At 54.8% G+C, this 139,108-nt stretch overlaps 4 protein-coding genes across 10 annotated transcripts in view; 2 read left to right on the top strand and 2 right to left on the bottom strand.

Moving 5' to 3' along the window:
• Positions 1–5,335, top strand: part of LFNG (LFNG O-fucosylpeptide 3-beta-N-acetylglucosaminyltransferase) — a 7,948-nt gene extending 2,613 nt beyond the window's left edge. Inside the window, exons 2-8 of the mRNA XM_069485891.1 lie at positions 2,206–2,254; positions 2,718–2,817; positions 2,905–3,058; positions 3,199–3,284; positions 3,594–3,759; positions 4,198–4,283; positions 4,494–5,335. Of these exons, the coding sequence (XP_069341992.1) occupies positions 2,206–2,254; positions 2,718–2,817; positions 2,905–3,058; positions 3,199–3,284; positions 3,594–3,759; positions 4,198–4,283; positions 4,494–4,560 (708 nt within the window). The 3' untranslated portion in view covers positions 4,561–5,335. The remainder of the gene's footprint in view (positions 1–2,205; positions 2,255–2,717; positions 2,818–2,904; positions 3,059–3,198; positions 3,285–3,593; positions 3,760–4,197; positions 4,284–4,493) is intronic.
• A 9,556-nt stretch (positions 5,336–14,891) lies between these two features.
• TTYH3 (tweety family member 3) lies at positions 14,892–42,114 on the bottom strand. Its single transcript, XM_069486641.1, has 14 exons — positions 41,841–42,114; positions 26,396–26,565; positions 26,176–26,287; positions 25,789–26,009; positions 25,337–25,432; positions 24,029–24,101; positions 23,691–23,766; positions 22,059–22,114; positions 21,422–21,514; positions 20,427–20,519; positions 20,067–20,203; positions 17,969–18,142; positions 17,426–17,501; positions 14,892–14,967 (listed from the first exon to the last, which is right to left on the bottom strand). Exons 1-14 carry the CDS (start codon positions 41,961–41,963, stop codon positions 14,893–14,895), a joined length of 1,575 nt encoding a protein of 524 aa, XP_069342742.1. The 5' UTR covers positions 41,964–42,114; the 3' UTR covers position 14,892.
• Positions 42,115–56,567: 14,453 nt separating this feature from the next.
• IQCE (IQ motif containing E) lies at positions 56,568–114,088 on the bottom strand. Of its 5 annotated transcripts, XM_069486638.1 has the most exons (24): positions 113,945–114,088; positions 113,503–113,601; positions 104,682–104,729; positions 102,829–102,874; positions 99,652–99,780; positions 98,706–98,840; positions 97,391–97,461; positions 90,880–90,993; positions 90,726–90,776; positions 87,225–87,295; positions 86,182–86,254; positions 85,850–85,899; positions 84,039–84,202; positions 82,428–82,486; positions 81,069–81,274; positions 79,272–79,376; positions 77,519–77,609; positions 72,713–72,883; positions 68,449–68,472; positions 63,420–63,530; positions 62,757–62,944; positions 61,627–61,718; positions 59,096–59,180; positions 58,863–58,925 (listed from the first exon to the last, which is right to left on the bottom strand). In XM_069486638.1, the coding sequence occupies exons 1-23, from the start codon at positions 113,978–113,980 to the stop codon at positions 59,134–59,136; spliced, it is 2,181 nt and encodes a 726-aa protein (XP_069342739.1). In that variant the 5' UTR covers positions 113,981–114,088; the 3' UTR covers positions 58,863–58,925; positions 59,096–59,133. The 5 variants fall into 5 exon arrangements, with proteins under 5 accessions (XP_069342735.1, XP_069342736.1, XP_069342737.1 ...); XM_069486634.1 differs by lacking the exon at positions 59,096–59,180 and having other exon boundaries at positions 56,568–58,928; XM_069486635.1 differs by lacking the exon at positions 59,096–59,180 and having other exon boundaries at positions 56,568–58,925.
• A 3,052-nt stretch (positions 114,089–117,140) lies between these two features.
• On the top strand, positions 117,141–129,470 carry BRAT1 (BRCA1 associated ATM activator 1). 3 transcript variants are annotated; one of them, XM_069486632.1, is made up of 14 exons: positions 117,141–117,675; positions 121,664–121,818; positions 123,178–123,180; positions 123,745–123,889; positions 124,338–124,710; positions 124,994–125,113; positions 125,862–125,953; positions 126,223–126,341; positions 126,419–126,605; positions 126,827–126,900; positions 127,592–127,694; positions 127,806–127,904; positions 128,010–128,185; positions 128,581–129,470. In XM_069486632.1, the coding sequence occupies exons 1-14, from the start codon at positions 117,549–117,551 to the stop codon at positions 129,274–129,276; spliced, it is 2,469 nt and encodes an 822-aa protein (XP_069342733.1). In that variant the 5' UTR covers positions 117,141–117,548; the 3' UTR covers positions 129,277–129,470. The 3 variants fall into 3 exon arrangements, with proteins under 3 accessions (XP_069342733.1, XP_069342732.1, XP_069342734.1); XM_069486631.1 differs by lacking the exon at positions 123,178–123,180; XM_069486633.1 differs by lacking the exons at positions 117,141–117,675; positions 121,664–121,818; positions 123,178–123,180 and having other exon boundaries at positions 123,867–123,889; positions 124,367–124,710.
• The last annotated feature ends 9,638 nt before the right edge of the window (positions 129,471–139,108 follow it).

Here is a 139,108-nt window from a genome sequence, read left to right as displayed (position 1 = left end):
ATCCTGTGTTTCTTTGAATCGCGGCTCCAGGAACAATGCTGCTTCCTGTGGGTGTCCCCCCACCCCCGCCCTCGTCCACCCTGCTGCCCTGCTCTTCCTCCTCTAGCCGGCAGGGAAGTTGGGGGGCACTGGGGGGTCTGGGTCCCTGGCAAGCTGGGGCTCGGCTGGTCTAGCACCACCTCGGCTCCAGAGTATGACCAAGGGCTGGTGACTGCACCTCTCTGGGCCTCAGTTTCCCCACTTCTTGTACCTTGGATGGTAATGGTGCCCATCCCCAAGGGCCGCTAGGGAGAGAAAAGAAGAGAGTCCGTCTCCACTTTGCTCTCCACGCAGGTGAACTCCGTCATGCCCATTTTACAGAGCAGGAAACTGAGACTCTTAGGGTGGGTGAGGCCCATGGTGGGATAGCCCCTTTGCCCTCCTCTCCTGGTTGCTCTGTTATGGAGAGACAGGGCCTGGCACCCCCACAGCCCCGCCCTCTCAGATGCCGTTCTCCTGGAGGCCTCCCTGCTCCCCAAGCTGAACAAAGGTGACTTTAATCTGTAGCCCGGGGCTGGGTTTTTAGGGCACACCAAAGCGCGGGAGAACAGACCTCCCTTGATCTCATTAAGAAAGCATTTTCCTTTTAATCCAGCGGCAGCAGCGGAGCGTCTGCACGGGCCGGCCCTCTGCCTCCCACGGCATTCCTGGGCTGAGATTGGGGAGCGGACGGGGGGCTGGGTGCGAGTCTGTGCGTGCGGCCGCCCTGGGGTGTCTGCTGGGCTCTGCAGGAGGGGTGTGTGCAGAGAAGGTGTAGAGGGAGCCTACCACCCCCTAGCTCTGGGCCTATGATCCCCAGCTCATGGCCTCACCCGAGACTGTGCCCAGGGCTGAGGCTGCCCAGGTGAGGGTGGGACCCTTCCTGAGGTGGGGTGGGTTTCCCCGGCCCCTGGGTATGCACTGTGCTCCAGGCCTGCACATGCTGGAGCCTCCGCTGGACCTATTTGAACATGGAAGGAAACTGAGGGTGGGTGGGTGTCAGTGGGTGCCCTGCTGCTTTTGCTCAGAGCATCCCCCACACACCCCAGGCTCTGAGCTCAGCCATGCCAGGGTGCGCTGGGCGGCACGCGCTGGGCGGGCCAGGCAGAGGAAGGAACATTCCTCCCCATGTGCCGACAGGCCCAGGCGGGCGCCAGCGGGCTCCTGTCGCCGCCCCGTCGGCCCCCTCCTCTTCCGCAGAGCTATCCTGGCAGGGGGTGGCCTCTTGCTGGCACAGGTGGAGCCTTGCCCTGTGCCGTGGCCCTGGGCAAGGCCCATCTGCAACCAGGTTTTTTTGCTGGAGCAGCAGGAGGGGGCTGGGCTGCATGAGTGCCACGGGCCCTGATCCGGGCCCTGATCCGTGGGCTGGGACACCTGTGGTTTCCTGCCACAACCCCGCTGACCATCAGTTAGGTGACTTCAGGCTGCTTTGGCTCAGAGAGGGTAGCCTGCCTGGTTGGCCACACAGCGGGGGCCGGGGTCTGGCGTAAAGGCCCAGGCTGGAGGGCTGCAGTGCTGGTGGCTGCACCCTGCCCGAGGGACCTCGTGCCCAACCCGGCCCAGTTAACCAAGCCAGCTGTATGGTAATGGGCAGCACGGCCACTCCCGCTTAACTCGGCCGAGTTAAGGCCGGCCCCGCACCCCTCTCCGAGCGGCCCAGGACAAAGCTGGCAGACAATGCCTGGTGATTCATCCTCTCTCCGGGCCCTTTGTCCGCCAGGGCTTGGCAGCCGCCCAGCAGAGGCCTTTGTCCCCGACCCGAGTGATTGAGACTTGGCTTACCAAAGCCGACCTCCTCCGCCTGTCCCCCAACCCGTCCCGCCCCCTCCCGCAGCCTCCAAGTGGCAGGCTGGGCGCTGTGTCAATAAGGGTGTGTGTCCTGCCAGGTGCACAGGGCAGGCCGGAATCGGTTACCTGGTGGGTGGGTGGGGCACCCCACCTGGCTCGTGCCTGGGTGACCTTGGGCCCAGCTGTCGAGGTTGGGAGGGAGGCCCCACCTCCTGAGAGCGAGTTCTGCTGTGCCTCCAGCCCGGCCTGCTCTGCATGTGGGGAGACCGAGGCCCGGAGAAGGGTGGGGAGTAGGTGCATGAGCTCCAGCTGCGGAAACTGCAGGGTTCCTGGCCCCGTCCCCTCGTCCTTCCGTGGGGACACAGAGCTGCCTGTTCACGGCCGCTTTTCTCCTTCCAGACGTTCATCTTCACGGACGGGGATGACGAAGCCCTGGCCAGGCACACGGGTGAGCCCTGGACTTGGGGAGGGAGGGGCTCGGCCTCGATCCCAGCGAAACCCTCCCTCTGCCCCTCCCCCCACTGGGGGCAGAGGGGTCGTGGGCAGCGGGCCTGGGAGGGCAGTTTACTCAACAGGTTTGCTCAACGCCCCGCCCCACCACTCCAGGCCCCCCAATTCTCATGCAAATGAGGCCCATTCAGGCCCGGGGTCCCTTTGAGCCCCAGCGGCAGCAACAGGTGGCGGGTGCTGGGAAAAAGCTGTGTGAATGGGCCAGGGCGGGGCGCCTGGGAGGGGGCTGGGCTGGGGGAGGGTCAGCTGGCCTGGGCCCTTGCGTAGCGGGAGGTAAGGCCACTGCAGGCCAGGCTTGAACCCAGGGGGCTTTTCTCGAGCCACTGGGGCCCTGGTGTGTCCCCAGGCCGGCCCACTCTGAGCCAGCTCAGACCCACTTAGAGCCCCTCCCCTGCCCCCAGGCAATGTGGTCAACACGAACTGCTCAGCCGCCCACAGCCGCCAGGCCTTGTCCTGCAAGATGGCCGTGGAGTACGACCACTTCATCGAGTCGGGGAGGAAGTGAGTGTGGCCCCTGGAGACCCCTCCACGCTCCTGCCCTGGCAGCCCCTGCACCCCCTCATGCCCTCCCCATGGCCCTGCCCTCAGGTGGTTCTGCCACGTGGACGACGACAATTATGTCAACCTGCGGGCCCTGCTGCGGCTGCTGGCCAGCTACCCGCACACACAGGACGTCTACATCGGCAAACCCAGCCTGGACCGGCCCATCCAGGCCACCGAGCGGGTCAGCGAGAACAAGGTGGTGAGTGCCCGCCCTCCCCTGCCCTGTGTCACACACACACACCCCCAGGCACAGGGTGGGAGGGGCTGAAGGCAGCCCTGTGGCCTGGATGTGGGGGGGGGTCCCAGTCCCCCCGTCTCACGACATCTCCCCTCCCTCAGCGTCCCGTCCACTTCTGGTTTGCTACGGGTGGGGCTGGCTTCTGCATCAGCCGTGGGCTGGCCCTGAAGATGAGCCCGTGGGCCAGGTGAGTGCCCAGCACAGGCGAGGCCGACCACCGGCCAGCCAGGTTGCCCCAGGTCCCAAGGTTCCCCCACCGTGGGGGCCTGGCTTGGCTTGGTCCCCAGCCTCCTTCGGGGTGCTGCCCCTCCTGCCTGCCTTCCCCTTCCTGCCCTCTGGCTTTCAGGGGCAGCCACCTGGCACCCCACTCAGCGCCCTGGAGCCCTCGCTGGTGCAGAGGAGTGCGGGCACCTCCTCTCTGGGCCAGCGCCTTCTCCATATGGGGTGCCTGGTGGGGCCTGCCTCAGCTCACTGTCCGGGACCTTCCCTCTTGCAGCGGGGGCCACTTCATGAGCACGGCCGAGCGGATCCGGCTTCCTGACGACTGCACCATCGGCTACATCGTGGAGGCCCTGCTGGGCGTGCCCCTCATCCGCAGCGGCCTCTTCCACTCCCACCTGGAGAACCTCCAGCAGGTGCCCGCCTCCAAGCTCCATGAGCAGGTACGCCACCCCGGGGCCTGGCCTGGACTCGGGTGCGCGTGGGAAGGGGCAGGCAGGGACCACTTGGGGCGGCCAGGGAGACCCCACCATCGGTGGCCATCAGGTACCTGCCTCCCCCCGCAGTGTGGCCACTGGTCCCAGCATGCCGTCTGTCCTCCCCTTGTTCCTCTGAAGTGTGTGACGCACCTACCCTGGGCTTCTCGGGTCTTTTCTTGAATTAGTAGAGATTCTCCTGTGCACGACTGGCGACTCGACCAGCCCCAACTGTCGCCACCGTGTTGGACTTTTATTCCTGGGTGTGCAGAGCAGGTGTCTCTCTAGGTCTGAGGCGAGGGCAAGGCAGGGCTGTCACCTCATTCAGGGCCATGTGGCCAGCTTTGGATACAGCCCGGGGACACTGGGGCCCCTCCCGGCATCACTCCACCCCTCTCCCCACAGGTGACCCTGAGCTATGGCATGTTTGAGAACAAGCGGAACGCTGTCCACATGAAGGGGCCCTTCTCGGTGGAGGCTGACCCATCCAGGTGAGGAAACTGAGGCCAGACAGGGGCTTGCGAAGGTTCCTGGGGGGGCAGGCAGGTCTGGGGCTGGGTGTCCTGAGCAGCATGACTGCACAGAGGTGACCCCGGAGTCCTGCTTGCTCAGGGTGGGGTGGGCCCCCCCAGTGTCGTGGGCCTACAGACGTGCTCTGTACCCCACCCCACACAGACCAGCCCCCCACTCTGTCCCTACAGGTTCCGCTCCATCCACTGCCACCTGTACCCGGACACACCCTGGTGTCCCCGCACTGCCATCTTCTAGCAGCCATAGCTGAGACCCCATCCCTGGGTGCCCCTGGTATCCAAAGGGCCCAGGGACCCTGTTGTGCCGCCCTTGCCTCGGCATTCGAGGCCCTCCCAGGGCTGTGCCTGCACGTGCGTGTATGTGTATCGTGTGCCCGCCTGTGTAGCAGACTGCTGGTCAGTTCTGCTCTGCAGGGGCCAGCAGAAGTGCCACTTGTCTGTGTCCCTGTGCTCTGAGGCTCCGTGGGCTTCAGAGGATTTGGATGTTGGAAGTCACTCTGAGGGCAGTTCTGTTAGTATTTTTGGATCTTTTTGCAGCCTGGAGTTCTGGGCTACCCTGCAGGGACACGTGGGTGCCTTTCTCTCCCTGCTGAGCACAGGCTGTGTGCTTGGGATCTTGGCCCCTGCCTGAGCCCCCAGCGCGGCTGCACCGTGCTCAGCACAGGGGAGGCTGGTTTTGGGGGTGAATGGTCTCAGCCCCCGCCCTGCTAAGCTCTGGCCTGGGCACAGTGGCTCAGGAACAGTAGACACTGCCCAGTCCCTGGTTCCCGGGGCCACCCCATGAAGCCCCTGGTGGCCGTCCAGCTTGGTGACCAGTGGCTCCCCTCTCAGCCTTCCTGGGGAGGGTCTTCCCTTTGTCTCCCCAGCATCGGGTGAGTCAGAGCTGAGCATTTTATCTCCTCTCCGAAGTAGAGAGAACATCGCCCACAGTGGGCGTGTCTGTAAATATTGTGACAGTAATTTTTTACTGTGCCTTTTTTTTTTTTTTTGCAAGGGGGTGGGTAAAAAGTAGGGTGTTTTTGTGTTTTCAGGGGGTGGGGGAGGGTCTTATTTTATCTTTTCTGTGGATCAGAAAAAGCAGAAGCCAAACTTGGGATGGTCTTTGTTGTCAAAGCTGAAGTGGCCGTGTGTGACGCTCTATGTATTTATGTTCCAGTATCTGGAATCTCCCGCCCTGCCCCTCGCAGCCGCCATCCCCGCCGGGCCCAGCTCGGCTCACCTGTCTCGTTGGGGCATTTTGTGTTCTGTTTCTCTCTTTGCAAAGACATAGCTAGGAAAGCCAGTGGTAAGGGAATGTTCTCAGGGAATTGAAGTGTTGTTGCTATGGTGACGTCCTTTGCTGTGAATAAAGGTGCTCTTTGCAGCAACCTCGGGGGTCCTGGTCTTGGCTGGAAGTAGGGCCTGAGCCCCAGGTCCCTTGGAGGTGGCTCCAGGGGCCCCGGGACACACAGGTGAGGGAGAGGCTCAGCCTTGTGTGCACCTTGTGGCGTAGGTGGGTAGAAAACTCTCCAAGCCAACTATTGAGGAAGGAAACGGTGTCAGAACAGCTATGGCTGGTGCCAGCCCTGGGGGAGGCGGGCACTGTGCTTCCCAGGGAACAGGTGGGGGCTGCTGGGAGCTACGTCCCAGGCCGGGGAGCAGCCCCCAGGCTCTGGAGCCGCAGCCTGGCTTGGGAGTCTGACCCCGGCAGGAGGGACAGTAACTACGGCAGCTGCCTGGGACCTCCTTAGCCAGCTCCATCCCTGTCACCAGCCCTCAGAGTCCACAGCTTTGTCTCCTTTTGCAGATAGGGAAACTGAGGCTCAGAGCAGGTGCTGTCCACAGGCAGCTGGGCTGGAGGAGCTCAGACTCAGAGGCCGGGTGGGCCGTGGGTCCCGTCCCCCATGTGCTGGTCGTGCTGCCCTTCACCCCCTTCCCTGGTGGGGGTGTCTTGACACCCTGACTCAGCTCATGGGAGCGGGGCTCCTGAGAGGTGGCAGTGCCCAGCTGGCTGCGGCCTCAGCCCCCACCTCAGTGGGTCCCAGGAGCCTGGGCGAAGAGTCTGACCTTTTCTTCCTCAAATCTAGCCTTTGCGGGTAGAGCGAGTAGGCGAGGGCAGAGGTGGCCCCCAGCAGGGGTTCCCTCCCCACCCCCTTCCCGGCAGCCCCAGGGCCTCACTTCCTCTTCTCCAAACCGGAGCCCAGCCCCTCCTGTGCCAGCTCAGCCTGTCCTGCGCCCACGCACGCACACGCTCAGCGCCCACACGGCTGGGGAGGGCCCCTTCCTCACAGCCCTAACGATGGCTGCCCTGGCCTTGGGGGTGGCTGGCAGGGCCTGGTCCCCGCTTAGCCTTGGACAGACCTGAGTCAGCAGAGCAGCTTACGGTGGGGCGGGGGGTTGAGGCCATGACTGGGGCAATGGGAGGGACAAGGGACCCTCACCCTCCCTTGGCCTGACCCCCATCTAGGGGGCACCCCCAGACTCAGCTGCTGTCCTCCCTCAGCACCCACCACGTGCTGACCACTCGGGGTGGTCCAGGGGCCAGCTTCTGGGTGGGGCAGCTGAAATTGCTGGGGGGGTGGGGTCACAGTGGTCGCTGTGGGCCTCCTTCCTGCCCTGGTGAGTCAGAGGCTTGGTGCCTTCTGCCCTGGCCCCCACGCTGTCCCCTGTGGCCAGCATCACCTCCCGACAGAGCTAGAGGGGCCCTGGGCGGAGGCCTGGCTGTCCCAGTGGTGGGGACAGCCCCTGCAGGCACAGCTGTGTGGCCCCTACTGGGGCAGGTGCAGTCCACGTCAGCACTGGGCCATTGGTCACCACAGCATCACAGGTCACCACAGCTTGTCCACAAGTCCCAGTGGGAGGGGAGCGAGGTGGTGGGTTGCTGAGCGGGTGCAGAGGAGGTGGCAGGAGGAAGCCTCAGCCGCCATCTGAGGACTGGGGACAAAATGCTCTGGGCCTGGGTGGTCCTGGGTGGGTTAGGGTTAGGGCAGCACCTGGCCCTTTCCTCCGCCAAGCTGAGGGAGGGAAATGTCTCTCCCCACGAAGGGGAAATGGGTCCAGGAGGGCCTTAGGGGAACAGGCAGCCTGATCACTTCCACCCATCCAGAGGGTGAGTCACCTAGGCGGGAGAGGTGAACTCATTTCTCCCCCAGGCACGTTCTAGGGACAGCTGTGCCCCACCCGCTGAGAGCGTCATCGCCCCACACACCAGACTAAGGGCTGATCAGAAAGGGCCCTCAATGGCCCAGGGGGGTCCACGTCCCCCAGTCTGGTCCAGCCAGGCGCCCCCAACAAACTACCGCTCATTTGTGGAGCTTTCAAAACTCACAAGTAAAACTGCAGCTGTCAGGGCTGCTGAGTGGGCAGCGAGGGCGGGGGCTGACCAGGTGGGGCGAGGGCTGCTAGGGTGGGTCCCCTCCTCCCTCGGTTTAAAGGAACTTCCCCTCTGAGGTCCTCAGGACAGGCTTCCCGGGTAAGGCACCTCAGCTGGAGGGGCGTTCCGGGGCCAGCCTGGGCACAGGTGCAGAGGGGGGACCAGTGGAGGCTGGGAGGTAGGATGAGCATTGGGGTGGGTCTCCATGATCCCCCCTCCACACGTGCACACCAGCAGGCAACCAGGGCTTTCCACAGGCTCTGGTGCTGGGCCTGGGGTCAGAGGAGAGGCAGGGGCCAGGGCCAGACCCGTCATGGGCGAGTTCTGCTGCCACCTGGGCCCATCTGGGCCCGTCTGCCCTCCCCAGCCCCACTCTCAGAGCCCAGGTTGGACACACAAGAAGGCAGTCGGTGCATGACTAGAAGGACCCAGGGGCGGGGAGGTGGGAGGCTGGAGCCTGGAGGCTGCCCAGACGACACTGCCACGCAGAGTTTGGGGGCTCACATCTGTACTGCCCCCACTGCCTAGGCTTCTGAGACCCACTTCTGCTCCATGCACGGCCCACACAGTCCTCGGGCGCCGGCTGGTGGCCACAACGGTGGTTTCTCTTCCCTTCCGAGTCCCACCTTTCCTGACACCCTGGCCGGATCTGGGGGTGCAGCCCCAAATGGTCTGGTGAAGGGTCTTCTGCAGCCCTGTGCCTGTGATGTCAGGACTGATGTCTGATTCCTGCAACGTGGGTGATGTCGCGTGGAGCTCGAGTCAGCTTCCTGCGGAAGGAAGCCCGGGCCTCCCGCGGACACTGCCTGCGCCCGGCCCGGGAGTGCGGTGTCACAGCACCCCTCCTGCTCTGACACCCCGGGTCGCAGCCTGGCCCCACAGCAGCCCCTGGGCACTGGGGAGCTCTGGGGTGGGAGGAGCCAACTGTTCTCTTCCTCCTCCTCTCCCTTCCCCCAGCGCCCCCTGCTGGGCACCCGCAGTCCCCTGTCCCAGCAAGATTTCTGCTCCGGCTCCCAGGCATCCTCTCCCTCACTGCTCCTGGGTCCATCCTCGGTGACCTTGGTATTCCCTGCAAACACCCTGCCCTCACCCCCCCAAGTCCCCCTCCTGGGCTGTCCTCACCTGGCTGGAATCTCATGGGCTTGGTCTCACCTTTAACATTCTCTCTTGGTCAAGCTGTGACCGTGATCTGGCTACACCCGCCTCCTGCCTGCTCTGCACTGATACCAACACCAGAGCTCAGCCAAAGAAAACCGGCCTCACATGCCCCCACCCCACCCCCAGTCTCACTTTGAGTTCCAGGCAACGGGCCTCAGGGGGCCCTCGGGGAGTCCCACGTCTGTCATCTACGGCTCACCCCTTCTGCCCAGCCTCGTGATGTGCCAACGACCTGGCTTCCTAGTTCATGAGACCCTCTGGGACCCAGCCCCTTATCCCATCCCCCCAGCTCCTGCTGCGGCCAACCCTCCACCATGCCCGGGGCCCCAGCCCCACCATCAACTCTCCTCTCTCCTCCCCACATCCCTTCTCCTCTCTCTGCTGCCCACCAGCCTGACACACACGCACGTGTGCACACACACTAGAGCACACGCACACTCCCCCTTCTCTGGACCACGCTGCCTCCAGCCGTTGTCCTGTTTTTCTGCTTTGCAGCCGAGCTCCCCAGAGACCTTCATTCTTACTGTGCCAATCCCTCCTGCCCCTCGCTGTCCTGGACCAACTGCTGGGCTTTCTAGGCACTTGTCACCAAGCCTTCATGTGACTTCCAGGACGCCCACTCCCCTGGGCTCTTCCCCTCCCCTCCCCTCCCCTCCCCTCGGCAGCCCTCTTGTCCCAGACCCTGAACACTGGGCCCCACCCAGTCCTCGGTCCTCCTGTCTTCTTTTTGACACCCACTCCCTGGGTGATCTCACCCAGGCTAGCGGCTTTAAACACCATACTGCTGTGTGCAGCAGCTCACACCTATAATCTCAGCCACTCAGGAGGCTGAGGCGTGAGGACTCCTTGAGGCCAGAGGCCCGACGCTGCAGTGAGCCATGATCACGCCCCTGCACTCCAGCCCAGCGCTCTCCCCAGAACCCAGCCTTGCACGCCCCATCGCCTCCCCACACCCTGTGATGGCTGAAAGACACCTGAGGCTCTCCATGTCCAAAACTGGTCCTCTGACCACCCCCGCCCCAAACCTGCACCCTCCCGACTGTCCCATCTCAATTTATGACAATACCATTCCCCCAGCTGCTCAGCCCCAACCCACACCACACCCAGTCTGGAGGAGGCGGTGTTGCTGTTACCTTCCAGAACCCGACCCCGTCCCATCACTGCTCCACCCCAGCCCGGCTGCCATCAGCTCTCACCTGCGGTAGCCTCCTAACTGGTTTCTCACGTGGACCCTGCCCCCTTCCCAATTCAGCAGCCAGGGCGATCCTGTTTAAATGAATGGTAGGTCATGTGACACTGCTCAGACCCTCCCCCCTATTCCTGGCTCCCCCCTCCCTCAGGATAAATGTCAGAGTCCTTATGGGACCCACAGCCCTGTGTGACCCTCACCCCCTTGCTTGAACACACCAGGCATATATCTGCCTCAGGGCCTTTGCACGCACTGTTCTCTCAGCCTGGAACTCTCTTTTCCTCAGCCACAGGACTAGCTTCCCACAGTAGGCAGAATAATGGCTCTCAAAGATGTCCCTGTCCTAATTCCCAGACCTGTGGCCATGTCATTTTACATGGTAAAGAGACTTTGCAGATATGGTATGGGTTAATTAGGGATCTTGAGATGGAAAGATTATTCCAGATTATCCAGTGTCGTCACAAAGGACCTCATGAGAGGGAGGCGGAAGAGTTGGGGTCGGAGCGAGCTCTGAGGGTGCTGCTGCTGACTTTGGAGCTGGAGGGGGGGCCAGGAGCCAAGGAATGTGGGTGGTCTCTCAAAGTTGGAAAGGCGAGGACATGGGCTCTTCCTGGACTGTCCCCAGAGCCCGCGGGAGGCACGCAGCTCTGCTGACACCCTGACTTTAGCCCAGGGAGACTTTGCCCCACAGAACTGTAAGAACATAAATGTGTGTTGCGCCCACTGTGTGTGCAGTGATTTGTCACAGCAGCAGTGGGGACCTCACATGCTTCCCGACCTCCCGAAGTCTCCCCTTGGCCACCAGTCGTTCAGGGAGACTTCTCTTGACTGCTGAAAATTGCACCTGGCCCCCACCGTGCCCCACCCTTCCAAACCCTTTACCCTGGTCCCCTTTCTGCAGCACCTGCCACCTTCTCACGTCCTCCCACTGGAGCACGGGCTTCCCGAGGCAGAGCTCTCTGTCCCGTCTGTGGCTGCACTCCACCTAGAACAGTGCCTAGGCGTAAACACACTCACTGGGCACACGAATGGATGGTATGCCACCCCGTTAGGACCAGGGTGTCCCTGATACTGACACAGGGACTGAGTCTGAGAGGGGAGGGATGGGCCTGGGGTCTTTCCCTTGAGGCCCCTGGCTCTCACTCCAAGCCTGGGGCTCTCTTGCCTTTTTGGGCTCCTAGGGCAGGCCCAAACGTCCCCAGTTTACTGTCCTTATCACATGACACCTTGGAAGCCTCAAAGGTCGCCACCCTTGGGAACTCAGCAGCTCTCCAGAGCTCACCTGTCCTGGTCCCTTCCCAGAGCGGCCACAGTTAAATCAGAAAGCGCTGTACAAGGCTGCTGGTGTGTGCTGGGGGAGGTGAGAGGGGCTCTGCCCCGCCCCCGTCCCCGGGGCCCACACGTGCCCCGGAAGGTGGGAGCCACAGAGAGTCCCGGGACTTATGCTGGGCCTGGCAGGTCTCTTGCCCACTTGTGTTCTGGGCTTGTGCACCCAGGCTTGGGGGAGAATGCTTCGCTGGTCAAAAGGGGCCTCCCACCCCCACTCCCGACTTCAGAGGTTGTAAAGGCGCCTGTGTGGTGAGTGGCGTTACCTGCAGGGGTGTGTAGGGATGGCTTCACCTTCCCGAGCCGGAGCTCTCCGGGACAGACGGACTGGGCCTCCCCCGCCCTGGTGCGGCGTCTGGAGGGAAGGGGAGTGGCCGGAGTGGGGGCTCCGACCTGGCCTCTGGCCTCCCCCGCCCCGGTTCCTCCCTCTCCTCTGCACAGCGACCCTCGCAGTGCACGTCCCGACCGCAGAGCGGAGCTTCTTCAGCGGGCTCGGTCGGATCAGCGCGCCGCCCCAAACGCCGGGACCGGACCCCGTGCCGCAGGACAGGCCCCGCCCCGGCTCGCGAGGCCCCGCCCATCCGCCCCGCCCCCAGCCGCGCGGAGGACCCTGCAGAAGCGCCCAGGCGGGAGCCAAAACAGCGCAGGAAAAGAGGCCTGTTTTTTAAAACTTGTTTATTTTAAAACATGAAACCCAAGCTGAATAGAAACCACAGAAATTACATTGACGAGATTTTTAGTATTTGCCAAGAAAAATAAAGCCCCCAAAGAAATAAAAATCAACCCCCAAACCCCGTTCTAAAAAACAAAAAAACACAGCGACAGTACGTACAGCCATGGACCTACGGAGGCTGGAGGGGAAAATGCAAAAATGGTTCAGGCCTCAGTGCTGCCCCGCTGTCAAGTCCGCTGGGTGAGGGGTGGTGAGATGCCAGGGCCGGAGGCGGGGTCGGGGGGAATGAGCTGGGAGATTTTATATATATAATATGGAACAAATCGGAAGTGGTGCGGCACACAACCGTTATGGCCAAACCAGGGACCCCCACAGAAGGCCCTGGGGCAGGAGGGGACGGTGCTTGGAACTGGATTGCATAGTGAGATGGGTGGGTGGGCGCGGCGGGGAAAGGGTCAGGGGCTCCCAACCAGGCCCTTCCTCTACCCAGACCCGCAGGGGGCAGGGGGGCACCGGGGAGCCCACCAGCTGGTCCGGCCCCTCCCTGCCCCACTCCCATGCTGCAAGGCCTGGGCGGGCAAGGCCCACTGGTGCGGGTGAGCGTGGGGCTGGCGACGGGCAGGTGGCCCTGGCCTGACGCCCCCGGCGGGTGTGGAGAGGTTGCTGGGATGGGGGGTTGGGAACGCGGCACTCAGGACAGAAAAAAAACCGCCGGCAGGAGCCGCTCCCTGCCACTACTGAGGTGGGGTTTGAACCCCTTTTGATTTTCCCTTTTCCTGTCTTCAACCTCGGTGAGTAAAAAGTCACAGACGGGGCACGCACGCACACGACAGTCGGGAGTCCCAAGACAGCACGGGGTCACAGCCACGTCCGGGCAGCGCCCGCCTCTCATGCTATGTACATTCACCTTGCGGCAGCCTCTCGGCCGCGGGCAGCATTTGTGCTTCTGAGCAGTCACAGGCGCTCGGCGGACACCCAGGCAGGGGTGCCAGTGCCCGCTCCGGATCCGCAGTCAGGACAGCTCCCAGGGCGGGTCGCACCCAGAGGAAAGCCTGGGCAGGTCGGCCGCGCCCCATGTGGCTCAGAACGATGGCCCTGGCAGGGCCTGGAGCAGCCTCCTCCACGAGGTTTGGTCATGCCCGGGGGGCTCAGATGCCCAGGCTTGGGGCCCCTGGCCCACTGGCTCCCCTCCACCCTACCCCCGCTTTTGGTCCCAGACACCAGCACAAAGGAAGGGGGGTCACGGAGGAGGGAGGGGCAGGGGGAGCTGGCCCAGGGAGGGATGAGGACATTTCTGGTACAGGGAGCTGCCCTGCTGCTCTGGGAGGGAGAACCACGTGTCTGTAAACTGCTGGGGCTGCCTGCCCCCTTCCCCGCGGGGCCCGGCCTCCACCCCTGCGCGTGGCTGTCCAGTGGCCCTCTGGCTGCCCCTGGCCTTGGCACGCGCATTCGGCCCCACCATCTGGGCCAGGGCCAGGGTTGGAAGGAGCAGAACTTCCCGGTCCTGATTTGGGGGGTGGTTCTACCCTCCACAGCAGGAAGCAAACATCGTACACTAGAGCCAAAAGCACCTTAGGGAAGCCATGTTCCCGCTTCACAGGTGGGAGATCAAGGCTGCAGTGACCCCAGTCCACAGCCCGTGGGATATTCATTGCCAAGGACGCAGCCCTCCTGGCACAGCAGCTGCCCAGGGAGGGGGTCTCTGGCCCTCTGGGCCGCCTGTTGGTCTAGGGCCCCTCCCCAGCAGCACCTCACGAAGAAACAGCTACCCCAGCCCCGGCTCCTGGCCAGCTGTGCTGGGCTTCAGCTCCAGCTTGTACTTGGGGTCACACTTGCTGGCTCTTGGCCAGAGGTGCCCGTGGAGCTGGGAGTGAGGTTAGTGGTTAGTCCTGGGAGGTTGGCAGGGGCTGAGGGCACACTCCCAGCCAGCTCAGGTCCAGCCCCTGAGGCCGGGCTCCGGGGACTGTGCACCTGTCGTGGGTGGAAACAGAACCAAGAAGGGAGGGAAGGGGCCGGTGGTCCCCTCAGCCCGCAGCCCTGGCCTGCCCTGGAGATGACAAATGTGGTTAGTGCAAAAAACGAACCAGATGAAGCTGCCCAGTCTCTGGGGTTGGGGGAGGGGGTTTGGCACCAAGTAGGAGGCCAGCACTGGGAGGCGGGAGGGCTGGCGCCTCCACAGGGCAGGCGCTGAGGGAGAGAGAGGCGGCAGGAGGCAGAGGGCCCCGAGAGGCTTGGCAGCTGGCGGGAGAGGCGAGCTGTGGTCAGCTGGGCCACACGGGCGAGGGCACCACAGACACTGCAGAGAGACGGGTGCGTAGGGGCCGTGAGAAGGTCTGCGGTGCAGGGACGAGCAGATGGTGTGTGCGCTGTCCCTCGGTGGCCAGGGGATGCCCGGCACAGAGGGTTCCTGCCATGCCTGTGAACTAAGAAGGGGTCCACAGAAGCACCCGGGCAGGTGGCGTCAGAGCTGCAGGAGGGAAGGGGCCCAGCAGGGACAGCAAAGGCCAGGGTGCAGGCAGGGGCGGGGGGTGAGAGCGGCGTCGGCTGCAGAGGGAACGTGTCACGGCACAAGCACCTGCCCAGAGTGGGCTCGGCGAATCCAGGGGCAGAGGGTGGCCGTGCAGGGCAGGGGTGTTGGCAGCAGCATTCAGGTGTGTGACTCAAGTTGGGGGCGCGGGTCCAGAGCCCCCGATTCTCAACTGTGCCCCTGCGGGCAGGGGAGAGGAGGGGCAAGCGGCCTGCAGATGTGCCTGTCCGAGGCGGGCCTGGCGTGGCGCGCGGAGATCCGGGGATGGCCCTGGGTGGAAGCGGCAGTGCTGGCACGGGGAGGGGGCGATTGGCACGTGGGGAGGGTGGCTGCCTGGAGCGCGGTCTAGTGGCCGCTGCCGCTGGAGTCGGGGCGAGGCTGGCTCGTGGCGAGGTATTTGGCTCTCATGCTGGAGGTGTACTGCAGGGAGACAGGGGGTGCTGGTCAGAGGGCGCTGGGCACGCCGGGGCCTCCTCAGCTGGGCCTGGCTCCGGGAGCCAGAGCCAACCCTGGGGGCAGAATGTGACAGCACGAGGCCTGGCTGACAAACCCCATGGGGAGGGGGCTCTGGGAGGGCCGACTGGGGCTGAGGGCGGCAGCGGCCCCCAGGGCACAGAAGCCTGCCCCGAGACCAGTCTCCTCCCCCATTAGAGGGGCACATTTGGCCCCCGATGCCCACATCGCTGGCATTTGGGCCTCGGGCCAGGCAGAGCTCTGCCACTCCCATAGCCAGAGCTCAAAGACCCTAACTGCACCCCGTGCCCAGGACACGAAGGCCACTCCTGTGCCATGCAGGGTCCTTCTGAAGCCAGGCCACAGGCCCCAGGGGCCAAGCCCACAGGAGTAGGAGGCCCCAGCCTGGGGGCACCCCAGCTTTCCCTCCCAGCTGCTCTGCCCCGTCACCCCCAGAAGCCACACAGGGCCCCTGGCTGGAGCGCGGTACAGGGATGAGCAGGCGGTGTGTGCCTGTCCCTTATTCCCAGGGGACTGAGCTGCAGGATCCTCCCAGGGCCCGGACTCGGACAGAGGCAGCTGGAGGGGCAGCCCCATGCACCCGGCTCTGTAGATGGCTGCACACCTGACCACCCTCACCACGTTGAGCAGTGCACGTGTGTGTGCGAGTGAGTGCACGGGTGTACACGTGGGTACGTGCTCAAAGAGCAACACACATGGACAAGGTGTGTACTCAGGCCCACATGCCCATGGCGGGCAAAGGCCAATGCATGTGCCAAGGGCCACCAGGGTAAGGGGCTGGGCAGGCTGGCCCACGCACCCCAAATGGGCTCCAGAACCCCAGGGGCCTCGGGCCCTTCCCCAAAGTCCTCAGATCCCAAGGGACGATGCTTCCTGGGCCCGAGAGCCCTCCTGGGACGCAGGGTGTGAGCAGCCTGCCGGGCGGCCGTGAGGAGCGGCAGGAAGGAGGAGCAGTGGCCCTAGGAGCCATGTCATTCCAGGGACATGCAGCGGGGCAGGGGCATGGGGTGGGGAAGGGCCAACACGAGGCCGCACCTCCAAGGCCGGGCTTGCCGGCCACACACCCAGGGGCCGAGCCCCGCTCTCTAACCCAAGCCCAGGAGACACAGGGACCTGGGTGGGTGGTTTCCTCACTGGGAGGTGACAAGAGGGCCTAGGACCACTTGCAGCTGGTGGCACAGTCTGGAGGGGGCTCGTGCTCCTGCTGTGAGGCCGGCGTTCAGGTCTGTGTGTGGCTGGGCTGTGCCGCCCAGAGCTGGCCCGGAGGGAGCAGGACCGATGGAGCCCAAGGCCAGCGCCGGAGGGGGGTGGCAGTGAGTGCAGGGCGGAGGCATGGAGGCGCAGGCGGGCGGCCGTGCGGGGTGGGGGACCCGGTGGGTCAGTACCTGTCACTCTGAGGGCACAGCTACCACAGCGTTCGGGCGCTGTCCATGGGCTTAAACTGCCAGCCCGCGTGGCTGCCAGAGTCCAGGGCAGCCAGATAGCGCTAGGAGGGCCCGGGGGGTGGGGTGCAGGAGAGAGAGAGAGAGGGCAGCCTCAACACCGGGGCGGGGGACCCGGTGGGAGCAGGCCGTGGGGCCGTGTGATGAGGACAAGGGTGGCTGAGTGACATGGGGGCCTGTGGCTTGGGACGGCCTCTGGTCCTCGCAGGCCCTGCTCCCGGGCACCCCAGGCCCAGTTCTGTGCTGCGGGCACAATGGTGGCGGCCACGAGGCAGTTATTTTGGAAGCAAAACAGCCTTTGGCCTCTGTCCTTGCGGCCCAGTCCCCTCCCCCCAGCCTCTCCACAAACTGCTTCTCTTTGGCACCAAAACCGCCCTACCCGCGCTTGTCTTCGTCTCGCTCCCGCAGTCAGAGGGGACCCCAGGCCCAGCCCAGCACTCTTTGGATGCCCTGGACTCTGGAGTAGCCAGAGGCCAAGGCCAGGTGGACACTCGGGAGAAGAGTCAAGGCAGAAAGAGGAAGGGGCCCGGGCCGCTGGGAGTAGGGGTGTGGAGGGAGAGGCCCCCACAGTCCAGAGACCCAGTGGGGTGGGAAGAGACAGGGGCCAGGGCCTGTGTGAGCCAGGAGAGCTCCTCCAGGGTCACACCCTGCCCACCCACTCCCCTTCCCCAGAACAAGGCCCAGAGCTGACCTGCCAGGCAGCTGGCCCACTCTGGCCCCAGAGTGCCTGAAGGCCAGCCGGGAGGAGCAGGCCAGCCCTCCTGGCCCTGTCCACTGAGACCAGGCGCCCTGCGAGAGGCCCCGACTAGAGAGAGCCCTCTTGGTCCCCAGTGCTAGATGCTCACAGCTGCCCCCAGAGCCCACACGGCCTGTGAGAGCCACACCAGACCACCAAGGCAGCGGCGCAGCAGACCCCCTCTGAGGCTGTGTCCCCCCACCCACCCTCCTGCCCCGACACTTACTGAGGGTGGTGGGGACTCGCGCCCAATGAGTGGGGTGTTCTCACAGCGGGGATTCTGGAAATTGGCATTCTGGCTCCTGAGGCAGGAGGGGAGAGAATGGCTGTGAGTGACCAGTGGCCATAGTGGTCCCAGATCCGGATTGAGAGGCCCCATCTTCGAGCCAGGCAGAGCCTGTGCCCGCCCAGCTCTGCCCAGCACCGCCTTCGGTCCTGCCTTCCACAGCTGTGGGCACAGTGTTCCCACTGGGAGCCCGGACAGCTGGGTCCACAGTAACCAAAGGCTCAGGGGGGCTCACAGGCCTGCCCTGGCCAGAGCCCACCATGTAGCCAGGGCACAGAGTCCTTGGCCGCAGCATCCTTGTGCCCTAGACACAGAAACTCCCTCTGACCACATGCCTCCCCACGGCCCCTGCCCAGGTTCCCCGGGGAGCAGGAGGCAGGGCAGGCCAGGCTGACCCCACGTAGCGAGTGTGGGTGCCTGCCCAAGGCCTCGGCTCTGCCTGGCCCCACCTAGGCTGGCCCTGGCCTGCTCCCCAGGACTCACATGTACTCGGTGACCGGGGCGTTGCTGACGGTGTGGGCCGCGGCCGGTATGCTGGTCTCGCTGCCGTAGCTGCTCCCACAGCTGTACAGGCTGGGCATGTGGACGCGGTAGAGGCTGTCGTGGGTCTGCCGCGGCCCTGGGGCGGCCTCCTCCTCCCCATCCTCATCGGGGCCTCTGCAGGGAGGGACACCCAGCCCAGGCTCAGGCCCTGGCAGGAAGGAGCCAGCCACAAGACCCGCGGTGGTCAGCTCTGGTGCAGATACCCATGGTCCCAGCCCTGGCTCGGCCACGTACACACTGCGGGACTGTAGGTAGGTCCCAGGGCTCTGTGTCCAGCCTTGTCCCCTGTGAGGTGGGGTGCTAACAGACCCGAGGATCACTTGAGTGCCAGGCCCCGTACTGCGGCCTGCACATGGCGATGCTGTCTGCTTATTAAAAGAAGGGCCCAGGGCTCCTCCTGGAGAAGCATAGAAGGCCAGTGCCTGGAGGCCATAATGCCCTCCTTTGGCTCTGCAGGACCATCAGGGACTATGTGCACCCTTGAGTGGCCTGAGCCAGCTCTCCCTGCCCTGCTATCCTCAGGCTTCCTGTCCAGTCCTCCTTGCAGGCTGCTGCAGGGCGGGGCGAAGGAGCTGTGGGCCAGGCCTCTGCTACTCCGGAGCCCTCCACGCCATGCCTGGGCCCAGAAGGGATGCTGGGCTGGGCTCATGGCGGTGAGGACAGTGGTTGCTGGTGGCTGAGTGGTGACCATCAGTCAAGCCTACAGCAGGGCCAGTAGTGGCTTACCTAGTGCTCACCCGACCCTCAAGGTGTGTCCTCTTACAACTCCCTTTTCATAGTTAGGGAAATTGAGGCCCAGGGTGGTTAAGAGACTTGCCCACAGTCACACAATAAGCAAGGGTAGAATCAGGATATGAACCTAGCCATGTGGTTTCAGGGGTGTGTTTATAGCTACTCCTGTCTGCCATCTTTATCACCACTGCCACCGTCACCACCACTGCCATCATCATTATCACCTTCACCACCATCATCATCATTACCATCACCACCATCATGATCATCACCATCACAACACCATATCATCACCACCGTCACCATCATCATTCTCACCAGCACCATCACATCACTGCCACCGTCATCATCACCACCATCACCATCATCACTACCATCATCACCACCATCACCATCATCATTCTCACCAGCACCATCATCATCGTCGCCATCACCATCATCACCACCATCATCATCATCACCATCAGTGCCACCATCACCACCAACAACACACACCGTCATCACCATGACCATCATCATCATCATCCCCACCTTTACCACTAGCATCATCATCGCCACCACCACCACCATCACCATCGCTGCCACCACCACCATCACCATGACCATCTCTTTGTCACCACCACAATCACTGTCACCACCACAACCACCACAACCACCACAATGGAGATAACAGAATAGAAATCCAGACAAAAGAAGAAATCTGAGCTTAGCTACTTGCCATCCAACCTGGGCCACAAAGAAGCTGCCACAGCCCAAACTGGAGGGAGGATGGAGTCTGAAAGATGAGCCATGGGCGCCCCAGCAAGGGAAGGAGCCTGGCACTCCCAGACACCACTCAACCCAGTACTGAGTGGGGAGACTGAGGCAGGGGCCACCAGGACCCCCACTTCAAAGATAAGCACACAGCAGCTCCTGGGGAGCTGGCTCCTATCCTGGTCACCTGGAGACCATGGCCACCTGGACTGCCGCCTGTGGAAGCTGAGTCTGCACAGCTGCCTTCCCACCCACAGCTCTGCACCCGGGGGTGGGGGATGCCTGCCTGGGAGGGGCAGAGTCCTCCCTGCCTGCCCTGGACTTGCATGACCCAGGCCAGGAGCTCCTCTGGGCTCAGTTTCCTTCTGTGAAATGGGGATGCTCACCTGGGAGCTGGTGGTCTCAGAGATGCTACAGAGGCCTAGAGTGCTAGGAGGGGAGGAGGCATTTGTCCCTCACCTCTGGGGACTGGGTCATGGGTGTTCAGAAGGGCACGCCCCTGAAAGTCCTGCATGCTGTGCGGCCTAGCTCCAGCACCGTCTGAGCCCCTCACCTCTTCTGCTGCCAGGTGTGCGGAACGCTGCAGACGATGGAGCTGAACATGAGGGCAGTGACGAAGGAGAAGAGGGCCAGGTAGATGAGGCCCTCGACGCCGTCGTAGCAGAAGCCGGTCAGCGCCTGCACGTAGTCCTGAGGCCGGGTAGGGACGAGATGGCAAGACCCAGAGACAGGAGAAGTGGGGACAGGCAGTGTGAGGCCCTTGGCCCAGCCCTGGTGTCCTGGACCACCCATCCCGCCGAGACTGAGCTGAGGACCCACTGTCTGTCCCTGAGTCCCCATCCTCCTGAGTGCCTGCGCGCCTGCTCCCTGCCCCCAGGTCACAATGCCTCTGCCCCGGGCAGTGGGCTCTCACCAGATGCAGGCTGCGGCAGTCCACCAGGGCGGTGAGGTGCTGCAGGTTCACCTCCGTGCCATTCAGCACCTCCTGGACACGGAGCAGGGGGTCCTGGGGCACAGGCACCAGGCGAGGTCAGCACCTCATTTGGAAGGGGGCCCCATGCCAGCCACGCCCCCTCGAGAGCCACCTCCTCCACCCCGGTCTCCTTCTATCCAACAACCTGCCTTTGAGACCACCCTCAATCCTGGGGTCTTGGGGCAAGCCCTGAGGACCCTGGCCATTCGGAAATGGAGACCTCAGCGTGTGCCCTGGACTCACGGGGCCTGCCGAGGACATGAGGACCCACAGATGGCTGTCCAGTGTGGCCACCACCACGTGAAGACAGACCTCCCTTTATTGTAAGAGAAACAGCAAACCACCCACACATCTACTGGCGTGGGACCTGTTCTGGCTTCAAAACTCATATTTTAAAGGATAGTTAAAGACAAGAGAAAATTCTTACGATGCATTAAGTGACAAAACAGCACACAAAACTCTGTGCAGAGTGAGCCTCATCCTGTAGTGTGTTTGTGCTTGCCTCCTGCCTCAGCCTCCCAAGTAGCTGGGACTACAGGCGCACACCACCCCTGGCTAATTTTTTAAACATTTTTTGTAGAGATGGGGTCTTGCTATGTTGTCCAGGCTGGTCTCAAACTCCTGGGCTCAAGTGATCCTCCTGTCTTGGCCTCCCAAAGTGCTGGGATTACATGCACGAGCCCCCATGCCCGGCCAACAAAATTATTTTTAAAAACCTACCCCAAACCCCAGGGAGGAGTGAGGAGGGAGGGAAGGAAGGTAGAAAGGGTGGGGAGAAAACCGGAACCACCCCCAGACCTAATACCAGGTCCCCGTCTGGCCAGCCCACTGCCTTTCCCAAATTTGCCCTGAGCTGTGTTTGTACCCCAAATTTCTTTCATGCGGAGAAAAGAGGGTCCCTGCCCGCACCTCCCCTCCCCCTTGCAGGCCCTCACCTTGGTGGCCGGGTGCTCTTGGGAGACACTCCTCAGGAGCTCGACCACGATGTCCTGCATCTCCACCAGTGCCTTGTGGCTGCCCGACAGCTTCTGCTCCAGGGAGAGGTGGCTGATGGCAGTGGGGGCGGGGGCCGGCCTGCCTCCCCCTCCCTCCCTCCCTCCCCAGGCCCCCCGACCCCCCAGGCCTTGCGGGCAGGCCAATAGGGCGGTGGTAACTTGAACCAGGCACCACTCTGGGGAGCAAAGCCCAGCACCGAGGGGGCCCAGCAGGCACAGAGAAGTGACAGGCAGGGGGGCCAGGGCTTGGCCAGCTGCTGCTGCAGACCCACAGACTCTCTGGTAGGCCACCTGAACAGACTGCCGCTCTGCAGATGTCCCCGGGGCCCCTCTCACACACACCACAGGCAGCCCCAGGAGTCCCAAGGATGGGGGTGTGTTAACCAGGTCACCCCAAAAGGCTTGCGCCCAGGGCACAGGGTAGTAACCCCAGCGCAGCCCCCATCCAGCTACCTCCCACAGCAGCCGGAGTCCTGCAGGCTGCAGGGCCTCTCCCACACAGAAACGGGGTGCTTCAGACTCTCCCCGCATACTCTGGCCCCCGCCCCTGGCCCCCTAGGGCCAGCTGCACTCTCACCTGCTGGAAGGGGTTGGCAGCACGGGGCGAGCAGGCCAGGTAGTATTGCAGGATATCTGCAGAGAGAAGGCGCAGCAGCTGAGCCCAGACCATTAGCGTGTGACTGCATGCGTGTGCGCGTGTTATCTGCATGCATGCATGTCGCACGTGTGTCTGCGTTCATCTGCACCTGCCCCTGCACCCAGGGCTGGGCTCTGGGCTCCCATCCAGCCTCAACGAGCCTGGGGTCCCCACACACCTGCCCCTTGCTTGGGTTCCACCTTCTGAACTCTCTACAAGTTTAGTTCTTCCAATTATATAAGGATGTTAAAGAAAAAAAACAAGGTTTTAAAAGTTGAAAACCTAATAAAAGTTTTCAGAAACATAAAGCACCGGTCTTCACTTTAGCCACCTGTCAAATGGAGCCAATACAGCTGCTGGCCTTGTGGCCTTCTGTGCCGGGCTCTCTGGCCTGCAGGCTGGAGCCCACACTCACACGTGTGCACTTGAGCACCTGTGTGTGTGTGTGTGTGTGTGTGTGTGCGCGCGCGCTCACTCAAGTACAGTGGGGGCTGTTGTGCTTGCCAAGGTCCCACGAGCCCAAGCAGTGGGGACCCGGAGAGCCCAGGCTGCTGGCACCAGGGCCGAGGGCAGGGTGGGGCCAGCGGTCACCAGCCCTGCCAGCCCCAGCAGCGCGGGCCCACTCCTCCCACCCTCACCCCCAGGGTAAGGTGAGGGGCTCCTCAGGCTTCGGTGGAACTGGTTCCTTCCACAAAATGAGCTATAAAACCAGCCCACAAGCTAATCCCGTGGCTTTGGTGGACAAAGGGTGACAGGACGGTCCTGACAGGGATGGGCTTTTCCAGGCGATTCGGTGCCCCGCAGGGACAGCCCCTCTGTTTTCTGTTAGGGAACGCATAATACTCCCATAACGGGGCCCCACAAGCTTAGCAGTGCCCAGCCTGACTGCACCCCGACTCCCAGAGTCCCACATCCTGCCTCTCTGATGTCCACCCTGAGTCGCAAACCTGGCCAAACCTTCTGCCCCGCCTCCGGCCTGCTCCCCCAGCCCCCAACATGACTCATGGCCCTGCTGCAAGGAGCCACCCAGACCAGGGCCCTTGCACCCTGCTCACCAGGAAGTCAAAGCACAGCCCTGTGCACCTTCCGCCCGAGTGTTCGGCCCCTGCTGTCTCCACTCTCTCCTGCCTGAGGAGTCCCCCTCGCCACCCTGGTGACCCCAGCAACCCGGAGAAGCTTTCAAAGGGAACTCCGATCGTGGGTCCCATCTCTCCTCCGCTTCCCTCCCTCCAATAGCCTGCCCAAATAAAGCCCAGGGTCACCACCGTGACCCAGCCCTGTGGCCTCCCCAAGCTCCTTGCCCCACTGGTCCACTTCCTGCCTCGCAAACTCATCACGTTTCTGCCTCAGCACAAGATGCCTTTGCACAAGATGCAGCCTTCTCTGGCTTAACTTTGACGCCACCTGTTTGGCAGGCCTCCCCTGACCAGACCACTTGGTCCCCCGCCCCTGTCATTGGCCCCTGTGCCCCATCCCCCCAGAGCCTCCCGCAACCTGTCTCCCTGAGAGCGTGGCATCTCTGCCTCAGCCGCCTTGCCCTCCCACTTCCCCCTGACCCCGCTGCAGACTCACCCCCACTCAGCACTGAGTGTTCCTCTACCATCTTGCTCACGTAGGTGTTGGGGTCCACACAGAAGTCGCTGGAGCCCTGGGGTAGGTGCAGGCAGGAAGGGGGTGACCAAGCTGGCCTCAAAGGGAAGCTGCCCCCACCCCGGGACCGCCCCCAGGGTCTCCTTTTGGCTCAGGAAGGTGGAGTGTGGACCTGGGGGCAGGGACGTGCTTGAGTGCATGGTAGGTTCCCACTGCTCTCGGGACCCAGTGACCTCGGGGAGATGGGGAGGGAAAAGGAACGTGGCTGCCCTGTGCCCAAGCCCAGCAGATGGGGCTCACTGGTCCCCTCCTCCACTCACCACAGACACGGCCAGCTCCAAGCCCAGTGCGCCCCAGCTGATGACCAGGGCCAGGACGCCCAGCAGACAGACCCTTGGGGCAAAGACAGGCGGTCAGCAGCCCCCAGGCTGGGGGTTGGGCATGTGTGGCCTGCAGGCTGCAGGCCAGAAGGCAGGTGCCAGGGCACATCTGGGGGTCCAGTCCCCACTGGGGCTGTGGTTCCTCCCATGGCCTGGCCTCAGCCAGAGGTGCTTAAAGCCCAGGGCCCAGACAGATGCCCCTCCCTGGCTGGGCGGGCTGGCCTGGGGCCCGGAGAGCTCAGAGCTGGGGGCAGGGAGGGTGGGGAAGGCCAGGTGGCATCCCAGCCCCTCCGCAGGCGCTTCTCCTTAGCAGATAACAGTGGCCACTTTCACTCTGGGCCCCGCAGCCTGCTGTCCACAGAGTGGCCCAAGGGGGCTAACCTCGGCCTGGGCTCACCTACCTCCCTTGGCCCCTACGGTCCAGACACACAGGCCTTCTGCAGCTCTGTGTACACTGGCATCAAACACCCTTCCTCAAGTGTCCAAGTGCTCCCTGCTCCCTCAGGCCTCTGCTCAGCGCCCCTTCTCCCAGGTCTCCTCGGGGCAGAGCGAGCACACTGCAGTCCCTGCCGGTCTGCACTCCCTCCTGCTGCCTCCCGCCCCGGCTCCGTGTTGCTCCAGGACGCTCTCGATTTTAGCACATGGCACGTTTCACTCATTCATCTTCTGCTAGCCTGTGAGTGCTATGAGGGTGGGGGCCGGACTGTTGTCCTCTGATCTCTCTCAGGCCTGGCCTAGGGAGGAGCCAGGACATGGCTGTGCAATTGTGCAGTGGGGACAGCGACCCTTTGCACAAGCAGTCACCTGTCTTCCAGACAGGGAGATCGAGGCTCAGCACTCATTAACCACCTGGCCAAGGTTACCAGCCTAGTAAGTGGCAGAGCCCAGGCTGGAACCCAGGCTGCCTCAAGAGCCAAGGACAGGGCGAGGCAGAGAAAGGAGGCCCCAGCCTGATCTGGTGTCCCCAATTGCTTGGGGACCTGGGCAGGCTGCTTCAGGCCTCTGGACTACAAGTACCCCAGGTGTAGACTCCTGCCGGAAGAGGGGCACAGCAGGAAACCAAGCCCAGGGTGAGCGCAAGTGTGCCCAGGACACTGGCCACAGGTGCACAAGCCAGCAAGGGTCTCATGCAGGTCCCACTGCAGACCCTGTGGCTGGGATCCACAGATTGGGGGTAGGTGCTATGCGTGCCTCACCCGGTCCTTCCGCCGCGGGCCCACAGGTGGCCGACTCCCCACCCGGACTCACCCGACCAGGATGCCCTTGGAGCTCCGGATGAGGCCGACTAGCACCAGGAGGCAGATGATGACATCAAGCAGCAGAAGGCCCAAGTAGCCCAGCCACCTGCGGGCAACCGTGGGTGTAGGCCAGGGACCAGTGGACACAGGCCGGGGAGAGGGGCACGAGGGGGTAGGGGGGCAAGGAGGCACCAGCATAGGCCAGGCAGAGCAGGGGCAAAAAGCCTAGCACCAAGAAGGGGCCCCACAGGCAGCTCTGGCACATGGGGACAATGTTGGTTCTTGAAAAAGTCCACTTGGGGGACTCCTGTCACTGCCTGTGAGCTCCAGTGGCCCTGGCTGCCCCCACCTGCAGAACCTCAAGTATTAGGTGCTGAGAACAAAACTAGCTCAGGGAAGGCTATGCTTAACCCAGGCGCATTCGGTTTGGTGGGGCGGGCAGGAAAGCGAGTGCAGTCGCACCTGTACCAGTCATAGAGATCCACCTGCTCCGCCAGCACCTCCAGCGACACCACAGGGTTCCTCCAAAAGGGGATGGCGGCTGTGTAGCCCAGCAGCGTCTCCAACAGGCCCTGCAGCCGCTGCACGGCCCGCAGGGGCTCCGGCTGCCCCTCCAGCTGCCGCTCCAGGCTCTGCAGGCTGGGCTCTGCCGTGCGGTTCAGGGCTGCTTCGGTGTCCCATACCTGCGCCAGGGCCGGCGGGCGTGAGGCCAGGCACGGGCGCCCCAGTCCCCGTGGGCGCGGGATCCTCCTGCACAGCCCACACCCGCAGCGGCCCTGCCCGCCCGCACATTCGCAGGGCTCGGGAGCAGGAGGAGAGCTCCCCAGAACCCAACTCCTGGCCACTCACGCGGTCCTGGACGCCGGCCACCGTGCGGTTGGCGTGGCGGAGCGAGTAGGTGGCTCGATGGACGCCATCGCTGGTCTCCCCGTTGCCGTAGAAGCCCACAGCAATGCCCGCGCTGCGGGGGCAGGGCCGGGTGAGGGCAGGGCCGGTCCGTCCCTCGGCCCCGCCCATCCCTACCGCGAGCCCCGCCCTCCCGCCCCCGGCCCCGCCCCACCGTGCTCACCTGCACACCAGCGTGGCGATGATGACGCACCAGGCCGTGCAGCAGCAGTCTGCGTCCAGGTGCTCCTCACTCTTGCGCCGCCGGCAGCACAGCCAGAAGGAGTAGAAGAGCAGGAAGAGGAGGTCCAGGGCGAGGCAGGCCAGGGCGGTGGCTCCCAGCAGCAGCAGCGCCTGCAGGCGGGTGAGAAGCGGTGCTGGAGGGTTGGACCCCGCCCTCCACCCCCAGAAAACTGTAACAGCGAACTCCGCGCCCGTCCCCGACCTAGGGCCTGGCACACACTCGCATTTAATTTTGCCCACAGCCCTAGGAGGTGGGCCCTGTCTTTGACTTACAGGTGAGGTATGGAGGCTCCCAACACCTAAGTGACACTCCTGTGCTCACCCAGACTTGAACACCACACCTGGGACCTCAGACTCGTCATCCTCAACTCTGCAGGACATCAAGATAGAGCCCCAAGCCCCACTAGGAGGGGCCAGGTGGGCCCACTCAAGGCCTCCATGCCTCTGTCAAGGCCATGGGGTCCCCTCCCAGGCCTAGCGCCCCCCTCCCCATGGGAGCCTGTCACCTCCTGGGCCCCTGAGTGTAGGGCAGGGGCTCAGGATATGTTTGAACAAGGGTGCCTGACCAGGCCCTGAGAAGAGGCAGTGGGTGGTGGGCAGCCAGGGGTTAAGGGTGACAGAGGGACCCAGCAGGCTGGCGGGGCCAGCACCCTTGCTGACTGGTCATGTGGCTGAGGAGGTCCCTTGATCTCCTGCACCTGTTTTCTCTTTCGTAGAAAGGGCTGGTGCTGCCTCCCCTGGAGAGGTGACATCCTGGTCACCCCGCCAGGGCCGGGCTGTGAGCATCACCTCCCATCCTCATCACCAGGAAGGACCCTGCCCTTCCAGGCCCAGAGAGCTCCTACCTCGGTCCTGGGAGGGAGCCCCCTCCCCAGGGCTAGTGCTGAGTATTAGGGGCTGAGCTCCCCTTGCTACCATGAGCATAGGAGAGGTGAGCAGTGCGGTGACCCCATCACAAGTTCGGTCTGGGGCTGTGTGAGGGAGGGACCCCCCCAATGCGGAGTGGGGAGAGGTCGCTGCCTGGTGGAGTCACACTGACGAGAAGGTGGCCCCGCCTCACATAGCCGTGGTAGCAGTCCTGGGGACACCACCCGCACAGGCTACAGATGGGCACTCCCGGCCACACAGAGCTCCTTAGCCAGGCTGGGGCCTGGCTCCTAGAACGGCCTTTTGGTGCTGCACCCCCAGGCCTCCGGACAGAAAAGACAACATAGAACTCGGACACCAGGGCCCTCCTATCCAAGGCCGGCGCCCCCCACAGGAAGTGGTTTACTTGATGCAGCAGTAACATTTCCTGAGCACCCGCTGGGGGGAAGGGAGGGTGCTGGCTGCAGCCCAGAGCTGTCAGGCGCCAGCCCCTCCTCCCTGGACACCACCCTCCTCCCTGTGCCGGCCACTGCTCTCGCCCCCACTGCATGATGAAGAAATTGGGCTTCAGGCTGGGCACAGTGGCTCACACCTGTAATCCCAGCACTCTGGGAGGCCGAGGTGGGAGGGCTGCTTGAGCCCAGCCTGAGTTAAGATCGAGACTCTGTCTCTATTAAAAATAGAAAAAATTAGCTGGGTGTGGTGGCATGCACCTATAGTCCCAGCTACTGGGGAAGCTGAGGCAGGAGGATCTCCTGAACCCAGAAGTCTGAGGTTGCAGTGAGTTTTGATGAGGCCACTGCACTCTAGCCAGGGTGACAGAGTGAGATGGTCTCAAAAAAAAAAAAAGAAAAAGAAAAAAAGGAACCGGGCTTCAGAGAAGCTACAGAGAAAGGACCCGGGCCTCACAACCCTATACTCCTGGGTTCCAACGTGCCCACACTTGCTGGCCATGTGGCCTTGCCCACGGCACAATCCTTCCGGAAGCTCTGCACACTTCCTGTGCCAGGGTGGGGTAGACACTGGGCTGCGCCTCATCAAGGGGGCCAAGTACTATAAGAGGCTGAAGGGCCTAACTGGGGAAAGTGCCCACAGGAGTGGACATTGGAGTGGATGTCAACATGGTAGCCATCAGTGTTGTGGGGTGGCCATGAGGCACCCCATAGCTGCCCTCGCTGGAGCTGCTGCAGAGAAACCCCCTCACTTCCTGCATCTCAACGCTTCAGCAACGTAGCCCTCCCTGGCGCTGAGGGAGGGAGCCGCAGAGGCAGAACATCCCCTGCCTGGTCCCCCTTGGGAAGAAAGGCTCCGCCACGGAGGGCACTGGGACCAGGATCCCAGGATTGGCAGGCCCAGCGCCCAGCAGGCCATCTCCCAGGAGACAGTTGCCAGGCAGCAAGCAGGAGGATGGCACTCCCTGCCCTCCCAGAAGCTGGCTGATGCCCACACCAGAGGTGGCCTCTCCACCTTCCACCTGGCCAGAGAGGTGCTGACTAGGGCCCATGCTGGTGCTTTGGGGGCTGATGTGCTATCTGGAGGCTGGGCCTCTGCCCCCGTCCAGGGCACAGTATGGGGGGACCCTTGAGGGACAGGCCAGGGCTCCACCATAAGGCTTCGGTCACAGGCTGCAGCTCTTGTCCGGCCAACATCCCTGGCCCTGTGTCTGCCCAGCAACAAGCAAACAGGGCACCGGGGTGGGCAGCTTCCCTTTCGTACAGCCCAGGTGCAGACGCCCACCGCCCCTGCACGGCAGGAGAGGTCTGCCAGGGCCCTGGCGCGTCACAGACAGGCCTCCGAGGCCCCAGGGCCCTCACCTGAGATCACACAGGGAGGCAGACAGGCCAGGCTGCAGTGGGGGCCCCTGGGGAGGAATCAAGCACCCGCCAAGACTCAGAGGCCCGTCCCATGGTGGGGGCCACCCCTGCCCGGTCCTGTAGTCTGGCAGCACCCCCCACCCCGCCAGCACCAGGCTCTGCACACAGCCATCCTCAGTAAACGTCAGGGTGCCTGGAACAGCAACGTCCTGGGTCTGCCCTCACCTGCATGGGGCTGGGCGTGGCCAGGAGGTGCTGACCCCACCCCTGGTCACCGCAGGCCCCGCCAGTCTCTTCTTTACAGGTCAGAGGCTAGGGGCACACCTGCAGGGCAGCTGACCACTCCTCCGGGGACCACTGCTCTAAAGGACCTGGGCCCACGACATCTGCACTTCCATAGCCAGGGCTACCCTGGGGCTCCCCACGATTGGGGGGCCATGTCAGCCAGCCCACCGCAGCCCTGCCTGGCCCCTCTGGTGAGCCCTCCTGGCCTGGCTGGAGTCAGCCCCGCCTTGCTCACCATCGGACCAGCCCCAGGAGAGCCTGTTTGGGCTGCATCCCTCACCTAGAGCTCACATCCTCGCAGGGAAGTCCCTCCTGGGGCTGAGGAAGCTGGGGCCTGGGGGACATGAGGTGTTGATCCCAGGCATGCACAGGCAGAACTTAAGCAGGCGCCAAGCCTTGGCTCTGGCAGCCTGGCGTGTCCACCGGTGATGGGGTGATCATCGGGACACATCAAAGAGCCTGCAGGCTGGGATCACCTCCTCGTGGGCGCCAGGACCACCCACTCCCCTCTGCCAGATGAGATAAACACTACCGGCCAAACAGGATCTGGGGCGTGGCAAGCCCATCTCTCCCACCCCTTGGCCGCAGCGCCTCGTGCAGAGGGCTGACATCCGGCAGGAGGTGCCCACAGCTGGTGGCAGACACTGCCAGGCACCAGTCGAGGTGCTGGGCGCCAAGCACATGCAGAGACCTGGCAGACAATGGAGTCCCCTGCCCTCAGAGCCACCTGCACATCGTCATAAGAAAACTGTGGGGCCTGCTGGAAGGTGGGAGGTGCTAGGAGAAAACAGAAGGTGGCCCAGGCTGGGAGCACCAGGGGGTCGGAGATTTTAAACAGCGCCAGGTCGGCCTCCTGCTCCATATCCACATCCAAGAAGGGCCAGCGCTAGGGCCCGAGGGTGCCGAGCACCAAGAGTGGTCAGCAAGGCACTAGGGCAGCCCCTGCTGGCCACCCTGGGAGGGCTGGAGGGGCTGTGCTCCCCATCCATCCCACGTGGCTGTCGTGTTTTTTTTAACCATGAGCATGAACTATCTCCTTATTAAAACAAAAACAGGAACTTGTCGGAGCTGTCTCAGCGGGCATGGGAGGCCCTAGACGCTGCCGTGCAGGGGCCTGAGCCCCAGCTTCACCACCTGTGGGTTTCCCGTCTCTGGTCAGGCCCTGCCACCCTCTGGGCCTCGTTCTTTCTCTGTGAAATGGTTGTGACCATTTCCCACCCCCCGAACCCCCCCCCCGACCCAGGGCTGTCACCTGAGAGAAGGGCCTGGCACCTGCAAGGGAGGTGACAGGAAACCAGAGTCTGGGCCCTGCTCAGTTTGTGATGACTGTGGACAGTCTTGCTGGCACCCCGCCCCCAGGGGCCACCAGAGGCCAACATGTGCCTGCTGGGGGACAGAGCCATGGGGAGTGAGGGGCTGTGGACAGGACCCCCATAGCCACCCCCAAAACTCAGGCCTGAGAAAGGCAGCTTGGTTTACTGGTGAACCAGAGCCTTGAGGCCCAAAGGCTGCTCCACCCGGTTCTAGAATGTGACCTTGAGGTCCGTGCTTCAGTTATAAAATGTATAAAATGGAGACAATGACATTGCCTTGTTACAATGAGGATGAAATGAGCCGATGTGTGTAGAGGCTGGGAACAGCGCCTGGGGGGGGCCAAGACCCTGGGTCTGGCCTGGGGACACCTACAGATGCCATGGGCTACTCCTGTTCAGTTGGGGCAGGGCGAGGGCAGGACCAGCACCCACGAAACCCCAGGCCAGGTGATGAGGGTGAGAACATGTCCTGGGGCTCCGGGGCGGGTGTCACCTAGGGACTCAAGAGTTACTCCAGCCCCAGGGCAGTGACAGGCAGAGCTCCAGGTGCCGGCACACCCATCCCCTGACTCAGGGAAGCAGGTGTCCCGCATCCCCTGTCCTTTCTCCTCCTCCCCTCTTCTCACCCAGTGCCAGGAAGCGCTTTGGGCCCCCATGTCCACCCTCTGTGTCCCGGGGTCTGCCTGCACCTCATGGGTGGCCACGCCAAGTTCATCCACAGAGCAGGGAAAGCCACCCTGCCTCTCTGTGCCCACCTTCCAGGTCACCTCTCAAGACTGCTGCGTGGAGCTCACACACAGAAGGGGCTGAGAAACATGGGGCTCCCCTTCCCCCTAAACTCCAAGAGGCTGGGCAGCTTTCTCTCTGGCAGGCGTGTTCCTCCCCAGAGGGGCCAGCTGTAAACTGGCTGGCTGCTGGGGCCAGAGGGCAGCCTCACTCGGTTCCCCCAGAGAGAGGACAAGGACGGCACCCTCCCAATCTACACCAAGGGGAGGCCAGCAGGACACCAGGGTCCTAGCCAACCACTGAGAACATGCAGGGCTTGTCCCTGTCTGGGGCACAAGGCCAGGCATCGGGGTGCCCAGCAAACGGGGCCCCTGCTTCCCTCTGCCCAGAGGCCCGGGCACCTATCACACCACGCCCGAGCCCGGCTGTCTGCATGGAGAGCACTGTTGCCAGTGCGACCTCTGCCCCCACCGCCGGAGGCCAGATTTCTAGGGGATGGCCTCCTGCCAGGGTGCCAATGGCATTCCCATGGCCCAGCCACTTCTTTCCATGCGGCTGACGGCCCCTCCTCTCCTCCCGGGCCCATTCAGAAAGAGAATGGGAAATGTCTGATCAGCATCTGCGCTCTGACCAAATGGAATTTTCCGTCTGCGGTGGAAGTGATGTAAGGGCTCGGTCAGGCGAGGTGAGCAGCCAGCTGGGCCGGCAGGGCGCAGGCACAGAGGGGCCCGGCCGACCCCTGCCTGCAGCCTGGGTCACCCCTCTCCACTTGGCCCACTCAGCCTTCCCAAGGTCACTGCAGCCCCCAAAGCAGGGGCCCCTCCCTGTCCTGCGCCAGACTCTCTTCTGGGGCCCTAAGACCCTGAAAACCGCCACCCACTCTGGAAACCCCCAGCGAGCCAGAGAGCTGGGGTCTGAGGCCTCAGCCCATCCCAATCAGACCAGGCGGTTCTGAGGTTGTCAGGCTTGTCGGGGACCCAAACCCCAGGGCTCAGCCTGCCAGGGCACAGGGGCAGCGGCAGGTGAGGAGGATGCAGGACTGGGCTGGGCACGGTGCTTTCTGGCCTCTAGACCCGAGCACATGTTGTCCCTGGGCCTGGAACCTTCTCCCTGTCAGGGAACCTCACTGTCCCCCAATACTCGGCACAGGCCACCTTCTCTAGGATGTCTCCAGAAGTCACAGACCAGAGCCCAAATCATATTCTGTGTGTCTTTCATGTAGAGCAAAGACTCTCAACCCCGTCCCGGCCACCTGCACAGGTGTGGGGCCCCAAGCCAGCCCTGCTCTGAGAGGGGAGGGCCCATGTGCCACCAAGTCCTTAGGAAAAGCCTGGGTGGCAGGGGGTTCCATTCCACGGACAGGACCCACAGCGCGGGGACAGGGTGTGTGTGAGCCTGCACCCTGACGCCTACCACGGCCCCTGCTCATGCGCCACTTGTCTCTAGGCCCAGCCTGGACGTGGCAGTCCTCAGCCACGCAGGCACGTGCACCCACGTGTGCAACGCCAGGCTTAGCACCAGCACAGGCCACACAGAAATGCCCCAGGCCACCATGGGGGGAGAGCCACACATGCCTGCAGGACAGGGCGCATCATCTGCCCTGCATAGGTGGCACCAGCTGGGCATCCTCACAGTTCCTGGAGTACCTTGGTGGCAGCACCTGAGCACGCCAACCTGCCACACCAAACCACAGCCAGCTGGCCTGCTGAATCGCTGAACACATGCCTCTAAGATACACACACACACACACACACACACGCGCACACACCCGGGGAGAGCAGCTGCCCTGGCAACTACCTGCAAGCTGCCCAGTCCACTCAACCCTCTGCGGGCAGCACAGCCCGTGGCCAAGCTAGGGAGCCCCTGGCCCACTGCGGGGTCCTCGAAGGGGCTTTGATGGGAAGCCTACAGAGGCCCCCAACCCTAGCCACAGCAGGCACCATCCTGCCACCCTGCTGTCACCAGCCACAGTTGCTGCCTTCTTGGCTGGGCTATTGGTGAGGGCCGGCCAGGCGCCTAGTGCTCAGCAGGGGAGAGAAGGGAGACATGGGGACCTGCAGTACTGCTAGGCTCACAGAGGCCAGGGACTGGCCCGAAATCACACAACTGGAGGACTCACCACACAGGGAGGGACCAGCAAGGGCCCCTGTGCCTCAGTGCACAGCTCGGCAGGGGCACACAACAGTGGCAGGAGGAGGCCCCGAAACCCTGAGGGAAGGTGGTGGCCAGTAGGCCTGGCCACATCAGCTCAGCCCTGCCTGCGCCTGTTGCCAGCCCAGCCTCAGGTGAGAGGCAGCTAGGGCAGCTCCAGGGGAGTCCAAGCCAAGTCCACCAAGGGACCTGGACCTCGCCAGAATGCGCCTTTGTGTGCACAGGTGCAGTAGGGTGATGGTCACACTTGCCCACCAGAGTGGGGCTTGAGTCACTGCAGAGAGTCACATCTACCTCCCCAGAGTGGGGACTGAGTGTCCACAGAGAGGGCCGCTGGCCCCTATTGACTCCAGGGCGATTCTGGAACAGGAGCATGTGTGTTCATCTTACTCGGCCCAGGCCTGGGGTGTGGCCAGGGGCCCAGGCATGGACACGGCACTCCAGGACTGCATGGTGGGGGTTACAAGTCTGGGAAATTCAGACGCTGTGGGTGCCAGGAAGAGGAACTTGGTCACACTGACAAACTGCCATCACGGGTTCAGTAAAGGCCAGTCAAGCATCGTGCTAGTTGGGCAGTGCACTCTTGGTGGAGGACAGCGTGAGCAAAGGCCGCCTATGTTTCCTATGTGCCCAAGGTCCACTGGCAGCTGAGACCAGGCTTGGTCGGGCCGACAGCAGAGTGGAGGCTCTTGGCGGACAGGCTGGGGGCAGGCAGGGCAGATGGGAGAGGGAAGAGGCGTGGCCCCCCGCCCCACCCTCACCCTGCAACTGCCAAGTCCCTCCACCTGAGGAAGAGGTAAGGTTTGGGGGTGTCTGAGAAGCTGCCAGGCTCCCACACCCCAAGGCAGGCTGGCGGCTCTGGCCGGAAGCACCAGGAGGGCCGAGTCTTCACTGGGGGTGCCAGGGTCGGCTCAGCGTGTGCCAGCTGTTGCCACCACTCCCCATCTGGTGTTCCCCTCTGAGAAGGGGCTCCCACCACACAGCACCCCACTTCTGCTAGGGCCAGCCTGGGCCGGAGCACCTCCTTTGCCTGGTGGGTCCCCAGACCCCCTGGGGTGGGGCTGGCACCGGCGGTACAGATCCAGGGCCTGAGGCTGGCAGGGGGGCCCCATCTCACACAGAGCGGGGCTCCCGCGTCACAGGCCTCAGCCCTGGCCCTGGCCCTGGCCAGGCTGGCGGGTTCGAGGCCCCAACTGGCCACGTGGCCTGCAGCCCCCATCCTACAACATACGGGCCCAGGCTCCCAGCGATGCTGCCCAAAATGAAAAACAGATTTTCCTCTGCGCTGGGCTTGGGTTTCACGAATTCCATGACGGTGAGCTCCTGCCATGCCTGGAGAAAGCGCAGCCAGCTGTGGCCATGAGGGAGCCAGGGGGAGGGGCCCAACTGCCTGTCCCGGCCCCAGCCCCAGGTCCAGGCAACCAGGCTGTATGGGGACCCACCCCTGAGGCCCCACACGCCCTCGGGATACACTCCCTGCCACCTCGCTCTCCAGGAACCGCCTGGAAGGAGGCCCAGTGAGGCAGCACTCCTCCGGCTGAGACCTCAGAGAAAGGCTCGCAGCCTCCCCATGGCTGCAGCCGGCCCCAGCTGTCCTGCTGCCCACGCCTCGCCCTCCCCCGAATGTGGGAACAGACACCAAAGAACTCGGCAGGAGGCACGGCCTTGCTCAGCAAGCATGTCTATTTTGGTCCCCGCACTCCGACACGTCTTCCAGCGTGAACACCCAGAAAATCCCCTGCTCTTCTCCAAGCCTGCCTGCGTGCACCCCACAACCAGCCACCCTGGCGACAAAGCCGCAGGCCTCAGACCCAGCCCGGCTACCCACCAGACTGAAGCCCTGTCCCCAGGCTCAGCCCCCACCAGGGAGAGGCAGCCAAGAGGACACGGCCCAACCCTGGACTTGGGGTCAGAGCTGGAGTGCCCCTCTCTCAGCCCAGAGTGCACATGGCCAGAGCCGGCAGGACTCCCTCCCCAGAGGTAGAACTGGCCACTCAGGCTTTTGCACAGTCCGGCCTCCTCCCACGGCCGTGGCCGACGCTGGGCCTAGCCCTGCCACAGTGGGTGCTGCCCCCATGGGGACTCAGGCCTCAGCCGGCCTCCTCTCGGGGGGAGAGGGACACGCCAACTGAGGGCTGAGAGCAGCCCATGTGTTGCAGGACTGCATATGTGTGCAGATACTGGAGTGTGCCCATCTGGGGACACGCTGGCTGCCCTCTGGCTGCCCACCCACCTGGCCCACCTGCAAGCTCTGGCCAGTACCCTGGGGGCACACGCCAGCACCCCACGCCTTTCCCCGGCTTCAGACAAGAACACAGCAGCCTGTGGCCAGCTGGCATCAAGTGTAGGGCCGTCCTGCGCCTGGCATTGGGCTGGAGGTCCGGCCTTGGCCACGGCCCTGTGCAGCCTTCACGGCCCTGAGCAGACCAGACCACCACGGGCACCCAGGCAAGCAGCACCCCCAATTCTAGAGGGGCAGGGGCAGGCCCCTTCTGGGGACCTTAGTTCAGGGACATCTCTGGAAAGTGGCCCTGGTGACACAGTGCCGTGTGCTCCCCCCAGGCCTCCCCATGCTGAGCTGCAGCCGTGGTGGATTTGTGGCCCTGCCCCGCACTCCGACCATGAGAACCCTGGGGGCTGCGTGCAGGCCCAGCATAGGGCCGGGGAGGGCTCCCTGCAGACCTGGGGGGCAGGCCCGGGAACAGCGGCCCTCTCAGGATCCCGCCACACCAGCACCTTCGGTCACACACCCAGTTCCTCAGTGGACGCATAAGGCACTTCCCCTGCCCTTGACCTCAGTCCCCCCAATTCAGCGCCCCTGCTCTAGCTGAGGCCTCACAGAACTGACCGGCGGAGGGCTACGGTCCAGACACCCCGAGCCTCCCAGGCAGGGACCCTCCACCCCAGGCTCGAAACTACGCTTGAAATGTCCGCAGGGAGGCAAGGAGCCCTAGCCCCCGCTTTCCAGAGCCCCATGCCAGCTGGCCTCAGTTGCTGCTTGTGCTGGGGTGACAGTGTCCACCTCCCAGGGCCACTGGTTGGCTCCCCAACAAAAAGTGCTTTAGAAGCAAACAGCACAGCCTCTTGGGCAGAGCAGCGATGGCCTAGGGGCCTGACTGCAGACCCCTCTGTTCCTCCAGAACATGACCGAGAGCCCCGGCCAGCAGCCAGAACAGCTGACGTCCCCTCCCTGCTTGTCCCCTAGCGCCATGAGGATTCCAGGAAGAGGGGCCCTGGAGTCCAGGGGCATCTGCGGGGCAGATACAGACCGAGTGGCCCCGGCACCGCTGCAGCCAGGGAGGGGCAGCCGGTGCCCTGAGGAAGAATCGCCTCCCAGCACCCACACCCCCCGGAAAAGTCTTGAAGACCTCCCTTCTTGGGGACTTCCTGAAGGTCCAGACTGCACTGTAAGGAAACAAGCAGAGACCCAGAGAGACTCCCAGGGACAGAGCTGCCACAGCAGCCCCAGAATCACAAAAGCCAGGAGCCAGCAAAATGCCCAAAATGGGACTCCAGGCAGTAGGCCGGGCTGCGGGTGGTGAGACACCTGCCCCAGGGTTATGGACCTGGTGGTTCCAGCCAACAGCGTCACACTCCCCTGGCCAGAAGGCAGGCATGACGAAGCTCGGCCACTCAGATTCTCCCCGGGACCAGACACCAGCCCAGAGGGGAACGTCCGAATCAACGGGCCCAGCAGGGGCTTCCTCACCCACCCTCCATTGCAGGGTCCCTGCTCCCTGCACCCCCGAGCCTAGCTCATCAGCTCCTGTCCACACAGGGCTTTCTCTAGAAGCTTCCATCCAGTTCCCTAGGGGTGCTCTATGTCTGGTACAGTCTATCACTTGCAATATCAGAATCCCGACCTGCGCCATGGGATGCTGGACAAGCCTCTGGACCCAAGGGCCATGGACACTGCCCAACGCTACACATGATGTTTCGAAAGCAGGCGGCAACAAGGCTACATACGGTGCCACTCTAGCTTTAAGTGACACCCACCCTACAAATACATGTGCTGGGACAAAACCAGCTGGATGGACCTTTCATCTCATGTTCTTCCCTTTCTCCCAAATGTTCCATGGAGGTGGGGAGGAGGCTAACAGGCCGTCCATCCCTACCCAGAGGAACAGTCGCTCTGCCGCCAGCCTGAGACTGGGCATGCAGCTGACTTTGCGGGAGTCACAGCATTGAACCGAGGTGCTGCGGTCTTAAGAGCCCGGGCACCAAGCTCTGCTAGGAGACCATCGGCCCTAAGGGCCACACACCCTGAGTTCAAATCCCCTGAGTGGCCGCTGGGCCTGGCCGCCAGACACAGCTCACCCCTCCTGGGGCAGCACAGGCCCCGTGCATGAGCACACCCGCGGGACACTCCCGGATGCTCCCTTCTTTGGGGCTGAGGGTGCCTCCCTGAGCCTCAGGCTTCTCTTTGCCTCAGGGCCTCTGCATGTGCTGTTCCCACTTCCTGCTTCCCAGAGCCCTCTTCCCCAGGGTCTCTGCATGGCTACCTCAGTCTCTCATCAGGGTTTCGCCCAAAACACCGGAACACTCAGGGCTCCAATGGGAAATGGCCCCACGTGCCAGGCGAGCCTGAGGCAAGTGCTACCACCTACCCTGGAAGGCTGGCAGGCCAGCGAGCCCACTGTGCGCTGGAGTCCAGGCTGGCACCTGGGGGAGGCAGGCAAGTCCCAGCCCTCTGGGCGTTGGCAGCCTCCATAGCAGGCCAGGTAATACCTCCTCCAGGAAGCCTTCCCTGACCACTGGCCACAACTGTTCTCTTGCATCAGCGGCAGAAGCTGCCGGCCCCTGGGCTGGTGGAGACAACAGACCAGAGTGAGGGGCTGGGGGCAGAGACCAGAAACTCAGTCCCTGCCTGAGGACACAGGGTCATGCAGGTTGTGAAGAGCTGACAAGAGCTGGGTGGGCAGACCCACTAAATGAAGCCACCCAAGCTCACAAGGGAGGAAGTGCCAGAGCTGGGACCCAGGCCCGGGACACTCCAGCCAAAGAGAAGGCTCTGCTAGCTAACCCTCAGGACTCCCTACCCACGGCCAGAGGACAGACTGGCCCGGCTATGCCAGGTCCCCAGGCATCTGGGCCCAGCCCTGCCAGCTCCTGTAGGGCCACCAGGAGTCTGATGCCTCCTCTGAGCCTCCCATCTCTCCCCTGTAAGACGAGAGCCTCACGCGTGTGAGACCCTGGCAGCCCCAGCGAGGCAGCGCAGGGAGCTCTGGGCGTGCTGGTGATGGCCCAGCCCCGGGGAGCCCAGCCAGCAGCCCCTCGAGACAGGCACGAGAGTGGAGCAGCACAGAGCAGACCCCAGAAGCCCTTCCACAGATGCCACCAGCCCCTACAGGACCCACACCCGCAGACTTCCTGTGCTCCATCCATGCAGCAAATGCCACAGGCCCCACCATGGGCCATGCTCTCCCTGGGAGCCCTTCTCTCCCAGGATGGGGGCCTCGGGAGGAAGGTGGCCTGAGACCCTCAGTCCCAAGAGAAATCTTAAACCTGTGGGCTACAGAATCCCAACTCTCTCTGGAAAAGACTGCTGAAGCCCTCGGCATAGGGCCAGCTGGGGCTCGGGGGCCCAAGTTCCAGCCTCCACCACGGCTAATTCCACAGTCACACCCCCCTGCAGTGGAGCATCCCTGTGGGGCAGGGGCAGGGGCCTGAGCAGGACGGAGGCTCCGCCACGTACTCACTCTGTGATCTCAGCCCATCCCCTGCTCGGAGCCTGTTTGCTCATCTATACAATGGAAGCAACAGTCCCCACCTCCCAGGGCTGTGTGACAGACAGCCCCATATAGGCTCTGAAACAGGGCTCCCAACAGTGGACTACGGGGACAGGAAATAGCAAAGGACAAAGGCTGGTCCCCATGCTACAGCCCCCAACTCCTGGTGCCAGGCCCCTCCTTTCCCGCAGAAAGCCCACAAGGCAGAAGCCTCCTCCTTGGCAGGGCACAGTCAGTGGGGGACAGCTGGGGACAGATCACAGACTGCCTTGGGTCAGGATGGATGAGGGGTCCATGCCCCTCAGTGGGACCAGGGCAGCCAGCCCCACAGCTGGTGACACCTCATCAAGGGAGGCAGGAAGGACCCTCACGTGAGGCGCCCCCCTAGGAGGCGAGCTCCTGGCCCTCCACCCCCAGGCAACACTGCAAAGAAGGCACACCCGGCCCAGATTTTAGGATGAGGTGATGAAGGCTCAGAGAGGTCAAGCACTTGCCCAAAAGCCCCAGCACCCAGAAGGCTAGGGCAGGATGCACGTCCAGGTCTGCTTGCTCCGGCCCTTTGCCAGCGGCGGAGGCGGCGGGGGATGGAGACAGGCTGGTTTCCATATCGTGAATTATTCAGTGGCTAATTCTGCTCCTCGGAGAGGAGGCAGGAGAGTGAGTCAGAGCCCTCCCACAGCGGAGCAGGGAGCAGCGGAGGGGGCAGAACAGCACTCCCAGAGGCCAGACCCCAACCAGGGCCTCCCAGGGCCAGAGGGGCCTGCTGGAGGAGGCCAGGCTGAGCGAGGGGCCTGGCCACCACCCCAGGCTCCCATGAGCTAGCTGTAGGCTTCACCCCCTCACTCACTCCCTACCACGCATCCCAGAATCCAGGCACCTTGGAGGGCCGGCAGCAAGTCCAACTGTGGCAGTCAGCATGGGCAGGTGGCAGGCGCAGGCCAGCAGGTAACAGCCACCCTGGGGGCCCCAGGGCTGCCCTGGAGCTTCAGAACTGACAAATGGGCCAAATCCTCAGGGCAGAGAACTTTCCCAAGTAAGGCACACCCTCCTTGCAGCTTAAACAGGTCCTCCAGGGACGAGCGTGACAAAGCCATCACACATCGAAGTTCCTAGGGAGCACAGAGAAGTGTGTGTTGCCCCCACACTGAACGGCCCCCCGCCCAGCGCTGGGCTTCTAGAATGTGGGCATGAGATTTTATACAAATCCCAGTCTCCCTCCTCACTGCTATCTCTGGGCGTGCCTGGGCAAATCCCTCGCCCCCTTCTTATCTGTTTAGAAACGCTGGCAACAGGGCTGGGGCACCTGGGGGCAGGTGAGCACAGAGGCTGGGAGCAGTGAGCTCCCCTGCGGAGCCAGCTGCACGACAGCCCCCTGCTGCTCTACTTCCGGTTCTCCTCCTCTGGATAAGGGAGGCCGCAGACAACGCGGTTCCGATTAGGTGAGGTGCTACACAGTCCATGGGGTACTGGGTCCCCAAGCCACTTTGATAGGCAAAGCCCTTCCCACCCCACCCTGGGCTCTGCCATGCTCTATCTGGAGAAAAACCCAGAGGTGTTGCGGGTGACCAGGCACCCAGGTCACGGGGCTTCTGGAATCCGGATCCCTAGGCAGGAAGGAAATGCCCACAGCCTGGTCCCCTGCCCTGCACTCAAATGACACTGGCTCAGGGAAGGGGGTGGCGCTGGGGCTTGGCATGGTGCCAGGCCTTGGGCTCCACTGGGAGAGGGCTGCGAAGGGCCCCCGCCGCCCCCAGCTCTGCCTGGGCTCAGCTGCTTGCCGCCTCCCAGGCCGAGGCCCACTGTACATCCCTGCGGCCGGGCCTCCCTCCCTGGCCTCCCTCCCACAGGGGCTCCTGGCAGCCTGGTCTCCCACAGCCGCGCCTGGCACTTTGTGTACATCCCACAACCTGACCGCCCAGCATGGGGTCATTACCGGCCACAGAGGGCTGGCACTGCTTCACCTACGAAGAGCCTGGCAATGGGATTCCCAGCTGGGGTGAGGGGGCCAGGAATCCCCTCCCGCCTGCACCCAGTGCTTAGGCTTCCATCCCTTCGGCCTCTGAGCCCTGGGTCCTCGCAGGAGGCTCTGCCGGGAAAGCACCAGGCCGCCCCCAGTGAGGGAGGGGGCCGCGGTAGGAACAGACAACTGGCAGGGGGGATCCGCGGAGGGGAGGGAGACGGCTCCACGTAACCCTAGAAACGGGCCTGAGTGACACCAGAGGAGAAGGCTGGAATCTGGAGGGGGCCGTGGACCCGCGATGGGGGTTGGAGGGTGTTTGAATCCTTGAGGAGGAGGCCATGACCCTCGAGGAGGGGGCCCATGACCAGGGAGACCCTCGAGAAGAACGCGGGCCCGACCTACGAGGGGGAGGCGGCCGTGCCCCGCTATGGGGGTGGGGGTGGAGAGTCCTCAGACCCTCGGGGAGGGGCCGTGACCCCGGGAGGGGAGAGGCCGTGACCCGGGGCCTCTGACCCCGCGACCCAGAGGGGCCCCACGGCACCTGCTGGTAGTCGGTGTCCTCGGGCCGGAACTGGCTGCTGGTGGCCTCCCACTGCAGGTCGAAGTGGGGCAGCCGGTGCAGGAGGCTCACCCACCAGGGCGCCGCGTAGCTGACCCCGGCCATGGCGGGCCCCGCCGCCTCCGGCTCCCTCGCTGGCCCGGCCACGGGGTTCAGGGACCCGCCGACCCCGGCCCGGCCGCCCGCATCGTCCGCGCGCTCCTGGGCCCGGCCCGGCCCGGCTCGGCCCGGCTCGGCCCGGCTCGGCTGCGCTCGGATTCGCTCGGCCGCTCGCGCCCGCCGCCTCTTTGTTCGCCGCCGCCGCCGCCGCCCCCTCGGCGCCCCCGCCCGCCCGCCCGCCACAGGCCCCGCCCCCGAGCCGCCATTGGCCCTCGGGCCGCGTGCCCCGCCCACGCATGGCCCGCCCTCCGCCCCGCCTCCGAGCGGTCATTGGCCCGCCTCCCGCCGGCTGCGTCCTTTGGCGTGCCGCCTCCCGCCCGCCCCTGTGCTTCCATTGGTCCTTCTCCCACTGGCCCCTTCTCTGCGCTCGCTTGTCCTTCCATTGCCCAGTGGCCCCGCCCTTCACGACCCCCACCCGCTGGCCCCGCCTCTGCACCACCATTGGCCCGCCGGCTGAGGCTCCAACCACTCCCTCGCGCGAGCCGAGGGGCGCTCAGCCCCGAACACAGGAGGACCCCGAGCCGGGCCTCACGGGCTGGTCCCCCACGTGGGCGCGGAGTGGAACCCTGGCTGCGGGTGGGGCTGTTCTGCATTCCACGCCTTGGCTCGTTGACTCGACCTTTGCACGTTTATTGCACGTTTACCGCGGGGTCCGGCCTGCAGGGCCCGGCTGGTCTCCGCGCCCGCCAGGACCAGTGGCCTCGTCTGGAAGAGGGGATAGTAAACGAGACGAAAATGCTCACTCAGGGCCTGGCACACGAAAGCGTGGGGGGGGGGGGGCAGGGGTCGCAGGTCGATCAGTCCCCACCGGCCTGCCCTTTGGGGGGGTCGCATCTTTTGTCAAGACCTAAGGCAAAAACAGTGCCCTGTCCTGGTGCCCCGAAGAAATTCAGGCAACCGCCAGGTAGGGCTTTGGAGCCACAAGCCAAAGTTCCTAAGGGGCGTCCTCCTGCCTCTGCTGAAGTGGAGGTGGAAGCTGCCAGGGCGAGGAGGATGGACATGTGGTAGGTGCTTGGGCCCAGGTGCCCCGCCATCCTCACCCCAGGGGCAGTAAGTGCACCCTTGGCACTGCCTCTTCTCCACCCTGGGCCTCACTACGGGACCTCCTGAGTTCTGGGAAACAGGTTTCCACACCTGGGCTCTGCCATCTGCTGTGCCTGGCCCGCCAGCTCTGTGGGCAGGCTGGGCCAGGCTGTGCAGGCAGGGACAGCTCTGAGCAGTGGCTCCCCAGGAGGCCTGGCCATCCGCTCATCTGACTGCCCTGACTCGCCTGTTTTCTGGCGATAAGGCCTGAGTCAGGAGGCCTTTGCAGAGCTGCGGTTTCCACTCTCTGGATAACTTGGAGACACCGCCCAGTTGGGAAATAACGGCAGAGCAGGAGGAAGGAGGTCACATTCTCCATCCCTAAAGGCTGAAAAGCCAGGAACTCTGGGGGGATTCTGGCTCAGGTCCCTCTTTTTTGAATGCCAAGGTTGCTGGGAGCTCTGGGCAGAATGAAGTACCCCCTTCCAAACCTCCCAAAGACCAAGGCCACCTCTAGGGGTGGGTTGGCACCTGGCCAGGTAAATCCTCTTCCCTGGCACCTGGTGACTGCTCACTGTGAACAGGTGGAGCAGGCAGGATGCCCACTCCTGGCCTGACACTGCTTCGGCAGCTAGCCTGTCTCACCTGCACAAGGAGGGTATCAGCACTGCCCCTTCCAGAGCTGACTGTGACCTTGGGGCTCTGCAATGCACAGCTCCAAGGATGCATAGGATGGTGCTCTGTCGGCAGCCGACTGTCTTCATGGATGGGGACAGTTTCTGGTCCCTGCTATTAGCAGCAGCTCCCCCAGCTGAAGATTTCACCCCACTCCAGTGCCCCCAGCACCAGCCTGGCAGCCCTGCCAGGGTCCACATGGGGAGGCAGGGTGCTTGTGAGTTCCTTTCCATGTTTCTAGAAGCCTCACAAAATTGTGTGTTTTCTTCTGATAAGGACAGAAAATCTGACCCAAACATTATGTGAAATGATGACTCAGGTGCAGTGGGTTGAATTATGTCCCACAAAAAGATATGGTCAGTTCCTAACCCCTGGATAGGGGTGACTGTGACCCTATGTGGCAAAAAAGGGTCTTTGCAAATGTAATCAAGTTAAAGAAGAGGTCATAGGGGTCAGGGTGGGCTCTAATCCAATGACAGCGTCCTTATAAGAAGAGAGAAATTTGGACACAGAGACTCAGAGACACAGAAACGCAGAGAGAAGAACACGGGGCGAACACGGAGGCAGAGATGGGAGCGCAATGTCCATGGGCCACGGAACACCCGGGCTTGCCGAGCCCTCGGGAGCTGGTGAGCGGCCTGGGACGGTCTCCGTTGCAGAGCCTCTGGGAACCAGCCTTGCCTCAATCTCAGACTTCTGGCCTCCAGAACCGTGAGACTGTTTGAAGCCCTCAGTTCGTGGAACTTTGTCATGGCAGCACTAGGAAACCAGCACAGCGGGTTACGCAGAGCTTCCCGTCGGCAGGCGTTCTGTGTCTCTGTTTGGTATGAAGTGACAAGGAGCTAACTATTGATTAACATTTGCGGTGTGTTTGGTCCGTGAAATCTTTTCCTAAGGGGGCGGTACATGGAGGAAGAATGACAGAAGGGCCCGGGGTGGAGAAAAAGGAGCCCACATGTGGTTCTGGAAAAGCGCAGCCGCAGTCTCTGCTGGTGGAGCCTGAGCCCCCCAAACCTGCCGTCGAGGAGAAAATCCCCATGGAACTGAGAAGCCCCAGGTCCCCAGACGGGGAGGGTTAGAGGAGAGGGGGCCAGGTGGAGGGCATGGTGGGGACAGGGCACACAGGTGGCCTCCCCACCCTGCTGCCATGCCTGGCACTCACCGGCCAGAGCTGCGGTGGGTCTTCCTGGCCGTCCTGGGACAACTGGGGCTCATGCTGGACTTTAGTCGTGTTCCACAGATGGAGCTACTGAGGCCCAGGTCCCGCCACTGCTCAGGAGGCTGCGAGAGTCACCCAGTGAGGGAACCAGGGGTCAGCCTAGTTCCACCGGCCACTCTCCCCTCCCTCCCTCCCTCTCTTCTTCCTTCCCTCCCTCCTTCCCTCCTTCCCTCCTTCCCTCCCTTCTTTGGTTTGTGAGCAAAAGACAGGCATGAGAAAGTCTGCAAGGAGAGACTGCTGAGGACTGAGCTGTTTGGAAGCATCTGGCAGAAGCATCTGGAAAGAGGGAGGGGACAGCCAGGCTATGAGTTCCCCAGGGTCTGTCTCCTGGGCCAGGGAAGTGGCTGGTTGAGGCTCCTGAATGGTTGTCCCACGACTGACCCGTAAGGCTCTGGGAGAGAGGCCAGGCCCAGCTGAGTGTGGCCAGGCCCGGCCCGGGCCCCCGGATGCTGGGGCGGAAGACAGAACAATGGAATTCCCTGTGTTTGGACCCCGTCCAAAGAGGTTCACGTTCTCCGTGGAGACAGCGCACGAGAACTGGCAGGCGGAGGGAAAGCTGCAGGCGGAGGGGGCTCCCTGGCGCCTGCAGGGCGGAGGCTGGGTGATGCTCTGGCTGTACAGCCCGCCCCTGGCTGGCTCCCCACAGACACCCGGCGATGGATCTTGGCCACAGGAAAGCCACAGGAGCGCTGCTTTCAATCTGGCCACTGTAGGCTGGGAGAGATGCCAGCCAGCACCATCCCTGAGAGGGCCACAGAGTGAGCCAGATGCACACCCACCCAGAGGGAGGATGTGAGCGCCTCTCACTTATATGGAGTCACCCAGCCAGCAGCTTCCCCCACTCCAGAAAGCCACTGGGAACCAGGGGACCAGCAGGGGTGGCCTCTGAGCTGCCAAGGAAGGACACCATCCTGAGTCCCAGCGCTCGAGTTGAGTATCTCGCTCAGAGCCTCCTTACTCTTACTTGGCACACAATACTAACAAGCCCAGGTCTCTGGGTCCCAAGCCCGACATAGATTAAAAATAGCGCCCAGAAGGAGGCAGCCATAGGGTTGGCATGAAAAGTGACAATCAGAAAGGAGACGAACACTTCCATAAAAGGGAATCAAGTGACGCCCTCCCTTGGTGCGAGGCAATCCCCCACAGCCCCTGTCCACCCAGCCGGACCCAGCAGTGAGGTTTTGTTGAGATGAGTGTTGTGCCAAGAGTCATGAGACCTGGGATCTCTGTCAGGTTTTGCCCACCCACCATGACCCCCCGCCGGGGGCCCATGTCACCTACAGGAGACTCAGTGTCCACTGAGCCCAGTTTTACAGACGTTTTACCGATGGGAAACCGAGGCTCTGAGAAGGAAAGAGGCTCAGCCCCAAACCGCAACCCTGCTTCCTCAGGAAAACGGGGAGATACAGTCACAGCTTTCCTGCTGAAGGGGACAGTGACCGTGCGCGAGCACCCGCCAGACGCCGCCAGACGCTTGATCCTTGCAGCCCAGAGGGGGGAACGTTCACACCCTCACTTTACAGACGGGGACGCCGAAGTCCGGAGGGGAAGTGGCTCTCGCGGGGCCCCAAGCCGGGAAGGCAGGGGCAGCGTCACCCTCCCCAGCTGTAAGGAAGTCGGCCTGGCCCAGCTGAGGTCTGGCCTGTGCCCTCGGCTCCAGGGAGGCCATCTATGTTGCACCTGACAGGTGTGTCTTTGTTTAGGGTGAGGGCTGGCTATGCCAGAAAGACCACCCTGAATGATTTAGGATGGGGGCTTTGGGTCAAGTGGCATCATTGAACCAGTAACCACGCGGGCAGTCGGTCAATGGTCTGCCCACGCGATGGAGCCCCAGTAAACACTCTGCACGTGGAAGCCCGGGGAGCTTCCCTGTTGGCGGTGCGTCCCAAGTGCTGCCACGCGCTGATGCTGGCAGGGCAGTGCACCCTGAGGACAACGGGAGCTTTGCACTGGGAACTCCCAGACCCCGCCCCCTGAACTGCTTCCTTTGCTGGTTTTAATCTGCATCCTTTCCCTGTAATGAACCATATTCATGAGTACAACAGCTTTCAGGGAGCTTTGTGGGTCCTTCCAGTAAAATATCTCGGGACCTCCCAGAACTTGAATTTGGTGTCAGAAGTGAGGCGGTCTTGGGGACTGTGTCCTCAGACTTTCAGCTAACTCAGGTAGCCACGAACGCCAGGCCATGGTGCATTCTCACGCCCAGAGTGTCACTTAATCCTCACGCAAGACAGACGACCACCGTCCATCCCCACTTTGCAGAGGAGGAGGCAGAGCCTCAGAGAATCGGGTGCAGAGACAAGAAGGAAACCCCGGTCTCCGTTCACTCCTGGGCCAGTTCTCCAGCGCAGCTCACTGAGTGAGGCATTTGTAAGAGGTTGACGGCCCAGTTATCTGTTGCTGAGTAATGAGCCACCGAAGATCATGGTGGTTTTAAACCACCACCACTATATTTATTCACAACTCTAGGTGTCAGCAGTTTGGGCTCCAGCTGGCTGGCTCTTCTGCTGCTGTCACCAGAGTCACTCACACACCTGCCGTCACGTGGCGGCTGGGACTGGAGGGTCCAGGGCAGCCTCACCCACGGCTGGGCCATGTGCCCCCAGCACACCAGCCGGGGCTTCTTCACTGGGCGTCTGGGGACAGCAGGAAGGCACGAGCCCTGAAGCAGGAACACTTTCTGCATGTGTCGCATTTTATCACACTCGGTCAGAGCCGGCCACACGGCCAAGCCCAGGGACACTGGGAGGAAACCACACAAGGCATAGACACAGGGCCATGTGGTTTGTTGGGGCTGTGGCTGTGACAATCTTGATTCAGGGGACTTTCCAGATGATGAAAGACTCTTAAGGTTCTGGTGCTTTCGGGGGTTCTTTATCCCCTTTCTCTCTGGTGGGGGAAGGGGCTCATTCTGAGCCACACTGGGGGGAGGATGTTCATCAGGGCCAAGGCCAGGTCATCACTTCCTGGCAGCCTCAAGAACCCAATCCCAGGAGCAGCGGGAGGGGCATCTGGCCACTCTGTGACCTGGATTGGCACTGGTGGCCAAGGCTGGTGGAGTGGCTGCTGGAAGGATGGACTGCCAACCCCACTACCCCTGGCTGGGTGAAAGAAGACGTCTTTCCCGGGCCTTCAGGAGCAGTTCAGCAGTGGGCGTGGAGGGGGCCAGAGCCCCTGCTTGGAGCTGGGGAAGTGACAGGTGGGGGAAGGATGAGGGACGGATGGGGGACAGAGTCTCACTTCCCTCTCCTGAGCCAGCTGCTCTCGCAGGCCCTGCAGCCTGTCACAGGCTTGAGCTGCCATGGTGACATTGTTCCCCTTCCCTGAGCAGAGACCCTCAGACCAGGTGACTCTCCAAGCCTCAGTTTCCTTAGCTGTAAAAGGACAGTCACTCTTCCTTCCCTGGGTGGAAAAGGGGTGCCCAAAGCCAGACCCCACATAACCTGTCCCCCAAGTGCCCTGCCCCAAGTCCCCTTGGGGTCCCTGTCTCCCACCCCGCCTGCATCCTCTAGGTTCAAAGCCTGGATCAGACAAACCTTGTCCCCCATATGCATAGGGAGGGCCTGACTCCACTTCCTTGGCTGCTTTTCTGGTCAGGGTGGGGTCCAGGGAACTGCGGTAACCCAGGGTCTCCCTCTCCAGGCCGGGCTGCCTTGCCTGGGAAGCCTCTGGAGAACCTCTGGTCTCCCTCAGCTCCTGCTGGGGCTGGGCTCTGTGGCCTCCATGCCATCTCCAAGGCAGGGAGCCCAGGAGGGGGTGCAGACCCCCCAGCACCCCAAAGGCCTTCTCCAGAATGCTGCCCCTTGGAGACCCCAGCTCAGCACCCCTGCCTGGCTCACTGCTTTAGGGCTGACCTCAGCTCTGGGCTCAGGAAAGGCAGTGCGTGCTCCAGGTCCCCCAGGGCAGTAAGGACACGCCCTTTATCTTGAACATGCTCCTGGCTTCCTGCCACCTCAGGACCAAGTCCAAAGTCCCCCCAGGACTGGCCAAGCCTCTGCGTCTGCCCCTGGGATGGCCCTGGGCATGTCTCCCCAGGGGGGTGCAGGGCAGACAAGGGCAGGAGGGGAGCAGGTGGAGGCTTCTGGAAGCAAGGCCACGGTGGCCACGTTATAAGGGCCAGCTTGATGTGTGTTTCTGGAATGAACGTCGTCTTGCTCCTGCTGAGCTCCACTGGCTGGCACAGCCCCAGCCACTCGCTCACAGCTGCCTGAGACATGCCCAGTACACCCTCATTTACAGGTGGGGAAACTGAGGCTCGCCCCAGGTTGCCTGCCAGGATAGGCTGGCTGGCACCCCTAGTCCAGATTCTTCTGCCTGCAGACCCAGGGACCCCGTTCCTCCCCAGACTTCCCCGTCAGTGCTGCAGCATGGTGGGGACTCCGGGCACGGGAGGCCCTGCCCGGCTCCCCTTCAGTCTGCCCAGGGCTCTGCGGGCCAACCCCAGCCTCCACAGACCCCACCCTCTCTGCTGCACAGGGTCCCTTGAGTACAGAGAGGCTGGTGGCAGGAGGGATGGGTGGGAATGGGCCCCCCCGAGAGGCTGCTTCCCACCTGCCCAGGTCTCTGCCCCTTCTGCCTCTTGTGACCAGCAGCGGGGCCTGTCCTGTCCCCTCCCTGAGGGGCCCTGGGGATGCCTGAGCTCTTCTTGGCAGGGCTCCTCATTAGCCCATGAGCCATCGGTGCCCCCTGCTCCCAGCTTCACCCAAGATCCCACCTGTCCTTCTCCTGTTCCCACAGCTCTCAGGGCAAGGTCCAAACTCCTCAGCAGAACGTGCAAGGTCCTCCCCCAGCCTGGCCCCATGGTCCCCACCGCCCCTGGCCCACTGTGTGCAGCCACCTTGGGGCCCCGTCCACGTCTTGCGGTGGGGGGGGGAGAGGGGGGGCTCACTCCCTGTCCTTCTGGACCGATGGTCCCCTGGGCCTGGGAGACACTCCCTCTCCATCCGCTCAGCCCCAGCCCCCACTCTGGGAGGAAACATTGGGTTCCTGAACCCTATGGCCGCTGCTCCCCCACCCCATGCCCCCAGCCCCGAGTCTCTCTGACCTGGGTCCCAACCACCCTGGAGGGGAGCCCTCAGCCAGGGGTCTACCCGCCTTGTGTCCCTGGCACCTAGGCCAGTGGATATTTGGTGAGTAAATGAATTTATTTCCTGGACTCAAGGATCCAGTCCTCACCGAGCTCAGTCTAGCAGCAAACAGTTCAAATAAACTTTGACAACGGGCACAAAGCCCTTCCCCACGCAGTGCCTGGGACGCTGCACGCGTGCGCTAGATATCAAACAGACAAATGAACTGGGTTTTGTGAGAACACAAAGAGGAGGGGCTGACCCTGAAGAGCCTCCCTGCAGGGGTGGGGGGTGCTGTTTGGGCCGGTGGCTGTGGGGACATTCCTGGCCGCAGAGCAGCACTTTGAGGGCCAGCTATGGGGGAGGGGTGGTCAGGCTGCATGTGGCAGGGTGTGGCCAGATGGGCCTGGGGTGCCACGCGGAGGCACTGATGGACCCAGGGTGCCTCGTGGACCCTACGTCAGTCTGCCCAGCAAGGGGCTGAGGCTCACGCAGTGGCGGTGTGGAGGACAGACGAAAGCCATGACTCTGGAATCAAGGTAATCCGAGGGGCATGAGGCTATTCTGTACTTTTTAAAAAAATGTGTTAGATATCTTTTTTTTTTCCTTGAGACAGAGTCTCACTCTGTTGTCCAGGCTGGAGTGCAGTGGTGTCAGCCTAGCTCACAGCAACCTCAAACTCCTGGGCTCAAGCGATCCTCCTACCTCAGCCTCCCGAGTAGCTGGGACCACAGGCACACCACTGTGCCCAGCTAATTTTTCTATTTTTAGTGGAGATGGGGTCTCGCTCTTGCTCAGGCTGGTCTCGAACTTCTGAGTGATCCTCCCACCTTGAAAAGAATGTGTGTTCTGCCAGTTCAGGCTGGCCTCGAACTCCTGGCCTCAAGTGATCCTCCTGCCTTGGCCTCCCAGAATGCTAGGATTACAGGCATGAGCCACTGCGCCTGGCCTTTTTTTTTTTTTAAGTATCATTCTATAAAAGAAATGACCAGCAGTAAAAGAGCCAGTGGAGCATGTGAAGGAAGCGGTCAGGGAGCAGGAGCCTCCATGGTGGCCTTGGTCTCCACAGTGGGTGAGGCAGGGGCTGAGGTTGGGAGCTCCTAGCTGGTCTTGGGGTCCGGGAGGCTGAGGCTGAGGGATGGGCAAGGCCCTGCTTTCCTTCTGGGACAGTTCAAATGGAAGAAGATTTTCCCTCAAAAAATTATCCTTCAGAAAAGAGGGAGCAGCTGGGAGCGGTGGCTCACGCCTGTAATTCCAGCACTCTGGGGGGCCGAGGAGGAGCTCAGGAGTTTGAGGTTGCTACCACTACACTCTAGCCTGGGTGACAGAGCGAGACCCTGTCTCAAAAAAAAAAAAAAAAAAAAGAAAAGAAAAAAGAAAAAAGGGAGCTGCCTTGTTAAGTCCTTAGAAAGTATCTCAGAGCCTGAGGCTCTCAGTTTATTTTGACAGCAGTGGCGTGTCTGGGGAGAGACAGAGGCCCCTGAGCGCTGGGAGCAAAGCTTGCCGAGGTCGCCTGGGAAGATACCAGAAATAGACTTAACTCAGGTTAGTCATTACTCCAGGAGTGGAACCTCACCTTTGCTAACATTGGGTGTCACTGTGAATCAGCCTTTAAAAAGTGACTTAAAAATACAGCCTGTGGTTACACAGTGGAAATGTGAACATAAAACCATGACCACCTCCGCCTGTGTCTTGGGGTTGTGCACATGGGCATTAGTGGCTAGGGAAGCAATGTTCCAATGACAGCATGTCCTGTCCAGGTTTTAAATGACCATACGGACCTCAAACAGCTTAGATGGAAGCCGAGGCGACAAGTACTGAAAACTGTTAGAGGACTCAAAGCGTGGTGACAAAGGTGCGAACGCAGCAGGCGCCCGCGAGCTCCGACAGTGGAGTATTTCCAGATCACTGTCTTATTTTAGATATTTTAAATATGTATGATGGATGACCAAATTAACAAATTAATTATTAACAAGTTGGCATTTGACAATTTCATCCACCCCTATAAAAATTCCACGTTTTAAAGTTGGCCAGATGTTTACTTTTTTCCCCCATCTCATCTTTGGAAAAGTGAAGGAGACTCACTGTAGCTCAAGTTGGCTGGCATCGTAAGTGTGTTTGCCTGTTCATGCATGTGTGCATATGTGTATGCATGTGTTTGTGTGCATGCAAGTTGTGCATGTGTATGTATATGCATGTTTTTGCATGTGTGTGTTTGCATGTGCTTTTGTGTGCATATTTGTATGTGTGCATGCATTTGTATGTGTATGATTATGCATGTGTTTTTCTGTATGTTGGCGTGTTTCTGTGTGCATGTGTGTTTGCATATATGTTTGCATCTGTGTTTTTGTGTGCATGTGTTTGTATGCAGCGGTATGGCATGTTCAGGGGTTGGGTTTTGCCCTGGTTGCGGCACCCGGCCTCTGCAGACCTGGCAGCACAGCTGAGGGCTGCTGAGGAGGTAGCCCCAGGGGTGCTGGTGACTGCTGGAGGGCTCAGAAGGTGGGGCAGACAGGGATGACCTCCAGGTTTCTAGCGGGGACAGCCACGTGGCTTGTGATGTGGTTCAATGGACGAGAGCAGGGTTGGAGGTACCGGGACAAGCTGAATGAGAGGCATCTGAGACACACACAATACTTAGAGGGACAGGCAGGTCAGGGCGTTGAGGATGGACCCCTGGGGCCACCCACATTTAACAGAGGCAGAGGAAGGGGCTGAGGGCCAGAGGGCTAGGAGGAAATCTGGAAGGCAGGGAGGTGAGTGGTAAGATGCTGCAGAGAGGGGACTGGGGGGAGGGGAGGAAGCCAGCCGAGATGGAACGTGTGGGCGAGGCGCTGTCAGCAGGAACCAGCCCCTTGTTGCATTTTCTGTGAACTGTGCCCCAAGCCCACCCACTTGCACCTTCCTGCTTTCATTCCTCTGGAAGCCGGGCCTGGATAGAAGGGCTGGGAGGAAGAAAGCCCCAGCCCAGGCCGCGTGGGTGGCAGCTGCGGGAGCCCCGGTGCACCCTGGACTCTGCTCTGAATCCCAGGCTTTCTGGGGCTTCATTATTGCTCAGGGACACCCCCTCCTCTTGTTCAGAAAGGGACACAGCACCATGGAAACGTCCCCCCGTTCCTCAGGCAGGCACCGTCTAATGGGCCGATGGGAAGTGCTGCCGAAGGCCATTCGCTGGCTCCCACAGAAAGCCGCCAGCCTGCTCCTCAGCCTCCTCATTCACATTCTGAACCCAACAGCAGTGCTAAAAGGGAGGGATTCAGATCCTTACTGTGTTTTTTCTCTGTCCCCTGGGGACCCTGGAGGAATGTCATATTTAAAATTATCTTGGCAAGGACCTGGGGTGACTCCCACCTGGTCTTTAAGGAGGCCGATGTGCTCCTTCCTGGCCAAGCTGGCCCTGCTTGTAAACTGAGAATGCCCGAGAACACCAAAATCCAGTGGCAGGCCTGGGGGGCTGGGGAGGACTCTGTGTGTCTGTGGATATAAGCGTGGATATGTACGTTTAGCTATTCGCACGTTTACTTATCCCGAGCCAAGGCTGGGTGGAGGCCCGAGGTTGGACCGTCACTCTTCTCTTGCCAGTTACAGCTGAGAAGCCCCCTCGGCTGCCTCCTCTGCTCCCAGACCTGAGCCTCATTGGGAAGCCACAGCTGGTGGCAGCGGGCTTGTGGCTGGGGTCAAGTGTCTGGTGCCCTGCGCTCTCCACTGTCACGGCTGTACCAGCTCCTCTGCAAGCAAAAGTTTCCAAATGAACCATTTGCCAACAAGACATAGGTGACCAGAGTATGAGGATGGGCTTGCGAAAATGCCGGAGCCCATATACAAGTATGTGTAGGGACTTCAGACAAACTCGACCTGAGATTTAAGGGCCCAGGGCAGGCAGCCACACAGAAACAAGGCCACAGATGCACCTTGGTCTGTGCAAGAAGATACTGGAAAACAAACCCAGATATCAACTCTGGTTTTTTTCTTTGCCATCTGTGTTTGATTCCTAAGTAAACTATTCCTTCCCTGCTCCCAAAACAAAAATTAAATAAAATTTGAAGAAATTTTTGCATGCACATTTTTCTTTCTTGGTGCTCAAGTCCTCGCTTGTGTTCAAGGAACAGAAATTCAAAGAGGGCCTGGGTGTCGGCAGATGGCATCGGAACTCACGCGTGCAGGGAGCCGGCGGTGGGATCCCTTCCCTCCAGCTGCCTCGATCCCAACCCTGCACTACGGCCAAAGCAGAACGCCAGAAACCCAAGAGGCCCTGGGTTTCTGCAGCAGACCAACCGCACGAGGCGTCCGTGCAGCAAGAGCCACAGCACAGCACACCTGGGCGTGGTTAAGAGGGAAGGCTCTGCAGGTAATCAGGACAAATACCCTGCACAACAACTTTGTATTGACAAAGGCCAATAACGAGTAGTGCAAGAATGAAAACCTCATCCCTCCCAAAAGCTTCGCATATAAATTATGTGTAAAAGTAGAATAATTCTGAATTAAAAAGTGCCAAAGACCAGTGGATCTACTCCTTCCTCTAACCCATCTTGATAGTTTCACATTTCAGCTTCCAGATGTAATTTCTCTTGCTATTAAGGATGCTTCCCCAGCGTGGTCTGGGCCAGATGGGGTAGCTGGCATGGTGTCGTCGCTACCAGCAGGCCCCTGAGACCTTGTCAAGGTGGGAGCCCTGAGAGAGAGCCGGCCCAGCCCACGGCAGGGCTGAGTGTCGATTCCCTGGTCCTCAGAGGATCTTGGAGCCACAGGAGAGCAAACACTGCTTCCAAAACCAAAGAGGGATCTTGCAATTAGTTAAGACAGGTTATGACAGATTTTTTATTCAGCTCTTGAAGGTTATTGGTGCTTTCCCCAGAAGCTATTGATTTCTGAGAAGTGAAGCAAAGTTCCGCTGTGCTTATCTTGGTAGATCTCAGCTAAGTTGGTCTATCTTTTCCTAACCCAGCTGGTCTTTTTGCAAGGCAGGTTTCTGGTCCATCTGACGGACAGAGAGCACGGTCCTCACTTCCCTTGTCAGGAGACAAAAATAGACATTCATCAGACAGAAGACGCCAGCACAGGCGGGCAGGGCCATCCACTGTGTCACAGAGTCCCTCCTTAATACACAGACGAATGAGCAAAACCCCACTATAGCAAGCTGCCTCGTAGGTCGGAATTTAGCCCTGGTTGGCTCTTGCCTCCTCGTCTCCAAGTCGGGTCACCATCCAAGGCCTGAGGGACTGTGGTCCTGGCAGTCCTATCTGGCCCCTCCTCCCTCGGTGGGCCACACATGCCCTCTCCCCACCAGCTGAGAGGTGGCATGCTTCTTTCTGGGCTCACCCTGTACAGAAACTCCCACGGAGCTCCACGGAAAGGCACCTGCCACCTGCTTTGTGCCCTGGGCATGCACACCTCACTCTGCCTCCTTTTGCTGCTTCCCGTGGCCTGACTGGTCCCAGCTCCTCCTGCACTTTCTCCTTAGCTGCTCTGGTGGGTGATGTGACCAGGGGATGCAGGGGGGCCGTGGCACTGCCTGGCATCTTCAGAAGGGTGACACAAGAGTCTGTCCCAGCTTCTGAGCCTGGGGTGTCCTTTTTCTCCCTGTGCTGGGGGAGCAGCGCATGCAGGCTGAACAGCATCCCACAAGGCGCCACAAGGGCTGTGGCCCGTGCCACGCCAGCCTCCGTGCATCTCCAGGGATGCCCTGGAGACCTCCAGACGGTGCCTCTGTTCGAGCAGCAGTGGGCAGAGGGGACGGGCCTCCAAGCTCACCTGGTCAGGTGCACCTGCAGCTGCCACTCCTTCACAGAGGCCAACTTCAGCAGCACCAATGGGTGGGGCTGCTGCCAGCGCAGTTGGGCCGGGTGCAGGGAGACTGCCACATCTTCTGTGACTGCTTGTTTATTGGGCATGGGATGGGGAAAGAGTGTGCTCTTTTAAAGTTGGACTACCTAACGGCCCCAAACAGCAGGTGAAGTTTCACTACCGTTCCCAAGTTCCAGGTGACGTGGAGGTGTTGCAATGAAAATCAGGGCAGAATGAGTGACACGTGCCACTCAACCGCTACCCGAAGTGCACATAGCTGGGCTTGCTTTGGCTCTTAGCGCCAAAGGCGAGGTCTGTCTGCTGGACTCACTCCCTGGCCCAGTCTCCCCAGGGCTGTCTGTCTTGCCACTGCCACTGTCCCCACGGCGCCAGCTGCCAGGCCTGGTGTGGGTACCGGCTCCTCCGTGGCCAAGCACAGGAAGAGGGCCTGTCCTGCAGAGTAACACTGACATGGAACGTGGAGTTCATGGCTGACTTTCTCGCTGGGTGCCCACTCTAGGGGCTCCCTTCCCCCTCCTGCTGAGCCAGCAGGGGTTCCCTGGGGCACCCTGCAAGTGTGCCTCTCCGCCTGGTGCTTTCTCCATGGAACAAAACCACACACAGTGTTGGGGGCTCACACAGCAGCTGGGCAGGCTGCCCCAGCACAGGGGCCTGGGTGGCCAGCACTGGACACTCAACATCAGCTGAAGACATAGGCTTGAGGTATTGTCATTTACTGAGGTAGCTTTAAGACAGAACGTTTGCTTTTAATAGATCAACAGTGCTGCACCAAAAGGGGAAAAATAGGAAAATTTACATATTTACAATTCTCAGGGCCATTTTCTTGGAAAAGTTAAGTGCATTGGCTGACTTTGACCTTGTTCTCAGCTCTGCCCGTTGGCCAGGCGCCTACAGCCTCGTGCACAGGATTGTGCTTAGACACCATGATGGCCTGCCCTGGTGCCTCCTGCCCCCAGCACCTTCTCCTGAAGCAGGGACGTCCCTGATGGTGATAATCTTCCCTCAACATCTACGACCTAGAACTTTAGGCCACCGGTTCCTAAGAGTGAGCACACGATGAGAAATTGCGGGAGAGGGAGGGACAGAATCAAGGTCCCCCTCCCCCACACTGAAGCTGTAGGAACCAGTGTCACCCTCTTGATGCTTCACAGGTAGCCTGGCTCCTACAGACCTGCAGCCTTGAACCTGCAACGGGGTCGGGGAGGAGACAGACCCAAGGGGATGGAATGAGGCAAGGGTCCACGCAAGGCTCTGTCACTTAGGAATCAGTCATGTTATCAATCAGTTCAATGAAAAAGAAAAGAAAACTGATTTGGCAGCCCACAGTCCAAGTAAGGAAAAAAGACTGAACGAGCCAGGCTGTTGGCCCACTGTGTGAACAGAGCCTAAGTGGAGACAGGGCCAGGCAATGAACCACAGGGCGATCAGGTCCTTGCACTTTGCGTGGCCCAGGCCCAGGGCTGGGCTGGGGAGACCCCACCCCCATCCTCCCACGTGGCAGGTGGACAATGCCAAGCTCCCCACTCCTGGCCACAGCCTCGCTGTGTTGGAGCCGGCAGCCTCTGACCACCGTGGAGGTCTCAAGCTCAGCCCGACGTCCCCTGAGGTTGACATCAGAAGGCCACCATGTTGAAGAGGATCAGATGTGTTGGGGAAGAGGAGGCACCCAAGGGTGGGTGGCACCCTCGGGAGAACCCGTCGGTTCAGTCTAAGAGAGCTTTCCGACGTCGGCGCTCTCCTAAGATGGACGACCTGGTGTGGGACAGAGGGGCTCTCAGGTCCCGAGCGGCTCAAGCTGAGGCTGGTCCGTCCTGGCTGGGATTCTGCGGGGAGATTCAGACACCAGACCGGGCTGCACGGGGGTCTACGTGCCCCTGTGGTCCTGCCCGATCCAGGCTCTTCACTTCTACTCACCAGCAAGGGCTAATCTCACAGACAGACAAGGGACCAACACTGTGAGCTCCTAACGGGAACTCCACTGCGCACAGCCTCAGCTGCCGGCTTCTGAACGGTCGGCACGTCCGGCTGTGGAGCCTGTGGCCTGTACAGAGGCCACCACAATCAAGGGTGTCCCGAGACACAGAATGAAGTGTGGCACGAGAGGCTCTGCCCTCCTTTGGAGTGACAGCTGCCCTCCCTGCCCTCTCTTCCTCTTCCCCTTGGTCACCTGCAGAGGCCGAAGCACCTGCCACCTGCTTGGGGACAGCCTTTCCCCTGATGTTTGTTTCAAAGGCAAGTGTGATGCTGCTCTTGTGATTATAATCTGGAATTTTAAAACTCTGAGTCTACCCAGTGACAACTTCCGCCCAGACTCCTTCCCAGGAACGGCAGCTCTCAGGGCTGTACCCAGGGGTTGGGGACAGAAGAATGGACTGTGTGGTGAGGGGGAGGGAGGGGCTCATCTGGGGACCTGGGTATCTTCAGCCTCTCTGAGCCTTTGCAAGTCTGCATTTTGTCGTAGGGAAGGGGAAGCCTGTCTCGTGGCTGCTCTTCCGAAGGGCACTTCAGGGCGTATCTGCCTGGCCAGGAGGGGCCGAGGTTGGAGCAGATGCTGGCGGAGGATGAGGAGGGTGGTGTGGAGCTGGCTCCTTGTAAGGCGGCTCTTCACAGGCCAAGGTCACGGGCAGGCTGTAAGTTGCTATAAAAGAACGTGTCTTTGCAGGGCTCCCTGGCTGCCCCCAATTCAGGGTAGATGTGTCTGTCGGCACCAAAAAAGCATCCTCTGAACCACAGCCAGAAGCGAAGGAGGGATGCAACCGCTTGGCCCTCCCCAAAGAACAAAATAAAAGCATTCAGGATTCCTTAAACAAACAAAAACGCAAAAAGAAAGAGAAAAACCAACGCAGACGTTGAGGTGTTCAGTAGGTATTGTTCTTTTCCTAACAAGATAAATTATCTTTCCAACTGTGGTTATTATGTCTGTCCTCTAGAACAGGCTTTGTCCTTTGAACCCTAACCTACCCCCGACAGCCATGGCCATGTGGAGAAGACGGCTGGGGACCTAGACCGGGGAAGAACTCTTCCTCACAAGCAGAGGTGGGGCGATGACCACGTCATCGGAGTCATCGGAGTTGACGTCATCCACGGGTGGAGGCACCGGGGGCCGAGAGGGAGAGGGCGCTGCTGAAACGAACCACAGGGAGGTCAGCCACACCACCGCTGGGCTGGGGGCCGTTCTCAGGGCCACCAGCCGCAGACACGCTCACACCGTCCGCCCTTCCCCGGCAGGCGAGATGGAGGCCACACCCAGAAGTGGGAAGCCACGGGCCAGACCTTCAGAATCAACTTACACACTATGCCAGAAAGCCCTCTCATTTTTTCCTAGTCTTCAAACGCAGGTCTGAATATTTTGGGCATTTCCCCAAATCAAAAAACCTGCAAAAGGTAAAGATTGGCCAGCAGTGAGGAAGCTTGAGCCTGTGCTGGAGGATTCCCTGAAAGTCACTCTCCCGCAGCATCCCAGGAGTCTGGGCGCGGTGGGTAGCCACCTGTGCGTGTCAGAGCCCGTCTCCGAGTTAAACGCACCAGCTCCCGGGTGGCACGCCATGCGGACGGGCAAGGCAATGCCAGTGACAGCTGCGAGTTTTCAAACTGTCTGGCCACTCCATTTATACTACTTTCTTCATACACATCTAAACTTTTCCAAACTTTTCACCTATGCTAGAATGAGATGCCACCTAAAGACTGGACAGGGACGGGTACCACCACGTGGCCACTGTGGACCGGGTGCCAGTCCTGAGGGAGGGGCCGGTTCCCACCACACCGCAGCCCAGGGCTCCTGGGAAGAGCCTGACTCCTGCTGCTTCAAAAGATGGAAGTAAAAAAATGTCAATCACTGATTTAAGATTTTTAAAAAGGGAAGTTCTGTGCTGCAGATACTGTAACTGCGTCAGCTTTTTTCCTGCAACTCTCAAAAAAGTTAATATTAATGTGGAAACTTAAGAAATTTAAAACACCAGAAAGTATTTATCTTCCTCTTTTTCTTTAAAAACACAACCAGCTCAGACAAGGGCTTGATTTACACATTTCACATAGACGTGTTTCCTTAGGTCAATAAGAGCTAAATACCTAGATGCATTCTGTGGTGATACATTTAGGCAGGAGGATGAATCTGACCCTTTAACATTACTTACATTTAACAAGAGCAGAAAAGGGCAGCATAAATAAACACTTTAGCCCCAAATCTAAAGGTCACCGAATGCAGGGTCTACTGAAATCAGCAGGAACTGGGATTTTGGAGACCAATTTAAAGCCTTCTGGGGAGCCCGAGAGTTACAGGACGGCCCCACGGCCTCCCAGGCTTTGCGGGTCTGCACATTTTCCCCTTAAATCCCAGAGCTGCTCATCTTTGTTTGTTGAGCTTTACAAACGGAGGTTTTGGAGAGAATATCAAAGTTCAAAGTTTTCCAGCTCTGACAAAGCCGGAAAAAAAAAATGACTGAAATGGATAAAATACGATTTCAAACATGGCGATTTCCAGGTCAAACATGGTGTAAAATTCTCAGCTCGTGTAAGAGATTCTCCAAAACACATCCCCTAACTGGCTCCCTTGGGAAGGGAAGGGGTCGTGCCCAACACGGAAAGGGGTCCCCAAGGGCATTCAGTCCATGGGGTCTGAGGCAGGTTTGGGGCCATGGCCTCTTCCCTAACCTGTGACCCTTGGGAAGGTGAGAACTCTGCCTGCCATCGCACCCACACTCACCAGGGCAGGGCCTCGGGGCTGCCGACTCCCCCGGCCCATCCTCGTCCCTGCAGCCTCCCCACCGCTGGCTTCGCTGTCCTCCTTCCCTGAAGGGACGGAAAACTGAAGCGGCCGTTCCGCACAACCCTTCACCCATTGTCTTTCTCACCCTGACACTTGTGGTTCAGAAAGACGGCCTCCTTTTGTGGTTTTTCCTTGCTATCCTCTCCCTCACCGGTCCTTCCCTGACTCCACCTCTGGGACCTAAGGACTCACTAAAGTTCTCCGTTAGAAACTGTCCCCAGGGAGGTCTGATAGATAACATGGCACCCTGCGTGCCGTTTTCATACCTAAAATCTCAAGACTACGCTTCTCCATCTAATGACAGTCCCCAATTCTCAAAAGCAGCGCCTTCCTACCCATCCTCGGCGTTACAGTAACAGGCAGAGCAAGCACGTGCCGCTGAGGGCTTTCCCACTGCAGTGCAAGACGGAGTCTGGAGCACACGCACAGCATCACAGATTTTGGGGGCTGAGGGTGACTTTGCAGCTGTCTGGCCCCATTCTCCATTTTGCACAGGAGGGGACTGAGCCCAGAGACAGGCAAGGACCCGGCGGGGAACACAGAGTGTCGGGGTGGAGCAGGGGCCTCACAGCTCGGGTGCAGCACCCCGCCAGTGCCCGGGATTTCTTCTCTCAGTGTCTGGACTTTAATGAAGCAGAAAGGGAAATATGAGCAAAGTTTTACTTAAAACACAAACCAACAGCAGAAACAATGGCCCAAGGGAGGCAGCCACCTCGCTCCAGCTGGAGCTGAGAATGAAAATGAAGACACAAGGTCCGGGAAGCTGAGACTGTGTGGCCTGGAGGCCATGGACAGGAGACCAGTCTCCAGCCTGCCAAGTTCACGGAGTCCCTTGGGCTCTTCTCTGTCCTCCACAGTCCCAAGGACAGGGACCAGCTGGGACAAGGCCTGGTCAAGGGTCTTCCCAGCGTAAGGTGTTACTTAGGTCAGGGGCAGCTGCCGGGGAAACAAACCTCCCTCACATCACGGCCGAGTCCCTGGAAGGTGGCCACCCTTTTGGCGTAACCCTTAGGGGACCATCTGCCCCCTGTCAGAATCGAAAATGAGGGAAATTACCAGGAGGAGCTGCAAGGAAGTGTGGAGAGGAGGTTTCTTCGTGTGTGGCTGAAGCAGACCTCTCAGCGCAAGCGGCAGAGGTGGTCCCGTTACTGGAAAAAAGATGAAAACTCCAGCTGATTCGCACTTTAGAGAATATAAAGCTCTCTGAGGCCTAGGAAGGGCTCACTGATTTGCCTGGGGGAACTATCCCAATAAAGGCAAACACACGGCCAGCCCTGTACCCCAGTCATGCCCAGGGTCCTGAAGGAGGCTGGCTGTGAAGACACATGTCCTCTGTCCCTCTCCTCAGGGCACAGGCTGAGGTGGAGCTGGCATGGTTTCCATAAGCTGGCTACAGACACTTCCCCCTCTGGTCTCTGGGTAGGGCCAGCTGCCCCATTCCCAGGGGACACGGTGACAGGCCATACAGCTTTCCACCTCCTGGTCGTGGCTGACTGCCCAGGGAGGGGTCCCCTACTCAGCCGAGCCCCTGGCCCATCCCAGGTCATATGGAATCAGGACCACGAGATGCAGACTCAAAAGAGACGGACGGGGGCTGCCACCCTGTGCCACGCAGGCTAAGTGGGGGCAGGAGGGAGGAGGAGCCCAACGTGCGGTGAGGTGGGGCGGCGGGACCATCTCTTCACCTTACTACGAACTCCAGCCTTTGCCCAAGTTGACTTAGAGGGTTTCTGATGTTTGCAACCAAGAGGGTCCTAACACACACACTGGGAGCTCCAGCAGGAGTGTCGCTGTTTAGGACCAGCGTGTGTTGCTGTGGGAAGGCCTCCGATGACACCTGCGTCTCCCTGAACACTGGGATCACGTCACATTCTTCTTTAAAAGGGGACAAGGTATCAGCACAAGCCAATAGCCGGGCCACAAATGGATGGCTACCTGAACTATACGGCATCTAACCCCTTCTGCTTGTTTTCTCCCAGTATGGAGAAATGACTCTAGAAAGGCGTCTTCCCGAGGACCAGAAGGCGTGGCCCGCCCCACACCTGTGCTGCAGCTCAGCCACCTCCCCGTTACACCCCCACACGCGGTGCACAGGCTGACCCTGCAGTGGGCAGCCTCCCGCACAGGGTCTGTGCTGGGCATTCCCCTGTGACACAGAACAGATGTGTCCTGTGACCCCAGCTCACCTGTGCCTGGCCCGGGCCAGGTGTGCCCGGAGGACGGACTGGATGACAGTGATGGCTTCCTCTTGCCTGGGGCTGCCCTCGGCCTGGGCGATGGGGCTCGGGATGCGGGACGTGGGAGAGCTCTGGGCGTGGCGACAGCAGGGAAGAGAACCACTGGGCAATGCTCTGCGGCTTCTAGAGGGTGGCCCCTGCGGCCCCCTTGGCATCAGGGAGCAGTAAGAGCGGTTTCCCTTTCAGGCACCCCCACCCCCATTACTGCTGCTTAGTTAGCAACCTCCTGATTGCATGTTCTTAACTTTTAAACTCTAGAGAGTCTTAAAGCAAACATCTTGTCTTTTTTTTTTTTTTTTTGATAGAGGAGGGGCTGACACAGGAAGCATCTATCTTGATTAATTTTTAAGCTGCCCTCGGTGCAAGACAGACATGGTGCTTGATTCTTTAGCCCTTTGAAGCAATCCGGCCTCTAAAGCAAAATCCTTCCAGGGCCTGCCGACTGCTGCAGCTGCCTGACCTGGTGGGCACAGGGTGGGGGACAGGGCACACCTGTGGGGCAAGGGAGGCCCGAAGGCTGAAAAGTGCCCCATGCTTGCTTGGTCGGTGAAGTTTAAGAGAAGAAATAATGGAGAGAGAATTCCTAGGCCTGTGTCTAGTACCTCCCGTTACCTGATTTGGGAGGCTGGGCATGCTGGAAGGTTCTGAGTCACATGCTTTGCTTGCTGAGAGCTTTGCCCGAGCCAGATGTCCCCTGAAAGCTGCCTGAAGCACTACAGCCACCTGGCAGGGAAAGGAGGGAAAGAAGAGAGATGTGAATTCCCTGGGCGATGGCAGGTGAGTCTGGGGAGAGTCCAGAGGGAAGAGCTGCAGCGACAGAGAACACGACGACTTCCCTCAGTGCCGCACAGTCACGGGAGTCTTGGAAAGAGGCTTTCTCTCTTTCACTCTCCCCAGTCTCCTCTGGTGAGAAATAAACTAATCTTCCAGGGAGATGGAGGCACCAATGCCTGATGCCACAGTAAACTGAGTCCTGGAATGTGTACGAGTCGGCTGTCAAACACAATCATATTTGGCTGCTGGTATTAATTGTATTTTACACATAGTTATGTTTTCACGTTGGGGTAGTTCATTCCACGTTGGAATAGTTTATTCTGCTTCATCTCCTTTCCATATACATCTTCTAGAGTCAAGCAGGGTAGAGAAAGACTCCAACGATCACAAGGGAATTATTTATCCTTTGACCTTAATCTTAAATATTTTCTTAAGAAGCATGCGTGGATGGGAGCCCCACAAGTTCTGAAGTCAATGCTCTGTGTTCAGGGGAAGGACCCTTTTCTCAACGATCTGCCTGCAGCCTTGGTGAAAGCCATCGCAGCTTGGCAGGAGCCTCGCAGCTCCCAGGCACTTTGAGAGAACGACAGGCCCACGGAGCCCACACAGCCTCAAAGGAAGAGAATACCTTTGTGTTTTCTTGAAGGCAAAATGAAGGAAATGTCACAAACGTAAGGTTAAGAAACAAGTACGCCAAGGGAAGGTGAGACAACATCAGTGATTAAGGACTACAACTCACGGGAAGTACGGGGATCGTCTGGATTGACCCAGAAGGCTTCCAGGAAAGCTGCTGGCCTCACTGGCGGGGCGACAGCTGCCGAGATCACACCTCCCAAAGCAGGAGAAACTCACAGCCAGGGGTGAGCCTCCCCCATGCCACACACTCTGCACACACTGTCTGACTCAACCCTCTCTACGGCCCCAGTCTCAGCGTCACCCTTACCTCGGAGCGGAGGGCAGGGCACTGGGGAGGCAAAGCGAGAGTGGCAGACAGCGCCTGCTGTTTACACGTGGTGCGCAGCCCACTGAGGGGTCCAGACCCATTCATCGCTCAGTCACTGAATATTTACTGAATGCCTGCTACATGCTGGCACTAGTCTAGGAGCTTGGGACACAGTGGGAAAGATGGAGCCGGTCCTGCCTCCACAGAACTTACAGCTGACGGGACAATGACAACAACCACAATGTCAGACAGGGGATAAACGCGGGGAAGGAAAACCCATCAGGCCTGGGCTGGAGAGTGGTGGGGAGTGTGGGTGTGCAGGGAAGGGTCTCTGAGGAGGCACTGTTCCAGCAGAGACCTCAGTAAAGCCGGGGGCAGGACAGACATCTGGAGAAACAGCCTCCTAGGCAGAGGAGCAGAAAGTGCAGAGGTCCTGTGGCAGGAACATGCATGGAATTTTCCAGGAATGCTGGGGAAGGGTGAGCAGGGCCCAGGCACAGCGCCGCATGGGCAGGGAGGGCTCTAGAGCCCTGGGGAGGTGTCAGCTTTGGGTAAGAACATGGAACGGTATTTATTTTAACAGGACATCAGCAGATTTGGCAGTGGGAGAAGGAAAACGAGGGAGGTCTCTCTCCCCCTTTTACTTTTTTCTACTGTGGTAAAATACACACCAAATTTCCCATGTTAACTACTTTAAAGTGTACAATTCAGTGGCAATAAGTACACTCACTATGTTGCACGACCATCACCACTGCCTAGTTCCACATCTCTTTCATCAGCCCGAACGGCAATCCCGCCCCCCACTAGCTGTCCCCAGTCTCTGGCAACCACTAATCCACTTTCTGTCTGTAAAGGAAAATGAAAATCTCAGGATCACTCCCTACAACCCCTTATGCAAAAGGGAAGGAAACGGCCTCGGGTGCCTGTGAGGAGCGAGGACAGCACATTGTCACTTCAATCCACAGGCTACGGCCAGCTCCTGAAACTGAAGTCTGCTCGACTCCACACTGATAATGAACGACAAGTTCACCTTTCCAGGTGCAGAACAGAGACGAGACAGGATCAAGCACTGTTCCACCCACCCAGGGCCACGTAACTATGCTTCCCCCACTCCCTTTTTCTCTTCTAACGATGGACTCATCTTAAGTAAGATGCAGATTTCCTGGGCCTCATCAGAATGCAACTCGCCTTACTGCTCCCCTCCACCCCCTTAAATCCTGAAGCTCCCAAACTCCCCTTTGGAAAAACAGCCACAGATTTGTCTGTGGTCTGTGTTTTTCCCAAGCACGTCCTCAACTTTGGCTGAACAAACCTCCACGGATTGAGTTCTCTGCCTCGGTCATTTATTTTGGGTTGTCATGTCTCTATGGCATTATCTATTCTAGACACTTCGCATCCGTGAATCAGACAATATGGCCTTTTGAGTCCGGCTTCTTTCACTTAGCATAATGTTTTCAAGATTCATCCACATTCGTTCCTTTTTATGGCTGAAAACCAGCCCGTTGTATGGACACATCACTCTGCTTCCCCACTTGCTAGCTGAGGACGTGTGTTGTCTCCACCTTCTGGCTGTTATGAATAGTGCTGCTGTAAACATTTGTGTACAAGTTGGTTTTGAAAAATTGTTTTCAGTTCCTTGGGTGTACACCTAGGAATGGAATTTCTGGGTCATGTGATAATGCTGTTTAATTTTTTGGGGAACTGCCAACTGTTTTCCCAGTGGCCGCGCCATTTCACATTCCCACCCGCAATGCCTGAGGCCCCGGATTCCACACCTCGGCGACACTTGCTACTGCTGGGGTTTGGTTATGGCTGTCCTGGTGGTGTGCAGTGGTGTGTCACTGTGGTGGCAGGTCTCCTTTCACTGCTTCTGCTCCTCAGAGAGACAACAATCAAGGTGGGCAGCTGAGAGTGGAAGGAGTTAGGGATTTGAGGAGAGTGAAGTATAACGTGGTTGTCCCAGGGCTGGGGTTGAACCTGCCAGAGGGCCCCTCGGCCTGGGCTCACACACTCATCTCCAGGTACATCTGCAGAGCAGGGGCAGGACTTCACCAAGGACCGGGTCTTGCCAGGGAGGATAAGGGGGGCTGGGGCAGGAACGATGACACTGGACGCTGGAGCTGCAGCTGGTGACAAGGCAGTGAGGGACCTGAGCAGGGCGTGGCAGGGGGAAAAGGTGGAAGATCTTGGGGCGAGGGAGGGCCTTAGAACTTCAGGTAGGGGGCACAGTGGAGCTTAAAGAGAAAATTGAAGTCTCAGGGCCACCCCCATCTCCTTACGCCAAAGAGAAGGTAAAAGCCCCAAGCACCTGTGAGAACTGGCCCCACAGGTCATTCGTTAAGGACATTCCTTGCTGACCTCCCAGAGGCAAGGACATGCAAACTGTACCATGTCCAGCACCTAAAACCAAAGCCTGTTCCATTCCGCACCGATAGTGGATTACAAGTGTATCTTACAGCAGCAGAACTGGAGACAAGGCACCATCAGACTCTTCCACCTGCCCAGGGACAGCTACATAACCGATGCTTCCTTCACTCCCTCGCTGTATGTCAAATGTAGATTTCTTGGGCCTCACAAGAATGTAACCACGTTGTCTCATCAGTCCCTCTCTCCTCCTGCCTTTTTCCTTCTCTCTGTTGCCTTTAAAACGCGGAAGTTTCCCACAAGCCACAGCTTATCTGTGGTGCGTGTTTTTCCCAGGCGCATCCTCAAAATCTTGGCTTAATGAACCTCCATTGAATGAGATTTTTGCCTCAGTCATATACCTGGGTGGACAGGAGCAACCAGAAGATGGGAAGGGAGGTCAGAGAGAGAGATCTGCAACTGTCCCTGTACACTGGTAAGGACAAGGGCGAGACCACAGGGGCAGGTGACGAAGGAGGTGGGGGTGAGACCACCTGAAAGCAGCAGGCCCAGGGACCAAGAGGCCAGCACTGAGGTGGCCACCGCAGAGCTGAGGTGCTGAGGCTGACAAGAACAGCGGCACACAGGGGACCTTCCTGAGGGGGGCGTCGTGGGCCAGCTGGGCAGTCGGCAACCTGCCGACAGAGAGCATTCACGCTGCTGTGACTCGGACATCAAGTGCCAACATTCCCTCCCTGCGACCATAGCCCGTGGGGCCGGCAGCAGGCTGACCACACGTGTTTACTGGCTGTCACGAGTTCTGAGACTGGCTGGCTGGTCTGCCCTGAGATTCAGGAGGGCGCCCAGACAATGAGGAAGGCGGAGTGAGAAGCCTGGCAATGCCCCCATTCCTAGTGACCTGCTGCCCCAGGAGGAGCCGAGAGAAGACGGGAGCTCGAGAGGCCTTCGAGATGTCAACAGAATAAAGATTTTACTTTTTAGCTCCTCACTAAATGAAGGTCATGGCTCGGAACTGCGCTGTTCACAACTGCATGAGTGCTTTGCCAGTCACATGTAGCACGTGCCAGCCTGCCGTCGGCTCTAACTTGCGCTCCAGTCTCCCCACGCCTGTCACACAGACCTGCTGCTCCTTCTCCTGCCAGTTCTGCCCGGGGTGCCCCATCCCTCCCTTCTCGTCCAGTGAGCTCTTACTCGTCCTGTGATGCCCAGCTCGCTCGTCACCCCGGCAGGGTCCCCCTGGCCTTCATATGCAGGACCAGCAGCCCCCACGGTGACCTGGTCTCAGCCCTAAACCACCTGCCACCCAGGCTGTAATGACCTGTCCACCTGTGTCAGACTGCTCGACACAGAACTGGGGGTGAGGAAGCGTGTGGGGAGGACGAGTGTGAAGCTATCCACGTGTTTACTTGCTGTCTCTGTCACTTCCGTCACCAACACTCAGTGCTGGCTCTGCTTGAGCTCATGAGAATGAGCACTGGTGCGTCTTTCAATGTCCCCTCAGTTACTCTGCTGCAACAGAAAAACAGGTATTTTGAAATTGGTGAAATAAATCTTGCTTACCTCATCCAGAACAGCTTTTCTTTTCTGAAATAAAGAAATAAAGTATGAATTAGCATGACAAGGGTGAGTTCTTCATAGTCATTTCCATTCCTTGAACTTGAGCTGCTACAAGTCAACGTGGGGCTGCGCACGCCCTGCCACCTCCTCTGTCCTCACTGACGCTGAGGGAACCACACCCGTGTGTAACGATGACGAGAGCAGGAAACATAACGAGGACGGCAACATCCCGCAGGGAGAGTCTCAGGAGGGGCACCCAGTGAACGGCACTGTCCCCAGGCAGCAGGGCGAGATGTGGCCCAACCTGTGCCACTGAGGACGTCGCTCAGCTCAATGAGAGACGGTCCTTTCTCACAATGAAAGTGATCCTGGTGCGGACGTCCTCTCCGATGGGTCCCAGAATTCAGAGGTTGGACACTGCCTGCTGGAGATGCTACAGCGGGGACCCCCACCTACGGGTCTGCATTGCTGGTTCCCAAAGTTGGACGGCCATCAGAATCACCGAGGCCTTAGGAAAAAGTTTCTCAGGCTGCAGCCGAGAGTTGCTGAACCACAGTCATCAGGGAGGGGCCCTGAGCATATGCATTTTATAGCTGCAAATGGAGCTGACGTCTCTCCAAGGTGTGACTGCTAAGATTATAAATGTGCATTTACTGGCATTCAGCGACCACAGCTAGATGACACGTACGTTCACCAGGGGATTCTCAATATCGATCAGAGTATGTGGCCATACTTGTTACAGTAAAAGGATCTGCCCCTTGAGAGATGAAGGGAAACTGAGTATAAGGACCAGCAGGATGCAAAACAGAGGCAAAGAAACAGACACTTAATGAAAGTAGCAATAAAGACCGTGGCAAAGATAGTATCAACCAGCAGGTAAGGACAGATATTGGCCAGGATTTGGGGGTCACCCACAGAAATTGGCTTCGTGAGTCACAGTGCGCTGGACACGTGCTGACTGAAGCCTACGAGGTCAAGGTACCCCCGGGGCACTGACGGTCCCTCCTCAGGTCAGCTATTTTGGGGAGGGGGGTGTACAGCAGATTGAAGGGGCTCCAGCAAGCTCACGGTCTTCCTGGAGGACGTAAGCCTCCAGCTACCCCCACCGTGAAGCCGAGAGGTGAGAGCAGACGAGAACAGGAGCACCCAGAGGACCACAGACTTCTTAAATTCCAGCACCCTGACTTCTAATCAGGTGGCCTTTCAAATGCATTAGTTCATCTTCCCAGAGGCACACACATTTGAATTTGTTTTAAAGCACAATCTTGAAATGAATATAGAAGAGATTCAGTTCCCGTGAGCCGAGAGGTCAGCCATGCTCCAGCTGCACACAGGGGACAGGGACATGGAGCCAGTGGGGGAGCGCTGAGGTGCTGGGGGCCTGTGGTGAGCAGGAGGGGTGGGGCACAGCGAGCCCTGGGTGAGGGCAGCGCTCTCACGGCACTGACTTGGGTTTTATCTCTTTAAGCAAAGGGCTGAGCAGAAGACAGGTGAGAGGAAAAGAAGTGTACAGACAGGTAAATAGCTTCAGGAAACCCAGTGGCTCAGAAACGGCGGAGTCTAGGTCTGAGGATAGGAAAGCACAGGCTGGCTTGGGCACTTTTTATATTGTCTTTTTTGATATTGAGATGTGTCTCACTATGTTGCCCGGGCTGGCCTTGAACTCCTGTACTCAGGGGATCCTCCTGCCTCAGCCTCCAGAGTTGCTGGGACTACAGGTACATGCCACCACACCTGGCTTGGCCACATTCAGGACAATATGAACAGTAAAAACAATAAGGACTGTAATTCATTTTAAAAGATTGAATAAATTAAAACTGTTTAGTCCACAGTAATGCTCCCACACCTGAAAAAGAGAAAGAGAGAGATTCACTTGCCTCCTTACTCTGAAACTAGGGTCTACTTGGTGCTTGCAGGGAAAGAGCTAAGCATTTACCTGCCTTTCCAGGAGGAGCTGGAGTCATGCCTGCCAATAAGGAGCCTGCTTTACAGAAGAGAACAGCTGCTAGGTAGAAGGACGGGATTTGAAAATAGCCGCGCTTCTGCAATTATCTGAGATCACTGCCTGAGTAAGGCTCTGTGAAGGACATTAAAGCCCACCAGGGGAAAGCCTGGGGCAGGATGCTGGCTGAGGCCACAGTCACCCTCTACAGATTGCTAGACAGTTCCCAAGGGAAAACTGTTTCTTTACAATGGCACAAGTTAGCAGCCACGACCTTAAGCAATCAAAGTTAGAAACACAAACAGGACAATCTGACCTCACTTGTGTCTGGAGGTGATGTGGTATTACACAGCCTCAATATGAGAGATACTTGCCCAAAATGTTTAACCTGAATTGAATCAAGCCTGTAGACCTTTATAGGAAATAAAAGGGACAGAGGAGCAAGTTAAATGACATCACAAGGAGACAATCAGATCCAGGATATGGAACATTCTGTAAGATACCACGCTGTTCTCTTCAAAAAGAAAATGTCTTTAACAAGAAGAAAAGGCAGGGGCTGCTGTAACCCATGCTAAGGAGACTTCAACCACAGAACACAAGGCTTTGGCTGGGTGCGCACCATCATCCAACCTGCCTGGACCCTGGCGTGAAACAGTTATAAATGGCATCTTGGAACATTTGGAGAAATGTGAATAGAAATATTGTAGATGCTGATAAAAAATTATTGTTAAATTTCCAGGTATATAATGGTATTGTGGTTACGTAGAATTATTTTCTTTTTCTTAGAAGATATACGCTGACATTTCATAATGTCTAAAATTTACTTTCAAATGGTTCTGGAAAAAAATCATATATAGAAAAGAAATAGGGCTAAATGTTAACTATGAATGAATCAGAGTGGTGGAAAGAATGAGTAGAGTTCATTGCTGAATATACTAAATTCTTTAAACTTTTCTGTACATTTTGAAAATTTTCATAATAAAAGCTAGGAAGATATGATGATTAAAAAAAAACCTCCAATGGTAGTCTGTTGCAGCTAAGATCTTTTATGTGTGTGTGTGAGCCAATTTCTATAATTTTTTTTTTTTTTTTTAGACAGGGTCTTGTTCCGTCACCCCAGGATGGAGTGCAGTGGCATCATCACAGCTCACTGTAGCCTCAAACTCCTGGGCTCAAGTGATCCTCTTGCCTCAGCCTCCCGAGTGGCTGGGACTATAGGTGCGCACCACCACGTTCAGCTAATTTCTTTGTTTGTTGTAGAGACAGAGGATCTCACTATGTTGCCCAGGCTGGTCTTGAACTCCTGCTCTCAAGCGATCCTCCCACCTTGGCCTCCCAAAGTGCTAGGACTACCAGTATGAGCAATCACACCTTGCTCTAAGATCTTATATTCAGGCAAATAGTGAACTCTACAGTTTTTATTTCTTTGGTCAACTAGGGGAAAAAAGACAGTGAAGTTTTTTATGACACTAGGTAGATCTTTTATTAGAGCATTTAGAGTATATAAAGAGAATGTCATCCTTTAGGGACTAAACCCTCAGTGGTACATGTCCCTAGACAGCCACTCCAGGAGCTTAGGGAAGGAGCCCTATTCCCCTGTCACCCCACTACACCCCCGTGCCCCAAGCAACCCGGTGAAGATGTGCAGCCCCTCATGTGCCCCTGAGCCTGGGGTATATGTGCTTAGCTCGGATGGGGGTCTTTCTGCCTGTTAGTCACGGTTGGCGTCTGCTGAGAAGCAGGTTTTCCATACTCCTACTGAGAAGGACCATTCCTCCAAGCTGCCTCCTCCCAGGGAACCCCGGAAAAGGGGCTGACGATTGTCGGTGTACATTTTCCACAGTTGTTCTCAGCAAGCAACCTAAGTACCCCGAAGCTCTCCAATCCTATGCTCAGAGCTGACAGGAGAGCATTTCCAGAACGTGGGTCAGGGTTACACCTGAATCAGTCTCTGTGTGACCCACCCAGCCTCCAGAGACACCCACTGCTGTGTCAGGTTCCAGCACAAGCCATTGCCTTGCTTCCATGTGCTCATCCTTCAAGGACTAGCTGAAAGGTGGCCCTCCCCTGAACTCTCCCGGCCCCCCGCCCTCCAGTGGGAGTCCCACCACCGGGGCTCCAGGTCTCCCTCTCCTCTCCCTCCACCAGCACTGTTCACACTGCATTATTTTTAGCTGTTTATATTGTCTTTCCTACATTTTCCTACATGTCAACAGTGCCTAGCACAGAGCCTGGCATGTCAGAGGTAAACGTGGGCTGAATGAATGTTTCTGCAGCTGGACAAGCGACTCCTGTGTGTGCCTGGGTCTCGCCAGGCAGCCTCACCTTGTGCTTGTACAACTTCCACTGGGCCTGCAGGGTCCTGGCCGCAGTGTCTCTTCTCCCGTTGGTGCAGGGCGGGTGGGACCCCAAGGGCCCCTCCTCACTTGAGTCTGCATTCGAGTCTGGCTCAGAGTGCCTGCTGCTGGGAGCGGAAGCTGGAAGTTCTTCTTGGGTCTGCAGGAAATGGAAGGAGTAAATGGAAACAAAGGGAGGCAGGGGGATGAACATCAGGGAAGGGCGTGGGATGTTACTGGGCGCGAGGGCCAGCAGAGCTTATCAGGTGAGACGAGATCATTCACGTAAAGAGCTGCACTGGAGTCATAAATTTAGATGTGTTTTTCATTTAACTCCCTAGACTCTATCTGGGAGGGAGAGAGGGTGACATTTCCTGTCAGTCGCATTTTGTTATTGCAGGAATTGTCTGTTTTTCTTGGGTTCTTTTCTGATCTTTTTACAGTTTAATACTGTATTACAAAAATGGGATTTCTGAGATTAAAGGCAATATATTCCTAGCTTGGTTTTTAAGGCAGAACGAAGCAGGAATTGCTACTGTGACCATCGAAATAACATTAATATCTACCACTTAGGGGTCGAAATTTATTATCCACAGGATACTTCTCAATAAAAATAAAAATACTGGACTATTTTTCTAACATAAAAAATACAAGCTCAGTGGAGACACAAGTTGTTGCAGAAAGCCCTCAACAGAGAGAGAGACACACAAAACTGCTCAAGTCCACACCTGGGCAAAATGCCTGGGACCTCTGGCCTGCCAAGAGACTTGAACAAAATGCATCCAGAATGGATTAGTCAGTGCATTTAGTTTTTTATTTTCTCTATTTTATGATGCATGGACATCCTGGAGCCTTGCTGCTCCTGGAGAGAATGCCCCTCCCAGGGTTGGCCAATTCCTGGAGAGTAAATGACTCGCCTTAGAGCATGACTTTCCTGTGCAACCAACGAATCTAGTGCCCACACTCAGAATCACCTGCTCCATCCAGTTTTCACATGCCAGGAGGCAAAATTCCTCTGCCCCAATCACCCAGGGCCAGGTCCTGGACAGCCAGAGACCACCCCTGCAGCCCGGAGCCCGCTGAAATGATTCCAGGCAGCCAATCCTCACCCACCCCTTCCCGTGTCTTCCCCTCACCCCTGGTGCTTCCCCTGCGGCCCCGCATGCCGGCCTGTTTCTAGGGACCCATGAGTACAAATGTCCTATGACAGTCATTTCCATGTCTGTGTGTGTTAACATCCCTGATGAAGACAAATCTGGGTACATTTTAACACAGCCGGCTTTGTCAGTTCTCTTTAGGTGTGTCACCAAGTTACTTGGTGCCAACATTCCCAATACTTAGCCTCAACAGTCCTATTCTGTAATCCTAAGAAGAGTCTCATCTCCTTCCCTCAACCCTAACACATTTTCAGACCTTTGTTCCATTAAAGCGAGATAATCTGTCAAGGTGTGGCCAGGGCCTATGTGATCAAAAAGGTAAAATCAGTGACTTAGAACATAAAGGAATCTGTATTTAAACAACTCTTGGCAGACAGCTACATTTTGATATATTTACAAACTCCTTGAGGCAACTGTTAAAAAACTGAATCTCATCACTCCATTTAGACCTACGGTTAACCATTCACATATGAATGCTGAGAACTGAGTCCCATATATAGGACAGTGGATAATACCAATTCAGCCCACTGTTCTTTTTCTTTAAAATGGAAATGTTTTTAAGCAGGAAAAAAAAAAGCTAATATTAATATATACTTATTATGAAAAATTCAGACAATATTAAAAGAAATTTTTAAAAATGCTTATAATGCCACCACACAGAAGAAGCTATATTTGACAGTCCTTTCAGACATTTTTCTAAGTATAATTTTTTTTTTTAATAAAAAGGGATCAATGCTATGTATCTTTTTTTTTGGACGGGGGAATTATTTCCATCAAACAATAGGTCACAGGCGCTCTCCGTGTCAGTACACAGAGATCTATTTTGTCTGTGCTAACACAATGGCTGTCCAGACAATATCCACTGGCCGGCACACCACCGCTGCGTGATGACTCTCGAGTCTCTGCTCTTTAGTTTGCGGTGGTCCCTCCCACTGCCAACAGGACTGCCGTGGACTTCCACGTGCTGGTGACTCTGCAGAGAGTATGGGTCATGTTCTCTGGCCCCTCTCTTTGAAAGAATGAGAAGAGAACTGGGATTCTCATTTGTTCCTGTCATTCATAGGAACACAAAATCTCAAGGTCATACAAGAAGATGCCAAAATAAAAAATAGTGAGTAAAATTGTGATACCAAGCAAAATCTCCTAAAACCTCTGTCAAGAGAAATGGAACACCTGAGTAAGGATGTCATTCCTGGAGGAAAGTACCTGTTGTCAGGAGTTTCTGCTAACATGGCCTCTCTGCCCTGTGTTAGTGGAGGACTGAAATCCCACACTACAGAAGCCGACCCAGAGAAAGCAGCAAGATCCTCAGTAAGGCCCTCAAAGAAGGGGGGACCTGGCAGCATCCGAGCTAGAGCTGAGGCAGTGAACACCCCAGAGCCCAGAGGGACAAGGGATCTTCTTCCTGATTGGATTTGTGTCCAAATAGCACCGGGGAAATCTGTGCTAAGACATCTTTTCTGTCTTCAAATCAACATGTCAATAACACAATAGGATAAACTTGTTTTTCTTTGGTTTTGAGGATCTAAAGAAAACCTGAGTAGCCAAGGAGAAAGATGAGTCTTCAACAACCAGATAAACTCCATAAACAAAGTCATTCTTTCCAATTCTGATGTATATGGAAAATATTCTCCCTAAGGGATGTATGACTTTGAGTGGCAAGTTTGAAACATATACATTTATTGATCGTTGAGCACTCTCAGAGGTCAGGGGCGCCAGGAGACAAGTCACATCACTAAGCCCTGCAACTCGAAGGTCCCCGCCAGCACTCCATGTGGGAGAGATTCTAAAAATGCCTGATAGTGACACAGAGCCTGGAGAAGAACTCAAGCCCAGCTCTCTGTCACAAAGTGCCACTGGGCAAGAATGAGGTCCCCAGGAAACCATTGCCTGGGGTCACATTCAGCTGAGCAGACAGCGTAGACATTCAGGTAAGCACAAAGTCTCGTGAAGAGTGATGGTCACGTGGAGAGTGGCCAATTCCCTGGACGCTGGGACAGTGACTCTGTGTCACCGAGAACATTACCCGAAGTGCTAGAAAAACTGCCACAGAAACACACCCACAAAAAAGGACAAAAAAAAAATACTTTACTGAGAGTAAAAAATACTTTTCTGAAGGGATCAAGATGGGCTCACATTGTCCACCCCTCACACTTGGCCAGGATTGCTGTCGGAACCAAGGTCACTGGACTATCTGTGTGGGACCCAATTAGCATGCACCACGCAAACGCTTTTTTTTTTTTTTCTGTCAGTGTTGTGGTTTGTCTCCATTTGTAACTAAAAATGTGCTAATCAGCTTTTCCAAATTCTCTAACTTTTAAAAGTACACACAGTCTCATGTGTACATGAGAGGCTGTATTAAGAATCCAGCTGAGGGAGCCAGCCCAGAGTTACAACAAAACAAGGCCCCGCACTTCCGTTCCAACTGCCAGCACGTGGTGCCTCCCGCAGCCCCGTGATGCTCCGCGCTCCCAGAGGCCAAGAAGCTCTCCTGGACACCTGCCACGGGAACGGGGAATGGTTTTCTGAAACAGAACCTCATGGCTAAAATGAGTGGTCAAGGTAAAGACCTGACATCCCGGTGGAATCCCAGGTATTAGTCAGATCTTTAACAACCAGAAAAAGGGTCACAGTAACGGGACCGTAAAGAGGCTGCTGTAATAGACTCCTTACCCACTTCTAACGTGTGCTCAGTGTGAACGTGTCCCAGACCAGCTGGTCCTATCTGTCACACATTTGCATGATGGGCGGCTGCATGACTTGCAACTGCAGCTGCAGTATTTTAACACCAAAGTTATTTGGTTTTTGTTTGAACAGGTATCAGATCACACCTGTCATCTGAAGAATCCATTTATAGGAAAACAGGATTAGTGAGGAGGCACTGCTAGCCACCGGAAGTGCAAGTGCAGGTAGCACTGGTCCAGCAGGAACCAGAGGGTGGCCTCTGCCCCTCCAGGGAGGCGGGGGGCTAGGGGACCCTCACAGCCACAGACTGCACCTTGGCTCCTTCTCACGGCATCCACATACACTGGGGAGTGGAGGGGCAGGGAAAGCCTGTCAGCCTAGAGTTACCTCTCAGCTGTCTGCAAGGCCCTCACCAAACAATCACTCAACACTGAACAACTGAGAAGCTCAGTGACAGGCAGGGGGGGACCGGGAGACTTAACCCTGCCCGGGGAGCACATGTCCTTTGAGGCCTTGTAAGAAAATATTCTGGAACTCACATTAGAGGAGAAAATGCCCATCTAGTCAGTGCAGGACCGCGTTAAGTATTCGTTCCTTCCACTCCAGGCCCTTCCCAACTCCTCCTCACCTTCCCAGTAGACAACCCTTGCCGTGCAACTAAACCTTTTGCATGTTTGAGGTTTGGGGAAGATCTTCATTCACCAGCCCAACTATCTAAGACTCAAATATTAGTTTGGGAAGTCAATTCACTGACAATCAATTAATCCAGAACTCCAGACTTCTCTCCCTATGACTTCAGTTATAGAAATCGACTGTGATGACAAAGGGAAACTGGGTTGTCAATGTCACGGTCAGAAAAACCTCTGGGTATGAAAGCAACCGGACCACCATGTATCAGTGGAAAGTCCCACCATGTCTAAACAGAGACCACACAAAATACAGCCACACCGTACCTCATGAGTAGTTTCCACGGGATCATCTTTCTCTTCTTTCCTGATTTCTTGCAGTTCTTGAAACTTGTTGATAAGTGTTTGAATTTCCTCTCTAAGGTGGAAAGGGAAAAGATGACACTTTACTTGCCCCTGTGTGATGAAGGCCATCGTACGGTAGGACGAGCAGTCTGTGTTTGGACAGACAGATGCTGCACGGCCTGCACAGGGCCGGTGAGGCCATGTCTCCCTGAGCGATGGGGGCCCTTAGCAGGGACCCGACTGCACCAAAGACCCTGCCGCAGAACAGCACTTTCTCTTGCGTCTCTCCCCAGGATGCCCTACGAGGGCAGGGCTGAGGACCCCCAGGACCCAGCACCCTTCCTTAAATGATGTAAGAACTCAAAAAGAACATTCATTGCATGAATGACAAATAAGTAGGTATCACTGGGGGTTTTAATAAATAATATGGATGGAAGGCATTATAATTTATGTCCTTATTACAGATACTGAAGCAAAGTAAAAATAACTCATCTTGCATACTTGCCCTTTCTGGTTTACTATAATTCCAGCCCTCTGACAAAATTTAGTCACATTTCTTCTGAAAATGAAATGTTCTATTCATTCCAGTAATCTGTGTCTTACTAATTATTCTCAGTGCTAAATATTTCTGCTCAGATTTCTAATCTAGTTTTTGATGCATTTAAAAAAATCGAGATAAAATTCATAACATACGCTATTTTAGTGTATAATTCAGTGGTTTTTAGTATTATCTAATTCTAGAACATTTCTTTCTTCCTTTTTCTTTTGAGACAGAGTCTATCTCTGTTGCCTGGGCTGGAGTGCTGTGGCGTCAGCTTAGCTCACTGCAACCTCAAACTCCTGGGCTCAAGTGATCCTCCTGCCTCAGCCTCCTGAGTAGCTGGGACTACAGGTGCGCACCACCATACCTGACTAATTTTTAAAATTTTTTGTAGAGATGAGGTCTCACTCTTGTTTGGGCTGGTCTGGAACTCCTGACCTCAAGCAATCCTCCTGCCTTGGCCTCCCAAAGTGCTATGATTATGGGCATGAGCCACTGAGTCTGGCCTAATTCCAGAACATTTCTGTCACCCCAAAAAGCAACTTTATACTTGTTAGTAGTCACTCCCCATTCTCCCTCCTCCAAACCCTGGCAACAGCACTCTGATTTCTGTCCTTATGGGTGTGCCTGTTCTGGACATTTCATATAAATGGAATTATACATTATGTGGCGTTTTGTGTCTGGCTTCTCTCGCTGTGCATGTTTTCAAGGTTCATCTGCACTGCAGAGTGTGTCAGGGCTCCCTTCCTTGTTATCCCTTTGCGTGGACAGACCTGCTCGTTCATGCATTCGTCAGTGGAGGGACACTGGGGTGGTTCCACCTGCTGGCTCTGTGAACAGTGCTATTACAGATGAGCGTGGGAGGCGCCCCCTCAAGAGGTAACCTGGTTTTCCTGACCGGAGCCCAGCACAGAGGTGTGAATCGCAGCTGTTCAGACACGGCGGGCGAGGGGCTGGCCGTGTGCCAAACAGGCAAACACAGGCCTAATCGTGAAGAGCTTTTTTCCAGAGTTTGGGTTTTTACTCTGAAGGTCACAGAAAACCACTGAAAGATTTTAGGGAGAGGAGTATGACCTTCATAAAAACCACTCTGGAAGTAATGCTGAGAGCAGGGGGCTGGGAGGGGCCGCACGTGGCAGCAGGAAGAGCCTGGAACGTGGGATTCTCTTCAGAACTCTGCCTCAGGTCACTTACTTCAAAGCCTCCTCTCGTTCTCGTCTCTCCTCCTTGTCTTCGGTCGCATTTGCCAGCTCCTTCTCCAAGTCAGCCTTCGTCTGCAGCAGCTGCTTCACTTCCAGCCTGAGTACACAGAACCAGGGATGTTGCAGTGTTCACTAAAGCGAAAGGTCGTCACACAGCAGGACGCTTCAGGAAAATAATGTCGCTCAACTCCCTTCCTTAGGACCGTGGACAACAGGGCAGAAGGCTCAAGAACAGTCCTTATTTCTAATCACTCAGAGCCAAGAACAGACCTGAGGGTCCTGACCTCCATTTACTGAGCACCTACTGTGTGCGAGGGACTGTCAGGTGCCAGGGACTGACGGGAGTAAAACCAGCCGAGTCCTTCCCTCTCGGGCCCCACAGTCTGAGGGGGAGACATCAGTGTAGCAGTCACACAACTCAGCACATAGCTCACGCCCACCACATGTGTGCTGGAGGTGAGTGCAGGGTCTGAGCACAGAGGGGACCTGTCCTGGCCTACACTGTGGTGCTGTCTGCACCAAGCCTGAGGACAGGGCACGCTACCCAGGCACCTCTGGCTGGACCCTCCCAGATGGGTTTTCTCAAGCCCCACGCATGGCCCAGTGGCCACAAACTCAATTTGGAGACCTCCGACTGAACCTCAGATCCACTGCTTACGGTCTGTGTCACCTAACTTTTCAAGGTCCTCCTTAATCTCCACATTAAATGAGATAAAACTCATTGAGTGTTTAGCAGAGTGCCCATCACATAGTAAGGGCTCAATAAAGGGTAGCTATTGTCACGTCACTTGATAGCTTAATGGAGAATTCCAGAAGTATTTACCTTTCAATATGACTAGCTTAATTATAAAGCCTTATCATGAAATACTAATTTTTACGAAGAAGCTATCAATGTACACACGTGCACCGTGAGACTTTGACTGCAGTGAGACATAGTGGAGTGTGGAGGAATCTGCCTCTGCTGTGAACAGAGGGTGGCAGGACTTAGCAGGCCGAGAGCACTGCAGAATCCTCAGACCTGGGGTGCACACAGGCCACCTAGGGTCTCACTGGGTACAAAGTGTGGGTCAGAGGTCCTGGGCCGGGGCCTGAGATCCTGCATTTCTAACCTGCTGCCAGGTGACACTGATGCTATTGGCTTCACAGAACACTCTGAGTAGCAAGTCACTGCAGTTCACGCAAACCGGAGTGAGAAATGTCATCTCAATCATCTCAGAAGAGGGTTGGGGTTGGCTTCCTCATGACAGAGCTAGAGAACTAAAGAAGCCACAGCAAACAGCGGGGAGGCAGGAGCCGGGCCGAATTTTAAGTGAGCTACAGATCATGAAACCAAAGAACGCACAGCAAGGCTTGGCCTTTTCAACTCTTAGGGTTGCACTGAATATTTTACAGCATTTATGTCTTATTTGATATATGGATCATAGGTCACAAACTGACTACTAAATTTTAAAACCACTCTGCTTAAGATCTAATTGACTTTGCACAAATCAATGAAAGTAAGTTCCCCTGTAACAAACAATTCGAAGATCCCTCTGGAATTCCATGTAGAGATTTAAATGGTGCTCCCGCCCACACTTATGACAACATAATATGGGCAGTTAGTGTCGTCTTTGTATCATTAAAGCTGCCTTTATTTCACAACTGAAATGTAAGGAGTTTTAGAACTGTATAAAAATATTTATGTAATAACTATTATGAGCTGAGCATTTCCCCAAATTCACAGCAGTGTAACCCTAGCAACGGTCTACATGGGGAACGGGGGCACGGCCTGGGCCCCAGGAGCACCTACTCTCTCTCCAGCAGCTGCGTCTGCAGGGCGTTCCGCTCCCCCATCAGGTTTCTCATGGCCTCTTGGAGATGCTCCTGGTCCTCCTGGTGGTCCCGGTCCCCTCGTGGCTGTCTGTGCACCGAGGAGCCCGATGCAGGACGAGCCAGCGGATTGGATTTGGCCAGGTCTGAGGCGTGTGATTTCGAGCTCTCCATCGAACTGATTTTCTGGAGGCAACACAGGCACTGGTTAGATGTCATTGCTCATTTTTACTTTCCATTTATGAAACTCAGAAAAGAGAGACAACCAAAGGGAACAGAGTCTGCTGCAGGAGCACAGGAAAAGCCTAGGTGGGCAACCGAGGTACCTGGCAGATGCCAGCCGAGACAAATCTACTGGGACAGCAACTGCCCAGCACAGCTCTCTTGGATCAGAAGAGGGAGTGTGCAGACCCCCGCTGGGGCAGGGGAGCCAAGATAAATCGGAGAAAGGAGGGCACGAGGGGAATTCAGAAGCTACCTTGCTTTGTGCTCACTCACCCTACTTCCCTGGAATGTCTGAAACTTTCAACCTTTACGTTTTCAATCGCAAATGCTATTCCAGTTTTGCCAGCAAAGTGACCTGAGCCCCCAGTGTCCCCCCGCCACCCCCAGCGCTCTCGGCTGGGACGTGCTTCCCCCCTGGACTCTGAGCCACCTCTGCGTTCTTTCATTTCCTAACAAGGTTTATTTTTCAAATACCGACTATTTATAAAAACTTAAGTTTTCTACTTGATAAATAAGTAAAATTATTTTTAAAAAACGTTTTCTCCTCTAGGTTTACTCTGCTTAGCCCAACAACAGAGACAGCTCTAACTTCATATTTAAAATACGAAGCTGTCAACACTTCCGGCCCATCCCAATAGAATCAGATTGATTCCTAGTTTGCAAATTCACATGGGGGATATAAGAAAATGTTAATTTCCCAAATTTTCTGGCTGGCAAAGTGTGATGAACAGTGTTCTGCAAATTCATATATTAGACAAGCAGCGGGGACAACAGGCTGGTGAATGACTGGCAGTGGAAAGCCCATAATATGTATGTGCCAGGCTGGGCTGCTGAAGGCTGTAGGCTCACAGGTATCCACCAAGGCCACACAAAAGCCCAAAGATGTGCGCTGCAGGCGTGTGGCTTTGCCATCCGGAAGACGAGGGCTGAGAGACACACCTTCAGGCCTTGTCTAAACCTGGGGAAGTCCACTCTGCTGCTTGCACGCTGTGCCGGCTAGTGGACAGCTGTGGTTTGCATGTTGAGTGTGACCCGTCTCGCTCTCTAAGTCTGTGCCCCCGCTGCACAGGACACGCTGCCCTGAATGGCAGGGTGCTGCTGAGATGCCACCCACCTTTTCCAGCTCTGAAATGCGCCTCAGCAGCCTGGGCTTGCTCCACTCCACGTAACCTGCTGGAATTGACAGGTTTTGGAAGGACCGTCCCAACGGGCACTTAAGCCCCAACCACCCATCTCAGGCAGGGCCTGATGGCTTCCTGCCCACAGGCCAGAGCAGCTTTAGAGCTGAATCACAAGACCTGCCCAGGCAAATTCTTGCCTTCCAAAGGGTTCCCTCAACACGGTGACTTCTCTCTACCTTTGCTGTAAAGAGTTCTCAGTACTAACGGTCCCCAAGTGTCTTAGTGACATTCTTTCCTGATCCTGCCCCAGTGAGGCTTTGACCTCACCAGTCCATTAAGGCAGTTCTTATCAAGGTCACCAGTGACTTCACTTTGCCAAATCCAAAGCTCAGAGCTCAGCCCTCACGTTCCCACGGCACGGCTGCCTGCCTGCCTTCCTTCGCTGTGTCCAGGCTTCCACATGCCTGGCTCTCCCGGCCCCCTCAGTGCTGCTCCTCCCTCTGCTGTGCGGGTTCACCTCCACCTTTACGCACCCCGCCCCTCCCCTGTCCTCACATGCACTTGCCGGGTGGCCCCACTGGGCTCGCCCATGCGCTGCGAGCTGCATGCTCGCCCAGGCCTCTGCCCGGAACCCCAGACACATCCACTGCTGGGCCTGTGTCCCACCCCCCAGACCCCACTGTCCCCTCTCCCACACCTGCTCCTCTGCCTTCCCCGCCTCAGGGAACAGCAGCGCTGTCATTTCAGTTGCTCAGATAAACCCCCCTGGAGCCCGACTCGTCCCTCTCTCATAGGCTATACCCAACTTCCGAGTCTCCCGTAAGCCACACCGTCAAAGTGCACCCAGAACCCAACCCCTCTCACCACTTCTGCTACCACGCTGGCCCAGCCAGCAGACCCCTCACTAGGCCAAGGGCAGAGGCCTCTGCCTGCCAACATCCCCCTTCTGCACACGGTCACTTCCAGCACAGAAGCCAGGGTCCTTGGGAAGCAGAGCAGGCTCCTGAGTCCATTCCATGACTGTCCCACGGCACCTGCCCTAATGGGCCTTCAGGCTGCTACGCTCCACCGGTCTCCATCACCAGCCGCTCTCCCAGCACCCAGGGCCTGTGTGCTCACTGCCCCCCACCTGGGCACTGCCCCCAGCTGCCTGCATGGCTGGCCCTCACCCCTTCCAGGTCGTGCTCAGCAGTTACTGTCTTGGTCGGGCCTTCCTGGTGACCCTGTCTGTGTGCAGCCGCACACTACTGCCCCCAGCCCCCAAACCTGCCGTCTCCCTCCCCTCCTCCACCTTTCTCCACGGCACCCATTACCACCTGACATGGATTCGACTTGGTGACTCTTCCCTGCACCACAGCATCTCCATGAGGGATGTCTACATGCTTTCCTTCACCCCTCTAACACTGGGGCCTGGACGTCGCGTGGCACGCACTAGGGTCCTTATAGCTGAAGGGAGGAGGGGCTGCTCACACAGCATGTGTCAGGCCAGGGTCTGCCCTGCGTCAGGACTCCCTGTGGCAGCCACCCTGTGTCTTCCCTCATACAACAAGAGACGTGACCTATCTCCTCACATGTCCCTCCTCGAGTGGCGCTGGGGAAGGTACCCTTTATCTTGGAGACGGTGGGAGAGTTGCTCAGCACACGGTCCAGGTCTTCCTTCAGGCTCTGGTTCTCCTCCGTCAGCTCCTGGACACTCCGAGACAAGCTCAGGAGAGCACTGCTCATCTTCTTCTGCCTCTTCGCACCCATCTTCTTCTCCCCCGCAGGCCTAGGGACCGCCAAATCAAGGGTCTAAGGTTTGAATTTCTAAACTGGCTCAATAAATGTTTTCAACGAGGGGCAGGCAAATCAAAGTTTGTTTCTGCCTGGTCTGTGAGATCAGCGTGGTTTCTGAAGGTGAATATTTGCGACCAAATAAGTAACAATAACCTTGAACCTCATATGAGCAAAATGTTAACCCCTAAGATAGAATTCCATTCTTATCGTCAGTAAACCTATATAACAAAATATTGTATTCAATTACTAGCATTATAGTTTAACTGTCATCACTTAAAATTCTGTGGAAACCTATTTTCTCTCGTTACATTAAGTAGCTATACAATAGCTTTGATTTCGATTCTTATCCCACAAAGTCTAAAATATAGTCGATCCTCATTATTTGTAGAGTCCATATTTCCAAATTTGCTTACTAGCTAAAATTGATCTGCAACCTCAAAATCAATAGTCATGGGGCTTTCGTGGGAATTCACGCACATGCACAAAGGGATGAAAACATGAGAGTCGCTGACTTGCATGTTCCCAGCTGAGGCTGAATGAGGAGATGCTCATACTGCGAACAAGTGTCCTTTTTGCAGTCTACTTAGTGCCACGTCTTTTACATTTTGGCTTTTTATTGGTGACTTTGCCGTTTAATACAGCCTGGAACCACAGTGCTGAGTCTGGCTAGCACCTCTTAGCTCTGGAAGGCTGTGATGTGCTTTACAGAAAACATACGCGTGTTAGACAAGCTTCATCTAGGCAGGAATTATAGAGCTGCCATGAGTTCAACGTTAAGGAAGCCACAGAATATGATAAATAAGGTGTCTTTAAACAGAAACACAAATAAAACAGGTTATGTATTTATCAGTTGATAAAATGTTGTGACTAGAGGCTCAAAAGAAGTGAACCCTGTAATTCCCCTAGGTGCACTGGTTTAGTGTCGCTAATTTGACGTTCATGGACACTTTACAGACTATCACTGTGGGGAATAACGAGAATCAGCTATATTTATTGTCTGACCCTTTACAGAAAGTTTTCCAACCACTGTTTTAAACCACTATGGATAAAAAAAGAGAGAGAGAGAGAGAGAGAGAGAACCATGCCTGGCACAGTGTAAACACTTCATAAGTGTTAGAAGTTTATTGCAGAGGCCAGTGACCTGGCCCAATGTATAAGGGATCACCCTTCCAGAATTTGCTGAAAGCCTTAGTATCACAACATTTGGAAAAGGAATATGGGAAATCTAAAAAATAAGGAGAACCTTGATATCTCTCCTAGTAAACTTATTTGGGAAAACTTTAAGTGACAAAATAAATTCATATTTGTAGTAAGTGTCTTCCTAATAAAGTAGATAAACTTTGACAAATAGAATTTTCTAATTCTAAGCTGGAAGATGCTATATAGAATACACAATTAATGCATAGAGCACTGAACACGTGTCAGCTGTCAACAAGTGGTACTTGTGAGGGAATGTCTGTAAACAGCCCACATGGAAACATCTCAACTGTAACCAGTAGTCAGACAGGTGTAGTGCTGGCACTACTGCAAAGGTAGGGCCGCGTGTGCCATTTCCCCGTGATGACTACACTGCCCTTAGAGTAGCTCCCACAACATGCGGACAACACATGAGACCTGGCTCCCAAACAGATCATCATACTTCTTTCCTGTAGTGTCAGAACTTGCCAAGAGAGTCTGGAGACGATGGATCTGTAAATATCAAATTACAATGCATTAAAAACACAGAACGAGCATGAAGACTTTCCTCTGAAAAATCTGTAATCAGATTCCTGATTACTGCCTAGCGGCAAGAAGTAAAAACTAAGTTTCTGTGATTTATTTTCAAGTCCAGCTGAAAGAGGAGAACAGGCCCCCAAGAGTGTGGCCCCAGGGCTGCCACCTGGCCTCAGCCCGTCACCCTGGCCACGGGCAGACTCTCCCCCCACGCTCCATCCCGCCCTTGCCCACTGCACCGCTGAGGGGAACACACACCTCCTCGTAGTATGTCTCCATGGCGATCCTCATCTCTTCCAAGTTGGTGGTCTTCATATCAGTCTGGAGTTTGCTGAAAACCCAAGTTCAGAGTTAATGTGGGAGTGCCAGCATTCCCAGAGGACAAAGTAAGAGGAACGGAGTTTCCCAGAACATTCAGAGAAGGACTGGCTTTGGAAGAGAACCACGATGGGCAGGAAAAACCCTGAGCTGCCCCTCAATTTGTGGCCTTGAACAGATGAGTTGTCTTGAGGTTGACGGGAGAATTCCTCACACACAAGTGTCCCTTCTGGGTCAGACCAGCCACTTCCCAAGGTGAGAAAACAGACTCCTTAAAGATGTTCTCCTCTAAATACGGTGCCGTCTTTAAAGACTGGATTAATGGTGAAGAAAGACCTCAGACCTGAGGGGACAGACCACCTTAGGGGCAGGCGGGGAGAGGAACTAGCTTTGCAAAGAAAAGAGAATCCCCTTCCCCCTTGTGCTGTCAGCACTGTCATCCACTCTCAACGCACAGCAGACTTCAGATAAAAGGCATCAACACAGAAGTGAAAGTAAAGTCACAGTTCAGCACTGAAACAGAGAAGAAATCAGCAAATAATCACATTTATTTTAATTGACAAAATTCAGCAAGAAATGAATGAGGGGAGAAACTATTACAGTGTGAATAGGAGACTTGAGGCAAGAGACATGTTGCCTCAGTTTTCCTTAAATAAACCCAAGCGCAGTCAAGAAGGGCTCTCCCTTCACACTAAAGAGACAGGTAAAGAAATGTTAGGAGCCACAGCAAAACCAGCACAAGGACAGCACGTGACTAATTCATCCTGGAAGTAAAAAGTGGTCCACAGAACACTACGGAGAGAAAGCACTCTCAACTATACCAAGAAGTTAAAGGGAAATGCTGTTCCCTAATGAAATTTGGAGGGAGTGCAAATAATACCAAAAAAAAAGGCAGCTCCCTTGACCTCCATTTTTTGGGTGGGAATGGGGACAGGGCACGGGCCTGGCGGGAGGGCAGCGGGGCAGGAGCAGCGCGGCCGTACCTGATGGTGGCGTCCTTCTCCTTGCACTGCTGCTCCAGCTTCAGGATCCTCTGCTTCAGCCCATTCACAACCTGCCGAGAGAGCACTGCGTCCAGTCTGGCCATTTCCAAAGTCCGCCACCTCCCCGAGACTCAGCTACCCAGATCCCTAGGCCAGGCTGGCTGTCCCCTGCAGGTGACCCGCAGCCTCTGCACCTCATCCCTGCCGAGAGCCATCCCCTCTTGCAGACCACAGGCTCAGTGAGGAGAGACGGGCCCCCGCCGTCCTGCCCACTCACTGCGTGGCACTGAGTGGGTAACCGAGAGGGCACAACGTCCTGCTAGCACAGGAGGTGGCCCCTTGGTCACACCAATAGGCAGGGCCTTGCCCTGAGTACAGCACATGCCTGGGGGGAGCAGGATGCGCCCTCAGGTATTTAAATAAAGGAAGCCACCATGGTCACTAGGTGGACAAACCACTGCCCCTAGCCCCCCAGGGCAACTCAGGGCTCAGTCTTCCACGGAGAGAGCAGGGCTGACAGGGACAGCAGCCTGGGAGGGTCCCGATGAGACCCTGTACCTTCACCTGGGGGAGGAAGAACAGCTCCACTGGTCTCATCACTTCCTTTTCTATGCATGTCTCCTTTGGGGAGAGAATACCCTTATGTTCCTTAGAGAACATGCTTTTTCTTTTGAACAGACAACTTTTTATATAATTGGATTTTAAAGTAGCTTTAAATTATGTTAGTAATATTTATTTTCTTTAAAAAAAATTAAGCCATTATAGACAAGGCTAAAATATTCTGACCCTGCCACTCCCCTCCTCACCCAGCTAAATCCTGTTATCAACACGGCGTGCCCACGTGCACGTCCGTGTGCGTGCCCTGGAACTAGGGCTTGCCATTTACAGAAGCGGCACTCTACCACATGGAACACTCAACAGCCCTCCTGGTGATCCAGCCCGGCAGTCCCCGTGTATCTGTGTCAGTCCCCACGGTATGACACACCACATCGGGTATGACACACCACATCGGGTATGACACACCACATCGGCTCTGACACTTAAGTTGTAACCACTTTTGTTATTATAATCAATCCTTCAACAGAAATCCTTGGCTAAGCCTTCCTGTACACGTATGCAAATGTTTTTCTTTCTCTCTCTTTTTTTTTTTGTACTAACTGCCCAAAGCACAAAATGCAAATATTTCTTGAGGGCAGATAATAACAAGTAGAAATGTTCAATCACGGGGCACAGCCACCTGGAAGGACAATTTGCTGTGGGCATTAAAATGAATACTGCACATACCCTATGATCTAGAATTTCTACTTTTAATAAACTTCAGTAAAACACACACATACATCAGAATAAAAGTACAGAGTCCTTTCTCTATAAAAGTACCCATTATTTACAGAATTCTACCTCACCCAAATTAATCAAGTAGACATTTCTGTAAATAGCTGTACTGTTGTATATTGTTTTAAAAAATTCTTTTACAAAAATGTTTTGAGATAGCTATACTCCACTTTGAATGATCTCGCCTCAATTTTCTCAATTTATGGGCAGCTATAAATATCCTGTGCAAATAGCTTTCTGTATTGGATTATTTTCTTGAGCCACAGTCCTAAAAAGAGCAGTATTAGATAATGGTAGGCGCAAGTTTAAATATCATTGCCTTGCACAGTTATACTATTAATAACTTAAAATGCAATGTCTAAGTTCTGAGCATACGTTTTCTAAACTCTGCCAATATTGGTTTTGATTGTGTTAATTTTGCTGCTTTAAGGTGTGAGATTTTACTCATAGTAATTTAAAATAATTTCCTGGCCAGCCCTGGCAACATAGCAAGATCCCATCTCTACAAAATAAATTTTTTAAAAATTAGCCAGGCAAAGTGGCACATGCCTATTGTCCTAGCTACACAGGAGCTGAGGCAGGAAGATAACTTGAGCCCAGGAGTTCGAGGTTGCAGTGAGCTATGATCAGGCCACTGCACTCCAGCCTGGGTGACAGAGCGAGACCCTGTCTCAAAAATAATAATAGTAATAAAATAAAAATAATTTATTCATCAAGTATTTACTGCCAGTGAAATGCTAGGGACTGGGACAGATCCCACCCCTGCCTTCACAGACCTTGGTCATTAACTAGGAACCCAATCTCTCAACCTCAGTTTCCTGATTTTAAAAATGGGGATGGAAGTCCCTAGTATAAAAAACCAAATGAGATCATGTACATGTGGAAATTGAACAACTCTGCAATGTTTAGGATTTGCTATTATCCAAAAAATATTTTCTTGTGGAAACACATGGATTCATTCACAAGCATTTGTTAATAATTTACTTTGTGCTGTTCTAGGTACAGAACTAGGCTTTAATCATATATATCAAATATATAATGTTTATATAGTCTATATATTCTATTTTAGAGCAGACTGCTGTTTTTTAGAGATTTATATAGCATTCTTATATATTCTGAACAGAAAACTTTGTTGTCTTGTTCAATAATCCTTCCCCCACCCCAATACAGTGATTCCATCTTAGTCTCCTGGGTTTTTATTATATAAATTTCATGTTATCAAATCCATTAATAACATCATTAATATTACCTTATTCTTTGTATTCAATAATCTCAAAATTGTATCCCTTTATTTTCTTCTGGCAGTTCCCAAAGGTAATTCCTTGACTCAGCTGAAGCCCACTGAGGTACCTTTTCCTCCAACTGCTGTGGTTTATTGCCAGGTGCTAACCATACTATGGCTCCATTTTCTATCATTTAGTTTCCTTCAACTTGTTACATATTATTACACAGTATATGACGGGCAGGGCATCTGTATCTACTTTAAAGACTTCATTCTACTGGGTTTCGCTTTTGTGGTTTTTTTTCCCCAAATCATCTTTTATTTATATAAAAAGGACATACTTAGCAAAAGACACACTGAGAAGAGTTGCTGTGGCCCAGGAGACAAGGCAGGGAGCTTCTGAGCCCTGCTGGGGGTGGAGGTGGCCTGGGACAAAGTGTGAGAAGTGCTGGGGAAGGGCTGGTGGTGGGGGCCACAAACAGGAGAAGGCCCCAGTTGGGTCAACACTGTCAGCAGGTCATGGTGGGACTTGCAGTGACCTCACTGCTAACACTTGGTGGGGACAGTTAGTGCTGCCAACTAGAGTGAGAGCTGCCCCCGGGTTCCCGGAGGGCACCCACCAAGGGACACGTGCTTCTCTGTTTTAAATTGGTATCACTTGTTAAGCATAATGTATTTTTTTTTTTTTTTTTTTTTTTTTTGGTACGGTAGGGGAGTTGTCCATTTTTTCTACAGCGTTTGGTTTGGCCTCTGGGGTAAGTCTGCTGGCCCCCTGCTCCTCCCGACAACTCCTGAAGTGTCTTCCGGTAATCCCCACGGTGCCACGGAGAACAGTTTCGGGGAGTCCTGCGCCCCTCCCTCCGCCTGCTACTCCTCTCGTACCAGTGGCTGTTCCTAGTAGCCGGGCCTCAGTGCAAGCCTCTCTTCCTGCTGCAGACTATACTCACCCAACCGGAATCAGGCCTTTTCTCTGCCAGAGTCCGAACAAAATCCGAGCCCTGTGGTAAGCAGATTGAGACGGGAAGACGGTGTTCAGTTTGGCTTCCCCCGCCAGTCGGACGCCTGCAGGTGGGAGCCCACCACGAAGGGCCCGGAACTTACTCGGCTGGGATCCAAGAGCTGCTCTATCTGCCGATCCTTCCTGCTATTTTCCTCTTCTAAGCGCCGAAGCTTTGTCCTCATCAGATCCACATCGTTTTTCTGCATGTGTAATGACTGCAGAAAAGAAGGACCACGCACGCACACACCCACCCGTGCACACACAATGTACACACAGACACCCGGGGAAACACTCAGTTGGAGAGGAATTTTAAAAGCTGCCTGGGTCCCATGCGGGGCACTGTGTGTGGCAGGGGGCAAAGGGGAGGGCCACATGGACATCACAGTGAGGGGCACTGAAGGGCCCTCTTGGCATTTAGTGGGCGGGGACCAGAGGAGGCAAAATGCCCTGTATGTGCAGGAAAATCCCAAGCAACCAAGAATTCTCCCACCCAAAATGCCAACAGCACCCTCACTGAGAAACACAGCTCTCGAGAATGTACCAGCAAATCAAAGCTGTGAACACTGGCTCTGGAAAGCACCAGTGTCACATGTTCTCTTCCATGACCACACGAGAAAGCCTGTTTTTGTCACACCACACATCACTAGAGCTCATCAAAGGCTAGTATTTATTTCAAATGCTGATCCTCCACTGAGGCTCCGCTGGAGTAGCAGTGCTCCCAATCTTCATCTGTGGATGAATCTGTCACCAATCCGTGGTGAATTACAGGGGGAAAAACCACTGTGTAGTCGATTTTTCACAAAATTCAGTTTATTCAATTTCTGTAACTATTTTGAAATTATATCCTTCCTATTTTAGACTTATATGGTCCTTCTATAAAACTGTGATGGTAGGGTATTTTTAATTTTTGTTTTTAATGTCTTCACTTGAAAAAACTTTTTACTAGTCTGTGAAACCCAAAAGCCTAAAAAGCAAGAGGTTAAACGCCTCGGGCAGGCTGTGCCGCAGCTCACGGGCTTCCAGCATCGCCCACATCGAACTGGCCGCTTCTCTTGTGAATGGCCTTCTCCTTTAAAGGGACTTGTGGCCTCTGACGAGAGACTACATGGCTGAGCAAAACCAGTCGCCACCACCAGAAACGACCCAAGTGCACAGCCCACGAGTGGCGGCCTGGTGCACCAGTCCTCGGCAGGACCGTGTCCAGGATCGCTGCAGACAGACCTACGGGTTCGAGCAGCACGATGGATAACTGGTACTCAGTGAGTGTTCGCTGAATGAATTGGCTAATGCGCAGCCGCTAAGACAGACAGGAAATCTAATAACGGGAATTCTACTTCCAGAAGTATGAGGCAGATTCACCTTTCCCTATTCCTGCTGTTAGCAGAGCTGAAAACCCCGGGCACGTGTATAACGCAGACACGGGGAGACTCTGACAGGGGGCAAGAAGAAGGCAGACGGGCTGGGGAGCGGGGCCAGGATGGACACAGGGAGCACCTTCAGTTTCCTTTTTGCCTCATCTGGACTGGGTGCTGGAGAAGCAATAACCTGGAAAGCCAAGGCACAAAGGCCACGAAAGCCCCAAGAATCACCTCTTCTCTCTAGCAGAAGGACCGGGAAAAGGGCAGAAAACTTACAGCCAGTAACTGCTCTATCCCAGACAAAACCCCAGAAATCACTGTGGTCACCCTGCCCCACGGCTGGGTGGGGAGCCTAGATGCCCTCCCCTTCCCAGGTTGCGTCAAGGTGCCCTCCCGTTCTATGCTGTGATGGCTCAGAGGAGGCCTAGTGCGGAGTTGGGACTTCCGTCAGGGAAGGCCGCGTGGGGAGATACGAGGGGTCCTTCTCTCCCAGCCTGGGTGGTTCTAGCAAAGGGCTAGCGGGAGCCGAACTCCCATCCCTCCCTGCAGTAAGGAGAAGCCTTCCCCATGTGGGTGTCAGTGAAGGCCGTGTGGGAGCTGGACCTCCAACCTACCCGGCAGGAAGGAGGTGGTGCCCCTGTGTCACCCACCAGAGCAGTGTCAGAGGAGGCCTGCTAAAACACGAGATTTAACTGGTATCTGGAGTCTCAAAACTTAATTCTCAAAATGCCCAGGTTTTAACTGCAATCGCTTGTCAAGCACCAAGACTATCTCAACCTGAGTGAAAACAAAACAATCAACAGATGCCAACACTGAGATGGCAGAGGTTAGAATGAATAATCTACAAAGATTGAAAGCAGCCACCATAAAAACGCTTCAGTGACCAATTATGGACATACTTAAATGAAAAACTAGAAAGTCTCAGCAACAAAATAGTAGATATAAAGAACCAAATGGAAATTACAGAACTGAAAATAAACTAACTAAAATAAAACTCAGCGAAGGGCTCAACAGCAGAATGTAAAGGACAAAGGAAAGAATAATGAACCTGAAGACAGAGCAGCGGAAATTACCCAATCGGAATGCAAGAAAATAAAGAGGAAACGGAACAGAGCCTCAGGGACCTGGGCCACTACAACAAAAGAAGCTAAGAACAGTTTTAAGAAATAATGACTGAAATTTTCCCAAATTTGACGAAAGACAAACCTGCGGATTCAAGAAGTTCAGAAAATCCCATACAGGATAAACCCAAAAAAATCCACATTAAGACACATCATAGTCAAACTTCTAAAAAAAAGAGAAATAAAAAATACTGAAAGCAGTGACAGAGAAACAACACCTTAACTTATCTAAACGGGAAAAACAATTTGAATGATGCTAAATCTCTCACCAGAAACCATGGAGGCCTGGAGGAAGTAAAAAAACATTTTTCAAGGGATGAAAGAAAAGAACTGTCAATCAGTGGTGAAGGGGGAAATGTCTTCTTTGCCTCCCAGATGAAGAAAAACTAAGAGAATTTGTCACCCACAGACCTGCTCTGTCTACACTTACACTTGATCCTAGCCAAAAGGCCGAGAAGTGATAGACCTACTCTATCTAAAAGACTGGCTAAGGGGAGTTCTCTAAACAGAAAGGAAATGATAAAAGGAATCTGGGAACATAAGGAAGGAAGACAGAACAATGGAAAAAATATGGGTAAATACAACACACTTTCCTTCTCCTCTTGAGTTTTCTATATTATTAATTTTTTAAAATAACTGTTTTTTTTTTTTTTTTTTTAGAAATAGGGTCTCTCTCTGTCACCCAGGCTAGAGTGCAGTGACATGATCATAGCCCACTATAACCTCTAACTCCTGGGCTCAAGTGATCCTCTTGCATCAGCCTCCCGAGTAACTGGGACTACAGATGCGTGCCACCACACTCGGTTAATTTTTGTTTCTTATTTTTTATAGAGACAGGGTCTTGCTATGTTGGCCAGGCTCGTCTTTGAACTCCTGGCCTCAAGTGACCCTCCTGACTTGGCCTCTCAAAGTGCTGGGATTACAGGTGTGAGCCACTGCACTGTCTAAATTATATTTGACAGTTGAAGCAAAAAATTATACAACTGTCTGACGTGGTTCTCAGTGTATATAGAGGAAATATTTAAGACAATTACGTGTGAGTTGAGGAGGGTGAAGGCCATAAAGCGAGGTGAAGTTTCTATTCACTCAAACTGTAGGACGTCAATATTGGTAATTGTGATGAGTATGTGTCTGTATGTGTATATACACGTATGTATATAAAACAGAATACCTATAGCAACCACTAAATAGGTTATAAAAGGGAGGTGCACTCAAAAACACTACAGAGAAATCAAAATGGAATTCTAAAAAAATGTTCAAGTACAGGGAGATAAAAAATGAACACAGAGAAATGCATATAGACAGAACAGGGGGGGACTTTAATTCATAAATAACTACAGTATATGTAAATGATCTAAACAAACCAATTAAAAGAGATTGGTGGCTGGTGCAGTGGCTCACGCCTGTAATCTTAGCACTCTGGGAGGCCGAGGCGGGAGGATCACTTGAGCTCAGGAGTTCGAGACCAGCTTGGGCAAGAGTGAGACACTGTTTCTACTAAAAATAGAAAAAATTAGCTGGGTATGGTGGTGTGTACCTGTAGTCCCAGCTACACAGGAGGCTGAGGCAGGAGGATCACTTAAGCCCAGGAGTTTGAGGTTGCAGTGAGCTATGATGACACCACTGCACTCTAGCCTGGGCGACAGAGCGAGACCCTGTCTCAAAAAACAAACAAAAAACTCCACCCTTCTCTCAACAATTGACAAAACAGCTAGAAAGAAAATCAGCAAGGATACAGAAGAGCTCAATAACACCATCAACCAACAGTATCTAACTGATATTTAGGGAACATTGCACCCAGCAATAACAGAATACATTTTCTTTTAAGTCAAGGGCTATGCTGTGTGAAAAAAGTCAACCTCCAAAGGTCACACACTGTATGACTCCATTGATAGAACATTATCAAAATGCCAAAGTTTTTTTTTTTTTTTTTTTTTCTCGAGACAGAGTCTCACTCTGTTGCCCAGGCTAGCGTGAGTGCCGTGGCATCAGTCTAGCTCACAGCAACCTCAAACTCCTGGGCTTAAGCAATCCTTCTGCCTCAGCCTCCCGAGTAGCTGGGACTACAGGCACGCGCCACCATGCCCGGCTAATTTTTTCTATATATATATTTAGCTGTCTATATAATTTCTTTCTATTTTTAGTAGAGATGGGGTCTCGCTCTTGCTCAAGCTGGTCTCGAACTCCTGAGCTCAAACGATCCGCCCACCTCGGCCTCCCAGAGTGCTAGGATTACAGGCGTGAGCCACCGCGCCCGGCCCAAAATGCCAAAGTTATAGAGACGGAGAACAGATTCATGGTCTCCAGGGGTTGGAATGGTGAGAAGGGAAGGGATACATGTGGCTAGAAAGGGGCAGCACCAGGGACATCTCTGTGGCACTTTGATGAGGCGATGCTGATATGAGTCTAAACGTGGTGACAGCGAACCACACCCACATGGTACCAATGACGATTTTCTGGTTTTGACACTACACTACAGTTAGTAAGACGTAACCACTGGGGAAAACTGGGTGGAGGGTCTAAGGGACCTCTCCATACTATCTTTGCAACTTTCTGGGAATCTATAATTATTTCAAATAAGTTTTTGAAAAATGGCCTATACTTACTGATCTCCTACAGTATATTGGGTATTTTACTAAAGCACATTCATGGATTATTTTACTGAATCCTCACAATAACCCTATGAAATTAGTACTATCATCATCCCCATTTTTTAATAGGAAACCAAGGCACTGCTTGCCACAAAAACCACTCTGATGCTCAAAATCCCAGAGCAACAGAGTACTAAAATCAAAAGTCTCTCATTTCTGAATTTAGAAGTCTAGGCTGATTTTACCTAGAAATCCATGATGGTAAATTTAAATATAAGTCACCATCATTTTACCCAGAGACCCATTTCTAGCCCCAAGAAGATTCCTTCCAAGAGTGCTACTGTGGTGATAATTCAGAGTTTCAGGGACTTTCAAAGTTCAGTTAGTACAGTCTTCTAACCAAAATGAGAATTCTATCTATAACATCCCTGACAGGTAGTCGCTGAAATCTCTAAAGACACGGAGTACTCATTGCTTGGGCAGCACTGTCCCGTTAGACAGCCTTGTGGTTTGCGTGCTCTTCTCATACAACCTAAAATCTGAGTGTTTGCTCTGGACCAATAGAAGACTCTGTCTTTTTCACAGCGTCCTATACCAGGTCCTCCTAGTGTTTCCCCAGGCTCCTCAGGTGAGGTGGCTTCCAGACCCCTCTCCATGCTCTGGGCACACTGGCTGCCAATGCCCTGCTTAACCCCTGGGGCCCGCACTGGACACAGCTCTTCAGATGCAGCTCGACAGTGGGGACAGCAGGTCTACAAACAGACTCAAATTCTGGAAGGAAATGAAGCCATAAAATTTCTCCAGGGGCACAAAAATATTTATGGATATTAAAAACCAGTGTGATGATAGTGATGGTGGCAGTGATGATGATGAAGTACTTCAATGCAATTTATACTGTAGTGACTGGAAACAGCAGGACGATGATGATGATGGTATCTTTCAGTGCAATTCATACTTTAGTGAATGGGGGAGGGCAGGAGGCAATAAAGAGTCTTGGCCTTGGGAGGCAGATGACTTTGAATTTTGGTTCTGCTACTGGTTCACCTTGGACAGACAACTAACTTCTTTGAGTCCCAAGTTCATACCAGATGATGCTGTAACAAATGGCCCTGCCTATCTCACAGAGCCTCTGTAGAGACTAACTGAGACAGGGCATGTGAGATGTCTTGATAACACTAAGGAATTATATGAATGGAAGGTTACTGTGATAACAACATCAAACGACCTTATCATAATGCCAACCCTCGAGATGCAAAGGGACTCTGAAGTTAATCTAGTCCTTACCCAGTCTTCGCCTTCCTGCTGGAGAAGTAGAGCACAGGTGGAATGTGGACCTTATTGCCTTCCATGCAGCTGGTGCTACAGGCCTTTATTTAACCAGAGTCCCCCAGCTCCTGAGCCATTATGCCATGGTTCAGACTCAGGTGTGACTCTAAAGCCAGGTTCTTTCCACATGGAAAATCCCAGACACTGACTGTTTAACACATCACTATAGAAGGCTTTTGCCAGTTAAAATCAATAAAGAGCAGATAGAAATACTACCTTCTTTAACTCAATAATCTCGTCATACATATCTTCTTTCTCTCTGTAGACGGGAATCCCAGGGACATGACCTACAGGAAGATACACAGATCTCTTAAAAGATTATCTGAAAAGTAGAAAGAACTCTTGGCTCTACCTTAAGGATAACCTGGAAGTTATTAATAATAAAATTACCCTTTTAGAAAAACAGAAAAATAAAAAAGCAGAAGAAAACTATTTCAATTTTTTTTTAAGAGATAGGGTCTTGCTTTGTCATTTAGGCTAGAGTGCAGTGGTGCGATCATAGCTCACTGCAGCCTCGGACTCCTGGGCTGAAGACGTCCTACTGCCTCAGCCTCCTGGTTAGCTGGGAATACAGATGCCAGCCACCATGCCTGGCTCATTTCCTTTTCTTTTTTTTTTTTTTTCCCATTTTTTAAGACACAGAGTCTCACTATCTTTCCCAGGCTGGTCTCGAACTCCTGGCCTCAAGCCATCTTCCTGCCTCAGCCTCCCTAGTAGCTTATTTCAGTGCTTTTAACCTGATCACGATACTTTTGCAGAAAACAAGGAAACCAAAAATGGCAACAATATACAGAGAAGGAGCAAAACAAAAATAAAGATGGGAACACAGTTTAATTAAAGTAAAAGGATTACAGAAGGGAGTCACACAAGCAGACCTGATATGTTCAGATTCTAAATAGCAAACAAAACAAAAACCAGACAAAAAATGCACATAGCATCTCAATACCCATTCCAATGTAAAAAAGTAAAGTTTTACTTTGGTTTTAATAACTATATATTAAAAATCTAAAACATTTAAGCCTAAAGTATAACTCCTAGCCAGTAAAAGCAGTAAGGTAATCCACTCCTGGGGTACAGCGAGAAGGTTTTCAATGCATCCTGGAGGTCGTTCTTCCTTATGGAGGTAACCAAGGAGAGGGCAGGTGGGAAACACATGGGGAAGACTAGAGAGGATACAGAAACATAAAAAAATCACACTGATTCTTTTTGGAGAGATTGGGCTTTTTATTATTATTTGCAATTTTTATTTGTTTCTAATATTATGTATGCAATAAATTTAAATAAGACTCTAAGTTTAGGGAGGCAGGCACAATTGCGGCCTGGCAAGATGTCACTATCCGCACTACAAAAGCCACTTTCTAGGAGGGCAGAAATCACAAGTCACTGCCCTCAGGACATTCCAAAACGTCCTATTGATGGAGCTTGTACATGAAGCCAAAAAATCCCACTCTGACAAAGCATACCTCAAACCTAAAAGATTTTCCTTTCTGCTTTCCCTTAGTCATGACCTTGTCACCATCAACATGCTCACCATTGCTGGCAGAACGCCTGAGGTTTGACCTCTTCATTCTTAAAGCTTCTGTCAGATAGTCGGGAGTGCTGCTGGGGGGGTTGGTCCATGCATGCTCCAAGGTGAGGTTTGATTTCAGGGGTTGGGTCAGACTTCCTAGTTTGAATGTGCATGGATTTAATACAACAGGTACAAGCAAACACAATGGAAGGTTTTTGTTTCTAATCAACCTTCCTGGGTTGAAGAAAGCTTAAGTCACCAGTAGATACCAGCAGTCAGTGGTATGCTGATAAATATTTAGCAACCAGCTCTCAAAAATAAATCAATAAAGCTCTGATTTGTAGTCTTCACCCATTGCCATGGTATAAATATTCCCACCATGTCCAATTTCAAGCTGCCAGGTGGGGAACCTGCGACCTTTTGATTTCAAGATTGCTCTTGTTTAAGCACCAAAGGAGGAAATAGCAGCTTCATCTTTCTCTGCTGCACCCCTTTAAATAAAAGGATTTGTTCTGTAAAATTTGGATTCAGTCAAAAGGCCGCTCTTAAGGACCTTAAAGGCCACATGTGGCCTTAACACTGCAGGTTCCCCATCCCTTGTTTGAAACCACATTTACACGTGACATAAAAGTACAGTGCACATACTCAATGTCTTTTTTTTTTTTTTTTTTTTTTTAAAGAGATGGGGTCTCGCTTTGTCACCCAGGTTGGAGTGTAGTGGCATGATTGTAGCTCACTGCAGCCTCAAACTCCTGGGCTCAAGCGCTTTTCCCACCTCAGCCTCTGGTGAGGCTGAGCATATAGGTACACACCACCATGCCTGGCTCATAGGCAGTGTCTTTGAGAACATTAAAGACAATGTAATTCAAACAATATTAAAAAGCTATCTCAAATCACCCCCCCCCCTCCGTAATTGCTAAAACTCTTCTCTCAAGCAGGGAGGGCCTCCGTTGGGGCAACCACATACCTTGTTTTGGAGTTCCCAGCCACAGCTTCTGCGGGGTTAAGGACATTCGACCACCCAGAGGCATGCTCGCTGCGGTCCTGAGGGACCTCCAGGATGACACTTTTCTTGGCTTAGAGTGATAGGGTGATTCTAAAAAGCCAAAGCATGGTTTTAGAGTTACAAGACATCAATGCCCCTCAATACACATGCTTTAGAAAGACAAAAACAGTAAAACAAAATAGTCACAAGGCTGTGATGGCTCCAGATAAAAACATTCTGGCAAAAATGACAAATTCAGTTATTTTACATACATTTCTTTTTTTTTCATTTCTTTTTTTTACCTTTTATTATAAAGAAGTAATATAATGGGCAATTTAAAATAAAAATGTGAATAATTCTATCAATATTATAATTCTAGCAGTATTTAATTTCTCATCCAACTCTTTTCAGATACATATATATTTTTCACAATAGCAGTGAAAATATAATTTTGTATCCTTTATATTTAACACTGTAAATACTTTTTTACCTTGCTGCTTAGTGACAGCACTATTTAGAGCTCAATATATAAAGTATCTAAAAGAAATGAGAAAAATTGTACTTTTCCAGGGCATTCTGGAAATGAGGGAAATGTGGCTGGGTGCAGTGGCTCACACCTGTAATTTTAGCACTTTGGAAGGCTGAGGCAGGAAGATTGCTTGAACTCAGGAATTCGAGACAAGCCTGAGCAAGAGCGAGACCCCATCTCTACTAAAAATAGAAAAAGTAGCCAGGCGTGGTGGTGTGTACCTATAGTCCCAGCTACCTGGGAGGCTGAGGCAGGAGGATCATTTGAGCCCAGCAGTTTGAGGTTGCAGTGAGCTGTGATGATGTCACTGCACTCTAGCCTGGGTGACAGAGCAAGACTCTGTCTCCAAAAAAAAGAGAGGAAAATGCTTTTAAAATGATTTATCTGGGATTTCACCTCTTTAATTATATAAAATATGACAAATTTAAGCAAACACTAAGGTACTTATAAAACATTCTTTTTTAAGAGACAGAGTCTTACTCAGCTGCCCAGGCTCACTGGGACTATAGGCGCCATGCGCCACCACACCCAGCCAAAACATTCTTATATATTTTAAATTGCAAGGAAATTTGTATCTATAGAAGGTCCTGAAAATTTAAGTCCAATATGTTTAAAATTTTTAAATATCTAAGTTTTTTCCATGGTTTCACAATTTATGGAAAATTTCCCATTATAATTTGAACGAAAGTTAAAGACACATTAGAACCCGATGCATATTCACTTACCCCAGGACCACAGCACCCCACCACTGAGATATTCTGAAGGCTTTCCAAAATTTAAATATTTAAGTTGTCATTTATAAAAGCAAATTAATAATCAAGCCCCCAAAATTATATTTCCCTCCTAAAGGCATATGGATTTATCAATGAGTAGTCAGGATTCCTCAGGAAAACACATGTGCATATGGATAAAAGCTGGGAAGGAAGAAGAAAAAATGGAAACAGGATGGTGGGAATATGCTGGTGCCTGATATCGCCTGAAAAGTATCAAACTCTGAAAGAAGAGAAGCATTGCCTTGTCCTCCTCTGAGTGGCTGGCGGGGCAGAAAGCCTGGAAAGCCTCAGAAGGCTTTGTAAACTACAAGCACATACGCGAATTGATGAGGCATTCGAGAAAACCATTTGTTGTGGTCTCTACTCTCAGGGCACTTGAAATCCAGACAGAGAAACTTGTCCTGCGCACGAGTTCTGAGAACGAGAACATGAGGGACAAGTGAGGGGGCCTGACGTGGCAGGGAGGGCTGAGCTGAGACGTGGCACCCTGCAGGCGAGGGTTAGGCGGGCTCCCAGCGCAGGGGCCCCAGGGAGTCCGGGACAGGAGCCAAGCGCAGGGCTGGCTGCAGGGAGAGCAGGCGCCTGCCCTGCTCCAGGGCTCTGCCAGTCTCAGTGCTGGGGAAAAACAATTTCGACACTCAAGAGATCATGATGAAAATAATTCAATTATTACTATTTACAACACCTGAAATGCTTGACTTTCAGTAAGAATAAAGATGGATATTTACCTTGGTTATCTTCAAGCTAAAAAGGACTAACACAAATGCTTCTAAAATGAAAAGTTTTAAAACAAAAAACAGTACTTTTACTTTATATTGATTCTCAATTATCCCCATGGAAGAAGAAGACAGACATCAAAAATCCAAATTGCTGGATAATTTCTTTCTGATGTTTATATTTATTTGTAATATATAACAGGCATTCTTTTCTTTGCAGGAATTTACCTCTCTAATTACGTTTTCCTTGGGCCCGTACGAAAGTTCACACCTATTCTGAATGTGTTACACACGACTCAATATATTTGAAATATGATAAATGTATATAAAATATAGACACACATATACAGATGATGAAGCCAGGGAAGGTCACAGGTTTTTGGTGGTAAAAGGAAGTCCATAGGATTTACAGTCTGTCACCCGTAAGCATCAGATCGGTGCATGGATCACTGCACTAGAGCAGTGTCGGAGCAACACAGACGAAACTGGAAGCCTTGTGGCCACCTGGACTGACCCCATCTTGGCAATGTCCTCCTGTATGGGCAGCTGCCTCCTTAGCCACTGCCGAGGAAGGGGATAGAGCTGCCCTCCTCCTGCTGAGGACAAGCAAGGAGAGAATCCTGGCAGCAAAATGAGCCCAGGGAAATCCCAAAAGAAAAAAAAAAAAAAAATGGAACTTTCCATCTGTCTTGGCACATCCACACCGTCTTGGTACAAGGCCCAAAAGAGCAGCTTTGACTCTCAGGGAACAAATCCTAGATGAAAAACATCTTCTGACCTCAGCAGCAACCCGAAGAGTTAAGCAATTTGAGAAAGCAAGAGAAGAGAAAACAAAGACTGAAACACACTGGTCTGGTCTGGTCTGTGAGGCCTGTGAGGGCCTGTGCAGGAGCCCTGGCCAAGAACTGGCTGGTGGCTCGGAATGGCCGGGACTCTTAGCAGCATGTGCTCCCAAGGTCGCCACACAAACGGGGCCAACTGGAGTGTTGGAGCTGGAGTGTCAAGTCTCAACTGTCCCAACTGTACAAAGAAAAAACATGCTTCCTCTTTCTCCCAGGACACCAGGAAGGACAGCTTTCAAAAACCCTCTCAGAGTTAAAATGTGGAAACTCGAGGGGAAAGGAGGCCTGGTCATACTTACTTGGTGATGTGGGTGGAGGTTTGTGGAAACTTTTCCTTTTTGTTCTCTGAAAGAAAGAAGAAACGATGTAAAGCATGTTGAGCTTTCTTGAGCTTCAAAAGTGGTCCCCATCATGAGACACTGCTGTGATCAGGATGGGTCAGAGGGAGTGTAAGAGCCACAAGATGGGAAATTGACTCAGCTGAGACACAGCAGACTCAGAGCAAAGGAAGATGCATGGGGCCCAGGATGTGGCCCAGGAACGGCACTCAGCCTCGTGCTGGAGGCTGAGCCAGGGCCCAGGGAGCTCACAGGGCATGAGTTCTAATCACAGAAAACCAACGGGTCTGGGGTTAACATTCAGACTGAAGATCCCATGCCCTGGCATACGGTTTCCCATCCAAACTGTCCTCACGGCCAGCTCTGGAGCACTGGTGCGTGCCTTTGTGCACTCCTGAGGATCTGGCAAGATGAAACCTTTGTAAATAAGTCAACTGCAATCCCTCTAAGGAAGAAAAGTCCAGCGAAGGAAGACCCAGTCTGGAAGACAGTCTCCCGTGACAACCATGATGCCAAATGCAGAACTGGGTACAAATTTGGTTCTACTACTTAATACAGGTTGAGTATCCCTTATCTGAAATACCACAGGTATTTTAGATTTTGAAATATTTGCATATACATAATGAGATATCCTGCGGATGGGGCCCATGTCTAAACACGAAATTCATTTATGTTTCATACACACCTTATACACATAGCCTAAAGATAATTTTATATAGTATTTTAAATAATTTTGTGCATGAAACAAAATTTGTGTTAAGTTTTCATGTGTGGAATTTTCTACTCTGGTATCATGTTGGTGTTCAAAAAGTTTCTGATTTTGGAGCATTTTGGATTTTTGAATTAGAGGATGCTCAACCTGCAGTTCTGTGGCCCACAGAAAATGATACAGGCCCTCTAAATGTTAATTTCCTCATCTGCTTCACACTAGACGAGAAGGTAATGGTATCATGGCCAACTTCCCCTCCAGCAGAAATGATGATGAACTCTTGTTCCTGCAAGCCGAATTTTCCCTGGGGTCTGGGTTTGGATCATTACTCCTACGGGAGTATCTCAGGGCCATGACCAGGGCCATGTCCTCAGTGATGTGGAGGGAAAATTCTTAACTTCGCAGACCGAGGTCTCTCTCAGGAGACAGCAGGCCCACGAGGCTCCCCACTGAGTCCACAAAGCTAACGTGGAATGAGATTTGCTGGTGCTGGATTCTCTACGGGCCCATAGGCTATGGTTTTGCTAGACTTGGGTCTGCTGTGAGACAAGCTTCTTTTGCTTGTCCACTATAAGAGCAGCTTTTTAGCCAGCACAGCTTGCCAAAAAAACCCGGAGAGGCCAGGCTGGGGGCCACAGTATGCCACTGGACTGCCGGACCTGCCACCTCTGCCCTGCTCTCCCTTCACTCTCCCTGCCAGGCTGTCAGGCCAAGCTATGGCTCAGCTCGAGGGCGCAGCTGCCAAGGATTTCCTTCACCCACCAGGCACTTCTGACTGCATCACCCTGAGCCCCCTCCCTCCTCTCCCCTCCTGTGTCAGGATGAGGGGTGGGCAGGTGCAGGGTGAACTCGGACACAGGGTATGGACTAGTAATCTGCCTCAAATGAACCCTACTCAGGATTAATTTCTGCATAAGAGTTTGAAAATTGCATTTATTTAAATACAACTAAGAAACAGACTTTTCAAATACCAAGTAGCATTCCGAATTTATATTCCAGCTCTAACAAGATATATGGAGAATGGCCTATTTACACATCTAAGTGAGCTCTTCAAGGGCAAAAGACCCAGTATTGGGATAAACTGCTGACTCCCAATCTCACTCACCGTCTCAAAGTCAGAGTCAAAGGTGATTGCAGATAGACTGTCATCTCCCTGGAAGAAGAGATGCAAACATTGTAACTTTAAGGCACCTGCATGGTTTCCAACAGTCAGATTGACAAAAGGGAAAATAGCCCATCCACAGCTGCTAAAACAGAAACCCAACAAGTACAACTCAGAGTGAGCTCAGAACATTCAAGCTGGGCTGCAGCCAGTGTGTTCAGCCTCATCACAAAGAGCGGGTGTGGGGAAACACAAACACTGCCAGCGCCCTGTCCCAAATGTAGCAACGTTATTTTGCACACAATTGCTGTGTACTCTTGATAAAAAAAAGTTCTTGATAAAAGTGTTTCATTTTTCACATTGTTTAAATGTTCTCTTATTCATCTTCACATCAAAGTGCAATGAATCTGTGACTATCTCTTGGTAAGAACAAGGCAAAGTCATTTTTAAAAAAAACGCTCATGAGCATTGTGAGATGGGAAGACACTTGGGCTTATCAAGGCTTCTGCCTTCTCATTTCAATGACCCTGCCCTGGCCCAGGGAGTGAAATAAAAGTTTCACTGTCTAATGTCAGCATTAAGATAATAAGGACAAAAGAGAACTTTACAAAGAGAAGAATGTTTCCGTGTTAAGTCATTCACTCATATTTAAATCCTAAAAAGAGTGATAGTAAAAAATAGTTAAAACTCCCTTCAGAGTACTGTATGGCTGATTTATAATGTTGATACTGAAAGTGAGGACTGAATGTCCCTATTATGAGCCACTAATGCTATGGAAGTAATTACATTTCAGCTATCTGTCTGTGGTATATCTGAATCCACATAGTATTGTAACGGGACTTTACTGCATTCTGAAAAGCAGACATATTTTCTACAAGGTTAACAGTACATTAAACAACAATTCTGTAAGCAGTTTGAAATTTTACTAGAAATACATGGCTGCACTATAACACGGATGAGGACTGACTTTCACAATCTGGCACCCTTAAACAGCACTCCTTTCAAACACAGAGAGGCCAGGTTAAAAGTGCCATGAGATGTGGAGGGGCAAAAGGAAGATAGTGCACTCCAAATGAATGAGACCTTTTTAAAAAATCAACCACTTAGAAGTCAGTATTTTGTCAAGCTAAAGTAAGAAAAAAGAAAGAAAGAAAAATCAGTCACTGACTTAGATTTTTGATGTCATTAAACAGGTGACATTTTAAGGTATAAACAGCATATGACAATTATAGAGAGATGTTTTCCTTTAACAAAGTGTATTAAAATGATGTACAAAATTTAGGAAGGCAGGCAGGGAAACAAATGCATATATTAAGTGGAGGATCAGGAAAGCCAAGTCAACAGCCTGTGTTTTACTCCCAGGCATCACAAAGAACGCGCCTGCTGGTCAGGATGTGAACCTGCTGACAACTATAAAAAAGTAGCAACAACTTTCTTTGTAAATACTTGTCAGTATTATTTGCTCTGAATAAAATCTTGAAGATTTTCTGAATGACCTGAAATTCAACAAAGGAATGAGATTTTATGTGTAGTTAACAAAACAAAGCGATTTCACCCATAACCATTGTTTTCTCCCCTAATCAGTCCCCTTCAAAATATGCTACTCTGCAGCCTGCCGATCACAATGAACTGAAGAAACGAAATATGGTAGATATCTGAAGTCTCAGATCAGCCCAAGGATCTACCCCCTCCCTCAGCAGAATGAGATGGTGAACAGTATTCAAACCACCATTCGTGGCCAATCCATGCTGCCTTCTTCAAGTACTATCTGGGGCTGTCACACACTTCCATACTAGACTAAAGTCACTCATCCTGTGTCAGGGACTGAGAGTCTGGGAATACCTGGATTAGCAACCTGGCTCCACACCAGCTGTGTCCTGTCAGCCACACCCTCTGAGTCACAGCCTATCCAAGGAGGACACATCCTCCTATCAGATTTTCAAAAGAATTAAAAAACATATATAAACTAATTAAAACACTGAGAAAAAAAAGACATAGCCTGTCCAGAAGGAGATCCGGAAACAAATGGGACTTTAGTATATGATAAAAGTGGGAAGGAATGCATTAATCTAGGAGGCTGATTTCCAGAATGCTGGGGTGACGAGCTTGGAGAACTCTCTCCTCAACAAACAACCATTTAACGGAGAAAATTATAAAACAATCATTAATTTGATGTATGACCTAAGGGGCACACACATCAATAGAGAAAGACTCATTCAAGAACATCTGCAAAATCCCGGTAAGAAGGACAGAGTCAGTTGCATGGGAGCGTGGCTGCTCCACTGCAGCAGAAAGCCAGCTGGCACAGCAATCGGAGGTCAAAAGGGCCCAGAAGAGGCTTCCTGGGGGCACAGCCAACCTAGAGGCAGGGAGGCTGCCTGCAAGCACCTACTCAGGAGCAGGATCTGGCGCAGACTCAGAAACATTCCCAGGCCATGCACAGATCAACCAAAGGTCGCAATCCCCTCTGGTACTAGGGGCTTTGGCACAACCTCTGACCAAAAACTGGCTTAACAATCAACTACTCTGACCCAACAGCAGCCCCCAAGAAGCCAGTATTAAAAATAAAATTATATACATCCCTGGAAGTTTGAAAGATGGTGTCCAAGGATGCCTTCTTAGGAGAGACTGAAGAGGGAATACCCAAGCTCCTCATCCCTGGCTGAACTGTGAGCAAAAACTTAAACTGCTGAATTGTGAGGGCAGCCTCCAAGCCACACATACATTCAGCAGGAAAGGGCAAAAGTCTAACTGACTAAGGGGCTTTAATGCAACTGTCTGATCAACTAGTGGCTTATGCTGACCCAAGAGTGACCCCTGGGTGGCTAGGCTAAGGGACAAAAACAAGAAAAAAAAAAAAAAATAGGAGCAGAAAATCAGAGGCTTCACAATGCAGGGAAGCAGACTTCATAGAGCCAGTTCAGTCAAGTCACTGATCAAATAGATGAACAACCAAGCAAACACCACTAAATCCTGGGCAGGAGGGTTCAATAGCCAGAGTTGCTACAACATATTATCTATTGTCTAGTTTTCAACCAAAACTAGCATGAGACATACAAAGAAACAGGAAAGTGTGACCAATATACAAGTAGGCAATGGGAACTACTTTTGAAGGAGTCTAGATGTTGAACTTAGCAGACAAAGACTTCAAAGCAGCTATTGTAAAGACGTTCACAGAACTGAAAGAGACCATGTCTAAAGAATAAAAGGAAGGAATGACAACAAGCTGTCTTCAAATAAAGACTATTTACAGAGATAGACATTATAAAAGAGAACCAAATGGAAATTCTGGTGTTGAAAAGTATAACTAAAATGAAAAATTCACTAGAGGTCATCTTAACAGCATATTTGAGCTGGCAAAAGAATCAGCGAGTTTGAAGATCGAGCAATAGAGATTTGCTATCTGAAGAACAGAAAGAAAAAAGAATAAAGAAAAATAAAGAGACTCAGAGAAATGTGGGACACTATTAAGTGCACAAACATACATATAACCAGGAGAGAGGAAAGAGAAAGGGGCATGTGTTAGTGTCTGGACAAAGGAAACCACATGGTCTTACTGGTAAATTCTACCAAACGTTTAAAGATAAATTAACACCAGACCTTCACAAACTCTTCCAAAACATACAAAAGAAAGGAACACTTCCCAATTCATTCCATGAGGCCAGTATTACCCTGATACCAAAACCAGACAAACAGACATCACAAGAAAAGAACGCTACAGACCCATATTCTGTATGAATACAGATGCAAAAATCCTCAATAAAATAATAGTAAGTGGAATCTAGGAACATATAAAAAGAATTACACCAAAAGAATATATATGCCATGACTCAGTAGGATTTATCCCAAGAATGAAAGGTTGGTTTAAAAATCAGTCAATGTAATACACCATATTAATAAAGAATAAAAATCATATGATTGTCTCAAATGATATAGAAAATGCATCTGACAGACTCCAAGATCCATTCATGATAAAAGTACTCAATAATCTATGAAGAAAATTTCCTCAACTGAATAAATGGCATCTACTAAAATCCGGTGCAACATTATCCTTAATGGAGAAAGAGTGACCGTTTTCCTCCTAATGTTAGAAACAAGGCAAGGATGTCCTTTCTCCTCACTTCAATTCAGATTATACTGGAGGTTCTAGCCAGGACATTAACATAAGAAAAATAAATACAAAACATCAAGATTGGAAAGGAAGAAGTAAAAATATCTCTATTCACAGACAACATGATCTTATACATAGAAAATCCTAAAGAATCTACTGAAAAACTGTTAAAACTAATAAATGAGTTCAGTAAGTTTGTAGGATATGAGCTTCATGTAAAAATCAATTACTATTGTATACAGTAGCAATGAACAACATAAAATGAAAATAAGAAAATTCCATTCACAATAACATCAAAAAGAATAAAATACTTAAGAACAAATTTAATAAAAGAAGTGCAGGCTTGGTATACTGAAAAATACAAAACACTGCTGAAAGAAATTAAAGATCTACAAAAATAGAAAGCTATCCCATGTTCATGGGTTGTTAGACTTAATATTTTGTTAAGAGGGCAATACTCCCTAAACTGATCTACAGATTCAACATTATCCCCATCAAATTCCAGTTGGCTTTTTTTCAGAAATTGACAAGCTGCTCATAAAATTCATATGGAAATGGAAGAGTCCCAGAAGAGCCAAAGAATCTCAAAAAGGAAAAGTTGCAGAATTCACACGTTCCTATTTCAAACTTATTACAAAGTTATAATAATCAAGGCAGTGAGGTATTGGCATAAAGATAGACATATAAGATCAAAGCAATAAAAGGGAGAGTACAGAAATAAAACTCTTTCATTTATGGTCAACCGATTTTTGAAAAGGATGCTAAGACTCTTCAATGGAAGACAAAAATAGTCTTTTCAATAAATTGTGCTGGGACAACTGGATACCCACATGCAAAAGAAGCTGAACTGCTTCCCTACATCATATACCAAAAATAACTCAAATAATGCAAAATGGGCCATTAGCCTAAATGTAAGAGCTAAAACTATAAAAGTCTTAGAAGAAAACATATAAATCTCTGTGACATTGGATCAGGCAATGGTTTCTTGGACATGACTCTGAAAGCACATGCAACAAAAGAAAATATAGGTGAATTAAACTGTATCTTAATTAAAAACTTTTGTGTTACAAATGACACTAATCCATTTCAAAAAAGACAAAAAAAATGGGAGAAATTATTTGCAAATCACGTATCTGGTAATAGACTGATATGCAAAATATATAAAGAACTTTTATAACTCAATAATAAAAAGACAACTTGATTTTTAAAATGGGCAAAGGATCTGAATAGATATTTTTCCAAAGAAGATATACAAATGACAAATTAGCACATGAAAAGATACTCTATGAGTATACTAAAACTACTGAATTATATACTTTATTATTTTTTTTTTTTTTTTTTTGAGACAGAGTCTCACTCTGTTGCCCGGGCTAGAGTGCCGTGGCATCAGCCTAGCTCACAGCAACCTCAAACTCCTGGGCTCAAGTGATCCTACTGCCTCAGCCTCCCAAGTAGCTGGGACTACAGGCATGCGCCACCATGCCCGGCTAATTTTTTCTATATATATTTTTAGCTGTCCATATAATTTCTTTCTATTTTTAGTAGAGATGGGGTCTCGCTCTTGCTCAGGCTGGTCTCGAACTCCTGAGCTCAAACGATCCGCCCACCTCGGCCTCCCAGAGTGCTAGGATTACAGGCGTGAGCCACCGCGCCCGGCCTACTTTATTATTATTATTTTTTTGAGACAGAGTCTCGCTCTGTTGCCCGGGCTAGAGTGCCGTGGCATCAGCCTAGCTCACAGCAACCTCAAACTCCTGGGCTCAAGCAATCCTCCTGCCTCAGCCTCCCGAGTAGCTGGGACTATAGGCATGCGCCACCATGCCTGCCTAATTTTTTCTCTCTATATATTTTTTAGCTGTCCAAATAATTTCTTTCTATTTTTAGTAGAGACGGAGTCTCACTCTTGCTCAGGCTGGTCTCGAACTCCTGACCTCGAGCGATCCTCCTGCCTTGGCCTCCCAGAGTGCTAGGATTATAGGCGTGAGCCACCGTGCCTGGCCTGAATTATATACTTTAAGTAAATAAATTTTATGGTATGTAAATTATATCTCAATAGAGATGTTTTTAAAAAATGAGTTAATCCTCTAGTTGCAGTTAGGACAACTGTCTGGCCACTTAGAAAAAAACGTTGGATGCTTACCTTTCATCTTATATCAAAATAATGTCAAACATATTGAAGGTTTTTATGTTCAAAGAAAAGAAAACACCAAAAATTAAATAAGATACATGGGTCTAGCTATACAGAATAAGTCAATACTGACATAACCTATTCATTCTTTTCTGCTGACTGCTTAGACATTCCTAATAGCCAGTTCTAATCAGACAAATTGTGGATGAAATAGAAGACAAGAATGTAGATGAATCTGAAAACCCCAATTTCATTTAGATGGAAGTGGGAAAATGTCTCCTATACTTTTCAATCTTTGGAGGGAGAATTTCTTATAGCAGCTACAGGGTTTCAGAGGAGAACAAAACCCAGCACTTCTGCCTACTTAGTCCCTTAGTACAACTCCTCAGTTTCATCCCTTGAATTCTGAAAATTCTATGTGCTGGAGTTTTATGAAATAGAAAGTACAGGATATTTAAAACAAAGGCGGATGGTAGGCATGGATTTGGAGTCCAGAGATCTGGTCTCAACTCCAAATGGTTTATAACCTTGGCTAAATCCCTTCTCTGATTTTTGGCATTTTGTTAGCATCCAGTCTGAACAAGGGCTCCCTTGCAGCATTGTTGTGAGATTAGAGTGGAGTTAAGAGCAGGAGGTCTAGTGTAGGGGGCCTGAGTAGTAAAATCCGTGACATGGAACCTTAAAGATAGTACATGCTCAATGAATGCCCGTTCCTTCTAGAAACTACCAACCCCTTTACAAAAGTTGGCTCTCAAATCACGAGCAATTATGCAGTTTCCACTTCACCCCTGTGGTTCTGCCCTGTGGTCAGCTGGGCCTGCTCACAGCCATGCCCGGTGAGCTCCCTGGCACACAGTAGGTGCTCTCAGAGGTTCAAGAGCCAGCCCAGAGGAGCTCTATTCCTGGGGACTTGGGGAAACGGATGGACTGGACAAGAGTCATTGCCCTCAGCAGGTTCTTGTCTGGTTTAGGAAAACAGATCCAAGCTCAGAAGAAAATCCACAAGCTAGAGGCTGAGAGTCTCCTAAATGCCAAGAGAGCTTTGTACCATTCTCTTCTATAAGACTGAATTCCTCAAGACCAAGGCACAAGATCTTAACTTGTTTTTCTGTCCTCAGAGCATAGTGTGGGCCTGACATGTAAGAGGTGCTTAAGAAATTTTTACTATATACAAAAATATTTATAGCATTGTTATTATTTGAAGACTCTTTTCACCCTGGCTAGAGTGCAGTTGTGTCATCATAGCTCACTGCAACCTCAAACTCCTTGGTGGGCTCAGGCGATCCTCCTGCCTCGGCCTCCCAAGTAGCTGGGACTACAGGCATGTGCCACTGTGCCTGGCTAATTTTTTCTATTTTTAATAGAGATGGAGTCTCGCTCTTGCTCAGACTGGTCCCGAACTCCTGACTTCAAGCAATCCTCCCACCTCACCCTCCCAGAATGCTAGGATTACAGGTGTGAGCCACCACGCCTGGCCATGTAGCAGCATTATTTCTAACAGTAAAAAAAAAAAAAGTGAAAACCTAAAAGAGTAAAAGCTGGGAAATAAATAAAATAGAGTTAGAATTTTTAAAATCACGTTCTTGAAAATGTGTGGATATGGGAAATGCTAACAAGAAAGTAAATGGCAAAGGTTACAAAGCAAAAAATATAAATATGATCTCAATTTTTTAAAAAGTGTGGAAAAAAGATGCATTGGAAAAATATTAAAAGGAAATACACAAAATGTTAACTGTGATTTTCTGCAGGTGGCCGGATTATGGGTAATTTTCCAAATTTTCATCCATTAGACATGAATTATTTTTATAATCACAGCATCAGCAGTTTTTAAAGATGAAGGAGCAGTAACTGAGGGGCGATGTAGATAGGCAGGCCCTCCAGATGCAACAGGACTTGGCACCTGGAACAACAAGTAGGAAATTTCAGCTGCTCCAAGTTGGCCTGTGGCACCAAGCCCCTACTCTGGTGGGGCTCAGTGCGGCCCTGCGGTCTCTGTGAGAAGGAAGCAAAGCAAGCACAGCTCCCTAGGCATGGAACCTTCCAAAGCCTTCGCCGGTACCCTCAATAAAATCCAAACTCCTTGTGTGGCCTGCAAGGCTTTCCATAATCAGGCCCTCTCCCCTCCTGCTCAGCCCCTCGGGCTTTCTTTCAGCCTCCGGAGCATAGGGCCTTCCCAGCCCAGGACTTCTGCACCTGAAGCACCCTCTCTGCTCCCAGATCTTTACCAGACCGTTGTCTTTGAGATCCAGGGCAAGTGTCAACACCTCAGAGGGCTACTCCTGGTGCCCATCCTAAAGCAGCTCCCCAACACCACCTCCGTCACCTCTGCACAGCACTCACATTTGTATCTCTAACACATAGTAGGAGTTTACTTTTCACTTGGTAGAGGAATGAAGGACAGCCCTTCACCCAAACCCTAGGGAGTGCAGTTGGGCATCAGCTCCTCTGGGAAGCCTTCTCTGACCAGGCTGGGTTCCCCAAGTCTGGGGCTTCCTTCCTGACACCCCGCTCGCTTGGGGCCAGCTGACCGGTGCGTGGCCCTTGGCCTCAGGGGTGATTCAGCGGAGCCTCCGGGAGGCACTTACACAGTGAGCTCCGATGCCCGGCGGTCCGAGGCTGCAGACTCGCAGGCGCAGAGCAGCGAGAGCGCAGTGTCCCGGAGGGCTTCCTGGAAGCGGCGGCCTCTGCAAGGGCGGGCGGGCTCTAGAGGCGGCTGGGGGCGCGGGCCAGGCGGTGGCCGATGTCCAGCTGGGCCGCACGCGGGGCGGGGGCCTGAAGTCCGCTCTTATGCGGTAACAATAATGGCAGCTGTCACTCGGCCCCAGCCGGCCATGCACCCCCGTCCCCACCCCCCGGGCCGGCCACCGCGCTGGGTCCCGGCGCCCGGTGTGCTGCGGGGACTTGCCGAGGCCTCGCGGCCGCCCAGCGTCACAACTCCCAGGCCGCGCCTCTGGCCCCACAGCTGGCCAGGCCAGCGAGTACGGCGAGCGCGGGAGGCGGCGCGGAAGCCCGTCCGCCCGTCCTTACCGTCTCCGAGGTCGCCTCTCCAGTGCCCAGCGACATGGCGGCGGCGCTGCCCTGCCACTCCTCAGAGCTGCGGGCTCGGTGACACCCGTGTGGGCCTCCGAGGGCCGCCCGCAGCCTCCGGGCCTGTCTGCGCGCCGACCCGCGACCCCGCTGCCATGGCAACCGTGCCGCCGACCCGTGGGGCCCCGGATGAGGACAGCGCCTCGCAGGCCGGGGCGACCGTGTGCGTGCGCACAGTCCGTGTACGCCAACGGGCCGACCAGGAGCGCTCCCGGAGTTGTCGGGGCAGAGCGCGGGGCTGAGTTGAAAGGGCTGGCGAATGCCTGGAAAGGGGTCGCGCCTAACAGTTTGCAAAGTGCGTCTCTCTCTCTGATCTCGCAGGAGCTTCACCACGGGCCGTGTAGGATGCGTTGTAGGCGCGATGAATAAACAGCAGGCAATCAATGCCTATTTATCAAGTCAACGTCGAAAGAGAAATGGCTTGTCCAACAGCACAGGCAACTATTTCTGAACGGTGACATTTAGAAAACTATTTTCCTTAATAATCTCTTGTCTTGGGCTCTCAGAGTCAGACCCAGCCACAGGACAATAAAAAAAAAAAATGAAGAACTTGTATTGCATTCAAAATGCTGTTTAGGAACATTCGGCTTCAAAATTCATTTAAATTATGTGTACGTATGATTTGCTCTCTCTTCACACAGGCCTCCAAGGCCATCCCCTCTGTCTAAAATGGCAGCCTTGCCTCGTAGCCCGTGTTTTATTTTTCTACCTTCCTGACATTTAGTATCCATTAGAACGTTCTGTGTCAGGAGTGTAAGCTTTCTGAGGGCAGGGGCTATGTTTTGTTCCTGGCTGCAACAGGGTCTGGCACACAGCAGGTGCTCAATAAACAGGTATTTGATGTCCAGCAAGTTCTATGACTTCTCTGCGCCTATCTCCTCTAATGTACAGTGGAGAAAAGGGCCACTGGGAGGCTCAAATGAGTCCATATCTGTGGAGTGCTGAGAACAGTTGCTTGTCCCAGAGTGAGTACACTGTGGCTGTGTTTATTATGTGACAAATGAATGAATGGGTCCTCACACCAGGGTAGTACGGTATGGTGGAAAGAATGCTGGGCAGGTCATTCCAGGTCTGCTCCCCCACCCCCACTATGAGTCCCTGGCCCTTTTCCGCTCAGTTTCCTCATCTGTACAGCCAAAGGGGTGAGCCAATCAGTGATTTCAAGTCTGTTTCCCCAGAGCAGAGGAGATTGAGCCACTTAGCGGTTAGGGGCCCACGTTTTGTAGTCTCACTGTCGTCTCCTTGTTTGCAAAATGGAAATAGTTTCAGGGCTTTTGTTGGTATCAAAGGACCAAACAGAAATAAAATTCAGCACAGTGCCTGGAACATAGTAAGCACCTCAAAAAAATAGAAGCTACCATGCAACACTTTGCACCTAGTTCTATGACTTGAATGGTATTTAAAATAATAAAATTGTATTTGTGCTAAAATTGTCCATTCCACTCCTTGGCACTCCTCTGTTGTCAGGTCCTGTCGGGTCGCGGTTGCACCCCAAATTCTAGTTCCTTGTTTAGACCTTCTCTGATGCATTCTAAGAGGAAAGAAACCCACACTCTTCTCAGTTGTCACCAGAGTTGTTTATACAAGGCACATTTTACCAGGCCACTCGCGCTTAAAAACTCCCGTTTGCTTCCAGGGCATGATCCACATGCTATATACCAGAACTTTTACCATCTCTGCTACCTATGCCTAAATACCTTTTGCTGCTCTCCCACCACTGGGCTTTGCAAACTCCCTGCCCTTCTCTTATTTAATTACAAAGACAGTGCATATCTATAGCCTTCACCTGTGATTCTGAATTCCAAACCCTTTCATAATTCATTTGATGGCAAAATCCTGTCCTGACCTCAACTCTTTTGGAGGCAAATCTCTGAGCTGAGGCTATTTATAATGTTTATCCCACTTAGCGTTTATATGAATGAGTACAACTATTAATGCATTTAATTATGGGGTGCTGCATCAGACACTGCTGGGATGGTAATCTCATATTCATTGTGTATATGCCGTGTCTCCATTTCTAAAATCTGAAAAACTGTGAATTCTGAAAAATGCTTGTCCCCAAAAATTTAAGGTAAGAAACTGTGGACTATATAATATGTTGATAATATTCATATCTGGAGCCAGACTGCCTGGTTTCAAACCCAAGCTGTGCCACCCCACTAGCTGTGAGACCTTAGGGTTTAGTCTCTCGTTGCCTCCGTTTCTTCGTGAGGTTCTTGAGTCACTGTAAAATCTCATGAGTTTATATTAAGTGAAGCACTTAGCACAGGGCTATTGTAACTTTTATTTCCTCCACAACTACCCAATCCAGCGAATGTGAGTATCCCATTAGCATCTCACTTTACAGTGCAGAATCCAAGCTCAGGGAAGATACCATGTATTTCAAACCTTCTCACCCGTGTCGTTCAGGGAATGTGGGGTCAGGCAATGTGGTTGTCCAAAGTGATCCCATCAAAGTCAATGTTTTTTCAAAGTGTCATTTTTATCTTCACAGCCGTAGGAATTCTGCTTGCCATTTCCTAACATACATCTGGTGTTGGCCCCAAAATCTTGCTGTAAAACTAACGCTCTGGGACCAGGACCCCTGTTTATCCACTGGCTTTGAGAGCCCGTTTGGAGACCCTGAAGCCAGATGCCAAACGACACTTGCGCTCAGACCAGGACGCCCTGTTCGCCACGCGATTTCCCCCCTCCCGCCTGCCCAGAAGCGTGGCGCCCCGCCCAGAGAGGCCCCGCCCCTCAGGACATAGCACCGCCCCTTCGCAGATAGTCGCCCCCCCCCCCCGCCCCCGGGGCGCTCCGCCCACTGGATGCTCCGGCACATACCACCGAGCGTCCTGGTGGGGGTGATAGTCGGGCGCCCGCTCCCCTCCGGACCGGCAGGTGGCACAGTCCGGGGGAGGAGCCTACGCCGGCGGGGCGGGGCCTGCGGCGGACGCACGGAACGCGCGCGGGTGAGGGGCGCGCGGCGGGGCGCTGGGCGCTAGGGGGGCGCGCGGGACGAGTCTGAGCCCCTGCGACGGGGCGTGGGCAGGGCTGTGCTGGGTTCCCGTCCGACCGCGGCCGCCACGTCCGGGGCCCCTTCTGGACCCTGGGGCCCGGCGCGCGCGGCCCAAACTGACTCGGAATCGCGGGGAAGGGCGGCCCAGTCCGGACAGAGCCGCCGACCACCCCGGTCCCCTTCCGGCGGGACACAGATGCAAACCGCGGCCCTTCCCCTCCGCACGCCTCTGCTGGCTGCAGGGTTGTCCAGTGCAGCCACCACTGACCCGGGGGAACAGAAGCAGCCCGGCCTGCCCCCGGGCCGGTGCGGGAACAGACGTTCCCTGCGCACGCGAATGACCCCAGAGCCCACAGGTGCCCCTCGCTGGCTTGCCTGCAGCCTGGGTCAGCACCGGGCTATCCCCCTCCTCACCGACGTCCACGGGGACCAGGCTTTGCGTCCGTCCTGGCAGCTCGGACCTCTGCCCGTGATAAGGCCGTGGGGTCTGGAGCGGCTTGAGGACTGACTGTCACATTTCCTGTGCAGGGACCCAGCTTCATCATGGACCACGAATGTGCCCGGCTCCTCCCGGCTGTCTGTGCCGTCCTGGCAGACCCCAGGCAGCCGGTGGCGGATGACACCTGTTTGGAGAAGCTGCTGGACTGGTTTAAAACCGTAACTGAAGCAGGTAAGGAGGTGGGCGCTACTATTTACTGCTTGTCCAGAGGCCGGAGGATGCACGCACGGCTAGGGACAAGGCACTAGGACTCCCCTGTCCTGGAGAAAGGGCAGGAACTCTTTTTGTGTATTTTCTCTGTGGCTGATGGGGGCAAGGCAAGCTGAAGCTGAGCTTGAAATTCTTAGCCAGTTCCAGCCACGATTCGGGCATCCTGTCGTTCAGTTCTTGCCAGTTGGTTGCAGAGGGCGTGGACAAACTTATTTTGTTGTTCTCGTGCATTTGTTTAAGAAACCAGGTTTGTTTTCTTCCTGACGATGCAAAGTAATCCATAGTCTTTAAAACTTATGCAACACAAAGGAATGAAGAAGAAAATTAAACCATCAACCTTTTTATAGGAAAATTAAACCATCAGTCTTTTTCATAACACATCATGAAGCTATATTTTCCTGATAAGACTGAGGTCATACTGTAAATACAACTTTGGTGTCTTGCGTTTTCTCTCTTGCCATTAGAGTGAGTGTCTTTTCCATGCAACACCTTCATTTTATTGACTACATTAGTCACTGTATGAATGGACCATAATTGATTTAGTCACTCTGCTATTGTTAGATGTTTATGTTTCTAAATTTTCATTATTATAAATAGTGTCATAATGGCTTTTCTTGTATATATTCTTATCTGTAAATATTTGCTCTCATGGCTGATAATTGCCTTAGGATAGATTCCACGTCATTAATTTCTGTTGTGCATTACTCTCTTCCTTTAGTTTACTCTGTTCTGTCACTCTTTTGAGTTGAATATCTCTTTCTTGTTTTCTAATATTAGTATATTATAAGTAAGACTACACACTTCTCTGAAAGTATGACTTTAGCTGCATCCTACAAGTTTTACTATGCAATACTTCTGTTGTAATTTAGTTCTAAATGCTTTTCATTATGAGTTTTTTTTCTTCACCCAGTTATTTAAAAGAGTGTCCTTTAGTTTCAAAATAGGAGTTTTTTCAGTCTTTTTATTATTGATTTTTAATTTATTTCATTGAAGTTAGGAAATACAATCTGTGTTTTGGTTCTTTTGTAGCTGTTGAGGCTCTTAGTGAGGCATAGTACATGGGCCATTTTTACAAGTGTTCTATAGATTTCACTATATGATATTGATTTTTTTGGTATTTGCAAGTCTTCAGTGGTGGCCTAGTGTGTGGTCAAACTTTAAAAAGTATTTTTAAACAACTTTATTGAGATACAATTTACATACGATGCAATTCACCCATTTAAAGTGTGCCAGTTCAGTGATTTTTAGTAAATTTATAGGGTTGTACAACCATCAGCACAATCTAATTTTGGAATGTTTTTGTCTCCCCAGAAGAAACTGTGTACCTATTAGCAGCCAATCCCTATTTCCTCCTTCCTCCCAGCCTCTACGTATTTCTTCTGTGTTCTATGTGATGGAAATTATATATTAATAGTTTCCATACTTGTTCCCTAGTTCAAGCTTACATTGTTCAAACCTGCTATGCTCTTGCTAATTTGTTTGCTTAATTGTTTCTGAGAGATGTGTAAAAATTGTACAATAAGATTGTGGATTCAACAATTTTTCTTTGAAATGCTGTCTTTTTTTGCTTTACATATTTTGAGGTTAGGTTAGGTTCACCCAGACTTAGGGCTGTTATGTCTTCCTAGAATTTGTCTCTTTGATCAGTGAACAACAACTTTTTTTTTGCACTAATCATGCTTTTTGCCTTTCAGTCCCTTTTGTCTAATATTACTGTTGCTACAGTAGCTTTTTTAAAATTAGAATTTGCCTGCTGTATCTTGTCCTCCCTACTCCCAGCCTTTCTGGTTGTCATGCTGTAGTGCATCTTAGAAACAATACATTGCTCACTTTTAGTGTTTAATTTAACCTGAGCAACTCTTTGTGTTCACAGATAAGTTTGATCTCTTTCACTTGTTGAGGTTACTGTCAGATTTGAGCTTGCTCTCACCATATTCTATTGCATTTGTATATTTCCCATGTGTTATTTTGTTCCATTGGGCTGATAAAGCTTTTTTAAAAAAAAAAAATCTTCTTTTTTCTGGTTTTGAAGTTGTGCATTCCATTTATGTTCTTTTTTTTTTTTTTTTTTTTTTTTTTTTTTTGAGACAGATTCTCGCTTTGTTGCCCAGGCTAGAGTGAGTGCCCTGGCATCAGCCTAGCTCACAGCAGCTTTAAACTCCTGGGCTTAAGCAATCTTCCTGCCTCAGCCTCCCGAGTAGCTAGGACTACTGGCATGCGCCACCATGCCTGGCTAATTTTTCTATATATATTTTTAGTTTAGATAATTTCTTTCTATTTTTAGTAGAGATGGGGCCTCGCTCTTGCTCAGGCTGGTCTCGAACTCCTGACCTCAAGCAATCCACCCGCCTCGGCCTCCCAGAGTGCTAGGATTATAGGCGTGAGCCACTGCGCCCGGCCATTTATGTTCTTTAGTGGCTACCCTTACATTTTTTTTTTTTTGAGACAGAGTCTCGCTTTGTTGCCCGGACTAGAGTGAGTGCCGTGGCATCAGCCTAGCTCACAGCAACCTCAAACTCCTGGGCTCGAGCAATCCTCCTGCCTCAGCCTCCCGAGTAGCTGGGACTACTGGCATGCGCCACCATGCCCGGCTAATTTTTCTATATATATTTTTAGTTTAGATAATTTCTTTCTATTTTTAGTAGACATGGGGCCTCGCTCTTGCTCAGGCTGGTCTCGAACTCCTGACCTCAAGCAATCCACCCGCCTCGGCCTCCCAGAGTGCTAGGATTACAGGCGTGAGCCACCGTGCCCGGCCCTGCCCTTACATTTTTAAGATGCAAACTGGATTTTTTTTTTTAGTCTGAAGTTAATTAGAATCTTTGCGCTCAGGCCGGTCGCGGTGGCTCACGCCTGTAATCCTAGCACTCTGGGAGGCCGAGGCGGGTGGATTGCTCAAGGTCAGGAGTTCGAGACCAGCCTGAGCAAGAGCCAGACTCCCGTCTCTACTAAAAAATAGAAAGAAATTATCTGGCCAATTAAAATATATATAGAAAAAAATTAGCCGGGCATGGTGGCACATGCCTGTAGTCCCAGCTACTCGGGAGGCTGAGGCAGTAGGATCGCTTAAGTCCAGGAGTTTGAGGTTGCTGTGAGCTAGGCTGACACCACGGCACTCACTCTAGCCTGGGCAACAAAGCGAGACTCTGTCTCAAAAAAAAAAAAAAAAAGAATCTTTGCGCTCTATCCACACAACTTAAGGATCTCAGAGCACCTTAAATTCAGGCCACCACAACAACATTCCATATTATTGTTGTTTAGTATTTTTAATTCTATCTTGTTTCAAAACCCTGCGGCGATGATTTATTTTTAGCTTTTGAACACAGTGCTTATTTAGATCCACCCACGTGCTGATTGGGCCCTTGCCCCGGGCACCTTCTCACTGTGCTCACTTTCCTTCTTTCTGAACCGTGTCCTGTAGTAGCTCTTTCCACAAGGCCTCTCTCTGGGAAATTCTCCCAGCCTTTGCCTCAACATGTCTTTTTCCCCCATCGGTACTTTTGAACAATAGCCTGGCTGAGTATAGGTAGAAATTCAGGATGCCAGGTCTGGAAAAGAAGCCCATTCACTGCATTTCCTTGCATGGAGCACTCTCTGAGAAAAAGTATAAAAGTATCCATTTGAGAGGTAAAACTGGTCTTTTGGTTTAATTTGCATTTCTTTTTCATAATCAGTGAGACAGGCATTTTTTCAGAGTTGTTGGCCATTTGCATTTCTCATCTGTCGTTTACCTGCTGTCGAGGTGTGGGCCTTCTAGTTTCCCCCTGTATTGATTTAAAGCTATGAGTCCTTTGTTCTATTTATTGTAAATGTGTTTTCCCGTTGGACTGTAAATCTAACGCCTTAAGAGAAATGGGTCTGGGACTTGCCAAGAGAAGAGGGTTCGCTAGGGGGATGCGTAGTGCTGTGTCCCTGGTGACCGTTCTCCCGGCGGGGCCCTTCTCTGCAGAGTCCAGTCTCCTGCTGCTCCAGGAGAACCCCTGCTTGGTGGAGCTGCTGTCCCACGTGCCGAAACTGCAGGACGTGAGCGCCGGGGTCCTCTCCTTCTCACTCCGCCTCGCAGGGATATTTGCAGCGCAGGAAGACTGCTTCCAGTACCTTCAGGTGAGCTGGGGTCCTCCCACCCAGTGTCCCACTGATAGGTGGGCAGCCTTTGGCCCTGCCACAGCCTGTGTCCCGTGTCCCTGCACATAGGGGACCACCTTCCAGAGAAAGGAGGCGGGTGACGGCCATTCAAACCTCGAAGCCGCAGCCGGCCTTGGGAAGGAGCCACCCGGTTCAGCAACTGCTGACTCCCTGGGAGCCCAGCCAAGCACCATCTTGCTGTGGGATGGACCTCACGAGACATCCTAGGGCACCTCTGTACAATGCAGCGTGTCCTAGGGCCTGGCTTTGTGCTTCCTGCCCTCACCTGTAATCACGCATCTGTTCGCATGGGCTTGGCGGTTTAGAAAGCACTTTAGAGTTTGGAACACCACTTTCGTGTTATCTCAGGAGGCCTGGCCGAGAGGCAGGTCAGAAGTCGTTATCTCCATTTTCTGGATAAGGAAACAACGGAGGTGCGATGCAAGAGTCCCACAGAACTGGTGGGGCTCACGCTAGATCCTGGATAGTCCAGCTGTCTGGTGACCTGTTACACAACTTGTTTGTCTGAAAGGGAATTTTCAGTCACAAGTAACTGGCATTTCCCAGCCTCAGCCATCCCCTGGGTACTTCCTGGTGCTTCTCCGTCCCCTGCCTATTCTGGCTCCTTCCCAAGGCCGGCTGTGGCTTCGAAGGCTTGAACGGCCGTCGCCCACCTCCTTTCTCTGGGAGCTGGTCCCCTGTGTGCAGGGACGAGGGACACAGGCCGTGGCAGGGCCAAAGGCTGCTCTCCTCTGTGCCAGTGCTCCCTTTCCGCCCACCCCTTCACCACGCAGGGGCCCGTGTCTGGGCGCAGGACATGCCCACGGTCGCTGGAGGCAGGGGAGGGGCTGCAACTTTGAGGGAGGGGCTCCCACTGCCAGCAGACCCCCTCAGCTGGGGGTGGGCGCCTCTATCCTGAAGTGGGTGGGGTCTGGGCACGGAGGTGGCTGCACAGTGGTGAGCCGGGCACTGGGCTTGAGTCGAATTTAGGGAAAAACACCAAGAGGGCGGGTCTGTGGCCCCCATGCCGCTGTAGCGAGTTAGAAGCAGCGTCTCCGTCTCCAAGGGCCCTTCTCCTGGCGTCTGCCCTGGGTGAAGGGTTTCCTGTCCCCTGAGGGTAGGGAGCAGCTGGACGGAAGCCAGAGGCCTGGCTGGGCTAGGCAGAGGCCCTGACCACAGCTTCTGGAGTCGAGACTCCCGGCTCAGGGACTCCCAGTGCCAGGGAAAGGTCTCTAGTCAACAAGTCAGAATCGAGGTTTTCCGCCTGCCCTGTTGACGTCTAGTGGGGAACATGGCTCTTATGCACATGGGTGTGATTGTGTCAAGGAAGGTCTGTAGCAGGTGGGGATCCTGTGGGGACTTAGACACTGTAGGCCGGGGGTCAGCTTCGCAGAGGAGCTGGGTCGTGAAGCATCAGAATGGGTGCGGAGGTGGCAGATGCTGGGGCAGGCCTGACCCACAGGTGCGCTGGGTCTCACACGTGGGGGTTGTGGACCCCCGGGAGAGGGGGTGGGTGCTGTGGGCCGAGAATGCAGGCTCCAGAGTTCAGGAGAAGCGTCAGGGGTTCTTGAGCCCTGAAGATCACAGTAGGGTGGGCCTTTGAAGGTGGAGCTGGTGGTGCCTTTTGGGGACAAGATTTCTCAAGCCACTGGTAGCAGGAGTGATGGACCTTTATTGGAATCACTTCTTTCTTCCCCCAAAGCTCCCCCCTCCTGCCACCTGCCGGCACTAGGGGGCCATCTGCCACCTCCTGGAACACAGCTGCCGGGGGTTCTTGTCTCTGTATCGGCAGGTGGTATGAATGCGCCCCCCGACCAGCCCTGGGAAGTAGAAAGCCCATCTCTGATCTGCCTCAGTCCCTGGAGGCCCAACCGGGTTCCCACCTCCTTCCTTGCTTCCCTGCAGGCAGAGTTGCTGCCGGGGCTCTTTGGGGAGGCAGGACCCCTGGGCCGAGCAGTCTGGGCTGTCCCCACCGTGCGCAGCGGCTGGATCCAGGGCCTGCGCTCCCTGGCGCAGCACCCCAGCGCCCTGCACTTCCTGGCGGACCATGGTGAGTGCACCCACCCCGCCCTGCCCCCTCTGCACGACCCCTGGAGTCCCTGCACAGGGCTGAACCTGGTCGTCTCATCCATGAGAGTGTCGAGTGTCACAGGGCTGCCATGGTGAACATGCAGCACCGGCTGGGGTGTCGGTGTTCTCTGGCTCGGAGGTCAGGCCCGAGGAGCTGGGGTGGCCCCGTCAGTCACCTGCAGACAAGCTGTCAGGGAGTCAGTCCTCGAAACTAACTGAGGAGAATCCTGAGCTTCTTGGGCCAAGGCCCCAGTGGGAGGAGATGTCTGTCTCCTGGGAACTTCTGTCCTGGTCTCCTCTGGCTTTGGAGCAGGGGTGTCTGGGGGCCTCGTGGGTGCCCTCAGTCAGGGTCTTTGTGCAAGACCGTGAGGTTCGCTCACTCTGTTCTGCTGACTGCATTCTCATCTCCTTCCCTGTTCCCTGCCCAGGTGCCGTTGACACCGTCTTCTCCCTGCAGGGAGACGCCAGCCTGTTTGTGGCCTCGGCTGCCGGTCAGCTCCTAGTGCACATCCTGGCCCTGTCTATGGGAGCCAGGGCTGAGGGACACACCTGTCCTCAGGGTGATGACTGGCCCACGTGTGCCCAAAAGATTGTGGATCACATCGAAGAGTCCTTGTGCTCCACAGACACCCCAAGGGTCACTCAGGCCCTCAATGCCCTGACCACCACCTTTGGGCGCTGCCAGAGCCCGTGGACAGAAGTCCTCTGGGAGCAGCTGAGTCCCCTCGTGGCCCGTCTGCTGGAGAGAGACCCCGTCCTGGCCCCACACCCGCTCGTGGACCTGCTTCTCTGCGTGGCCCGGTCAGGTCCTCAGGACGCAGCTGGTGGGCCTGGGGTGGGCACATGTTTTCCTCAGGATGTCCCAGAGTGGTGTGACACCTGGGCAGGTCTCACTGGCACCTAGGGATGGAGATCGCACCCCTACCCGCCCCCCAAAGAATGCTGCCTTCAGTGAGGGGACACTGGGGACAGCCTCTGTCTTGGGCTGGCGCTCCAGCCCTGGGGGCCAAGGCAGTCCCAGCTAGGCCCCGAGTGGGCTTTGGAGGGCGGAGGAATGATTTTCTCTCTCTGGGGTCCTCCGCAGTTCTCCTGTGCTCGGCTCTTCAGACCGTGGCCCATGGGAGACGGCAGCTCAGGCCCTGAGCCGCCTGGGCCCTCCCCAGGCAGGGCCCCTGGCACTGGGCGTCCTGAAGCTACAGCTCTGGTATGAACCGGGGGGTTCTGTGCCGGGGGGTACAGGGAGCAGGGGAGGCAGAGAGGTCAAGAGTGCAGCCCTCCTGGCCGGGAGCTGTGGGGAAGCCCCCAACACCAGCGGCCAGAGGCAGCCACTTGGGGTGACCAGGCAGCAATGCGGGCTGGATGTAGGCTGGTGGCTTCTGCACTTCTCAGTGACAGAAGAATTATTTCAAACAAAAGCTCTGCAGGATCCCCAGAGATGAAACACACAGGGCTCTGCTGCCCTCTGACCCTCCCCAGCTGCCTCAGTGGGTGGCTCTGGAGCTCCCAGTGTGCCCACCACGCAGTGGGTCTGGGGGCCACAGAGCCGTACAGCCTGGAGTCACAGGCGGGGCCTGCCAGGGTCCCCGAGGGGCGGGGAGTGTAGCGTGAGCCCCACTCTGCTTGGGAGAGAGTGGACCGAGGGAGGACAGGGTATAGAGGACCAGGGCCCAGCATGAGGGCGGGTCCTGCCCACAGAATGGAGAGAGGGACGTCATCTTGACTGAGTGGCAGTGGCCTCCGAGGCTCCTTTAGTAGCTCCTCCCAAGGATGCCAGGACTGGGCGCTGCAGGCCTTGGTCCCCCCACGCCCATCCCGTGGGGTCCCCTGGCCAGTGGCCTGCACACAAGCTGTTTCTCAAAGGGGCGTCCCGATACCTTGCTTTGGCCAACCTGCCCCAGACGTGCCGGGACGCCAGGAGCACAGTGGCTCACCTTACGCTGTTTCCTCCCCAGCCCACAGGCACTGAGGACCCAGGCCTTTGGGGTCCTCCTCCAGCCCCTGGCCTGTGTCCTGAAGGCCACTGCTCAAGGCCCTGGGCTCCCAGGTACCCGGCTTGGAAACGGGGCTAGGCGGAGGATGGAACCTGAGCTCCTGGGTGGATCCTGGGGGCCAGGGAAAGGAAGGTGGGGGGACCCAGCCCACCACCCAGGCCTTAGATAGCACCAGGCCTCCCTCTAAGAGCGAGGGTGGCCAGGGTGGGCCGTCCCCCCAGGTGAGCCACTGCTCTGCACTGGGGGCAGTGACCGTGGGCAGGGACCACTGGCAAGGCGGAGGTGCCCACCCTAAGGAAGCTGCTCCTGGCTTGGCCTCCAGGCTTGCTGGATGGGACCTCGGAGGACTCCGCGGTGCTGGACGCTCTCCTGTCCTCCAAGTCGTCCTGCGCGGGCCTCCTGTGCAGGACCCTGGCCCACCTGGAGGAGCTGCAGCCACTGGTGGGTGTGGCCCCGGCTGTCCCTTGTCCAGACAGGCCGGGACTGTGGCCTCACTGACCCTCCCTCCCTCCTCTCAGCCCCAGCGCCCCTCGCCCTGGCCCCAGGCGCCCCTGCTCAGGGCTGTGGTGACAATACTGTGTCTCTGTGACGGCTCAGCAGCGCCCGCCTCCAGCATGGGGGGCCGCCTCTGTGGGACCCTGGTGGGCTGCGTCCGCGTCCAGCGGGCGGCCCTCGATTTCTTGGGGACACTGTCTCAGGGGACGGGTGAGTGTGTTTATCTGATTTTGGTGCTGGGTGAGCCCCAGGCCCTGCTATACGGAACCGTGGTTCTTCTGCGTTTCTGCTTTGGGACGTGGGGGGACCTAGCTGGCTGCAGGGCCTTGACCTGCTTTCCTGGGCTGGGACGAACGTGTTCCCCACTGCGCCGGGGGAGGGGGGGGTTCTGGGCAGGAGTCAGCTGGTTGATCCATTCACGTCTCTCTCAGGCCCCCAGGAGCAGGTGACGCACGTGTTTGCCGTCCTCCTGGAGTGCCTGGAGCGCCCTGACTCCAGCCCCACGGTACAGGGACAGGGACAGGGACAGGGTGCGAGGAGGGGAGGGAGTCAGAGGTGGTGGGACCGCCCCCACCCCCACACAAGCTTCTAGGAAGGGGACCTTCAAACGGGCCCTGGAGTTGCTGCTCAGAGCGGGCTTCAGGGGCGGGTGGCTGCGGCGGTTGGGACCCAGGCCCTGGCGTCCGCGGACGTGAGTGTGAGGGGCCTCGCTGGGCTGTGATGAGAGGGGAACGGTCCAGCCTCCCCGCGGGGAATTCTTGACATGAGAAGTGGCTTGGAGCCGGGACGGGCTGTGCTTGGGGTCCGCGTTCTTACAAATGTCAGCTGTGTGTGTGCCTGTCCACAGCCCCTCAGTTGGGTACGGACCTAGTGGTGCGCGCTGCTGCGTGGACAGTGCGCGGATTTGGAGGAAGGGCCCGGAGGCTTCTTGGGGTTTTAAGGATAAAGGTGCCCTGGATGATTTGTTGCGTTTTGAGGCAGAAATCTTGGTACCCCAGAGATGGGGGCCCCTCCCTCTCGAGTGGTCTGGGAAGCTAGTTTTGCCACTTGTGTATGCGGCTGCCTGATGAGAAGGAAGCCCCGTGTTCCCATCTCCCTACACTCCTGTCCCCCAGGGCAGGGCAGGTGACGGCTGGGGGAGGCAGGTGGACAGCTGCCCCTTCTCCTCTCATAGCCCTATGGCCTCGCCTGCCCAGGTTCTGAAGAAGGCCTTCCAGGCCACCCTCAGGTGGCTTCTGAGCTCAGCCAGGACACCCGGCTGCTCTGGTCTTGGCCCCCACACAGCGCTGTTCCTTCCAGGTAACCCCGGCTCCTTGCAGGGGTGGAGGCTGCTGGGGGATGGGCGGGCAGGGTGAGCAGCATTGTGACCTGAGGTCGCTCTGACTCACCCTTCCCGCCCCTCCACCACAGAGCTGTTCCCTGTGCTGCAGAAACGCTTGTGCAGCCCCTGCTGGGAGGTGAGGGACTCGGCGCTGGAGTTCCTGACCCATCTGAGCAGGCACTGGGGAGGTGAGTGCCTGGCGGAGGGAGGGCTCTCGCTGGCTCTGGGAGCTCTGGGAGGAGGCTGTGGGGCTCAGCGCAGTCACAGCTGTGCGTGGCCGTTTTGACCCCCAGGGCAGGCGGACTTCAGACATGTGCTCCTCGAATCAGAGGTGCCCGAGCTCACCCGGCAGCTTCTGCAAGATCCTGAGAGTTACGTCCGTGCCAGTGCAGTGACTGCCATGGGGGAGCTCTCTAGCCGGGGCTTGCACGCCGCCCCCACCAGCCCCGAGCACCCAGAGGCCCAGCAGGTAGGAGGCAGTGGGAAGCTGTTTGCAGTGACATGGCTGCCAGGGGCGGGGGCACGCCGGCCTTCCTTCCAGCCTGTGGGCGGCTGCTGCTGTGGGTAGTGCCGCAGGAGTGACCAGCAAGGAGCCAGGTGCTGTGCTGGGTGGGCGTCTGTGTCCTCCGGCTTTAGTCTCCCCGGCACCCCTGCCACTTAGTTGTGGTCACCCGGGTTGCACAGCGAGCACACGCAGGTTGGAGGGCAGCTCCTGGGCATGGCACGGCGCTTGAAGGAGCCAGAGCAGTGTGTGGTCCTAGACTGTGCATGGGGGGCCAGTCCCCTGCTGCACCCAAAGTCCTGTCATGCCAGCCCTGCCCTCCCCAGCCCCAGCGACCTTCCGCACCCTCTCTCCGTCCCCAGAGCCTGCTTCCAGAGTTCCTGCACATCCTCTCCGCAGACTCGGAGGGTTTCCCACGGAGGGCCGTCATGCAGGTCTTCACCGAGTGGCTGAGGGGCGGCCACGCCGACGTGGTCCGGGACACAGAGCGGTTTGTGGCCACGGTGCTGCAGGTGGTGAGCCGGGACCTGGACTGGGAGGTGCGGGCCCAGGGCCTGGAGCTGGCACTGGTGTTCCTCGGCCAGACGCTGGGGCAGCCGGGCCCCCACTGTCCCTACACCGTGGCCCTGCCCAAGGCAGCCCCGCCCAGCCCCCTCGCTGAGGCGCTGGGGGCTCTCTGCCGGGTGCGGCTCTTTGAGTTCGCCTTTCGTGCCTTGTTTGACTGTGACCGACCCGTGGCCCAGAAGTCCTGTGACCTCCTCCTCTTCCTGAGGGACAAGACTGCACCCTACAGCAGCCTGTGGGAGGCAGGGGGCAGCCCAGACTCAGCTTCTGTGGAGGCTGCTCTGCAGAGGTGGCAGGCGGGTGAGCAGGGCCAGCCCTTGGGGGACCTGGAGCCTGAGGCCATGCTGGCCGCGCTGAGATCCATAGACCTAGAGGGCCTCCGGGGCACACTGGCCCAGGGTAGCGACCACGTGGAGAAGAGCCCCCAGTCCCTCCTGCGGGACATGCTGGCCACAGTGGGCGTCCTGCAGGAGAACCAGGCCGACTGCTACTGAGGCCACCCAGCCTGAGACTTGCACTGGGGGAGGCTGCGCCTCGCCCTTCCTTGGGCCGCGGCCTTCCCGACAGCTCCAGCCCAGCCTGGCTGCGCGAGGGACCCTCCAGGGAAGCCAGGACTGGGAGAGAAACAAGATTTTAAAAAAAATTCCATGTTTTGATGTATTATTAAAGAAGTGGCTTATTTTCTACTCAAAATAAATGGCAATGAAGTCTTTAATCCATTTGGAGTTGATTTTTGTATGTGGTAGAAGACACGGGTCCAGTGTCGTTCTTTTGCATGTGGATGTGCAGTTCTCTAACATTTATTGAAAGACCGCCCTTTCCCCATCGTGTATCCTTGGCGCCCTAGTCAAAGACTCGTTCACCACACATGTGAGGGTTTATTTCTGGGCTCTCTCTTCTGTCCCACTGGCCTGCATGTCTGTTTTTGTGCTGGTGCCGTGCTGTTTGGCTACCGTGGCTTTGTCGTGTGTTTTGAGGTTAGGTAGCATGATGCCTCCCACTGCGTTGTTTTTCAGAATTGCTTTGGCTTTTCGGGCCTTCTGCAGTTCTGTATGGTTTTTAGGATTGTTTCTCTGCTTCTGGGAGAAATGCCTTTGGGATTTTGATAGGAATTCCATCAAGTGTATAGATCATTTTGGGACATTTAAAAATTACTAATTCTTCTGATCTCTGAACACAGGATATCTTTTTATTTATTTGTGTCCTCTGCGGTTTCTTTCATCAATATCTTATAGTTTCTACGTACATATCTTTCACCTCTTTGGTTAAATTCATTCCTAGGTATTTTATTTACGATGCTATTATAAATGGGATCTTGTTCTTAATTTTCAGATAGTTCGTTGTTAGTGTACAGAAAGGCAGCTGACTTTTGTGTGTTGATTTTGTATCCTGCAACTTCACTGAATCCGTTTATTCTAACAAGTTTTTGTTTTTGTTTTTGTTTTGGTGGAGTCTTTCCATATATAAAATCATGTCATCTGCAAAAAGAATGCAGATTTGGGTGTCTTTGGATTTGGGTGTCTTTTATTTAATTTTCTTGCCTTATTGCTCTGGCTGGGACCTACTGTGTTGAATAGCAGTAGTGAGAGTGGGCGTCCTTGTCCTGATCCTGATCTTAGAGGAATGGCTCTCAGCTTTTCCCCATTCAGTATGCTGTTGGCTGTGCCCTTGCTGCGTATGGCCTTTGTTGCAGTACATTCCTTCTGGACCTATGTTGTTGAGTGTTTTTATCGTGAAAGGGTGTTGAATTTTGTCCAATGCTTTTTCTGCATTATTGAGCTGACTTTTATCCTTCATTTCTGTTAATGTGGTTTAATCACATTTATTGATTTGCATATGTTGAACCATCCTTGCATCCCAGGGATAAATCCCACTCGTTTGTGGTGTATGATCCTTTTAACATGCTGTTGAGTTCAGTTTGCTAGTATTTTATTGAAGATTTTTGTGCCTATGTTTATCAGGGATACCAGCCTGCAATTTTCTTTTTTTGTCGTGTCTCTATCCGGTTTCAGTGTGAGGGCAGTGCTGGCCCTGTAAAGTGAGTTTGGAACTGTAAAACTCCTTGAAGAGAACGCAGGGGAGAAGCTCCTTGATATTAGTCTTGGCAGTGATTTTTTTGGATATGACACCAAAAGCATAACAGGGAACAAAAGCAAAAAACAAAAAAAATCAAATGGGACTACATCCAACTAAAAGCCTCTGTACAACTACGGAAATAATGCAACCTATGGAAGTGGAGAACTTATGTGCAAACCGTATATCTCATGATGGTTAGTATCCAAAATATGTGGGACTCACACAACTCAATAGCAAAAAACCAAATAACTTAAAAATGGGCAGAGGACCTGGATAGACATTTTCTCAAAGAAGACATAAACGGTCAACAGGTATATGAAAAGGTGCTCAACATCAGTAATTATCAAGGACGTGCAAATTAAAACCACCACGAGCTATAACCTCACAGCTGTTAGGATGGCTACTGTCAAAAGACAAGAGAGAAGTGTTGGCGAGGATGTGGAGAAAAAGGAACCTTTGTATGCTGTTGGTGGGAATGTACGTCGGCATGGCCACTATGGAAAATAGTATGGACGTTCCTCAAAAAGTTAAAAATGGAACTACCATGTGACCCACTTCCGGGTATTTATCCAAAGGAAATGAAATCAGTGTGTTCAAGCGACTTCTGCACTCCCATGTTATTGCACCGTTCACAACAACCCAAGTGCCCATCGAGGAATGGATAAGGAAATTGTGCTTATATATGGTGGAATATTATTCAGCCATAAAAAGAAGGAAATCTGGCCATTTGTAACAACACAGATGAACCTGGAGAACATCACGCTAAGTGACCTCAGCCAGGCACAGAAAGACACATGCTACAGGCTCTCGCTCTCACTTAACGTGTGGGAGCGAAAGACGTCAAGCTCAGCAGCAGAGACTAGAGCAGTGGTTGCCAGGGGCTGGGGTTGGGGGATGGGATTTGGGTCAAGGGTACAAAGGTTCAGTTCGATGATCAAATTCTGGGGCCCTGATGTACAATGTGATCAGGGTGGTGATGGGTGTGTTAATTTGATTGTGGTAATCGTTACACAACATATGTATATATGTCAAATCATCAGGATACAATCCATCTTGAATACAATCCATCTTTATTTGTCAATTCAAAAATTTTAAAAAAAGCTGGCATTTGACAATGGCTCTGAGTCAGCACTTTGTTGGGGGCTTGGAGAAGGGGGTGGGAGACTCTCCGCACGCACAATGCCAAGGTGCCCTGTGACGCCTGGGGTCAGAGAGCAGGTGGCACAGGCTGGAGAATATCTGACCCCCAGGTGTCAGCCCATCCCAGCCCAGGCTTTGACCTCCAGGACTACCCAGAAGTTGTAGCGGTTTGAAGTCCACATCTCAGTGGACAGGTAAGGAGCCAACCGGGGTAATGTCAGGAGGGGCAGAGGCCAGGCAAGTGCCACTGGAGCAAACAGGTATGAGCCCAGCTCTGCCGTTTCCGGGCTGTGTGAACTTGGACGAGCCCCCTCTCCTCACTGTCTCCTCATCTGTAAATGGGGAGTGTGTGCGGTTTGTCCCCCAGGGCATCCGGGCACCCTAAGGTTCCCTGTGTGTTGCCCAGCAACATACTGCCCCCCGCCCACGGTGAGGAGCCCTGGACTCCGTGCCTGCCTCGTGGGCTCCAATTATGCTGTGGAAAAATGGAGCATGGGGGTGTCTGGGAGACCCTTTGGACCTGCCCTCTGTGCCGTGGGTCTTGCCAGCTGGGGTTTGGGCACCTGGCATGTCTGCCACCCAGCGGCCACCAGCTTCCCCAGCCTCCCTGGACAGCCCGGTCTGCGTCTTCGGGTGAGCACTCCGACCGTGCATGGGCCTCCAGCGTGGCCCGAGGAGGAGCTGAGCCGTGGGCAGCAGCACCAAAGCCCTCCTGGCAGATGTGCTGCCTTACTTGTCACAGATGTGACTTGGGGACAGAAACCAGGAGAAGCCAGGAGCGGCAGGGGATGCCCTGAGCTGGTGGAGGCCCTCCCGGCGCAGGCTTTGCAGCACGCAGAGCAGGGCTGTCACCAGCCAGGGGTGCCAAATGTAGACAGTGCCCCTCCCTCAGGAGCCACAGCCCTCCCCAGTCTGCTCTGGGGGCCTCCCTGGTGAGGCAGATTTCCCCGCAGTCTGTTAGTCATTCAACAACCAGCACCTGGTGGGCTCTGCGTGGCGCCCTTACTGGGCTGGGGAGACAGCGCCACCCGGTGGCTGGTGCTCGTCATCACGGGACTCACCAGGCAGGGCAGGAGAGGGATGAACAGGCAAGCAGGTGCGTGTCATCACGTGATATTGCAGGTGCTGATGAGAGCTGTTAAATAAAATGTCCGGGAGCAAGAATCTTGGCGGGGGTTTCCTTTGCAGGGAGGGAGACGGGGCCGTGGAAGACTGAGGGGACTTTTAGGCCAAGCCCTAAAGGATGAGAAGGTGCCAGCCGAGAGAAGCACCTGCTCAGTGGGAGGAGATGGTGTGTGGAGCCCACGCCGAGGGGGCGCCTGGCGCGAGGGAGTGAGCGGGGCGGGCAGTGGGGGAGTGCCACTCCTCTGGGCCCTCGGGGGCGGAGTTCACGGGGCCTGCCACAACTCAGCCGTGTTTTCTGGTTCCCCATTAGGTGTCAAGCGCAACAGTGACTTTGAACACCAAAGAAGCCAGGGGAGGGCTCGGAAACCTGTGTTCTTAGAGTGCAGAAACATACAGGTAGGAGATGCAGCAGGAAGCACAGGAGAGGACACCAAATAAAGCCCTAGATTGAATCTAATTAGGTGACAGGTGCGGTTCATGGGCGTACAGTGCCTGTCAGAGCCTTACAGGGCCTTACACCTGCACCTCTACTCCTGGGCTCCAGCGCAGGGCTATGCACAGCTGACACGCACCAGTTGGCCCGGGGGCGGGGGGAGGGGGGGTGCGCAGGCCTATGGGCCCATTTCACAGATGGGGAAACTGAGGCAGTGAAGACTTGTGTTTCTGCTTTAGTAGCTCCTGCCAAAGACTTGAAGTGGGAAACCCCCTCCCACAAGCTCTCCCCTGCCCCACCCCCACCCCCCGGCCTGGTTCTCAGCACCCCTGGGGGACTTTCAAGGCATCCAGCATGTGCCTACTGTATGAGGTTGGGTGGCTGCTGGCTGGGGCCCTAGAAAGAGGGTGTGTTGGTCAGCTAGTACTGTGTAACAAATAACCCCAAACAGATTACTTTGCAACACTTTCTTATTTCTGAGGGTCTATGGGCCAGCCAGGTAGCACTGCTGCCCTGGCTGGGCTCACTCATGCATCCATGGTCAGCTTGGCTGGGAACTGGCAGGTCTAGGGTGGCCTCAGCTAGGGTGACCCAGGCTCCACATGTTCTCCCACCTTCTGGCAGACAAGCCCGGGCTTGCTCTCACGCTCTAGCAGAAAGGTGTACAAAAGGGAGCAGGCAGAAGTGTGCATGGTCTGCGAGGCCTAAGCTCAGAACTGGCACAGTGTCACTTCCATCACCTTTTATTGGCCAAAGCAAGACACAGGACAGGCTGAGATTTAAGGATGGGGACATAGAGTCCACCTCTAGCAGGAGCTGGGCAAAGTCACACGGCAAAGGGCACGATGGGGGGAGACTGGAGTCACTTTTGCAATTGATCTACTCCGAAGATCACACACAGATCTACCTCGACCCGTGGATCTGTTAGGGAGACAGAATCTCCGGCTCTTCTCGGGCCCGGGCTCCCTGCTTTGGTGCTGTTTGGAGCAGTTGCTCCGCCTGGGAGGAAGGATAAGCTGGATCCTCCATTTTGCTGTTGCCCCAGCCCTAACCCTATCCCGGGCGACTGCTCCACCTGGGGAAGGAGGGGCTGCTTCATCCATCCTGGAACTCCCCAGCCCAGGCCTGATAGATTTGGAAAGTGACCTAGCCATGACCTAAGGGCAATTGATGTGCCCGTAGCTTGAATCTGCATTGCGGTTCAGCCCCCAGGTGGGCTTTCTTAGACAGAGCTCATATATGCAGATGGCATTTTGAGGACACCTGTTGATCATTTGCTAACAGCCTACACCTCCCGAGAGCCCTCCCCCCCCCAGGCTGGGCTAATAAAAGGAAACAATCCGGGAGCGAAAGGAAGTGAGTGGGGTCAGTGAGTGGGTCTGTCTCTCTCCACTCTCGGAAACGGACCGTCTTATCCTATGGTAAAGAGCTGCTCGTGGGGAGCTGCTCTTGCCTGGGGTGACTCCATAGTCTCGGCCTTGCTGGTGATTTTTCCAAGAAAGGAGTCAGAGGACGGGATCATAGTCTGCACTCGACACTCTGGTGTGTCTGGTCATTCTGCGGCCAAGGGTGCACGAGAGCCGCGGGCAGACTCCCGCCCTCACACCTGTGGTGCCGGGGCAGACTCCCGCCCTCACATCTGTGGTGCCGAAACCCGGGGTTCTGGCAGATCCAGCCTCCCAGAAGGTAGGTGGGTGGCCTTGGTCTCAGGGGGCCCCTGACTGGCCTGCCTGGGATGGGCCTGCAGTGGGGCTGTGGGGTGATAGTCCAGCCTCACGACTTGATAGTGAGCCCACATCGTAGGCAGTTTGCAGCCTCAGCTGCCAGTACACGGTGGCTCTCCCAGAAGGTTTGTTGAATGACTGAATGACCTAAGTCAGCTCCTATACCAGGCAGCGCAGAGGGACAGTCCCAGAGCCTCCTTCTCGGGGTGCAAGACTAGTGTGGGGTGGGGGTGTCTATGTTTTTGGAAGCCCCTGTGCCTGCCGGCAGCCCGAGGACGCAAAGACCTCCCGCCTCGCCCGCTCCACGGGGACCCTCTTCCCCACACTCCTCGGTTCCTGTCAGAGCCAAGACGTGTCACCATGGAAACCGCTTGGCACATGCTGGCAGGCAGAGGCGGCCAACAGCAGCTCGCCTTATCGAGCTCGGTGCCTGTTGGAGGGACGTCGCGGGCCGGCGTGAGCGAGCTGCCCAGCTGTGTGTGACACGGGTGTGGGGGAGGCCAGGGCGCGTGCGTGCGGGCACGGGGGCAGGTCCTGGTGCCCCAGCGTGCATGTGCGTGCGTGTGTGTGCGCGGACGGAGGGAGCCCCGTGTGGTGCGGGTGCTCAGCGTGATGGCCGCATGGGCAGGTGCTGGGTGTGTGCGGGGCTGGGGATGGGCCAGCGGTGCTGCGACGTGGGTCGAGCGCTCCCCTTGGGCCGGACCTGGCAGCCAGTGCTGACGGACTGAGACAGATGTGGCCGCTGCCCCTGTTCCCCGCCCTGCGAAGAAGCCCTGTGCAGGTACTTGTGAGTGTCAGGGATGTGCATGACAGGGGGGCTTCTGGGCAGAGGCAGCTGGGGGCCTGGAGCCCGGTGTGGAGAGGGGTCATCCCGCCAGAGGGGAGGGACGTGCTCCGGGTGGGAGGCACAGCCGGGCAGAGGCCTGGAGGTCCGGGAGGAAGGAGAGAGGCCTCGGTGGACGGCCCAGCAGTGAAGGGGCTGTGGCCAGAGCTCACGTGGCACGGTGGGGGGCTTCACCCCAGCTTAGGAAACCCAGGCAGGAGTGTGTGCCAGGAGAGGAGGGCGCCTTCTGGGCAGAGGGAGTCTGGGGGTGGGAAGCGGGGGTGTGTGGTGGGGACAGAGCTGAGGGGACACAATTAACAGCTGGCCACGGCGAGATGTGGTCTTTGAAAGGCTCACTGTTGGGGCCACGTGGCTCGGGAGGGGGTTTGTGGAGGCTATTGGGGGCAGCTGGCGTGGGCTGGGGGCGACCAAGAGATGTTGTGGAGGTTGACCAGATGCTCCCTGGTAACAGTGGGTGCCTGGGGAGGAGCTGGCAGTGGCCGGAGGATGCAGTTTGCTTGGGGGGGAAGCCCTGGGGGGAGAAGTTTTGGGTTCACCAGGCAGCGGCTCCAGAGCTTCCATGACAGGCGCTCTGCGCTCTAGGGCGCCACCTGGGTTGCCCCCCTGGCAGGCTCCCCCAGGCCTCCCAGGCCAGGGGGTCACGAGAAGAGCCCAGCGCCTGCAGGACGTCCCCCGGCACTTGCAGGAGCCCAGGGCCTCCTGTGAGTCTGGGTGGCTGCGGGTGCCCAGGAAGGGGGGTCCTGCGAGGAGGGGCCATCCTCGTTTCCACACCCCCTGTGGAGGAAGCTGCTGGACCGTGGGTCCGAGGCCTGGTGCTGGCCCCAAAGCTGGGACCCCCCGGTGTGGCCAGGGTCTGCTCCCTGGTGCATGTCCCCAGTGGACTCTAGACCTCGCCGAGCCTCCCGCTGCTGGCTGAGCCTGGCGCCAGGCACACCTGGAGTAGGACCAAGTCAGGGCCGCGGGTGTCCCCTGGGCAAGCACATGCCAGCCCCCGGCATGGCCTCGGCGGGCACCCGGTGGCCTGACCACCAGACCAGGGCCTTCAAGACCCCCGTGTCCACCAACAATGAGTTGATTGACGTGTTCCGGGCAGGGCTGCCTTGGGGTCAGAGCCCTTCAAGGGCCCTGAGCGCCGACTGTTTACGTTCCTGCCCACGGACGCCACCCTCATGACCAGTGCCATCAGGGACTGCCACTGGGCCAGGACCTCGCTCAGGCCTGAAAAGCCACAAGTCAGCCTGGCCCGGCCAGTGTGCACCCTGCCGCAGGCACAGAGGACAGAGCCTGTGATTGTTGTCATCGGGGTCCAGTTGCAGGGGCTGTGAGGACATGTACAGGCAGCCCATAGCCCAGACGGGCCCCGACAGGGACAGATGTTGCAGGGCGCGGGGCCCCTGCCCGGAGAACCCATTTGCTCCAGCAGGTCACCCATATGCCTGGCCAAGCATCCTCTTCTGTTTGCGAAGCAACAGGCAGGGACACTCCCTGGTCCCCTGACCGCACAAAACCACAAGAGGGTAGGAGAGTGGGATGGAGGAGAGAGATGGTGTCAGAGGGAGGGACAGAGAATCAGACACAAACTCAGAAAGGAAGACAGACACAGGCAGAGAGACAGACGGACAAAAAGGTGGGCAGACAGCCCCCTGGGAGCCCCTCCCCGCAGACTTGGCTGAGCCCGAGGGGAGCCCGGGCAGCGGGGGAGCCTCAGTGTGTGCGTGTCGGGGGTGCACGTTTGCACTGACAGCCCTCCCGCCAGCCACCCTGGCTGTTCTCTGGACGGAACAAGGGCCTTCAGAGCTGGGACCTGGAGTGAATACTAATCTTGCGGCTCAAAGGGCAGCTCACAGGCTGGGTGCAGCGAGGCTGGGACGGGGCCAGGGCCGCTGAACCCATCTGGAGCCCCGCCCTGCCCTGCTCTGCCCCTCACCGTGGGTGCCCCTTGGGCCCAGGGCCTTCTGTTCTCCCTCAGCTACCCCAGGACAGGGGTGGGGGGCTGGAGCGGCAAGGGGTTGGGGCCGGGCTGACCACCAGGTGGACCCTCAGCAAATGGTCCCTCAAAAAATGGCTGCCCGGGAAGTATCCGGCAGGTGGGAGGGTCTGTAGCTGCACTTTGCATGCCTACAGCTCCGGGGCAAGGAGGCCTGGGGAAACTGAGGCACAGGCAGGGAGCCCCCCTGGCTTGTAGGAGGACTTGACTCTGCTCTGTGCAAGCAGACCCCAAGTCCCGCAGACCAGTGCTGGTGTTTTGCCCTGTGGCCCTTTTGGGGTCGGGGCTCAGTCCCACCGCCTACCACCTGAATGCCACCTGCCGTACCCAGCCTCCCCTCCCATTGTGCCCAGGTGGCCTCGGTGCCAGGCTGTGGAGGCAGCTGTGGTGCCTGTGACTCCAAAGCCCCTTGACTCCCCTGTGATGTGGCTTTGCCTACCCTCTGGCCTCTCTGGCTCAGCCCCCTCCCTGCGCCTGTCACTCCAGACCCACCCGATGACTTCTCTCTGCCCAGAGGCCCTGTGCCTTCTGACTGCCTGGCCCCGTCCCCGCCCCTCGACCCTGGCTCACCTGGCCGTGCTCGTGAGACTAGCCTGGGCCCTCTGTCCCCTGCTGCCCCCTGAGCTCTGTCTGTGGCATCCCTGCCTGCCGGCCTGCAGGCAGGACCCGGCTGCAGAGCCAAGCCCCGTCCACAGCCCGCACGTGTCTGCTGAGTGAGCAGGGGCCACAGCTGAGCACCTACCATGTGCCAAGAACCTTCATATAGTTTGTTCTAAGCCTTACAACAATCTCTATGAAGCATTTCCTGTTTCTAACTTGTATGAGTTTCCTGTGGCTGCTGAAACGAGTTACCACAAACCGAGTGGCTTAAAACAGCACAAATTCATGTGAGCTCTGGAGGCCAGAAGTCCGAAATCCAGGTGTGGGCAGGGCCACACTCCCTCCCAGGCTCTAGGGGAGGGTCCTTCCTGCCTCTTCCTGCTTCTGGGGGCCCCAG

This window comes from Eulemur rufifrons, chromosome 14, assembly GCF_041146395.1.
Source record: "Eulemur rufifrons isolate Redbay chromosome 14, OSU_ERuf_1, whole genome shotgun sequence".
Lineage (NCBI taxonomy): Eukaryota > Metazoa > Chordata > Mammalia > Primates > Lemuridae > Eulemur > Eulemur rufifrons.
Note: the sequence above shows the minus strand (reverse complement) of the source record. Positions and strands in the feature narration are given on the sequence as shown.

Coding starts and splice junctions, on each gene's coding strand:
- TTYH3 (XM_069486641.1), bottom strand. CDS start 41,963: ATGGCCGGGGTCAGCTACGCGGCGCCCTGGTGGGTGAGCCTCCTGCAC. Junction 21,515..22,058: donor CTGCCAACCCCTTCCAGCAG/GTGAGAGTGCAG, acceptor TCCCTGGAGCAG/AAGCTGTCGGGCAGCCACAA. Junction 17,502..17,968: donor GCCCCGGTCACCGAGTACAT/GTGAGTCCTGGG, acceptor CTCCTGCCTCAG/GAGCCAGAATGCCAATTTCC.
- IQCE (XM_069486634.1), bottom strand. CDS start 113,980: ATGTCGCTGGGCACTGGAGAGGCGACCTCGGAGACG. Junction 79,377..81,068: donor ACGCAGCTGCTGGAGAGAGA/GTAGGTGCTCCT, acceptor CTGTGTACTCAG/GCTGGAAGTGAAGCAGCTGC. Junction 77,610..79,271: donor GAACGAGAGGAGGCTTTGAA/GTAAGTGACCTG, acceptor TTTCCACCTTAG/AGAGGAAATTCAAACACTTA.
- BRAT1 (XM_069486632.1), top strand. CDS start 117,549: ATGGACCACGAATGTGCCCGGCTCCTCCCGGCTGTCTGTGCCGTCCTG. Junction 124,711..124,993: donor CTGCTTCTCTGCGTGGCCCG/GTCAGGTCCTCA, acceptor GGTCCTCCGCAG/TTCTCCTGTGCTCGGCTCTT. Junction 128,186..128,580: donor AGCACCCAGAGGCCCAGCAG/GTAGGAGGCAGT, acceptor CTCCGTCCCCAG/AGCCTGCTTCCAGAGTTCCT.